Below are 113,578 nucleotides of genomic sequence, written 5' to 3'. Positions count from 1 at the left end.
TCTAGAGGAAAGAACGAGAAGGAAAAAGTTATCAAAGGCATGTCAAACAGCCTTATTGGGCTGGAAGGATTCTAAGCTCATTGACTCATTTGCACAGCTTGACACAAAAATTAACACATCTCCCAATTAGCTGAATAATTGAAGTGCGTCATCAGATTTCCAGTTACATCGAGGCAACAGATTTGCTGGGGAAACCATCACCAGGTAAAACAATATTTTCCTTTTCCCTGCACATCCCAGCTGGAGCTGGCTTGTACAAAACACAGGTACTGTGCCACAGTGCTGTACCTGCAGGTGAAGGCTCGGGGGGACCACACAGGCTTGGGCTGATCTCAGACAAGCAGAAAGTAAATGTTCCTACATGCAGATGTCTGATATATCCTACTGTAAAACTGACATCCCACAGCAAACCTGTTCCGACGCAAATCCTACCTCTCATTACTCTTAATTATTCTCTTTCACATCCTTCCTCTAGTTTTCAACCTTCTCACTGTTTTGTGAGACAAAATAGTTTTTAAAAAAATTAAAATGCAATTAATTGTGCTATTTTACTTGTCTACAGAGGCACACATTATTGTCTTTTTAAATTTTTCAGCAGCTTGGAAAACAGCAGGAGTTAGCAGAGGATTTTCTAAGTGAACCAGTCCATTTAAATTGACTGCATTACCCAGCTTCCTTTTGGCTCCTTGCTGGAAAAGGCAGGTGAGTCTGACTGCTAAAACAACAGCATTATTGCTGTGCTGGAGGTGAGAACAGCCTGGTGGTAGAGACATTAGCACAGGACTTTGGAGAGAGACACCCAGTTCCAGCTCCCATGACAGGGGTATTGTGTGAGCTCGGGTACATCTTGTACAGACCAAATTTTAGCAGCAGCCACTTCGCTGATGATGCAGATCAGCACCCATGGGACTCGTGGGCAGGAGCCCATGGAGGGCATTTGCCACGCTGAAGTGCTGCATTGCAGGCTCTCACTGTAACATATATCAAAACTTTGGCATGCACAGACCTTTAAATTAATTGGATCTTAAATTTAATTAGAGGACCACTTTAGAAGATCAGGTACAAAGGGCCCATGTGTGCCCCAGTGCAAATATGTGTAGCATGGTCAGGTCACCCCTTCAGCTGCCCAGGAAGTCCCAGAAAGAAAACAAACTCCACTCCCAGCACCTTGTGAGGGAAATGCCAGAGCTGATATTCACTTTTCTCAATCTCACATCCAGTATAGGAAACATAACTTGGCTCTGCCAGGACTTCTAGGAGCATTCCTGTTTCTGGTTTTTCTAAGGATGTGTTTCAGAAGTGTCTGTTGATACCCAAAATTTACACCCTTGATCCAGTTGAGGGTCTCTGCATGAGACAAAGCAAAGATTACTTTGCTCTGAAGTCCAAGACACTTCCTCAAAACAGTGGCTGGGCTGGCTTTGCAGGAATAACTCTGACAGGATTATCCTGGTGCTCTCTTCAGCTCTCCCTTCCCTTCACACCGTGCCCATCTGATGTTAGGATCATGCACAGCCAGACACAGAAAGGCTGAGCCTCTCCCACTGCCACTGGGGAGTAACTTCAGGAAGATCCCATAGGGTTCATTAACCCACAGGTGGCCAACACCCATCCTCACAGACATCCAGCACTGCTGGCCAACCACAACTTTACCTCCTTGAAGCCAAGGGGTATTTCTGCGGGACAAGGGGACACCAGGCACTGCAAAGCTGCAATCATGCTGCAAATTCCACCCCTTCTGCCTTTTCAGCAGTATTTTCATGACAGGTGGCAGATTGTGACACAACCATAGCATCTCCTGTTTAAGTGCAGCACTACTTGCCCTTCTTACAAGCCCTTCTGCATCTTACAAGCCCTTGGTGGCAGCTGCTGTGAAATCACAGAATATTAAGACTGTCATTCGTATTTCTCCGAATCTCTGCAGAATTGATAAAATTTCATTTCTGGGTAAGATTTGAAAGTATATAAGTCAGTCATGTAATTAAGAAGCACAGCCAGGCAGTCAAATAGATAAAGAAGTAACAAAGGAAGTTGCAAGGTAAAAAATTGAATCTGCCTATATGGGCCCAAGAGAGGGGTGTAAGGGCTCTGGAGGGAGACCTGCACTTTAATTAATACTGTCTGATGGGGACCTCTACCCAGATACAGCCTGAGGGGTATCATGGGCATATAGAAAGAAATCAAGAGCCTGCTGTCAGGAAAGGATTAGGTGAGAAGGAGGAGAGAGCTCTCTCTCCCTTTGTGTCAGTAAGCTGAGGCAATTTTTCTCATTTCTCCATGCTTTGGTTTGGTTTTGGTTAATTCCTACCTATGTTATCTGTTCAGACACTATGAACAAAGACTTAAGTCCTGGCGAGGGGTTGACAGGCTTCAAACATTTCGTGTTTCCCAGGTGAAAATGGATGACCACAAGAAAAAAGACTTCTGGTGTTGGGGCTTTGCTCCTGCCTTAAAAGCTTTTTGTTTAGAATAAACAAGCAGGGAGCCCTGGCAAGGCTCTGGACAGCCAGCTGCACCCTCATCAAACTGCAGTGCTTCCCATGCCTGGGAATATTTCACAATTCTCTCAATTATGCATGAAATATGATTTCCTTTGTAAATTCAAGCCCTGGGTCTGTTTTGGTATTTTTTTTCTCCCTTGGTTTTTGTTGTTTACAATGATCTAGATTTTAATGAGAACGTCCCGTGAATCCCACTCTACATATTCCTGGCAGTAAGCATTTACTCAGAATGAGAATATCAGTTGCCTCAGTTTGGTGTGTTGAATTAAAGGAGGGGACACTGTGTCTGCAAGGAGGTTGAATGGTTGGCACTTCTCTCCTTAGCCCAGAAAGAAAATTTGCGGTTAATTTCTGTTCAAAGTAATTAAGTCTCTAAGTTGGGACAGTATGTACTGTGCTCCTCATTGCAATCCACCTCCTTAGTACATTCAGATTGGCTCCCACTGTTTTTATCACCAGATTTATGTTCATGAAGTACACAAACATCATTTTTTTTAATAAGAAAAAGTAGCCCAGACTTGCTCATTACAAACAGGTTCCTATAGACCCAACTAGACAGTGAAAGTTACATGTTGCAAGTCTAACACCATAATATCAGTAACTGGCCACATGGCCAGTCCCAAAAATGCAAGTGAGGGTAACAATGTTTTTATAAAAGCAAAAAAATATTTCTACAAGATTACCTCGAAGCTGCCAAGTCCAGAGTCCTTCCTCTGCTTTCTAGAGCTGCAAGATTATTGCACCAGTAAGAACCAGTCTGCTCTGGGGCTGGGTACAGTTCAGTATTACCAGGTTAAGCCTTTGGTGTTCCCCTGCCTATCTGGGTTGTGCTCACGGGGCCGAGGCCATCTCCTGACACCTTGAAAAGGCAGCATCAGGTTTGATGGGAGATGTCCTGCAGCTGACTCTGAATTTCCTGAGCCTGGTGCTCGGAATGCCTCATTAGCTCACACCTCACAACACACCAGGACACAGTGCCTTGCTCCTTATCATTTTCAGCACTAGCATTCAGAGAATCCATTTCACCTGTCCCTCTTGGCAGCACACATCAAAACGTGTGACATCCTCAAAACAGCAGTCTCCCCAAATGCAGCTCAGCCATGGAAATCCCTGCTTTTCTTCAAATTTTCCAGGTGTTACCTCCATTCCACTGCAGCCTGATTTTCCTCTTCATCTACCACAGAAAAGCAGCTAAACCATCTGCTTGTCTTCCTGTTAAATCTTATGACAATTACATTATTGAAGTTAAAGAGACCATAGCTCAATTGCAGAAGAGAGGTTTTTGCTGGGTAAAACTGGCATGAATTTTAGGGATTCTTAGGATTATTATTTTTTCAGTATTTTGCCTCTTTCCTCACAGCCCAAAGCATCTCTGCGTGTGAGAGCATTTGTTGCTAAAATTCAGGTGTAAATATGCTGTAAATATTTAGCAAAGGGTGGTAAATCTCTCGTTAATATGCTGGCAGAGAGATGCAGACTCTGATTGCTGCCTGAACAGTTTTCTGAGTGGTTGCAGCTGAGCAGGCAGTGGCATGTTCTACTCTCTGGATTTTAGGGGAAGGGGGATTTTACCAATGAATCCTGCCCCCAGGCCCCTGTGAGTACTGGCACAGAGGTGTCAGCAACATTCCTCCACACAGTGCACACAAGAGATGGGTTGTGCCCCAGCAATACCTACTTTCCAATTTAATTGCTGGTCCCAAGTCACACTGCAGCTGCTGAATGAACCAGGTCAGGGAGAAAGGAGCTGGTTTAGGTTGGAAGTTGGTAGAAAGCTGTTCACTGGAAAAAATCAGTGACCAGCTCTGCTGCCTAAAGGGAATTGGGTTGTCAAAGTCACCCTGGACAAAGGCAGAGAGCAACCAGCTCAGTGGCATGGAGGGTCACAGGAGAAGCAACTGTTACTGCTGCTTCCCAAAAGATACCAGTAGTATTTGGCACAGAGAATTTCTGAAACAGCTTGTGTGACAACCCATGGGGAATCCCAGTTCATTAGTGTAAAAATTAAGACGTTTAAATGCTTCACTATTGAAAGACCAGGAATTTGTTAGATGTAGAAACATCCATTAAGAACCAGAAACAACCCAATCTACAACAGGGCTTCAAAAGGTTAAGGAAACTAATCCTGAGTAGCTTCTGTTTCTCTGTGGAAGCATTTGTTTTATCTCCAGAGGCTCCTGCAAGAGCAGAGTGCACTGGATGCTACCCTGGCCATCCTGGTGCAGGTGCCCAGGGACCCTGCAGGCATTACTGGTGCTCTGGCAGCATTCCTGCTGAGCTGTACATGTCCTAGTGATACTGATGGACATAATCCAACTGCCCATTCCCCAGAGGAAAGCCAACATTTATCTCCATTCCCAGTGACTCCATTCCTAGCAATAAATACACTCGGGAGCTGTCAGATGGAGGCAGCTCTAACACAGCTCTGATGTTCCAGTGTTGTCCTGCTTGAGCAAACAGTATTAATGTCACTCAGGGAAGAAAAAGGCCTGTGTAGGTATATCACACATGCAGGTAGGACCCTGACAGGCTGTGGTGGAGCCAGGATCAGCCTCACAGTGGCTTTTGTCCCTTCACATTAGCCATGGCAATCCTGCTTCCCCCAGATGTACAGCTGCACACCGAGTAGCAAAGGAGCGAGGATTTTTCAAGACCAGCCAAAATCAAGACCAAGCAGCAGCTCTGGGGAACCAGTTTCCATGGTGATATCTGTGACCTCAGGAGTATGAGACAATCAGACCTTAGATGGGCAACCACAGGCAAACCCTCTTTCATCAGCCCCATTTTCCCTCCTTACCCAGATACACTCACTGCCAGAACAGAGTGTCCTCCGAGCTGAGCAAGCACTATGGAGTAAGAAGAGAAAAACAAAAGCAGTGCCTACATTCAGTGGATACCACAAGATTGTGCAAACTTTGTGGGGAAGATCAACTCTTCCAGAGGCATTTGGCACTTCTAAGCCAATTCTCTCAAAATGGTTGGGACTGACTATTTTCTGGGTAGCACTGGGTATTTTTTGGAGTAAGATACGCAAAAGGTCTCAAGAGGTGTCTCTCAGATCACACAGTCAGGAAAGATCCCCATAAGCTTTTCCTCACAGTCACAAAGATTCATGTCTTCAGCCATTAATTCCTAGAAGACAGACAGTAGGGTGAAAGTGTCACATAATACAGTTAAAAGTCTCAGTTAACTTTAGGTTCGAAGTCCGTAATTCCTTCCCTTCTGCCAGAGGAAATCTCTGATGCTTACCAATGCTTTCGAGGGGCTTTAAGCTAATTAATGAAACAAACAAAACCAAAAAATCCACTTCATTCAGCCCCTGCCCCTCCATTCTGGACTCCCCACTGCAGCTCCTCGGTGCTGGCAAGGACACAACCAGGTAAGGCGTTCCCTGTGTCTCCACTGCACAAAGCCAGCCTGAGAGATTTTAGCTTTAAGCTCTGCCTGGTACGTGGCACATCCATCACGTTGCCCTCGTTCGTGCTTAGGCACCCTTTCCTGTCTGATGCTCAAATTCAGCTGAGACCACAGGGGCTGGGCAGCTGTGCCACTGCTCTGGAACACAGCCATCCATTACGGTGCACGTGGGCCTGTCACCACGTCCCATTTGCTTCTCCACACCATATGTTAAGCCAGGAGGCTGAGCAGAATCATTTATCTTCTTGTTTTTAACATCAGTCCTTTTTTAATATTACTATCAGCCTTTTCCTGTCCTTAAGAACACTTGAAAAACGAAAATGGCACGGCCCAAAGTCATGTTTTTGGGGCACTGCTGGTGAGTGGAGCCGTTTCTGGGGATGTATTCGTGGATTGGAAGGTTGGTTCTTTGGGGTTTTTCAACCTTTAAGAGCAGTGCTTCCCACTCTAACATCTAAAGCAACATATTTGCAACTATAGTGGCAACATTTGGGGTAAAGAGATATAAACCCCACTCTTGCACAAACACGCAATTCAAATCCCACTACGAAACAGCCAGCTCCCACCCTGAACTTTTAACACATTTCTTCTTGATAAAACATTTTCAAAAATGCTGGTTTTAAAGCCTATTATTCTCTTAATTCGTCTATGCCAAGCGTGCAACAGGATTACCTCAGTGTATATACATTAAAACATAAGGACTGTTTGCTCTTCTTTTCCCTGCTCATCTTTTTAATTAAATTAGTCCTTTAGCACTTTGTCCTTCAGGCAGGGAATGGAACAGGTTTTCCAGAGAAGTTGTGGATGCCCCACCCCTGGAAGCATTCAGGGCCAGGTTGGATTGGGCTCCGAGCAATCTGGTCTAGTGGAAGGTGTCCCTGCCCGTGGCAGCAATGTGGAACTAGGTGAGCTTTAAGGTCCCTTCCAACCCAAACAGCAGGGGAATAAATCACCCTCAGGCCATTCTCAGATGCACATCATCTTCATCTTGTGTGCTTGGTTCACTGTGTCATCCACACATCAGAGATTTCCACACACGCTGGGGGAGCGGTGTCTGCGCTTGCTGCTGACAGTGCATGCCCACAGGACACCCAGACAGACAACAATGCCTACTCTCACAGATTGCTGATATGTAAATCACTATGGCCAAAGGCCAATATTTTCTTTTTTAGGTTATGGAACCAAGTACACCATGTAATTCTTTCCCCCAAGAAAAAGAGCAAAGAATTCAGCACTGCCAGACCTGGGTGGGCTTAGTGTGGGAGCACTGATGTGCACTGCCTCACCACCAGCATCTCCACAGTCACAGGGGTGTGGAAATATGAGATCTGTGTCTCCCATTACCACCCAAAGCCACTGAAAGTAGGTCAAGCTTGGAGCATCCACCCCCATCCTCAGAACAACACCCCACTTTGGAACAGGTCACACATCCCCCCTCTGGGTTTCATGGGATGGGATGCTACAAGACCAAGTAACATGAGTAAGGCTTCAATGTAATTGTCAGTTCACAGTCTCTTAAATAACATCTTTTAAAGTCAGGTGTTGAGGGAGGTGGTGGAGGAGGTGTGGAAGGCAGTAGGTAGATAAACATGACCCAGAGTGGGACATGTCAACAGAGCTGAACCTGCCCAAACCCATTTCCTGAGAATCATCCTCATGTCATTTTGTTTTCTTTAGATCTTTCATTCTCACACCCCTTGATCTTCGCTTCACCTTTCGGCTCTTGTTTTGAAATTTGAAACATGTCCTTTGATACCATAAAGGAAAGTCCCAAATAGAGGAAACATGTCCAGAATACAAAACTCATAGAAGTAAAGTCTAATCAAGTGGTCACTTCAGAAAGGCTCTGTAGAAAGAGCAACACACTCTGCACCTCCCAGAGCTCTGCTGATTTATCAGACTAGTAGCAGAGGTCAAGCTGGCCCCATTAGGATTTGAGAGCCATCCTTTGACCACTGAGATGTCCTTGCTTTTCTCACTCATGGCAGATGGCAAGATCCAAATTCTTACCTCATGGATTTAGTTTCCAGCTTGTTCAGTTCTCTTTCCACAGCTAAAGGAAAGATGACCAGGGACATAAACTTGGATTGTTTAACCTACATATTCCAAGCATTAAACCTGTGCAGACTGTTTATATCACTGTAATTACTTTCATACAGGTTATTAAAGTCAGATTCATTAGCTTAGGTTACAATGACCTATACAACATGCTTAAAACCCATTTATGCTATTAAAGGGATTTAAAACTCACCTCCTTTCATGAGATGTCAGTGATTCTTGATTTATGGTCTGGTCATGCTTTAAAAGTAAAAGCAATTACCTCTCTTACTATGGTAAGAGCCCACTGCCTCAAGGTTGCCAGAATACATCTATAATTGAACAGCATCAGCTCTGATGTTCAGCTTGAGTGACAAAAGCACTGGCTATTGAAATACTGCCCGTGATGGTGTCTGCATAGCAGGGAGCACTGCACCAGCTGACAAGTTTTTGCAGGAACAATTGTACCTCAGGCATCCCAGGATCCACTGTGCAGGGTGTTTCCTGGCAGTGGCAATACTTTCCATTTATGTATCCTCGGAGTTTTGAGAAGCGAAAAGATACCCCGCCCGAATTCCCTGTAAGTTCCAAGATCTTTTGTTTGAATGCTTTTCCTTTGAAGCTTGCATGAGTTTTATTTCAAAGGAATTTCTTTGAGTGTTCCTAGAAATAGGATGACTCCGTGACGCACAATCCACTTTGCTGTTGCATCGTTTTAGGAATCCAGCTGACTTCCAAACCACAGACATAAACGGGGTAAACCAGGCAACATTGTGTCCCCCAAAAAAATTTCCCAAGCCCAGTCTCTTCAGGAAAGATGTCCAAACTCACATATTTGTCCCAAGTATGCTGCAAATACTGTTGGTGCACAGATGGGTGCTGATGGCTAGATGTGGACTCTTGGATTCAAGCAAATGCAATGTGACCCATTTCGGTTGTACCTGTAGAATGCTGTGCCCAGGGTGATAAATCTACAGCAAGAGCAGCATGTTTTGACATCACTGACATCTGAAAGTTCCCTGGAAGCATCCTCTTGATACAAAGAATACATACAAAAATTATAATGGCTTTTCAAATGCAACTGTAAACAAAAAAAAAAAAACCCATACGTGCCAGGGCACACACTCAGAGGAATATGGAAGTTAATCCCTCTCTTCTGAAGGCAGCACAGACTCAAACTGGCAAAATCTGAAATATTTTAGTTTAGAAATACCTAAACTCCTGTTCATGCTCATTAATTAGACAATGTGACTATTCCCTTTCTCCCTATCCCTGTGTTTGGCCTCTGCTGGTGGGAAATGGGTCTGCCCAACCTCCTACAGAGCTTGAAAGCAGTTTTAGGATTAATCCTTGCCCCTGCATGAGTCCATAACCTTCAGTGACCTGGAGCTCTCCATTCCTCTACACCAACACTTTTATCCAACCCAAACCCCTCCTGTCAGAGCTCTCATTTCAGCACACTTTAAACTTCCTCAACCCTTTTCCTTACCTCCACCCACATGAACAGTCCCACACATTAGCACTCCTCAAAATGCAGAGATGATCCCTTAGCAAGTGACCACCAAAACTTCCCCATCGTGGCCAGCCAGTGACACAACCACAAAAATGCACAATAGTTTACCTCTCTTCCCCAGCTTGCAATGCTAGCAGCACACATTAGGCATGGCTGTCATCAGGGGCCCCATAAAGAGGGCAAATGGAGGCAGAATAAAAAAAAAAGTTTTAAAACCAAATTGCTTTATAACTCACCTTCTGTCTCACCAAAGCTGTGTGTCTCAAAATCAATTCTTTACATGAAGTAAGAACCTATGTCAGCACAGTAATGAATGCAGAGTAGGAGAGTGGGAGCCCCAGGACAGCAGCCAGGGATTTGCTTGGTAAAAGGCATCTGACAGCATTTACTTCTTGGTCAAACCTGCATTCCAGAGGCTGGATCAGAGGGATGTGTACAAAACCCGCTCTTTAATCATGATTTCCACAGTTTATAACCCCTTTTAAACTATACACATGTGTGGTTTTAATATATACACACTTGATTAGTGTGGAGCATTAAGTGATGGTTTAGAGTATTATTTATTAGTCCTTTTTTAGGGCCACAGCCAATTTCTTTAATTTCTCAGGTGCTTTTCTTCACACCGTATGCATTTTACTAGAAATGTTATCTTTGAAAATAGGCCCAAACCATGGCAGTTAATCTGGGGGTTTTAATACATCAGTTTCCACTGCCAGAACTAAATATCTTCTCTTCCCACCCCTAAAATACCTTTGTATTAGATCAGCCTTTATGGTAAGAGAAGGAGCATAAAACCCAGACATTTGTCCTCAAGAGCACAAGCACTAAAATCCACAGGGTCTTGTTGGCCACAAACACACGTGATTTATTCTGCAGTTCTCCCAGTCTCACAGTTGGGGTTGTTTGCAATACAAGCCCTCAGCAAAAGAAATCTACTTCTAATACTATGGCCCATTAAATGACACATAATTCAATAATGTGTTACAACAGAATTATCTTTAAAACACAAAGTAAGATTCCCTGTAGGAAAAAACTAATAGCAATCTTTGATACCACAATTGTTTGAGGCTTGCTAAAATATCTTTGTAGCTAGGTGAAGAGATATAAAATGACTATTCAGGATAGAAATTTCTTGGGAAATAAAAGTTAAAAAAAATAAAATGAAGTCAAAACTCCCAAGTAAATGCCTAGTTTAATATGTCTGCAACGTGCAAGATAATATTCCCATTAAGAAAGTCAAGGGGAGAAAAAAAAATACATTTTATAACCACAGCTAGATAACAAAGCAACAATTAAAGATTGTTATGAAGATTGGTAGGCAAAACAGCTAACTGACTACTAAGAGAATTTTGGTTGTATAATGTAAAATGCACCTAAGGGCAAAATTACAGCCCACCGAATTTACACGTAAATTGGGTGTGAAGAGAAAAACAACCACCTCCATCCAGGATGGAGACAGAGATAGGCTGACTGGCAGCAGATTCCCTCACCCTGAAGGCAGCCATAATTCAGAGGTTGCCACCCATTATGGCACTCTCCTTTCCTTCCAGCTCACAAGCTGCCTCTGTGCCAGCTGAGATCACGTCCTGCCAAAACAGGGCACCAACTGCCATCTTGGCTCTTTTCCCTGGAGAAGCTCCCACCACATTCCTCCTCAGTGCTCTCCTGCTCTGGGACCAAGGGCAGCCCAGGAAGGGAGGGAATGCACCCCTGATTCCCAAAAAGCACAAAGAGTCAGACAAGACAGAAAGAGTCACAGCCATGCAGTCACTAAATATTTTTTTTTTTAATTAAGTCTTTCTGCTGACACATAAAAAATTAGGGAAACAGATAAAGGAAGAAATTGGCAGAGAGAGAGAAATAGTCCCAGATTATCTGAGTTTAAAACGTTTTTTGTCACACCTCCCCAAAGAAAGCAAAAGTCTGTAATCGGGGGACTGATACAAAGCCACCTGGTGATAAACCTCAGCAGCAAAAGCAGTAATTGTGACACAATGTACAGGACAGGAGGATTTCCCCACTGGGGCAAAGATTTAAAAGGTGGCCCAAGCCCTCTGAGCATCCTCTGTGCATTTACAGGAGACTTGCATTGATGTAGAAGAGCCAGGAAGGTGACTGAATAAACACTACAGATGCAAATTAAAACAGTGATTTTGTCCAGTTGGCTGCAAGAGGACATCACACCACTAGGATTATGACAGAAGTTGCTCAGAAAGGAAAGGAAAAGTGTTCATCTATATTTAAAACCCAGAATGTGATCACTTTTTATTTTTCAGCACTTGAAAAGAAATGCATCACCTAGAATGAATTTAGGGAAGGGGAGCAACCACAGTCAAATCAGAAGATGGACACTGGACTCCAGTAAAGCCAACATGGAGACTGAGTGAGCACAAACTCCCCCCAAAGCAGAAGGAGACAAGAAGGTATCAGGAGAAATGGGCAACAACATGACTTCTTGTGAACCCATAACTAAGCGAGGAATAGCACAAAAAGCAGAAGTGAGGTGAGACTTTACTAAGAATTAGATATGCACAGGCATATGCAGGCAGTGCACAGAAAGACCCAGACAGTCACATCAAATCAGCAGCTGATACACTTACTATGACACTCATTATCACTGTAGGAAGGAAATTGTTCATTTCTTCACAAAGGTCTTGATCTGTCTTCATTCATTCCCCCCCCCCCCGCCCAACTAATTTATGTTGCCTAGTCAGCAAGGAGAACACATTCTAAACTTCACAAGTATACATCACAAAACTTGGGGAGAGGAGGAAATATAATCCTTTCACAAGTTCAACAGCAACAGAACCAAAAACCAAACCTCAAACATATTAGGCTGCAGCTGCACTGGGAAAGACTTTCATTACACATTTCTAAATGTCTCCAAGGATAGGAGTATATGTAACTCCCTATAACATTTAAGAAGGTTATTGACTCTCAAGGTTGTTTTGTTTTCAGAAACAGGCTGTGCATCTGTCTGTGTGCTGGTGATGCCTTGTGAAGCAGACAAGCACTGTATAATTTGTGAGATACCTTACACAGAAGGCAGGATTTCATCATCATCATGGCCAGGCTTCACGCATGAAGATTTGGGAAGGACTCCACCCACATTTGCTACAAGCGTGCTGCTGGCTAAAGAGGCCAGGATATAAAGACATAGGAAAACACTGAAATTCCTCAGAAAATGCCCATCTGGGAATAGCTTTCTATTTCTGTTTATGCACTGCTTTTCTACATTACTCTTAACACAAAGATTTACCTCTCTGCAAGGCAGTGTAAATTCAACTTAACAAAGACAGTACAATAAATAGAGTTTTTCCCAGCCATCTCATCAAGTGAGACAAATGCTGATGGACACCTTAGAGGTTTTTGCTTTCATCTTCTGATGTTCTCTGCTCCCTTGGAACAGGCTCAGCACTCAGCATCTTGCTGATGAAGAAGTCATAGCACCAGAGGGGGAAGCAGCAGAAGATGCAGAGGAGCAGGTAAGCCCCTTTGCCAGGGGTGTACAGCCCGTGGGGTCTCCTGGCCAGCAGAGCGTGCAGGACATCGCCCAGCACAGGGGACAGGTCGGGGTCACAGCAGGTGGGCATGTGGAGGAGGTAGCTCCTCAGCCCCAGGAGATAGTCCTCACCATAGGCCTGCCTGGTGTCTGCTGGGAGGTTTTCCATCAGCTCCTTTTCCTGCTTATCCCACAGGTCGGATGTGCCTTGTATACCTGCAGTAGCGACATTACAGGATAGCAAGTGGGTTTGGGGCTGAATATTAAAAAAGTCATCTGAAATTCATAGTCAACAAGTTGTTTTCCATCACCAATCTGATTCACAACTGTTCTGAACTGTGTCACTGAAGAACAAACACCACAGCTGGTTACTGCAAGGGCTTTGACTTGGAAAAGAAGGGAAAGCACAAAGTACAGACTACACAAAAAGCATAAAGTTCATGCATCATTTGGTTACCAACTCTACCTAAAAAGGCTCCCTCACAGCCAAGTCAACATTTTTTTCTCTTCCCCTCTTCCAGCCCTTTGCCATTCTGTCCTTATTCATTTTCTGGTTGTTTCCAATAAGTATTTATTAACAGATGTCAGCAACTCAGAACAGACAGGCAAACTAAGATGAACAGGATTCAGCTGGGTTGGCCAAGTGCTAAGCTCCCCTTTCACAAGTGACATTAGTATTTCAATAACTAATTTCATGAAGATGAGCCTTGTGTTAGGATAGATTTAAAAATATAAATAAATCTATTTTTCCACCCCATCTGCATCATGTAGGAAGGAAAGCAGTGGCTTCTCCAATACAATTATTGCCTTAACATCAAGAATTAAGCATTGCAAATAAAGAAAAATCTTTAAATAAATATTTAAATCTCAGTTCCCAGGACTCATTTTGATCCATAAGTCTGAGCAATGCTAAGCAGGGCCCTGAAGGTAAAGCCTCAGGCGGGTTCCACTGACCACACAGGGCTGTCAGAGCCCAGTGCCCCACAGGGCCCCTCCCCAGGAGGGGAAGGGACATTTTATGAAAAAGACCATTTTGCTTTTCATCATCATAAAAATTGTCTCTATGAAGTCACCAGGGCTTGCTGAGGTGACTTCCTCAGCAAATCCCAAATGGGATTTGATGTTGTCCTCAGACAGCTGCCAGGCATGCCCACAGAACAGGCACCTGTGTGACACCAGGCAGGCACAGGGTCCAGCGAGGGCATGTGCAGCAGGAGATGAGTCTGGAACCCAGACAGGCTCTGCAAGGAGTGCTTGGATCAGTGGAAGGAGGAGAAGGATTTGGAACAGAAAGCAGCAGGGGCACAATAGAGGGAAGGAGAGGAAAGATCAGAGGCTATACAGAGTGATATCAGTAAGGAGAGCTCTGATGCTGAGGAAGGCAGGACTGACAGGGGGACCTGGAGCTCTCATGCAGAACAAGAAAGTCCTAACACCCAAATCAAACATGCTGTGATGCTTGGTTCATCAGCTTCAACCAAGCTGGAGCAAAGGGAAGGCACCAACTGCCTGAACCCTGCCCTGGCTCACAGCAAAGACAGCTCTGCCCAGGAGAGGCAGAGGCAGGCAGTTTGCTGTACTGGAGGGAGTATCTCTCACAAAAAACACAGACCTTAATTTTCATAACCAACATGAAGAATAGCAAAAAAAGTCAGGCTCCCGAACATCACTCAGGGCTCTGTTTGAGGATGCTGGACTACAGGGAAAGAGGAGAGGCAGGAAGAACAACCCAAAATGTCAAACACCAACCTGTTCTGAAGCCTGACGGATGAATTGCAGCAACTTTAATTCCCCATTTGGAAAGCTCTTGCCTCATTACTCCAGAAAACATGGACAGAGCTGCTTTTGATGCACCATAGGCAGCATACCTCGGTAGTGGAATGCCTCCTGCAGGAGCAATATAAACATGATAAACTTCGGCAGTGGCTCTTTCCAGCCTTTATTTTCATGATTTAGAAGGAGGATTATAGCACAACCAGAATTATGCATCTCTCACTGAGGTTAAAGACAAGTCAGTGAGGGAATCATTTCTTGCTAGAGGTTAAAAAAGAGTGAAAGTTGTAAATTAACAGTTGCTTATGGCAGTTATGCGTAGTAACACCTGATAAGACACCTTGCAGGGCAGAAAAATAAACTGTATTGCATTTAAGGGTAAAAACTGCTGAAAGTTATGAATGTTGGTTTGAGAAACACAGATAATGTTTTAGTTCATACAAATAGTGAAGCAGTAGTTTTATGCTCCTGTTCTCATCGCTGTAACATGAATTTCAAGCTCCTACAATAAACCATAGTTAGAACGGGGTAAGTAATCTCAATTCCAGCTTTATAAAGCCAACTTATTTTCCTCTTCTTTCCAGATAGTTTCAGAAAGAGCAGAGACAACAGTGCAGAAAACCTCTGTGTACAAATCAAAGCTGGAATCTCGCTCTGCAGGTGACAGGACTTCCCAAGACCCATCATAGAAGCAGATTCCCAGCCTATAGTTATAACTCATCTGCTCCAATCCCAGAAGCATTTGTCCACATGAAAAAGATAAGAAAGCAGACAATATTTTGGGTGAATTTAAAAGAAATCTCTATGTTTACAAAAACAAGCTTCCAGAAAACAAAATTTTCCAAATTCAGAGATTTCCTCTGTCCCGGAAACCAGCAGACCGTCCCTTATCCAGCTTCAGAAAAATCCATGCTTTGGTTTGAGCATATTGTCCTTCTTCAGCCCTCCCACTTCCTCCACAAGGTTGGTGTTATCACCACACAGAGCAGCTCTGCCAGGTTTAGGGTCATCACAGCCACCACGGGCTGTGCTGGCAGCAGGGAGGAGGGGACAGAATGGACGGGCCCTTCTCCTTGAGGCACATCCCTCCTCCTGCCTGCATGGCCAGTTGGACACATCCTCCCATACAGCCTCTGTTTCACATATTACACATTCACCTCAATGTGTTTGAGTCCTTTAAAAGAAAATACTTGGATACAGGGGAATTTTCAGGTCAGCCACTCGTGCCTTCTATTGGGTATTGCACTGCAAAGACCGGGGTATCATCTTCTTACACAGAGTCATTTCTTTAAAGAAGTCAGGCCAATTATATGTTAATTATTCTTCTGTATGCACCTGAATAAGCTGGAGTTTCAATTGGTTTGGTCCAATTGAATCACATACTTTTCCCTTTGAGGTCAGGCTAACCTGGGTCCAGTTAAATGAGCTCTACACAGACAGGAAGAGATTCAGCACAATGAGACCTCACTAACTTTTCCACTAATGTTTTACTAAAGGACCCTCAGACCCTGCATTAAGAAGAAGCTATTCACCCAAAGCAGCCTGCGGGCAAGAACATCTCTGCAGACAGCTATAGTTTAAGCAGGGTCATTATCAACTCCTGTAAGGGCAAATTACTCAGCACAGGGAAGCTCTCCATTTATCCCTGCAAGGCAGCTCAGGGATTAGTGCCAAGAATTAAGATATCTGCCCCAAAACACCAGGGCAGGCTTCACCTGGGCACCCAGAGGAAACAGAGGTCTGGCCTCAGCCTCTGTGCTTGCAAGAGCTGGTGGGCAAAGCAGCACCAGAAAGGTCCTTCTAACAATTCTGTCCTGATTTCTTAAAGTGTCAGCAATGAACTATGAACACAGACTCATACAGGCAACTGTTACATAAAAGAGTTTGCTCTGTTTACACTGATACTGTGAGAAGAACACAGGAGTTATTCTCTATCATCATTTAAGATATTTAAATATTTAAGACCTTGTTAAGTGTTTTCACAGCAGGATTACAACTCTCCATACATTTTAGATCTGGAAGATTCAAGACAAATTTATTTAGGGCAATTGTTTTAATATGGAGAAACTTCAATAGTAGTAACTGAAACAGGCAACATTTTTCTTGCTAACATTTTACCTGGAATTTTCTTACCCTGAGCCTACCTTCTCTGTTTTCTCACTTCCATACAGTTTCCCTATAGATACTTCCTTCATCACCCACCCCAACCCCTTTTTTTTGTAAATTAATTTAATTTTCACTTGTAGCACCCATCCAACCAGGCAAGGGAAGTTGCAGGAGTTGGAGAAGATAACTTCTGAAACAGAGCTCCCTGTGTGATTAGTACCAGAGTAGTACAGCTGGACCTTCCTTTTGAGTTCAAAACTCTCCTTTCAGGCTCTTCCTCTGGACTGGACTCTTTATAGCAGTCACCAGAGAAATTACACTTATGCAAATCCTTGTATAATTTCTAAAATTGTGCATGAAGGAAAACAGAAGTTCTCACTGTAAACATGCAGATATAGAAAATCTTTGGGATTATAAAGAGAATACAGTTGACAGTGTCAGAGCCAGACTGCAGCCACATCCTCATGTAAGCTGTGAACACCAGGTCACACCTTCACAAGCCACCCCAGCAATACAGTAGGATTTGGGTGGACTCCAATTGTACAGAAGGGTCCAAGCAGATAGAGCAAAGGAAAATTTGGGAAGCACATGATACAGTAAAGAAAGAGTTCTGAAACCAAAATACTTTCCAGCAGCATGACATCCTGCTTCTAGCAGGTCTCAGTTTCAAAGGAGCATTCTTACTTCTCAGCTGTTGGCTACCAGATAATGTATTACATTACTTCCTACATATTGGCATCTCAGCTGTCCTCCTAGAATAGCAGGACATGTTATACATATATATAGCATGAACAATTTAGGGGAAAAAACTGGAAAGCATAGGGTAATTTTTTAAAAGGTTGTAGGTTTGGGGTTTGAGTTTTTTAATAAAAATTTACCACTTCGCTAATAAGTTAGGCCTAGGGATTTCTAAGAAGATATCCAAAATATTTTTAAAGAAATATAAACACAAGCTCTTCAGCTCCCAGATTATCAGCAGATATCACACACTGAGGTGGTCATAGACTTCCACCTGAACATGTTATAGAAATATCTGAGGTACCACCCATCTTTATGGAAGCTCACCAAGTTATCACTCATGGCATCTAGAACACAAGATCTGAATTTTACTGTCTTTTCTGTCACAGAATACTTTTAGCCATACTAAACTCTTCTTTAAAAGCTGTTTTCTGGAAATAGTCTCCCAAACAACAAAAAAAACCCAAACCTGAACTCATTCCCTTAATATTAATTCCCTGGGTGTATAGACAAGAAAGACTGACTGATACCTTCCTCAGCATTTCTGCCCAGGAAGTTCATTGTTTTTTCTGTTGTTCCAGAAATTTATCTGGTGCTTTGGCTCAGCTCACCTGCCATGCTGGACATGTTAACCAGCCTCCCCTGTGACTTCCGAAGTAACGGTAAGAAGGTCTTGGACAATTCCACGGCCCCAAAGAAATTCACCTCCATGCACTGCCTGTAGTTGCTCATGGGGAGCAGCTCACCATCAGCAGGGAAGCCCAGGATGCCTGCATTGTTCACAACACCCCAGAGTCCTGGGAAGAGGAGAAAGCACAGAAAATATACAGCCAAAGAGCAGGAAATCAATAAGGATTACACTGATGAGAGGGATGGTGCCTCCGGACAGAAGCAGAGATGATCTGCAGCTGCAGATCCACATTCCCCACTCCATGAACAGTCATTACCATTTCCCTATGTCCCAGAAAGCAGGAGTCATCAATGTAAATACCCTGACTGCCCAAGGCTGTGCCATGGAAATGACCTACACACACAAGCCATGATGTAGCCAACAGTTAAGAGATGCACCTGGTGAGCAGCTACACTAACGCTCCCATTAAAATGGAATAAAAGCTGTACCTGTACTTTGCACCTTCTCTGAGACTTTCAGATAGGCTTCCTTGACTTGAGTGGCATTGGTTACATCCAGCTGCAGGAGAGAGAGTCTCCCAGAGCAGCTCCGCTGCAGTTCCTCAGCTCCAGGTCCATCCTTATCCAAAACCCCAGCAAACACAACAAAACCTAAGCTATCCAGGTATTTAGCCAGTGCGTGTCCAATCCCGGTGTCGCTCCCTGAAAGCATCCAAAAGACACTTGAAAAGTGGGTCTGTCCTATACTGTCATGAGAAGAAGAAAAAAAAGTAAAAAAATACACACATTGGAAATCCATGCAAATGTAAACAAATAGATGATGGCAAAGTCCCTGAAATGCATATGTCAGTAGGAATAAAGGTTCAGATCTGAAGGTTGGAGGAGCTGGACCTCTGAATGTTCCACAAAGATTGACAGAGCACGTTCTCTTGGCTCAGAGCTGATGGTACCAGCTCATGCTCTTCCACTGACAGATTCTATGACTTACTTCACATATACAGAGGAAATAAAACCCTAGGTTGGTTTTATACAAATATTCAGTTCCAAACCTGATAACAAAAGTATTAAGAAAAAAAAAGAAAAAGCACACTAATGTTTTAATTTGAAATCTCTGATGGACAAAGGAATTATAAGGCATTTTTCCATTCAAATTCCTGGGTTCTATTTTTTAATTCAAAAAAGGAGCATTGTTTTATTCAAACATCTACCACCCAGATCCCTCTGATAAGCACTTTTTTGTTACAGTTTGTAACCAAGACAAAGCTAAGCAACTATTTACCTGCAAAGGAGTTCAATGCTTTCAAACCCTAAGAAAACTTCAGAATAGCATCTTTGTGCTAAGTCAGCTATTTAATTCATTCAAACTTGCACCAGAATTTCTCTTATCCTCTCTATGCTCTTCCCAACTTATTTCCAGACTTTGTCTATATGAAGCAATGACCCACCAACTGCAGGAAGCAAACACACAATGGCCTTTGGGATCACAGTTGTGCAATTCCTCCCACCAGGTACAGATGATGAATATTTAAAAAATAATTTGATTGATTCACAAGTCTCTCCCTTTGACCCAGTATTTTGCTGCTACTATTGAAAGAATCATAGAATGGTTTGGGTTGGAAAGGACCTTAAAGATATCTCATTCCAACCCCCCTGCCATGGGCAGGGACACCTTCCACTAGACCAGGTTGCTCCAAGTGCCATCCAAAATGGCCTGGAACAATTCCAGGGATGGGGCAGCCACAGCTTCTCTGGGCATCCTGTGCCAGGGCCTCACCACCCTCACAGGGGAGAATTTCTTTCTAATATCCAATCTAAACCTACTGTCTTTCAGTTTAAAGCCATTCCCCCTTGTCCTGTCTCTCCCTGCCTCTGTCAAAAGTCCCTCCCACAGCTAGAGACGGGGAAGGAGTTTATAGGGACTGTGCATCAGGAGTTTTGCAAAGGATATCATAAGGAAAATGAGGAGTTGAAGACATTAATACAGTTTTTGCACTGTAAAGCAGAGACACATCAGCCTGTTCTGCACCACACCCTCCACTTGTAACCAAGGCAAAGAAAGCTCCTGGAGATGCTGCTCTGCACCGAGATCCACGGAGCTACCCCAGGGCTTGACTATCTCCTGCAACAGCAATTTACTACATAAACACTCAGCTTCCAAACTGAATGCGGAACAAAGGACTGGAACTCCTGCCAAATTTTTTACTGTTTTCCTGTTTATGAAAGAGCTCCAATACTCCCTACTTAACCCGACCATAAACTTCTAAGGGTTAGTCTGTGATTTCAGCACACCAAGGCAGATAGGATCACAGTTATTCACAGGTCTGCTCCTGCACTCAAAGTCTAGTCAATAGAATTTGACTGCCAAAGAGACTCATCGTAATCAGGTTAGATCTTAATTTCTGGATTCTGTCTTTTAACTGGGGCTTTAGTTCTGAAAGGTGAAAAAAAATTAATTCCAGGTGGCTTGAAGGAAACACATACCAAATGCCTGGATCAATCAGTGCAAGATGCAGAAAAGGATTACTCATGCTCTATTTAATTCCTTAAAAGAAAATGCATCTGGTTTTTTGGCATTTTAGAAGTCTGCAATTTGTTGAAGATGCACTAGAGTATTACAAGTATCACATTAAGCTTCTCCAGTCCTGACCTGAAAGAACAAACCTGCATTCTTGGAATTTCCTTAAGAGACATGAAGAGGCTTGCAAATATCCCAGAGACATGATAGATTTCTAGGTTTGGGGGTGGAGCATCATTCCTTCTTTGCCTTTTAGTGAAAAACCCTACTTTTGGGTTAAATCCTTCCCAGAAAGTACACAGCCACAGCTACATATTACTCAAGTTTTACAATGCAGCTTTAACTTGAGAATGGGCAGAGTACAGCTTGAACATGGGACTGGGGTAGCAATCCTGATAAGGAAATAACAGTAGTGTTTATCTGTGCCTGATGCTGGGTTTGTCCCTGGCCTTTTTGGGGGAAAAAAAAAGTATGATTTGAGTTTCAGACCTGTTTTTGAAGTCCAGAGAAACTTTACACTTCAACTCCTAGAATTTAAACAGTAGTTCGGTCTCTATAGGGAAAAAAAATATATAGTTCCCCTTCAACCACACTCCTGCAAGAGTCTTGTGTAAAACAATTTGTGAATTATGAGAGGATTTATTATAAGGAAGGCAGTCACTACTGACTGTAACTGAATCATTACTGAGAATTTATGATTGACTCATGCTGAGCATAAAACACCAAATCACACACCAAGAATGGAAAGACCAAATTAACTGGAGAAATTCATCCCACTGCTCACAGAATAACTGAGGACAGAATTCCACAATTCCTGTTATTTTGGATCTTCGTGGTAATTTAATTTTTAGGGAAGGTAGTTATTGGGTTTACCAAACTACACTAAAGTGTTCACATGCCCAGGAGCTTCTGTTTTAGGACACTGTAGCACTCACTTCCAGCAAGAGGATCAAGAGAAGAGTTCCAGCAACAGGTCTAAGCCTGCTCACATGCCCATAATTATTCATGTGGAAAAGCATTTTAACAACTGGGCACAGTCTTCCCTTATCCCAGTACTCCAGTAACTGTGGGATTAAATAATGCACAGCAGCACCAGCACCTCCCTCATCCAGAGAGGACCAGAACAATATAGGACAAAATCCAGGGAGAGAAGCAGAGATTACTCCAGCCTCTGGCCAAAGGCAGCCAGAAACTGTGGCAGCTGCCCAGAAACAGCCACATTCCTCAACCCTGAGGGGCTGAAAGGGGGAGGGGGGAAAAAAAGAATCAAAAATCACCATTTTCCACAAAGTGCCTGCCTCAGGTCTTGTCTAAACTGGAAAAAACTATACCAAAATCTATTTAAAGGCACCTTGCAGATGCACATGGACACACGTCCTATAGCTGGTATGGGGAAGAATACTACAATCAGAACAATTTAACCAAGACACATGCTCAGTAAAACTTTTGTTTTAGTAGACAGAGGGCTTGATTGATTGCACAGGATTCAAATAAAGATAAAAAATAGCCTCCTCAAGTGAATCAGCTGTCAGAGGTGTCCAAACTTAGATGTCTTCAGGACAGTTGCAGCACATTCACTGACTGGACTTTAACCAAATGTTCTTTACTCCCTTATACCATCCTAATTCAGATTCTCCAGAGCAGGAAAGCTCCCAGAGAGTGCTTTTTCATGAAGATTTGCAGTCTTACAAAGAGCAAGGAGATGCCCAAGTGCAAGAGCAACCCCTGAGCCTGCAGGGTGGGATAGGATTGCTCCCTACTTCCCCCTGCCAATACCCATCTTCATCTGATACACCTGCAGGGAGAAACCCAGCTGGCAGATAAACTGCAAGGGGAGAACTTTGTGCTTCTCTTGCCCCCTCTCAACTTTTATATTTAATCCCCATATTGAAACTTGCTAGGAAAATCTAAATTATTTCCAGGTGTCTCTATAAAACAAAATTAAATTCTGCAAGAAATTACTATATAAACCAAAACAACTTAATTTAGCTTTCCAAAGGGGAAAAAAAAAACCCAAACCAGAAAATAAAAAAAAAACCAGCAAATTAACAGTGCAAGAGGCAGTTGGCAGGCACTCCAGTTTAAAAGTTTGATTAACACAAACAAAAAACATCTAAATAAACAACATCTAAAGTTTTACAAGAAATAGGAGAAAAGCTACAACATCTCTGCAAAATAAAAGTGTGTTTTGAGTAGATCAGAGTGTTAATAGAGACTGAATTAATTAGCTCTGAACTTTCACTGCTAGTGAAGGGAATTAATCCCTCATGAATGATTTCACACATTGTTTCAAAGAGATGGCACCAAACCAGTGTCTTGAAATATTTGCATGATATACAGTGTGCACTGTGTACACACACACCCCCCTCCAAAGATAACTAACTGTACACCCATAACCAGCACAATACATTCAATGAAACAAAAGTAATGAATGAATGTACTGTTCTGAGGGCTCCCACAAATTAATAAGTCTCTCCTAAAAAATCAGACCACCCTAAGTATTCTTATGCTTTTTGCACCAGTTAATTTCACAAGCATGCCTAAAAAGCTACTTGTAAAGATTAAATGAGACACTAAAAAAATAATAGCATCTATTAAGATGCTTTTCTGCTTCATTTCAGAACATTTATTTACCTAGGGGAAAAAAAAAATCTCTGCCAAAGCAAATAAAACAAGCAAAAAAAATAAAAGAACTCTTACAAGCATGCACTTTATAGATCCCTAACCTGAGGAACACAAAGTTTTCCAGCCCACTTGTGAGAGAAGCCACTTTTTGTTTCCTGCAGCACCTTACCTGTGACGAGCACGGCTTTGTCACCCACAGGCAGCAGAATTTGGCCACCCAGGTACGTGGAGGAGATGAGGCACGTGGCCAAAAAAACCACCAGCCCCCCAGTAGCCCCCAGCAGGGCCACGCAGAGCAGCCCCAGCAAGGCAGGCAGGAGGCTCCAGAGCAGCACATTTGCTTTGTCCATGGGGCTCCTCTGGGCCGTGCAGAGCGCGGTCACCCCAAAAAGCGCGGTGACACCTGCGCAGAGCCACCCAAGGGGGCTGCTGGCCAGAGCATCCATCAGCTGGGGTGGAGAGCAGGCACTCACACCCCACCACCAGCTGGGTGAAAGCAGGTATTGCTAAATGCAGTGTGTGTTATATAGGAGCAGGGGGTGGGGCACAGAAAGGGGACTCTGTTTAAAGGTTTGACATAATCTCACTTACCCTTGGCATCAGCAAGAAGCAGAAGCCTTCCCTTTCTTACCTTTCATTCCTTCTGCCTGACAGCTCCACCTTCTGAACAATATGCTGGCTGGATAATGATTGACAGCACTGGGAATGGATGTGATGTAGCAAGCGCTGGCTCCAGGAAAAAAATTAACTGCTAAATTTTTTATATCTTCAAAGTACATTTTCCTGGACGGTGAAAAAAAGAACAGTCTCCTTTATGAGAAATAGTTGGAATTTCCTGCCTCAAAACTTAGGGTGTAGTTTTGGTGGAACTGGCTTTCAATGGGCAATGACAAAAATGAGTCAGGACAGGGTTATTTAACCTCTGCAGTACAAACTGTGTGGTTACTGTTGGGCTTTATCACACATGGAACACCCTCCTCTGTCAACAAAAAGCCTCAAATGACTTTCCCCACTTTAGTGCCCACCTTTGGCTATTTACCTACTCCACATTCAGCAAATACCTACAGCTAGTTGACATGTAGGGGGGTCTGGGAGGCTGGGAAGGGGTGACTGCTGGTTTGCCATTAGGGGCACTTTGTTAGGTGAACACATGTAACACACCTGAGGTTGAATCTTCACTTGACCTCCAGTGGTGACATTCACCTCAGTTTTGACAGGAATCCCTGGCTTGATACCCACAGCAAGCTGGGGGGAAAAAAGTAACCAATTAAGTATACTTGAGAGATTTAACACCTACTGTGCTGTAATCTGAAAGTTATTTAAACAATAAGAAAATTTTAAAAGCCAGCCAGCCAAAAGGATTGAAATACAACTTAAGCATATTTTTATATGTTTAAAAATCCCCGCTAATTGGTTTGAGAGGCAAGTCGAAGTTATGACAGACCCAGCTGGTTTTCCAAAAGAAAATGTAGTGCTGACCTATCTGATTTCAGCCACTGAAGACTGAAGTGTGGTGCAAACCTGACATGAAACAGCCCATTTCCACATTTCCATTCCATCATGCCTTTGGGGTTTTATGGGATTACAAATCTGTTGAATATACACTTTTCCAGCCAGTGGAAATGTTTACATACCCCTATAGGTAGTTTACATTAGAGATAAGGTCACTTTCTTAAAGGAACATTACCCTCCAGGTCTGTTCATCATCCATGACTGCTGTGAACACTCATCCACCCATCCTCCCACCAGCATACAAAGTGTGAACTGTATTCACTTCTCTTTGCCATCTGCTGCTTCTGCTTTTAGTAGCAGGCTGGTCTTGAGGTCAGTTATACCTTGCTCTCCATTAAGGCATCTCCTTAAATATTCTCTTGGGGAATTTTGCTCTCTCCATCATTGGTCTCTATCACGTAATTTAGATGATCTCAAAATTGCTGGCATTCAAAGCATGCACTCTCACACTTGAGGATACAGCGAGATGGAGCTTTTCCGTAGCGGGATGAGGGGCAGAAGTGATCACCTCCAGCCCTATGTCTGCCCTGCCTCCCCTCAGCCTGTGGGGATGGGACAGAAGTGGGCAAGGGGCCAAGCTGTGGTGGCCACCATGTTTGGCCCATGCAGAGCAAGCTCCAAGCTCCATCCCTCTGCCCCCTGCTCCCCTGCCATGTCCCCACTGAAATGTTTATGTGCATGTGCACATCCCCTCCCTCAGACACTGACTCTCAGTGTGGGAGGGGTGGGTGGAAAGCTGGGGATGCCATATGCATGAATTATACACCCACCTGCTGCTGTGCACTGACACAACACCTGTCTGCACCCACAACACTGCAGTACAGCTGTGGGAAGGGCTGGTGGGGACAGATCTCTATCTGAATTATTGTTGAAATTATATTTTTAATATAAAATATAACCACCGAAAGCTTCTTTTAATGAGAAGCTGACCACGTGTTCACTCTGGTGTGGGAATAGAATTGTATATAAGTGCAGAGATCGCGCACAGATTGCTATCAGAAAGGAGGGTAGGATCTAAAACTGGCTGAGAAATGCTAATGTGGAGTACCCACTTCATGAGGACTCTGCACTTTCTCTGATGGCATCAATGACAGATTGCTGCTTGAGGATTTTTCAGCAGAATTTTGCAACAAGACAAATTTTACCATCTTGTGCCAACTACTCATCTTGAAAAAGCACCTACTTTCCTCTCTACCTCTTTGGGACATTTCCAGCTGTTCCAGCTGTATGGCAACACAGGATTGCAATTGTGTTTGCATTATTTCCTATTTCCCTATGCCTACTCATGCTATGAATGCACGTCCTTATCTCACCTCCTTCTTGTTAGTTTTGCTAGAAAAAAGATGGCTCCTCCAAATTATCAGGACGTTGCATCAACATGACATCTGTGTTATGAGGAGTATGGATTGAAGTTAACTGATGTGGGGCTAATCTCCATCTACCTTTGCCAGGACACTTGTCTTCCTTTCCAGCTTATCAGAGCCATCTCACAGTAACTCAGTGCCCTGTCCCTTTATACCCTGGCAATGTACAGAATCTGTACTAAAGCCTGAATTCCATAGTCAGTCCATGCCAACACCAAACAGCAGCAAACAATTCCAAGCAGCCTCTGGGCTGAACTGGCTGCTGTGCCATTGCTTACCCTCACTGAGCACTCTGTGCATGTTTCTGATGTTTCTTCTTGGGACTTTGCAGATCCCAAGCATGCTCCATTGTGGAAGTGTCTTCATCCAAGTGATGACTTTTGGAGGTCAGTTAAAGCAATGGCAAAAGAAGATGTCTCTCACGGAGAACGGTCACTCTGTGGTGATTTGCAGTGTGATCAGCCAGTCTCTACACAATTCAAAGCCAGCTTGTTTTCCTTCAAATTCTAAAGTCACAGCATCTTTCACCCTGTGTCATATCACTGTAAAAGACTTTTCTCAGCACAAAGCAAGGACACCTCTCCAATGTCTAGCATCTTTACCATAGGCATAAACTCATTGACCACGCTCTCATTCTTTAGGCACAAACAGTTCTTCGCACTTATTAATTTACTTCTTCCCCATTATTTGACACTTTTCTCCTGACACTCTTTGCTTGCTTTATGTTTTTCAGCATGATCACTTCGGCCTGTGCTTTCCATTGCTGTTCTTACCACAAAAAAAAGGGCAAAATATTCAGGTTGCCCAATTACTTTGAAATGTGGTGAAGCTGAGCCTGGTCACAAGTTCTTTGAAATGCACCACCAAGCTCTTTTTTGGTTCTGCCTTGGTAATGAGCACTGTCTTTGCTCTTCATGGCTCCATTTGCAGTTCAGAAGTTTTCCTGATGCTTATATTTTCTAAAGCCTCTGTAACTTTCCAGCACAGTAGAAGCTTCCAGTTCAACCACAAGGCTTTCAGGCATGTCTCTATTGCCTCACCCTGCATCATTTTTCACTTCTTCGGCCACTTTTCTCATGGGCTTTCTTTGCATTTTCCAATAATTTACTATCAACATCTTTTCAGCACTTTCCCTTGATTCAGGAGTACCACATGCCATATCCAATAGCTGCTGGCTGTTGATATTCTTCTGTCCCAGTTGCAACATGAATTACATTGTCTAGAGGCATGAAGCAATTTTTCTACACATTCAATCTCTGTTTCAGCTTCCTCTGCCAGTCACAGATTTGTTTTTCATTTCAGGTTAGAATTTCCCACAGAACTCTTCAGTTTTCTATTTTGTTTGCTGATTCAGGCTTTTTCAGCCATGCAAGGCAATGTCTGTTGCTCATGAGAGCTTCTGCACCACATGCTTCATGTGCTTTTGTGGCTTGGGTAAAGGATCTGCATTTCAGGTTCTGCAGGGAGGCTCTTGTATACGAGGCTTTTCCTGGAACATAATTTCAGCATAAAACAGGTTGGAATCTGTTTCAACAAATGAGTCATTAACCAAGACAGAAACACGCTTCTAATGAGTAAACACATATAGGAGCAGAAAAAAATATAAAATTATTTACTTTGTATACTACAGCTTCTGAGAGTGATTTTGTTGGACTTCATGGCCACACAACTTGTCAGGCTATTAGTCCTGGATGCGGAAGCTGTTGAACTTTCACAGACAAAACTCATTTGGGCAAACAGACTTTCCTCTCACAAATACAGTAGAACTCCTGTACAAAGGTTGAGATAATCCTCTGCCTTCGGCCATTTCTCTCTTCATGCACTCAACTTGAAATATGATTTGTCCCAATTATCCCAACTGTCCCTATTACCTTGCCTAAAGCCAGGAATGCAGCTAAGTACCGTGGTGAATTAAGATCTCTGAACTCACAGGCAGGACCTGAATTAGGGCAAAAAAAAGATTATGAAAATAAGGCTGTGTAACCTCTCCTTTGTCTGCAAACTATTTATGTAATAGACCCTTAGGGAAAATAATTCCTGCCAAATAAAGTGTGCCTCCATTAAAGAAAAGTAAAGAATATCTTTTACCTCTAAGCTATTGGAGATTTTGATTTTAGAAATATAGCAATGGTAAATATTGTCAATTCAGAGATTAACAGTAATTTCTGAAAATCTGCACGTGGCAGCGAAAATAAAACAATAGCACATCATTCCCCAACATTCAATTCTAACAAGGGGCAATAATAAGAAGAAGAATAACAGCAACAACAACAACTTCTCAGTTAAATCTCCTGTTACTTTCTCTAATGTAAGAAAGAACCTCAGAGTGAAGAATGTTTGTACTGATGGCTAAACTAGACCTGTAAATGAAGTCAAGGCCTGTAAGTTCTGCCTCAGTATTTATATGAACTTTAATCACCCTTTGTAAATTTTCTGCAATAGACAAAACATCTTAAATCAGAGAAATCATTAACATTATGAGCACTCCTTTGTATTTGCAAGGGAGGTTTTCTTCTTGAACTCTACAGACATCTATGCATCTCTAGGCTTTCAGGAAGAGCTAAAAGGGGATTGCACTCTTTTCAAAATAAGTCATTTTTATCAACTCAATTGTCACTATTTTCCAAGAAGAGGATAGAATCTAAAGGCAATTAGATATTCTTCAGGAAGTTATCCAGGAATCATCCCTAGGTTATCCTTATGAGAAATTACACTTGCCTGCCTTTTTTCTGTCATCCTGTAACATGAAACAGCTTCATGAACCATCAGTATTAGAGGAGAAAAGGTATCAGTTTATCTTAGTCCACTTCTTTGAGAGCACAGACTGTTCCCTAAAATTCCCTCTGGTATATTCAGAGTAAAATTCCAGTCCTGTCTAGAACAGAGCACAGCATAGTGGTGCCTCAATAAATGAGAAATAAAGATATAAGCTGTACTCTCAACTGGAAGATTTGTTTGTTTTTCCAACTAGATTTCTATTATCTCTCCCTATTGCCTTCCCTTTTCTACAGCTTTGCCTCTCTGAAGTTAAAGGCAGCATCTCTGTGCCCAGAACACAAAGGATTTCCACATTTTTCAACCCACTGCTTGTTTCTTCGCAGGTGCTTCCTGAAATGCAACTGCAGTTTTGCCTGCCTTACCTCTAAAAGGGTTCCCCTAACCACAAGTCATATCAACTGCATCTCCACAAAAGACACACTTCTGCATCTCCTTTCTGTAACTTTTTCTCCTGCGTGTCTCCAGATATTGACAGGTTGGAGAAACGTCTGGTTTACATTCAACCTTTTCCAGACATGTTTATATTAGACAACAAAATATTTAGGCATTATCTGTGCAAAAGTCACTTAATTTTTGGTGCAGTTAAATTCATAAATATTGATGTAAATAAAGAGGTAAAACAGAAAATTAGGCATACATGGTAATCAAAAGTCTGATTAAAGCACGAGTAGACAAACTGAGAAACTGACCCCAGGAAAGAGTCTCTTCAAAGTGGGGACATTTACATCATCAGCAACATAACTTATCATTCACTGTAATAGTGACAACATTAAAAATAAAACACATACAACTTAGAGCCCCAGAACATGTCTCTGAGCTTTGAGCATGGACTCTGCAAAGGGGATGAAAGAAAATGGGTGGCAGCACGTCCCCACCATCACGTGGGTTATTAGCTATGCACATCTGCGACGTGCCTTCCCTCCCATCTGCAAACTCTTGAAAGCATCGCTGCCTCTCACAAATGGAATTCACTTATTTTTAGATTTTCCTCGCAGTTACATCAGCGAGGCTTTGAAACGAAAGCCAAGGCAGAACGAGATGAAAAACGAGCGACGATTCAAAAAGCGTTAAGCAATCAACCACGACAAAGTGTCACCTGCCCCTAAACCCATTCTGCTTTCTGTCACTTGAAGGACAAGCCCCTCGCTTCCAAACGGTGAAGCCGTGTATTTTTCCTGTTGAGGAATGGTGCCCTCGCTGTGTGTGTAACCAATGACTTGCATTATTATTTTGATGGAGTGCGTGTTTGCGACGTACCGGATGTCCCCGATTTCTCCTTCACTGCCGCGGCCTGAAGGACGTTCCCGTTCCTGTCGCCTTCCAGCCATGTTTGTGCTGCTCGTAAACTGCTGCAATTGCCTTTGAATGTTGTCAGCAAGACCAGCTCTCTGTCAGGAGTGACTTAGTGACGGATGATCCTGCCGGGGAGCAGCGGGACAAACTAGATGACCTCTCACGGTCCCTTTCAGGACCTGTGGGGGGCTTTGATGGTTCTGTGGCAGGTAGCATTTTAGTTAATGATATTTTTTTCTTTAGGCAATCCACCAACTATGGAAAAAGCTGTATATTCAATGCCATTTTTTGTTGTTTTGCTTCCTCTTATTATATTGTCCATCTTAGACATTTTATATTGCGCAGTAACCTTAACCCCGACTCAAAAATTGTTTAGATGTAAGCATATTTAATCCCATTAAAATCACTATGACTATCCACACATAAAACTAAACAGATGACTTAATAGGTTGCTGAATGACAATCCTGAGATCCATTAGGTTTAAATGTTCCCCAAGAGCCCAAACTCATGGACAATTAGGTACATTCTTAAAAGTGAACACAGATATTCGTGGGCAAGTAAAGGACAGAAATATTCAGAGCCATGTTTTTAAACATGCACACCTGCAGAATTAGAGCCTGCCTTAAAGACCTCCTCCACCTGGATTTGAGATGTGCTAATTGATCCATGCAAATGAACCTGCGCCATAAAACTATTTATTTCACTTCCCAGGTAACACAACTATCAAGTGCAACTTTAAAATGAACTTCCCCAAGTTTTGAAGTCAGTATTAAAATATTGCCAAGCTCCAGGTGGAGGCCATTCCCAAACAGGCACAGATTCTACAGGGATAAGTCTGCACAGGCACTTCAAAATAATTACCCCCTATAAGGGATTCCTGCCTGAGTTGTGCAGAGTTTGTAACTTATTTTATTAATACTCTAAACTTGCATTTTTTATTTCAAAACTGTTTTTCAACAACATGTAGAAGAGCCTCAGGGCAAGCCTCTCTCTTGGAGGCATGCAAACTTTGCTAGAATCACTAAGGGTTATGCAGGCATATCTTCAAAGGCTGATTTGGGACCTATAACTTTAATTCATCCACCAAATGGAGCTTCAAAATCCATTAAGGAAAAATAACTAGTAACCATCTGTCTTTATTCATCAGGCTGAAAGCAGTTAATCAAACCTACTGGACATTTTTACTTTCTTCTTTCTCTCTCAACAGCTTTGAACACAGATGCAGCCCTTCCATAATTAAGCTGAGCATAGTAGCTCCTAGACAGATTAATTCTGGAGAGCTTGTCAAAATGTCAGATGGCAGACAAGTTCTGTGTCTTCTCCCTGGGATTTCTGGAATTTTTTATATTTATCTATATTTTTATATATACATGTATGCACAGATTCAGGACACAATTATTAAAATTAATAGCTTTTTATAGCCCTTAACCCATTCTCTATGACATGGTACATTATTTTGCTCTCTGTTAGGGATGTAAGTCAGGATAGCACCTCTGCAGTGAACAAATATGTCCAGGAACTGAACTGAACTGAAACATGGGAATGCAAATGGCCACCAGAAGGCAGCTACTTTTATTCGCTGCTGAACCACATTTGTACTTGTAACTGAGGGGCAAAAGTTTTTGTAAACACATTGACAGTGTTCTGAGACAACGTAAAGATGTTCCAAGCTACAGGAGTTTCATTCTGACAAGCTGGAATATCATTAAATAGTTCATGCCCAACAACTGTTCCAGACACCTGCTTTTAAGAGGGTTCTCAGATATATGACGCGGTTTCTATCAACTTCAAGGATATACAGAAGTATCCAAGGTGGCTTTTAGATCTCAACTACTATTAATAATGAGCTCATATGTGGGTTTGATTCCCCTTTTTCTCAGTTCTAACATTTTAAAGCAGGCAGCATCTCCAATTCTTAAGGATTTTACGGTACTGGTTAAATATTCCGGTTTTTCAATCAAATTTATGGACTGAAACTTGAATTTGAAAGCACCATCCTAGGAGTAATTTCTGCTTCCTTTAAACTGGGTTTTTATTTTTCTATAAAGTAAAATTTCTTCTCAAATATAGCTTTGCACTAGATTAGAATTTCAATGTCATTTAAAAGTTTAAAGTTCTTGCCCTTATAACTGGTTGCAAAGAAGAGTTGATTACTATTGCATTTGATAAAACAATGCAGTTTGAAATGAGATGTGCAAAACAAGGAGACACTGTCCCAGAGAGAACCATTCCATGACTCTAGAAGAGAGACAGGCAGTGGGTTTTCCAAGCAGTCATTAAAACTGGACCACCAGAAGCACTGACAGAAACCTGTAGGTATTGGCCAAACTTCACTAGTCAAATTCAAACTAAATAAAAAAAAAATTAGATGGAATATGCTTGTATCCTTAGGAGTATTATTTCGCCTCCATATGTTTACTTGCTGATAACTGGTTCACCCCTCAGTCTTCTATCCCCACAGTTATATTCAAAATGGCCAATGGAAATGAGACACCCAACTACATTTGGAGAAGAGGGGAAGAATTAAGTACCTCTAGAGATCGGACTCTACGGCAGAAAATAAAGAAGAGGTATTTTGAAGCAAAACTCTGCTGGCATGATCCCTCTTTAAATGGCACTGCTTTCCTTCAGGAATATTTAAGCACTGAGCTATCATAAATGCTGTAAAAGGCATGATGGAAATACTGTTCCCACAGTACATATAAATGAACTGAAGCAGAGAGGTCATCTTCTAATTAGTCAAAAATCTTACAGATGAGAACTGCTGTACCATGACTCTCAGTCCTGGCCCCTGCTGCTCAAATATGCAGATACCAACCTGACAGGAAGTGCTCCTGGAGCACAGGGAAGTTAAACACCATCCAATAATGCTTTATAGACACCATAACACAGTTTAAAGGTCAGCAGAGAATCATGCTGCAGATGCTTACACAGAACTTCTCTGGAGATGGAGAAAAACATGAGAAAAAGTAGGAAGATGCCCAGCTGAGAAAATCCGAAGTGGGCAGTGGAGACTAGAAGGGCAGGTGGGCTCATCAGAGAGGGTGTCAGCATCTTCCTGCTGAATCAGAGAGAGCTGTAAGGCATGTTTACACACACACATATGTAAATCAGCAGACACAGGTGAAAAAAAATGCTTTTACACAAGGGGCCAGGGAAAAAAGATATTACTAATCCACGGAGATTATGCCAAAAGCCTGAATAAAATATGTTATTGTATGAAGATTTTGCCCGTGGCCAATTGCTAACTGTGACACACCTGGCCTCAGTGTTGTGATTCACAGAGTGTTTCCTACACACAAGATACTTCTCCTGTCTAGTTTATCTGATGTTATCATCTCCACTTGCCTCATGTCTTTTATCATAAACAAAATTTCAGTGTTGACAGATCCAAGCATAATTGCTCAAAATAAATGGATTAAATTTTAAAAATGACAGGAGTTTATAAATTCTGAATGTGAGGCTCTTCCTACTCTTCTATTGAAGGTATGAATTGTTCAAACTTGAGCAAACTTGCCATCAGAGCAAGTGTCCAATCCAAGATCTTCACTGAGGCACAAACTGTACCTACATTGCAGCAGAGGCACATTCAGCTAAAATTTATGGGAAAAGTAGCAGTGAGATGTGAATCCAGGTGAGGTCCCTTACAAGATGCTGTTTTGCAGAACTGCTACAGGTTCTGCTCAGTGCTACTGAGCACTGCCTCAGTTTCACAATTCTGGCAGGGGTTCTTTGCACCCCACTCTTACCTTTTCTATCCTTCTCTCACACATCTTCCTTGAATCCAAGTCCAGTTAGAAGAAGCTGAGTGGGACTCTCACACCCCCTGTGTCCTTTCTGAGAGCGGATCCTCCATACAAAACTCCTTGGATTTAACCAACTGAGGTCAGAGAGAAGATACCTCACTGATAAAAAAAGTACAAAGCTGAGTCTCAGATGAGTATTTTTAAGGGCTAAGAATCATAGAACCATTTAGGTTGGAAAAGACCCTTAGGATCATCGGATACATGACAGAAATTAGTAATGCTGGAATCTGTAAAACTGGAACTCTGTGAAACTTTGTGAGCATTTTAAACAGCTACTGCAACCTCATGAGGCTAAAGCACAATCCAGCATTGCACATGCCTGCACAAACAGGGATATATTCAACAAATCATCCCTGAAAATGAAAGTTCAAGTTTATAAGCCAAAATACTAAGAGGAAAATACAAAGACTTCTAACGAAAAAGTGAAAAGTGGCAACAATTATTTTCATCCATTCTTTTGAATGACATCACACACTTGGGTGTTGTGCTGTTATAAATAAATCTTTTTGCAACCTCTGAAATCTCTAAAATGCCAGAGAACACGTAAAGCTTTTATAAAATCAGTACCTACTGTAAAGGAACACGAAGACTCAGCTGAATGGTCTTGAAGGTTCACATTTGACATCTCACCTGCAAGAGTACAGTTCAACTACTAAAATAGTCAAAATTGGACAGCTCCATCACCCAGAGGCTTCAGCAAGTGCAGCTGAAATACAACAGCCATAACTCAAAGGCTGCAAATGCAGCCACTGAACATATGAACCAGAGGGAAAAAAATTACTCTGACAACCTTTGTTAGGGTGCTGTTGTGCAGCCTCCAGCGTGATGCACCAAACAAGATGTAGTCACTACACGTGAAGTATACTCTGCAGTATTTACACCCAGATGTTTAGTTTAGCCTGCATTTGCATACTAAATATTCCTCTATTTATTCCATAACAGAAGAAAGTAAATTAAAAGTTTGTAACCCACAGCACCTTCATCCCAAGGTATCAGTCCATGATAATTACTTCAGCTATTATGGCCAGGAACACCAAGAAGGTAACTTGTTAAAGAACTTCAGTAACCCAAATAATTTAATAATTTCAATTTTAAGAAGTCTAAATTATGGAACATATTAAGGATGTAACATTATACCAAGATTACCTATAAAAATCACATTTAGTGGCAGCAGATGCTAACTGAGATCCCTCTTTAAAGTATAATCTACAGGAGATGGAGCCCATTCAGTCCTGGTTGGACTCCTTCATTTCATACCAGAGATAATAAGGGGACTAGAATTCCAATCAAAATGGGAGGAGTGATTGTAGCCTATTCTCACAAGGGTCACCCCAGCTTTGAAATTCTCTTCAAGTTAATAAACAATAGGAAGTCCCTCACTGACAAAAATCCTACTGGAAAGGCAAAAGCAGCGTGACCTATTTGCAAACGAGACACGGGGAGTTTGGCTGGATAATATATTCTTATTGACACTTACAAACCCTGAGTCATTTTGATTTCTCAATTACCATTATGGAAGGCGTTTTCTTCATAAACAGATAAAACACCATGGGAGGTGGGATGGTTCTGCCTGGTAAGCTGATAATGTGTGTGTTGTTAAAGTGTGATTAACTGCCTGCTTTAGCTGATGCCTGTTCCTAGGAGAGATTACCTTTATTTATGACAGTAGGGAAAGGAGCCACGACCAAAAATTTTACCATTTGGTAAAATGGTAAAATCTGTTAATAGTAAAATTAACAATATGGCACTGAAGGGATTCTCCCTGACCACTCAAACCACTTTCCCAGAGTAATTTTTAGAAGGGTAAAGGAGCTCAAGCAATGTCAGTGAGAGACTTGGGGAAAGAATTGTACTAAATAATGCTTTCTCTTGGAAAGTGTTAAAATGACAACTGCTAAAACAGGCCTTCTTGTGCTAATAATAATAATTATAAATTGATTAAGCATGCAATTTTCCTCTATATAATTTTATTCAGCTGGTGGATAAAGAAGTCTTTTGGTATATATTATTTTTTTTTATCTTGAAGATTACGTGTTAGACTTGAGAAGCCTTCATTATACAAGAAAGCCAGTTACTAGAACATGTAGTTCTTCTAAGTCATTCAGAGGAACATTTCAGCTTATACAATTTGTCCATAATGCATTTGATGTTTGATTCTTCCATGTTCCAAGGATGAATGAAGAATTAAGCTGTTGTATGACCTGGAATTAATCCAATGTTTTCAACTGGCACAAATTCTGTTTCTATGGGCTAGATACTCTCCAAAGGATAATGAAGCAGCACTTTAAATGCAAAGCTCATTCAGAATTCTTTCACTGCAAGAATCAAACAAAAAATCAGATATTTCAATTCCCTGGTTAATCAGATCTTACTTCTGCCTCAAAAGTAGCAAAAATTCAAAACTAGTTATAACCAGATGCTGCGTCCACAACTTCTGCTTAGTGGAATGAAAATTAGGAGCAAGAACAACTTGCAGTAAATTACTTAAACTTATAGCACACTCACACTCCCTGTTGAATAGCTCCCACTTTGAACACCTTCTTTGCATTACCATTCCAGGATAAAACATGTCCAAATAAGGCTTTTGAACAGAAGATAAATGCATGTTATAATGATCTGATCTTTGTAACTTCTGTAATTTTGCCCCATTTTAGAGTTATTTGATTTTTTTTTTTTTTTGACCTTCAAAATATTTGGTTCTGAACAAATCCCTTTCAAGGGAAAACTCAGGCTCGTGATGCTTATGAACTCTGAGTTCTACAATCATTTGTTTGGTGGAACAGAATAAATCAGCATGACAGATACATAAGAATGTGGTGCTCTCATAAATACAAAGATGCCATTAAGGAAGCCTTGTGGGGGTTATCTAATTTAAGCACAGCTGAAGCAAGAAAGTGGTTTTGTCTTTTTTGAGGTTGTTTTCCTCTACTTGGATGTTCAAACTCTTACCTAATCCTTCCTCTGCAAAATTATGTACTTTTTGCAATGTTGTCAAGGTAATTACAGAACTCAATGGTAGTAACATCTTTTAAGCCACTGTCTGTTCTGTTTTCTTGCAGTTCTAAGTGTCTGAAGATGGGAGAACACTGCCTAGACTGTGACCACAGAACCATGAAAATGAAAGCACCAGAAATGCCAAGATGGGCAACATTTCCTCAGCAATGTTCCTTTCCTTCCTTTCCCTCCCAACACAGTTTCCACTTAGAAATCCACAGAAATGCTACAACAACTTCAGGCTTTGGTGTTCTTGCTGACAAATCTCTTCTCATCCTCACCACCAGTATCTGCAGACTTCTTATTCACAGACAAAAAATTAGCACAGTACAAAATACAGATTAATGAACACATTCTGCCTTGAGTTTGTTCTACATGTGGGATATACAGGCCATGATTAGCTGCCTGTGAAGCTGAAAGATCCCTTAGATCCTTCCAAGAGATCAAAGTAGTACATCTCCAACCCTCACATGGATGTTCAATTATTAGTGTCAATGATTCACAGCAGACCAACCTCATCTTGGTTTTGCTAGAGGGAAAGATTTCTGTAAACCTATGGATAACTGAATTAAATTATAAATTACTACAACAGGGAAGCCATTCCTTGTCATCAGTGTGATAAATAAGGGCAGCTGGATGCACATCAATCACACCTGAAACTGAATCAGACAATTAATAAAATATAAGTATATAATTACCTTCTGAAATAGCTGCCTATTTAAATATAGAAGACTTGCTTTAAGTAACAGAATCAAAGATGTTCAGCACTGCATTCCAAAACCTGTCCTGCCTCACTTGCAAAAACATCTGTGAAAGTATTTTCAATAATATTTTTCTATTTCTTAATGTACCAACTTTTAAAGCATATAATCCTTTCAGATACAAAGAGGCCCAATCCTGGAGCCCTTGCAGTCTGTGTGCCTCCTCTGCAGTATGGAAATTATTGAGGAAGTTACAGGACGGGTTAAAATTTGGCTTTTTCTTCCAAAGTGCTGCAGTTTCATTGGATAGCATTGTTTTATACTGTTAAGTACTAATATCTATGCAACATATTTTGCAAACAGCTATCAGCACCTCAGAACATCAGGTAACACATCAGGTCAAATTACAAGTTAAAAAAACCACAAAAGGCTTAAGGGAGCTTAAGATCAATATCGCTGGAGCAACCACTTACTTCAGACACTTGGGCTGAAATGCTTAGGAGTGGCTGAGCCCCTTGAGACTCTGTTTAGCTCCATGGAGGTCATGAAGATTAATATATACTTGTTCTGAAAACTGGGTTATTGATGTGCTCTGCAGGGTACATGAAGAGACACACAGACCATAAACAGCAATTTGTTATCGAAGTAAAACGGGAGAACACGGGTTATTCTCAGCCTGGTGCTCAACCATTCACTTATTCCAAAATATGTGACTTTCTTCCCTTCCCCTTAGGGTAAAGCACTGTTACTTTTGAAAATATGATAATTTACATTTTTGAAGCATTACAGAAGTTGATTTCTGATGACTTCACGGAAGGCACGTACAACTTCCTGTTGCTGAATAGACAACTCAGAACCAAGCCTGTTCTTTAAGAATCTTTGCAAAAAGACTTTCAAAGCCTTTTCAGCGTCTTTTATAGTAACAATTTTTCATAACTAACACACTAAAGATGTCCACAGTGCAACCCACCCATAAAATCCAAGTTAGCCAAGGCATGGCTACTGAGCCTAAATTGTTCTGATCTGTGAACAGCTATGTGGAATGAAAGCTGACCTGTGTAATCCTGTTGTTTACACGATACAATGCACGGATGTTGCATGAAATACTTCCTTGGTAACTAAGCCTTGACATCAAATATAACGCTGGTACCACTAGTCAGAGAGCTGTGGTCACTCAGCACACGGTACAACAGCACCCTCTCTCAGGGCACACAAGGAATACAGAACTGCAGAAGGAATCCTCCAGACACTTTAAGTAGTTGGTTTGACTAGCAACTGATATTTCCACCCAACTTGTTTTTAAAGGGGTGAAAACAGCCAAAGTCTGAGCAGTTTGTACCCTCTGAAGAGTTGGCTGTACCCTCCTACACCCACCAACCCAGGCCAGAGCTGTTCCACTGCCTGGGGAAGGGGATGAAAAGCTCCTGCCTGCACAGCCTTGGGCAGAGCTGCCTCCACCCGCTGCCTCTATGGGTTCTTCATTGGATCTTGCTTCTGGACATCTATGAAAAGGAACTTCCTAGCCCCAGGTTACCATTCACCCCAAAATCCACATCTGCATTCAAGATGATTCCAAAACTAAAATAGTAGAATATTTTTTTGACAGTATAGAAAGAATTAGATAACAAAGCGCACATATCTTCAGTGCAACATATACCAAACTTCTTCCTTCATTCAGGGGTCTCAAAATATACTGCAAACAGTCAGACCCTTTTCAAGAGCTCTGTTAAGCAGAGACTACCTTCCATTTTCCGAATTCCTACTTTGATAAGGAATTCACTACTCCCTGCACCATCTCCTAGTCAGGACTGGAAATGTTTGTAAAGTCATATCTCCTGAGAGAACAAAGAATTAAATTAGGAAAATGATACAAAGCAACGGTTCAGATGAACAATTTTAATCACCCTTAGTGAACGGTGTTCACTAAGCAGTAAATACAATTAATGCTGAAATCCTTTTCCTTTCTCAGTCTGGAAGAGATGGGCTAAGTTTTTCCACTACTGGAACTGACAGAAAAAAACAAATAGAAGTGCTTTGGATTGTCATCTCCACATAACCAGATGCATGACACTTCCCACAAGCAATACTGCACAATCAACAGGTAGCCTAAGAAGAAGTCAGTGTTAACACTTTCAAAGGGTGTAACTTGCATACTTCCCTAAACTCTTTAAGCCCCACACAATTTATTTCCTGCTTTCTTAATATTTTTACAGCAGCTCCCATTCGAGCATCACAAACACAAATGAAACCAGCACAACCACAAGCTCAGGCAGTGAGGAAGTGCAACACCACCTTTGTCACAGAGCAGAAAACTATTTTCTGAAGGTCACTCAGGGAACCTCTGTCAGAGCCAAGACTAAAACTCAGACTAGCATTTTTGTCCATGAGCCTGTCTTCCTTGGAAAATATTCCATTCTAATCTAGACTGAATGTCTGATTTTAATTTTGAACACTGTAATTCTAATTCCATTCTCAATGTAGATTCAGCTTTCACCTCTTCAGTACTATTTTAACCAATTGGTTTTATGTGTTTTAGTAAGACCATAAATGTGGTTGGTTCTGACCTAGTTTTAAATCTTGTTCTCTTCTCTTATCCCATTGCACAATGAAAAAAAAAAAAAAAAAAGGCACAGTTAGGTAATACTAAAAAGAAATCAATCAACTAATACGAAAACAGTAACCTAAGGTTTATTTCCCCAGATGAAATATTGCCTTGCTTCCTGAAATAGTACTGTTGGCATGCTTTGTATTTTGATGACAAAAATAATTTTACTAGCTAAGTATTTTAAATTGCAAAGGGAACCAGATGACTAACATACTATGAAAGAATAATTAATGATTTCATTGTTTCTTTCTAACTTTCACTGTTCACAACAGCTGCTTATTTAGCTCTGTTTAGTTGCTGATTTAAGGATTTCTTTGCAGCCTATTTCAGGTTGATTGCAATTCAGGTTGTAGTACTGAGATAACTCCCACTCCATCCTGCAAATGTTTCTTTCCTGACACATCTTGCCCTAACTTGCAATTCCAGGCACTAGTGTGGTCTCTTCAAGTGACTGCAACATGGTCTGATTCTCTGCATGCTGGGATATATGCAAGGCACCCTCTGAAATGCCTGGTTCTTTAAAGGGAAAATTAGGAAGACACAATCTCGGGACAAACGTTCTTTTACACATAAAGTAAAACTGGAAGTCCATTTATTTGATGGCAAACCAGAATTTATGATACATTCAGGAAGTCCATAAAGTCTTAGGAAAAGTGGAGTCTCATAGGGAATGAAAGGGCATGAACAAGTGGGTTGTGGAGAACAATGAGATCTGAGTGTGTCAAGTCTTAACATCAAATCTGTAAATGTAAAACAATATTTACCCATAGCTTTCATGGACGTCACTTTTTTGAAGGAATGAGTGTTCCTTACTATTCTCTGAAGCCAAAAAGGACAGTTCACTATAATGAGAAATAAAACTGATACTGGTTTAAGAGCAAAATCTTTACAGTATCTTAACACAGCTTTGTTATATTAATAATACTCTAATTATGAGATAGTCTGACACAATTCACTCACTGTAGATGACATACCAGGCAGAGAGTTAGAAAAAGCAGAATGTACAGAGAGAGGTCTCAATCCTGCAAAGTGTCCTGCATGGACACATCACAAAGTCCAGAGGACAAAACGTCATCCCGAGGTTAACAGCTGCCTGTTCAAACAGAAGGATTTACTCACACAACACAGAGTCCAAGGTCAGGGACACCATTCAGACAGCACAAAGCTCTGTGAGCTATGAGGAGAAAGTGGCTGAACACATGGATTTTCCATTCTTGGAGAAATTCCGTACCAGCAGGGACCTGTGTAAGCTCTCTGGGTGAACCTGCTTTGTGGGGGGGGTTCAAGGGGCAATATCCTTCCGACCCCAACTATCCCGTGATTCTGAAATATTCCATTCAAACACAATCCGCTTGATCAGAAGACAGACACCAGCTGTTATAATCTCAGGTAGACTCCTCAAAGACAAAACATGTTGTGTCCACAGATCTCAGGGAAAGTTCAGGACTTTTTGGTACTTTGCAGGTGATTACACACTTGGGAAAATATTCTCAAAATCTTCATCAAGATTGTGCTTGTGAGCTAGAATTATCATACTTTTGTGAGCATAACATTGATTATACATCTGGATGGCATTTTTCAGGGTTGTCTCAAACCCACTCTCCTACTACACAGGCAGCAAACAGGGAAATCAGCTATGAGTGAAGGATGCCCTCCAAGCCAGACAGCTCTGCACAGTCAGGTACAGCACCAGCTCCATCTTGAAATTGTTATTTAAGAATCTCAGAGGTTAACCAGCAAGAAATTACAGCTAAAAAAATTAAGTTTTAATACTTACAGAATTCTTCTTGGAATCTGTTCAGTTTTAATTCTTACCAGCCATCAATCAAAATAACAACACAGCACACTATGTCTACTTATGTCAAGGTTTTGCAAAACAGAAACTTACATGTTTTTAAGTAGTTTTGACACGGTAACCAACTTTCTGACATTCCCCAAGTGACTCAGTTCTGCCAAAGAAAAATGAAATATACCACAAAACAAACTTGGATAGTGTAATTCTTAATTGTTTTCCTGTTATGGCTCTGTCTCACAGACAGCTTGTAGTGGATTGCTGGTGCTTAACGTGGGAGAAATTCTACTGCAGTCAGTCAGTGCTGTGAAGTATTTTCCCACTGCCAAAACCAACTCAACCTCTGCACAAGGCACAGCAGAATTCTCTGAGTGTGTTAACATAGTTCAGGCTCGCAACAAATGCAGTAGCATGTGGGACAGCCACCTTCATCCACGGAGATGCTGTGAGGGCACAGCTCTCCCTGACATGGCAGGACAATCACAGAATCACAGAATTATTTAGGTTGAAATAAACCTCCAAGATCATTGAGTCCAACCTTTGACTGAACACCACTTTGTCAACTAAAGTATAGCACTAAGTACCATGTCCAGTTGTTTCTTGAACATCTCCAGTGATGGCGACTCCATAGGCAGCCTATTCCCATGCTTGACAACCATTTCCATGAAGAAATGTTCAGCAGTGAGGTCTGAAACTCCCCTGTCCACCCAAAATGCCCAGGGCTCAAGGGCTCCTCAGCCTCTCTTAGGTGCCCCAGACCTCTGCAGATCCTCACACCCCTGGGGCAACACTTGCAGGCACCTCCCAAGGGAATCACAGAATGGTTTGTGCTGGAAGAGACCTTGAAGATCATCTCATTGCAACCCCCCTGCCATGGGCAGGGACACCTTCCACTAGACCAGGGGGCTCAGAGCCCCATCCAACCTGGCCTTGGACACTTCCAGGGATGAGACAGTCACAGCTTCCCTGGGAAACCTTGTCCAGTGCCTCACCACCCTCGCAGAAAAGAATTTTTTCCTAATACATCATCTAAACCTACTCTCAGTTTGAAGCCATTCCCCCTTGTCCTGTCACTCCATGCCCTCGTAAATAGTCTTGTCCCATCTTTCCCGTAAGTTCCCTCCACGCACTGGAAGGCCACAATTAGGTCACCCCAAAGCTTTCTCTCTTCCAGGGTCAACAATCCCAATTCTCTCAGTCTTTCCTCACAGCAAAGCTGCTCCATCCCCTTGATCATCCTGGTGCCTCCTTTGGACTCGCTCCAGCAGCTCCATGTCCTTGCTGTCCTGGGGTCTCCAGAGCTGCAGGGGAGCAGAGGGGCAGAATCCCCCCTCCCCTGCTGCCCACGTTGTGGGATCAGCCCAGGATTTGAGGTTTCTGGGCTAGGTCATGTCCTGCCTCTCACCCACCAGCACCCCCAGGTCGCTCTCCCCAGGGCTGCTCTCCATCTGTTCATCCCCAGCCTGGACTGATCCCGGGGATTGCCCTGGCCCAGGGACAGCACCACCACTCGGTTTTGGTACAAACATCCGGACGGGACACAGCTGGAAAAGGCTCCGGTTCCACAGACAGCACGAGAGCCCCCATTTCAAAGTGCCTCAGGCTGAGAGCCCCGCTGTGACTGAGCGTCCCTGGGCAGGAGAAGGGGACAAGCGGCGCCCTCCTGGCACACGAACTGACACAGTGCTGCAAACCAAGGCCGGCAGGGCCCGCCCGCTCCGCCGCCATCTCGCGGCCCGGCCCCCGCCCCGCCCGCTACATTTCCCGGGATCCCAGAGCCCGGCACCGCTCCGCAGGCACGGGAAGGACGGGACCGGCACCGCAGGTACGGGCTGGGACCCCCGCGGGACCCCCGCGCTGCCCGGGGAGGGGAGTTGGAGACCGAACGAGCTCGTCACGAGCGGCTCCAGACTCGCCTTGTTCCCTGCAGCCCTCTGTCCTCCGCGTAAAACCTCTGCTCTGAGGAATCCCGGGGCTGAGCGTCCTCCCTCGCCTCGATGGGGAGATGAAAGGCTGCAATTAAAGCGTGCAATAGATTGGTGAATAACCGAATGTGCGGTGGTATTAAAACTGAGATTGGTTTTAATGTATTTGCAATGTGATTTGCAGGTCCATCTCACCATATAGTGCCAAAGGAAAGAGGATGGAAGCAGGAAACACTGCCAAGGAAAGAGTCCTCATTACTGGCGGAGGGGGTTATTTTGGCTTCCGGTTAGTGCATTAAATGGTTATTACATACAGGAATAAATGTAAGAGGTTGCTGCTGGGGAGGCAACAAATTCCATCTGTAAAACGAAAAACTATATCCCTGAGATGCCTGATCCAGTTCAGTCCATCTTCTGGTTCATCTGGGCTCTCAGTTTTAAAGAAGCATGTTAGTCTGTCTCCAGATGTTGTAAGTAACTCTGTTATCCTGTTTCCAAATGTCAGGCACCAGCTGCCTCGCCAACATTTACCTGTCTGATCACCTCTGTAATGGGGGTCAGATCACCACCTTTCAGCCTGCTCCAAGGGACAAGCCTCCACTTGTACACACATCTTTCTTTTGACCTGCAAATAGTTACACACTGCTTAGCTCTACAGATTAACTACTCCAGCTGCTCTCTCAAGAATATATTTATTTTCATGGGCAGTAATGTTTTAGGATTAGAGTTGTTAATAAGGTACATATTTCAGTGAAGTCCATTTACTGTAGCTGGCTCTGCAGGCCTTGTAACGAAAAAATCCTGTTTTGAGCCCTAGATTATCTTGAGTACCTGCACAGTTAGAACTGCTTACAGAGGGGAGAGAGACCACAGTCAGGACCAAAAAGTAAATGCCAAGTGGGAGGAGGGAAAAAAAAAATCTCAGAAGAACCCTGTCCAACTTCTGCTTGGCTTTTTCTTCCACTGTTTCCCCCTTAAAGCACTATAGACATACAGCAGTTGTAGGAAAGGGGGGGAAGAAACACCATTTATACTTTGTGTCAATACCTGTGTTTATACCTGCAACTTGGAGTAAAATATGGCATGTGGCAAGGTATTCATTCCAGCTGAGAAGCATCTCACTCCTCCACATATTTCAAACAACGGTGAAGACCAACCTGTTGTTCTGCTAGAGTTGGGATGGCACAAAAGCAGTAAGATAAAACCAATAAACTTTTTTTTTTAGTAGTTGGCTAGAGGTTTCCATCTGAAAGGTTTGCTGTTGCTGATATAAAGGGGATAAAAACAGGGTTCTTCCAAAGCTGTGTTCTTCCAGAAGGCCACTGAAAGCACTTCAGTTGTTTCTGTTCAGAATCTTTTACAGCAATTCTGCCTCTTTTTTTCTCCAAAGTACTGCTAGAGTGTGAGAAATTAGTTCAGTACCTCAAGTATCACAGCTGAATCTGCCCCACAGTAGATGGCTGAATATTTAAAAGGCTCCATCAGAAAAATAATCAGCACTAAAATAGTTAATAGTCCTCTCTTCTTCCAGGTGAAATGTTTCATGCACCGTTGTGCTACGAATCCTAACATATGGTTTCTCTCATGTTTCAGTTTAGGTTGTGCCATATATCAAAAGGGAGTTGATGTGATTCTCTTTGATGTCGTGAAACCACTTCAAGCCGTGCCAGAGGGAATAAAGTTCATGCAGGGGGATATCTGTTGCCTCTCTGAAGTGGAAGATGCTCTCAGAGATGTAATCTGCGTATTCCATATCGCTTCCTATGGAATGTCTGGCAGGGAGCAGCTGAACCGAAAACTTATAGAAGATGTTAATGTGAAAGGAACAGAAAATGTCATCCAAGCCTGCAAGAGCACAGGAGTGTCGAGTCTGGTTTATACAAGCACATACAACGTGATATTTGGAGGGCAGATTATAGAAAATGGGGACGAATCTCTGCCTTACCTACCTCTTCACCTCCATCCCGATCACTACTCCCGAACCAAATCTCTAGCTGAAATGAAGGTGCTGGAGGCAAATGGGGCTGAGCTTGGAAATGGGAAAGGTGTATTAAGGACTTGTGCTCTGCGACCAGCAGGCATCTACGGGCCTGGAGAACAGAGACACCTTCCAAGAATAGTCAGTTATATTGAAAGGGGACTGTTTAAATTTGTCTATGGAGATCCTCTTAGTTTGGTAGAATTTGTACATGTAGACAACCTGGTTCAGGCTCATATCCTTGCCTTTGAGGCCCTCAAAGCCAAAAAGCAGCACGTTGCTGCAGGCCAAGCTTATTTTATTTCAGATGGCAGGCCTGTAAATAACTTTGAATTTTTCCGACCCTTAGTGGAAGGTTTGGGTTACAAGTTCCCAACCTGTCGCCTCCCTCTCTCCCTTGTCTATTTTTTTGCATTCCTTACTGAAGTAGTTCATTTTCTTGTAGGGCACATTTATAATTTTCAGCCCCTCCTGACTCGCACAGAGGTTTACAAAACTGGTGTCACTCATTATTTTAGTATGGAGAAGGCCAGGAAGGAGCTGGGGTATGAGCCTCAGCAGTACAGTCTGAACGAAGTGGTGGAATGGTTTAGATCCCAGGGATGTGGACGAAAGCCAAGAAATTATACCATTATGCAGCTTGTTAGGGATGGAGGACTGCTTTTCCTGCTGATTGCTGTGATGGTCTCGTGGTTTCCATCTGCAGTTACAGTTTCACTCTAAAAGATGAAATGCTGAGGACAGAATTTAGTTACGTTCTCTGTGTACTCTTGATTTTGACAGACAGGTAATAAAGATTTTTTTTTAAAATAGATATTTGTGTGATTCGGGTAAATATCTTTAAACAGTTCTATCCCCAAGGAATGGAACTGTTGAGTAAAGAGGTGTCATTTTTATATATAGTTTCTCTTCAAAGTAAAACTGATCAGATCACTAACAAGATGAAGCTCAGTATTACTGCAAACAGCATTTTATTCTCAGGTACAACAGCACACTACAGTGAATGGAACAAATGTCCTTAGGCTGGCTCTTCTTCCTCCCTGATGGGATTATACTCTTGATTCCTGCCCTTTATTCCTAAAGAGTTTGTGCTACATGATCCAGAGGAGAATAAACTTATTCTTTGATCACATTCCAAAACCCAGTTCTGCTTTCCAGCTTGGCTGTATATATGCCTAACCAAGATTAACTGATAAACTGCTAGACAATAAACAAATGTGGTTTCTTTACATTCTGGTATGCTTTTCTGAGTTAACTCTCTGATATCTAATGACATTCCTGGAAAATGCACCATGGTTAATCTAAATTACAGCAAAGTGCTTGAAGCACCACAGATTTCTAGATTTTTCTAACAGTAAAATATGTCTGTTTAAAATGAATGAGTTACCTAAAGTACATTCATAAATAAAACCTATGATTTTCCCCAGCATTATTGAGTAGTTAAACAAAGAATCCATCAAAGACATTTGGTAAGTGATTACACTCACGTTCCACTATTTATAAAACATTTTTAGCTTTAATAATATTTCTTTAACACCTGACACAATTTGAATAGAACTTTACCTTTGCAGTAGGAAGATAAACACTTGCTGCAAGGAAACCCATAATTTTATGGAGTTTTAAGAACAGAAGATAAGACCTTGTTAAGTACAAGTCACTGCTGTCTCAAGCAACTCCCTCTGTCAGTTTAATATAGGAAGAGAAACAGAAACCACCTCAAATATTAAAATACAGTTGTTTTCACTTAACCCATCAACATCACAGTTTCTGTACCCCCTGATAAAAGGGGAGTCCTTCAAGAATTTCACACTCCTCCTCCAACTTTAGTCTTTCCATTTTAATAGCTGAAACTACACTGCTCTTAATTGTATCTTCCAGTTACTTCAGTTGTTACACTCTGCTGCAATTGAAATGGGGAAGTGAAGAGGCAGACAGTAGTTCTGCTGCACTGTTAAAGGATTCTCAGAAAACAAGGGTGCCTAAATAGAGGAACCAAACTAAAAAGTCCACTGCCACCCCTGCTTAGAAGATGGAGGGTTTTGTAGTTAATAATGACTGGAGACAGCATTATTTTTTGACTTCTGAGTTCCCTTCCAGAGAAGTTTACCTTAAAGAGAAAATAAACTCATGGTATTGGTAACTTTTTTTTATTGTCTTGCTTGAAATCTAACTTTTCTCCTTCATTCCCCTTCCAGTAAGTACACCATAAAAGAAGCTAAATTTAATACTTAGCTTGAGGGACAGTTCAAGAGAGAACTCACTTTTTTTTTTTTCTCTAATAGCAAACAAACTGTTTGTGTAGCAGGAGTGTTGCACTCTGTTATAAAGAGCTTATGTGCCTCCAGCTGAGCACTGATGGCAGAAGGGCCACGCTCCAGAAGTCATTAATATACACCATCATCTGCAGAAAGAAGAAACCTTCTTTTTAATAAAACAGAAAGAAGACAGCCGTGACCTCATGAAAGCACTGGGCTGCTGTTCTCTTTCCAACAGCCTTTTTTTTTCTTCCAAGTGGAAACCACTTTGTTTTCCCCTTTAAGTTCTCTGGGTTTGACACAATGTTATCAGAAATAGATTAAGAAATTTTGATGCCAGCAGAAGACAAAACCAAAATGTAGAAGAAATTGCACAAGAAACAGTATTTATTTCATGCTACATCTTGTAAAAAAAAAAAAAAATCTTTTTAAGATACGGAACCTAATCCTTGTGCCCCTGGGGAATTTCCTCTGCTGTTTGCAATCTTTTAGCAAAACTCAGCTACTGCTATTTATAATTATCTCAAGAGTGGGGTTGAAAAAAAAAAATCTATGAAAGGTTCCTTAGGCCATGAATCCTAAATCCACGCTGTCAATACCAGCTGAGGCTCAAGCCCTGGGCAGCTTTTGAGGTACAACAGCAGCGGAAGCTCCTGAGCAGCCAAAAAAAAGCCCAACAAAACCACAAATAGCAGAAGTCCTGCAGCAGCTGAGCTCAATCCATGAACCTTTTCGTCCGTCTGGAGTCAAGGACAGAAGTCCTCACCACTAACAGAGCAGGAGACACTTTTTTGTCCTAATGGCCCATGACTGTGCTGGAGACCACGGGAGTAAATCAGGTACTTGTGGGGAGACACAGGCAGTGCTTGGCAGGGGTGAGCAGAGCCATCAACAGTGCACTGGGAGATTGATTAATTCCCTGTCAGTCACCTTTATCTAGTAAAAAAAAGCACCATCCTGACTACAGAGGAAGTGAAGGACACTTCTCCTCTTTCCAAAAGGAAAACAGGCAATCTGCAGCTTAAGGAGAGACTCTAAAATTGCTTGGAAATTACATCTGTGTAAAGCCAGTCACAGCTGCTCCATTATAAGTATTTTACAATGAGAATTCTCTCTCCTTCTTCCCGTTTTTTTTTGTTGTTATTACTCCTCTTGCATGAACAGCAGAGTAAATCAAGGTAATTAATTCAAATGTTGTGTCTATTTTCAAATTTTAATTTTTCGCCTGTTTTCCTGAAACTGAATTACCAGAAACACATCTGAAAACTGAAAAAGCAGAATGAAATTATAGCACAGATTCATTTTTTCCTAGTCCTCAAAATTACTGAACAATTGAGAGGTGCCTCACTATAAAGAATGATGCTGCTGTTTAAAGTGAATAGAATCCTCAGTCAGCTGCTTAATGTCACAGACACAGCACATCAAGGTACAAATTTGCCATATACACATGAACAACTTATACTTCTAATGTGTATTTAAATATATTTATTTTGGATTTTTAATCAACTTTAAAGTAGGCCAGATTTTATAGTGCCTTCTCCTAAGAGACCTAATGTTCCTTCATTTCTATTTATTACTTATTCCCATATACTTTCCAAAATATAGTGGCATATTTAATAATTCATGATGTGATCTTCAGAGAAAAGTGTCCTGAACACTGATAATTTATACATATTGTAAAAGATCTGGAGATAAACTGCAATTCAGGAGTATATAAGTGTTAAGGAAACTACTTCTGCTTTATTTTAGTCAAGCTCATGGTTCCCAGTTTTACTGGAGTAAAGCTAAAAATGTAGACTAGCAATTAATTAAACTTCTTTTATTTTAATTTAAATTCTTTTAAAACTAATAGCTGTGCATGCTTACCAATACTGTTATGGGTCAGAGGATAAATTTGTCTCTGAATTGATTCTGAAGGTTAATTTTCATTATCTGTAACTTCTATTTCTAATGATATAAAGGGAATTTCAGTCTGGAACCAAGCCAACTAGTTGGACTGCACTTGGAAACGCTGACACACGACTATAGCAGAATTCAAACACTGCACTTCAGCTTTCATTCCACATTCAGATTTTTACAATGGGTTTGAAGAATTCAAAGATAACGCCTGGTACACGGCTCACACCATCTCACCAGCGAGAGAACTGCAGAACTAACAAAGTGCTTTCAACAGAGAAACATAAAGATGCATTGGGGTGGGAAAAACCTGAATACAGGCAACAAAACACCTAAATAAAGCAATATTTTGGACTGCAGAGCTCATGCATACCAACAGTCCCAAATTCAAAGGTGATAAAGACCCTTTAGCTTATCTAATGACCTAGATAGGCTGCAGACATCTCATATTGATTCAGGTTCAATTAGCATATAATTTTTATCAAAAGTTTGAGAAAATTTTGTTCCCAAGACTCCCAACAATTATAAAAAATCACAACATAAGGAGAGTGTGCATTGCCCCAGAAGCACCTCTGCCCATGCAAACTAATGGGCAGAAAGCATAAACATCAAGATTTGGTAAACATCAAGATTACTGTTCTGCCAAATTACCACCAACTTAATCTCTGCCTCTTTCAGAGTTTTTTGTTCAAGTTCATACAAATCTGATTCTCACTGGGGCTGAAGTTTATATCTACCTCTCACTGAAAAAGGTCGGGTAGGAGTCACAAGTTAAGCATGATCCTTGACCTTTTCCTTCTGCCCTGTGTGTTTGCAGGCAGATGGAAGTGCAACAATAACCATGTCTACAGAAACAATCATTAAGTCAGTTCATCTTAAAAACACAGAACTGCCCTTCTTCCAACCTCCAGCAGAACATACCATAACACACCAGCAGACCACGTTTCAGTTAGAACTCACTCATCACTGCCTCAAATGATGGCAAAATTCATAAAATTCAATGAGCAATACTTAAACAAAGGAGCATCTGGCATCATTCACATCACAGCTGAGATATCAAAAATTATTTATTTTAATAAGTTATTTCAGTGATTTAAAACAGTTCTGATAAGAATACAACAATTTACCAATTGTTAACTTCAAAAATTTATAAATGTTTTTCCTCCTGGATTAAAAAATTAGCACACACATTCAGACTTACTTTGGTATTCAAACAGTTGCAACTGTGAAAAAGTTGCTACAGAGTCTGCCCTGACAAAGAACTGAGAGGTGAGATCTTGGATTAAAACAGAATGCAAGAAACCAAGGAAGGGTTAGAATACAGCCTTGCCCATCATTAGCAAGTCAACAAAACAGTCAAAACAGTATTTTCATTCTGCATACAGTGTAACATCATACTCTGGGGAAAAGTCTTACTGTAAAACAAAATGCATTTTCATAAATACTGAAGGAGTGCCTCATAACTTCTGACATCACATATGCATGGAGAATATGCACAGGGCTTTTCAAAGGAGTACAAAATGTGCTAATTCTTAAATATCTGTACAACAACAGCACAATGAACTCCTGTGTCCATCACACAATGGTTGTCCTGTGTCAGGAATACCAACGGAGGAAGCCAGGACGAAGGGACAGTTTGCTTGTGTCTGCTCTAGAACTGAGCTTTAAAAAAAGTGCCCACAAACAGAACAAAAACCTCACCACAGCAACAGCCTCGATCTCTAGGTCTGAGTTTCCTAACCTCTGGCATCCTGTAGTCTAGTTTTTGTGATCAGTCCAAACCTTGCTGGTAGTCAGCTGCCCATGAATCTCATCCTACAGCAGCAACAACCTTGCCTTCCAGACAAGGCTTTGGGCCACCTTGTCTGATCAACACTGACAACACAGAGTTCTCACAACATTACATGGCAATCACAGAGGCTGTTGACTGAAATATATAGCACAGGAATGGATCATATGACAAACTAAGCACATCCTGCAACATGCAGCAGAATACATGCACACCAAAGGTGACCCCCCAGCTCGAGGGAGAGCAGCTGGATCACCTCCCTAGACCTGGATACTGCAGATAAGACCAGCTTCATACAGCAGCCTAGGTTACAGCTCCACCTCCCAAATCCACTGTTGATGTGATTTTTTGCTTTGTTTGAGGGAGGTTTGCACCCATCTATCCTTGAACAGGTCAATCACAAGTGGGTACTGAAGAGATTTCAGGCAGGAGGATGAAAAGCAGAGAATTGCCTTTAACTTCGCTCTGTTTTTCAGCTGAGTGATTAGTAATTAATTTCTTTATAATAAAAAATTTACACCAGCCACCCCATTGTGGGATACACTATTATAATACTTTCAACTTTGAGACAAGGCTGTCTTTACAGAACAGCTAAAACCTCAAGGGGGTTCCTCAAACCATCATCTGTGAATGCACAATGGCATCAATTAAGAGCCTCTTGAAACAACAGAAGTCATAGCATGGGGAGCAAGAGAAACTGAAAATTGCTGAGGCAGCTGCACCAGGCCATGAATCCCAAATCCAAGCAAGTCTTCTGTGATCAGAAATACAGCACTATGTACGCAGCATTTGATGCCTCAGGCAGCCATTCAGGCAGAAAACTAAACTCCTCTGCACACATTTGAAAGCTGAAGTCGGGAACATAGACAGCAAAACTCCACCTATGCAGAGATAAGGCAACTAGAAATTTGATAGCAGTAAAACAGTGCTAGCACAAAGGACCAACACATACACAAATTATGACAACTGCTGTTAAATATTCCATCGAAGGACTTTAGTTCTGCTCTGGCAGGAAAACACACTTGCTAATCTAACAGGTTTTCTCATCTGTAGCTCCATGCACTTGATTTGATTAAAGGCACAAGAATGATGTACCTCTATATTTGTGCACACTATCATTCTTGGATTAGTTACATTTTGGGAAAATGGTCTGCATTTACAGAACACTATCATTTGACTATCGTCTAAGTAGAATTGCAAGATTAAAAATTGACAGTTCATTTAAAAATTCATTTCTAAGCACATTAGCAGCTGAAAGGATTTCCAAAAATGATACTATACAAAGCAAATGCTACTCAGAATTTCAAATACCTTCCCTTGCTGCAAACAAACAAATATCTCCTACTGCATATCTTAAAACTTTTCCTTCCAGTGCCTTGAGGCTGTGACATAAGTTCATAGGGGCTGTGAACAGGGGTTCACACATTGCTCCTTTCTTAAACCTTTACAGAGAGTTCAACAGGAAGAACACAACTACAGTGGCAAAAGGGTATTTGCTTTCAACAAAATTAACATATTATCTTGTTCTCAAAAACGTAACAGAAAACTTTTAATAACAGACAACAAGGTACAAGCTATCAGCTGCCCAAAATATTTAATACAGTATCAGAAGCACAATCCCCAGGGACTGTAACATACATGAGGTGACAATGCTGGTGTAGAAGTGCTTTTACAGCATTTAATAAATTAAAAACTCACTACTAGTTAATCTTGAGGAGCCAGGTTGTTAAAGTGGTGTGATTCCATGCATGAAAATGGTTGTGAATGTCTTATCTACAGCCTGCATACACAAATATAGGAGATGAGTTGTACTTCAGGTATTGATAATAAGAAGTGAGGTCTATCCAACTACATGTCCTCAAGTTTTAAAAATCTTGAATACACAGAAGCTCTGGCTTGCACAGAGGATATGCTTTGTACAGAATATAAATTATTAGGAATTAATACAGTTTTTCTTATAATAAGAAATTCTCAAGGAAACCCATCGTTTCTCTTCCTCCTCTTCTTCCAGTCATTCCATCTGATGAGACCATCATTGAGTAGGATGACCAGGATAAATTAATCTCTTCCTGAATCGCACCATAAAGCAGCCTCAAAGAATGATGGGCTTTAAGAGTAGAATTTGCTGTTACTGACTTTCTTCTCTTTTAATCTTAAGGGAAAAGAAAAGGAAAATGTTCAGTCTACTAGGAATTTCTCAGAGGAAAACAGTCTACCAAATTCAATCTAGATACCAAAATGAGTGATGTATCAGCAAGAAGCATTGCAATTTTTTTCCTCAATAAATGGGAGTAAACCAGTGATTCACGCAGCTGTTCAGCACACATAAAAAAGGGCAAGAATACTTCAAGTCATGAGATCTACTCAAGACTTTCTCCTGGTACATGAAGCCTCTCTCTGTCTCCTTCACACTCATCCCAAAGGTGGCAGCAAAGGAGAAAGAACCCTCCCCTAAGCTCTGGATAATGTACTGAACTGACAATGCAATGCTATTACAACTCAATACTGGTTTTATCTTTTGTGTATCTTGAAGCATCCTCTGTTCCTACATATCTAATATGCTCAGGACATTTCCAGGGACATAAGTTTGACAGTGTAGAAAGAGTAAAGGGGTAGGTTTATTTGTCTGTACATACTTCCAGACTTTCCTCCTGGAAAGCAAAAGAGAGGAATACAAAAGCTCACAGGATTACACGTCTTGCTGTGATCGCTGAAACAGAGATGCCACTGAGCAGACATTGCACAGCTTCTGCTGGCCTCTAGTGGCTCCCAGCCCAGCCTGGCTTCTCTGCAGCCCTTCCTCGCTTCAGATGAGCTCATTCTGCCCTCACCACTCTTTAGATGCTCGTTTTGATACATCTGAGGTTTCCTTACCATAGCTCATGTGTAGATAGAGCTGCCTTGGAAAGGAGAACGATTATCAACCCACCTGCGGTTACACGTCTCTTGATATATCTGTAGTTTGTGCTCATTCACACTGAATTCCTTCAATATTGCATCTCTGTTAGGATTCCTTAAATTCATGTGGGTGTCATAAAGGAACAGCTGGTTGTTAAGCTCCTCCTGGCGCTTCCGAAGCTGCCGACAGGAGGAATAAAGCTCTTCTTCACTCTCCTTCAAAAGAATATTGGAAATCAAGGTCACTTGTAAGACACACACCCAAAATGGCACCAAATATTTATAGTTTGGGGGATTATTTTGTTTCTTAAACACAATTTAATAACTGTGTACAATGTTTTATAAAATTGGTTTGATGTGTTTATGAATGTTTATGGAAATAAACTAACTTAGAAAGCACTGAAAAAAGCCAGCAGCCCCTCCAACAGGGGTGTCAGGGACATTCTAGCACAGGTCATGACTCAGGTGCATCTAAACACTTCTGCTGGAATGTTTTTCCCTAATAAAGTATGTCAGTCTCTTGAGGAAAGAACAGAAAACAGTGTATCATGGTGAGCTATCAGATTATAACAGCATTAACTATACTTTTTTTAAAGTTTATTTTTTGGCTCTTACATCGTATTTGTGTATTATGCAACAAACTGTCAATCCTTGGGAATGTCTACTGAAATCTAGACTAAAGGTCAAAATACTGACTAGTAAATAGGACCCCTAATAGCAGCAAGTACCCAGATGGTCAAGAGAGAAGGACAGCTCCTGTATTTCTCTGTAGCTATGGCAATTCAGTACTTGCAGAACAACTGACTATGTCTGAGTTTCTCTTGTTGCATGTGGCCCACAGCAGAAGGTCTTAATATATTCCACAAGCATAAAACAATCATAATTATTCCCTTTAGGACTTCAAATTATTTTAATACTTCAAAACTTTGGATGCAAAAGCTGTCTTTTTATAGAGTTACTAGTGGAGAATAGAACTGGCAGGACTGAAGGCTTAATCTTCACATCAGCAGCAAAACAAGATACTCATTCTACAAGAAATGACATGCAATCAATAAATGTAATAAATCCAAACATTTTCAAAGGCTGCATACTAATAAGACTGACTCTTTCTGCATTCAGTCCAGATCTAGGAAAACTGATAGGTTACCAACACACTCAGGGAGTTTCACTTACAGGAAGGAACAAGATCCTTTCCTAAACCCTCTTTTTCTTCCTGAAACACCTTCCTACACAGGCATGGGTTGAAGCAACTGAAACAGCCTCAGTACTATGCTACTGATTAAGATTTAAAAAGTAATTTATTTAATTTTTGTTTGTAAAGCAGTAGGAAACTCTGTATTCCCAAATCACAAAGGAAATGCAGATTGCTAATTCCCAATTTGCAGGTGTAATCATCAAGATGCATATGTACTACTATTAGTTCTTGTAAATACATGTATCCACAAAGGTAGACCTTAAAACTGCATTTAAGGATGTCCACTTCAATCTTTATGTCAAAAACATATGCACCACTGAGGTAGATTGTAATCAGAAAATACTGAAGAGATACACACACTTTCTGATGGAAGTAAATCAATTTTCAAGCAAATAAGACATGCTTCTAAATGCAACAACCACCTCAGTATTTCTACAATATCAAGAAAACTGTTTAACTTCTACAGGAACTGCATAAGGCCCCTCATAATAGCTCTCAAATGTGCATGCTTACGTCTACAGTATTTTTGCTTCTCTGTTCCTGAGAAATTCCACAGCCATCTGTAATTCCACTTTATAATTTTGTATTTCATCTCCAAGTGTATGCAGATGGGCTCTGTATATAAACAGGCCTGTTATTAAATGGTATCATTTTATGGACGGTCATCATTTTTTTAAAAAGAGGCAGAAGAACAGAGACAGCCTTGATCTTTTCTGGTGCTTCCTGCATGATCCTGCAGAAGTTCTAGAGCTTATAACTACGGCAAGTCTGGGTTTGTTGCAGACTGCCAAACAAAAGGGAAAATTTCTGAAAGTTCTCCTTCCACTGCAATACCACCCAGAGACATCAGACATTGTAAAATACAAAGCTGAGCTGCATCTTCATTTGGCTTAACAAGCACAAGGGGCTTCTAGAGTGTGAAACGTGCTACGGTCAAAGGGCTCACTCTGACAGACTGGGAGACACACTGCTGCTCTGAACATCACTGTTAGAGCTGCTCCTGCCCCAGGCAAATAGTGATCTGAATTCCTGAGGAGAAACCATGGCAGGAGGGATTCCCAGTGTATCCACAAGTGATGTCCATGCTCAGCATTAAGCAATGGTGAGAGTTGCTGTCAGTTTTCTCAAAGGCAGCAAGCCAAAAACCAGCAATTTACCAGGCCTCCTCTATCAGATTCGTGTCCATGAAATATGAACAATTTAAATATTATCTTTAAAGGACACAGCTCTCTTGTTTACACACACACAGCCCTCTTGTCTCAGCTTCCAGCTCTCTCCTGCCCTCAGGACCCACAGAAAGAACCTACCATGGCTGTCAAACACTCATTGCACAGTCACTTTACATCATGTGTTACAAGGTGGCTTTGTAAAAACCTCCACAAAGGATGTTTGAAAAAGGCTGCCACTCCTTTGGGAAGAACAATGTGACTGAACTCAGCCATTTCCAGTTCAGCGTTTGCAACTGCAGGTACAAATCCCTTCAGAGACATTATGACTTACAGTTCCCAGAATCTGGTGTTTTAGTCAGAAAAACAATGTACACTGGTGTGAAGTGCAGTGTAGGCCTGGATGGTTGCAAAAGGTTACAAATAAGAAGTTGAATTTTTTTTTTCTCTGAATCTGAAGGGTGCTGGAAAGCACCCTGAAATAGCCACTTCCCAGAAGAATCTTTAAACTTTCATCACATGGCCTCTATGCAAGTGTATTTAAATTACATAAAATATTATTGAGAAAGAGTCTGAGAATAATCCTGCTTCACATCAAGCTATACAACAGAATACCAACAAACACCATTCACAGATCAGCCACTTTAATGCCTGGCTTCATGAGCAAGGATGAATCATTATTCTTCCCCTATATGTTTTAAAATACAAGTACATCAAGTAAGTGTTTTAGAGAGTCTTAAAAGAAGATGATTAGCACTTCTGTAGGGACCAGATATGTCTTCCACTTGATGGGTTGTTTATTTTCATGAAATACTGGAAGAAATTACTATCTTCTCTTGCTAAAGTGATTTCTTTTTATGTAGGACCTTTAAAAAAAAGGTTATTCTACGAAGTCAAAGCTGATTTTAGCTAGCTTTGCATGGCATCACTCAGTTAACAGGGAATGACAACGACCATGCTGTTACAGCAAAAACTAGTGGAGGTAATGATGCTTTGTTTATGCATTATTTCTTTTAACAACCATGTAATCTGTCCACCCAGAGGGAGAGTAACTCAATTTGTGCTATTTGTCTTCCCCAGAACCTGCAGAAGAAATGCCTGACAATAACACATCAGACACAGAACAGAAAACTAAATCCTCAGTTCCTGGTTTCCACAAAGTACTGATAACATACATGCTAAGTGCACAAAAAAAAAAAAAACCAAACAGTGGTTCTCACCAGAACTTGCTGCATTTCACAGTGAACCAGAAGCGAGGCCAGCTCGATATCTTCACTGTAGCCATTCTTGAGAGGGACTGCCCTGAAACCTGGGGTGGGGGGAACATACACAAAGGACAATTAGAGCCAAGGCAAAGGGTCATGTGCAGCCACAAAAAAGGTGCACACAGTCCTGAGGGGATTCTTCCAGTGCTCAAATGCTCCACTGCTGAGAGCAGGCTTTGCTATGGCAGTTAGAGAGGAGCAAAAGGCAAGAATGGCAAAGTTGAGAAACTCATGACTTCACATGCTCTTGAAAACTAAAGCAAGTCGGGTTCATAGAGGAAGGAGAGAGTCCAGCATCACAGAGGAAGTCACAGTACAGCAATGCTGAACAGCATCTTTCTGACACAGCCCCTCATTGTAACCACTGATCCTACCTGATTTGATTCCTTTGATGGGAAAAGTGGCGTGTGCTAAGAAATTGGGATCACTGAACATGTCCTCCTCGTAAACGACAAAGCGCAGAAACGCCAGGTTTGGATCATAAATCTCAAATTTCACTTGCTCTGCACAGGGTGCCCAAACTGGATTCAGACCATTGTCATCTGTAGGGAAAGGGAAACATTTGCAGTATAGAGCAGTAAATTCACCTCGTTCACATATGGGTATGTATCCCAGGACATTTCCTAAGATATAAAGGCCCAAAAATCCTATTTACCATCTGTTTCATGTTGTAACCTTGCTTCAGAAGGTTTGCATTTGTTTACTTGGTGGGGGACATAGGAGGAAACTAGGAAGGGATGAAAATCCATTAAGGAAAGCTATTATTTGTATTTAACCATATAAAACCCCCTTGGACATGTATTTGTTGAAAAAAAAAAGCTAATTAATAGCTCATATTCATAAGCCTCACATTCCATATGTGAGCAAAAAAAAAAGGCAGGAAAAGCACTACCTGTACCCTGGCCCAGGGTACATGTAGCCATGTACAGAATGCCAACATTTGTATGTGACACAACCAGGAAGTTTGCTCTCTAAAGTCTTGGTCACTTCCCACAAAAAGTTTAAATCATAATCCTCTTCTCTGAAGTACCAAAGAGCCACAATGCACATTCTTGCTCCTGTTTTTGTGTTTGTTTTCCACTGGTATCACTGGTTTGGATACACAGAACCGAAGTCTGTTATTTACCAGAGGAAAACTGCTGCATCCAGAAATATTAAATGGTAAAATATGAAGTGGCTGAGATATTGCCCCATGGCACTTAAATGAAGCTCATTTACAAACACACATCCCTTATCCAGAACTCCCCAGGAGTAAGCTTTGATCAAACTTCTCTTGCATTGCAAGTTATACTATTTTACAGCCCTATACACCCAAGCTGTCTCCCAGGGGGTGCCAGTCTTAGAAGCTGAGTTTAAATAAACATAGTCTGGATCTCACAGTAGTAACTCTCTATTTGGGCCAGACTTTTGGGAACTGACTGGCACTGTTGGAGGCACTTTCAAGACAGCAATTTTTTAAAATATGCAAATACACAAACTTATGCACAGGCAAAAACACAACAGAATGGGACTTCTTTTTTTTCCAAACTGCAACAGTACTATTTTTTCAAAACTTGATATACATTGAAGTTTCTCAAATTAACTGGCCCTGAGGCAAGCAAGAGAATAAGACTGTATGACTTATCAGTGCAGAGCAACAGTTAACCTACTCCTCCCTATAATTTAAGTTGCTGGCCAATTACAGACAACATAAATACATGGTCATCCCCTGCCTACTCACTTTATTTAAGTACACTGGAAGTATAACCACATCCTTACAACACAGAAAGCCACAGATACTCACTCACAACTGTTGTCTTGAATTTGCTGTTATCATATTCAGCCCCACAAATTTCAACCTCTACAAAGGGACAAGCGATGCTTCTACCGAGTTTAGGGAGATGACGAGCACCCAAAACCTGCAAAAGCAACTCGAAATTATAACCACCTCCAAAGGAAACTTGGCACCATTATTTCTGAACAGAAGACATCCTGCAGAACTAGAGGAGGGAAGAATCCAGAAGAATGTGGAAAAGCACACGCTCTCTTTCTTGAATATGGTTGCATGTATTAAACATACATGCAACAAATAACCATTGTTTGAGTAACCCAGTGATTTTCATTGTAAGATACTGCAGCTGACATTCATTACACACAATATGCAGTTGCAGACGAGGCCTGTAGCATAAGTTTTTGTTATCTTGCTTCAGTCTTTATTACATACCTATTTCTAGACATTTCTGCTTTGCATTCACAGCCCCTGTTTAACCTGTCTTTAAACTGTAGTGAAAAGCAGTTAATGTGTTTCTTCTTTCTCAGAAAACATACTTTTAAAGGACATGTCTTACTGCATAGCAACTGAGAACAGACACAAGTTCAATCCCTGCTTGGCACTAAGTCAACATGGCAAAATTTTCAAATGATAAACCCATCTCTGGAAGAAAAATGAGAATGAAATTCAAATTACATCATAGTGTATTAAATATGATGAAGGGGAGATCAGTTTATTAATTTTTTCTATTTAGTTTCTCTATTTCATTATAAATATTTTTCTTCCACACTCAAAATCTCCTAACTAGTTAGTCTGCTGCAAAACAATCTCCAATAGGACCCTTCTGTTGAGAAGTTATTAGGTTGGAAATGCAAGTTAGTTCATTTGGAGTTTTTATTAACAATTATAAAAAAATCACCCCAGGATTGTGTTTTCAGTCCTAAAACGTGCTTCATTAGCATGATAAAGATATAAATTTCTTTTTAGGAAACCAGTAAAGCTAATTTTATTCTCAAACACACTGACACTTAAAAACAGTATTTTGACAATCTGTCAGATCTTGCTCTGAAATATAATAGCTTTATTTTTAGTTTTATAGATATTTATGACTGGTAAAAAACCATAATTTACAAAAGAGATTTACCCTCACTGTCATAATCATCTGCAATTTCCTCTTCGAGTCATTTGGCATTGGGTCATACTCCTCATTCCTCATGCTCTCTGGCTGCAGGACGTAGCCAGTGCGTCCATTAAGTGAAAACAAGGCATGGTTCAATTGCATGTATTTATCTGGGGAGAGAGTTAAACAGTAATAACATAAAATCCCAATTGGAATAAAGCCAAGGAAATACCAGACCAGTGGCTCCTCTCTGCAGTGCTTCCTGGTTAGCACTTTATCAGAAAGAGCTGGAAAGGTAAGTTCAAAGACTCGGGTTCTTCAGGAACTCAAACTGACAGGCTATTTTTCATCAATTTTAATCCCCAAAACCCCATCTCCACCCACAATTAGTTTCCTATGAACCTGTCATAAGATAGTTGGCCCTCACCAGAAAGTGGAGTACAGCACTGGAGTGGCTGAACACCTATTCCTACACCTGAAACTTACTGTAAATATCTCTGTTGGCTTATCACAGAGAGATCAAGGTGAAATAAATCTTTTAGAGTTTAGGGCTAGTTTGGCTCAGAGACAGGGCTTCTGGAGACCCATTTTTGGGGCCCAGCTCTATAAGGCGATCCACACGTTCAAAAGCAAACTTCAGTTCTTCCACATCCCTTCCAGCAGGGAAATACAAACAAACAGGACAGTGACTAGAATGGCAGAAGGGCCAGAAAGGGGCTCGTTCATGGTGAAATGGAAGGTGGATTAGATCCTTCTTCAAAGGGAATATTACCTGGAGTTTGGAAGTTAAGAGCCACCATCTGGGAGCCACAAAGCCAGAGGCGAAATGGGTCATAGTTGGATGAGTCGACCCTCTGTCCTTTAGGATAAACACGTGTCAGTCCCTTCAGGTTGTATTTCAACAACTCAACTGGCTTTTGCTTCACAATGCTCTCTGCCTTGGTTTCCACAAAAGAACGGATTTCTTTGAAATCAGGATTGTCTACACAGGGGTGAGGAAGAAAAGTAGTTACCAGAGGAAGAAATAAGTTGACATTTATACTGTATTTTTACCAACACTTTGTTTTACTTTGTTTTGCTTTGTCCTTTAATCCAATAATTGGCACCATTTTCAGGCGGACACAGCAAATTGGTTGAGAATCAAGTCTGAAAGTTAAAATTGCCTGCCTGCCACATGCTTTGCAGGAGGGCAGATAAGAGCCCATAGTCATGTCCTCATCTCATCATAGCTAATAATGTACTTCTGACCACTATAACACGTATTTAAATGAGACATCTCTTCCTGGGTTTAAATGGGGAGAAGAAAGGGCGAGCCAGGGTTAGCCAATGCCTCAAACAATGACTATAATTATAATGTCTTAACTGCAGTGACAGCTTATTAAAAACATTTGCAAAGAAACTTAAAGAAAAGAGCACGTTTGCTGGCTTCTCCAGCAGCAGTGACAAAACAATGGAATAAAAAGTACATCTTTCAGTATCAGATTCCACACCTGCACTTACACAGACCCCAGTTACATTATGAAGCCACATACATCTCAACAGCCTAGACCTGGCAAACAGGTTCTTACCATAAAATAATAAAATGCACAGTAAACCCACTTTGAAGGTTTTTTACAAACAAACCACAAGTGTTCAGCCAGAGTTTACCTTCAGTTCTAAAATCTCAACTAACATCTGTAAAGATAGCAGAAAGAGTAAAATTCAGTTGTAATATTAAAGATAATACCTAAATTGTCCTTGGTTTTGCTCGTTGGCTTGCAGTAGATTACCAGATCAGATAATTCAATAGCAATTAATTGATTCTTTTCCCAGTATTTCCTCCTGTTCTCCTGGAAAACATAACAAAGTTTTAGATTACAGATATGCTGAGTATTATGGTACAGTAACTGCAGGGTGTACTCTAATGTGCATTCTTTGGTGCTCAGATTCCTATCTGATAATTTAGACACTTGCATAGATGTAAAGCACTTTCAGACCCAACTCAGAGAACAGGCTATAACCAAGTGGTTTTGGGTTTTAGTTGGGGATGTGCTTTGTGGGTTTTTTTTATGGAGGAGAAGGGTGTTGTTTGGAGTTTTTTTTAAGCAAGGGTTTCATTGCTTCCCTGATCAGTCCTGCTCAGAATCCTGGCAACTTTTTCTTTTCTTTTAATGTGGCTCTACTCAACTTATTTTTAGTTGTGTTCTTAACTCTATAGCTCATATAAATGCAAATGTATGCAGAAAAAAATGCAAAGGGTAGTGAAGTCTCTCTGTATTTATTTAAAATTCTGAGCAGAACTTAAGTCTTGCTAGTAACTCCCAAACAGCTAAATTCAAACCCTGTGAGCACCATTCCCATAGTTTTCTATTTGTGCACCAAACCAATAATGTTCTGTGTGGAAAATCATGTGCAATCTTGTTGACATTACCAGTACTAAACCCACTATCTACTTCCACATTTGCAAGCACCTGCTCTATGGAAGCTGAGCAATGTTCTCTGCCAGCAAAGACTGGGAACAGCTGGAAGCAGCAAGACACGTCCCAAGTGGAGACATTTGGGCTGGAGGTTTTTCAGACATAAGAAGCTACTACAGGATAAAACATGTTAGAAGAGTCCCATACTGAACAATGATTTGGCACAAGAGATGATGAAGCAGCAGCTATTAGTAAGCCTTCTGAAAGAATTCCCTCAACAGGACAAACATAAGAGGAATGAAAATCAGAACTAGAGAGGCATGAGTTTCCAGAGTGTCTCACTGAAACAGAGATTATGCATTGAAGTCTAAGAAAAGCAAAGAGGAACACAGTATTTAGACTTGGAAATAACCTTGGGGAAAAGCTGTAGAAACCTCATTGTACTCAGTGATCCACCACAGTTTCTCAGACATTGCTTAACACTAATCAGAGCTCCAAACAGCAAAAGATCACTTCTACTCATCTCTAGACATAACCCTCTAGTAACAACCAAGCAGGAGTGCTGGCAATAAACAACCACTCCTGGGAGCATGGTAAGGGTCAGTATTGAGCAGAGATGACAAGATACACGAAGCTTAGTTTTATTTCTTGTGTATAACAGACACTGCCTAAACCCAAACTAATTTAGAAAAAAACCAAACCTGTATCACATTGCAGCAGTGTTAACTCACTATGCCTTTTCCTTCCCCAAAATTCAGCCTGTTAACTGTACCGACAACAAGGGCCTTTCCTCATCTTTATCCCCTCCCCATGCAGCAGCCCATCATGTGAACTTTCCAGAGGCCATGCTGTGAGGGAAGCCTCCCAACTGACGAGATTGAATTTTGAAGCATCTTTGAACACAGAGTGTTTAATACTTCTCCAGCTGTACAGAGAGAGAAAAAGCTGCCAAGCTCCTGAAGAGCTTATTGTTGTACCATAAAAAACATTCAATTTAGAGACACTTCTTCTAGGTCATGTTTCTCTTTTTCTCGTTTTTATTTCTAAATGAAAGCCTGGCACAAGAACCTTATCTCTCCTCCCACAACAATAGGTCAACAGCCTGTTGCTTCTCCCCTTGCTGAATTTGCAGCTCTCCGCTTGAGACATCAACTTGCCAGCTATAAATAGGATTAGGATGACCCCCAGAGCATTACCACCACTCCATATGACAGATAAACAGCATGTGCCAACATGATACTGAAACTCATTTTCCATCAGCCATATCACCCACTTAACAATAAAAGTGAATAAAAGCAACAAAGGAAAGAGTATAGTAAAGCATAGCCATTTTAAGGACTTTTTGGTCACATAGAGTTCTTAAATACTAGAAAACACGACAGGGAGGTAAATTAGAGCATCAGAACAGGAAAACCAAGTCCTGAAAAATGTCTTTAAGTGTTAGTAGAGGAACACAGAAGCTAAACTTTGGTAGAATCCTTGAATTTGTAGGCAAATATTTGGAAATATTACTATTCTGGGAAATCCAGAACATGCCTATTAGTTACAAATAAATAATTAGCCAAACAATTCCCTATCAGTGCACTCACTGAGAAGCAGAGTTAGTAAAGAGGATTAAGAAGAGTTTAGGGAATGGCAGCTCAGATTTCACACATACTCACCAGTGAATTCACAACTCTGAACAGAACAGTCTGATATCTGAGTTTCTGCTGCTTAACACCAGGACAAACCAGTGTAACCAGACGTAACATTGTAATGGTATCTACTTTGGCCTACTAAGCACCTTCACTGAGGTGCAGGGTGCAACACAGACAGTACTCTGCTGAAAACCTCCTGTTAACATAAATTTACATAAAATGTTCATTCACACACCATTCCCCAAAGATTTTATGGAACAAGAGTCACAGCATCGATAGAACGTACAGAAAACTGGAACATGCATGAGAATGAAGGACCATGTGTTAGCAACATTTAGCAGCATAGAGCAGCTAAAGACAAAAACTATTGTGAATTTATAGCAGTACATCATAAAAAACAACAAGGAATAATTTTTTCTCAATACCTCTTCTGCGGTTTTCCAAGTGATTTCACGGATACTTTGGTACCATTCAAAGAGTTCTTCTACTTTATCGGTTGCAAACTCAACACAAGCATCTTCGGGATTCTTGGGTTCCAGAATGAAGACAAAAGGCTTTTTGTGCTTCCCTTGTGGCATTTTCACTGTTAGGCAATACAGTAGCAAGAAATTTATACTGAAATCCAACAGTTCTTTTTCTAAGCTGTCATTGTTGATCTATGGCAACAGTAGCGTTATACAGTTTCAATGTATAAACTGCATTGGCTAAATTAATACAAGCAGAGGGTTCAGGTTTTTGTTGGGTTTTGTTTGGTTTTTTTTCTAAATCTTTCCTTCTAAACATAAAAGAATCTACTCAACGCAGAAAGCTCAGGAGAGTCCACATGTGAGCATCAGAAAATACATACCAACGTTGTACGTATTGAGCACCAGAATGCCACGACACAGAGAGCCTAAGGGGTTGTCCTCAATAATCTGAAAAACATGAGTTGATTCTCACCCTAAATATTCTCTTGAGTCCACATGCACAGGACATTAACAAATAATAAACATGCACCATTAAATCTAACCTCAGTTTCACTGAAAGCATGCCCACTGTAAGGTTTAAAAGCCTGTTTTTAAAAGCCTGTTTCCGTATCAAAAGCTTCTTGTTTTGATAAACACATGCGAATCTCTTCAGTGAGAGTAGTCAAAAGGAGGAGTGCAGCTTCTGACCTAACAGAACTGCTCATTTGTTAAGTCTGCTTAAGGTTACAATGACCTGGAGGGAGGAAATCTAATACTTGTGTTTTCCTCCAAAGACTCCTGGAAAATCATTGGAAGTGCTTCAGAACAACAAAAGAATTCAGTGTTTTATTTTTAAAACTCAAAACTGTCAAAACTGATTATTGTGAAATTCTGTTTTCTTTTGCTGAAGAGCTCTTTGTCCAAGACACTGGACCATATATTTTAGATACTTTTGACAAACACTATAGGGTTAGTCATGCATAAAAACTTAATAATGGAGAGTAAAATGGTTTGTAAGATCTGTTTGGACACATAGTTTTCTTATTTGCAAATATTAAGACAGTAACTATACAGGAAAACTAGTTAAAAGTTTCAGGCATGTTATTGTTTAACCAAACTATCCGAAAAATCTGAAGTGGTATGATTTTTACTAACAGGAAATCATCATAATCTTCTGAAACCTCACCAAATTAGCTGTCTCTTTAAATAGTTTTCTATGAGCGAAAATATATTCTGACAAAAATATTCAGCAGCACAGAACAATGAAGAATACATTCATCTCTCTGTTCTGTGTTCTCTCAAACACAGCGTTGTGAGTCTGTAAACCAGACTTCCACTTCCAGGAGGTAGCCAAGGAAATGCAGTGGACAAACCATAACCCTCACCTGGCTCTCAAGCTCAGCAGAGTTATCAGATGACATGTCTTCAACATAATTAGATGGAAAATAATGTTGGATTTTTTCTCCATAATCCCCCTTCCACCTGAATTTAAACAGAAAAGTAGAGAGAGAGAGAGAGAAAAAAAATAGCTAGAGAACTTCAATAGGCCATTAATGAAGCAATAATCCCCAAGAAATTGGTCATTAATACCCCATAGTAGCTTGTCTAGCTGGCTATCACCAAAATATAAATGATGAAGTAGCTAAAAGCTCTAACAAAGTGATCATTAACTGTAGTAACAGATGATTTCAGAGGGATTACAGTTACTGTAAACTGCAATTAATGACTTAAGAGGCTTTTTCCCCCTCCAGTACTAAAAATACTATTATGTGGTTGATTACCCTGTAGAAACTACAGGGAAACATTAGATTCCCAAGCTTTCCAAGCAATTTACAAGCCAGCTAGAAAAGAAAACCTGTTATGAAAGGAGACTGTACAGAGAACTAAAAAAGGTGGGTTTGATTCCTCAGAAGTGCTTAGCAGAGCAAGGACAGAAACAGGGCAATGATTACAGTGGTAATGGGTGAGTGACTCCCCAGAATACACACATGTTTGGGAAGGGTGAAGGTAGTAAAGGAAAAATACTGGATACACTGGGCAAAGGAGGCTCTGCAGGCTGAGGTTATTGCTGTGGGATAGAAAAATGGAAAAGACATGAAAGGAGACTTGAGGACGAGGGAGTTTTGTGAGGTTTTTTTAATACACTGGCATTAAGATTTATAAGGCCACAGTTAATAAGCAGCAATCAGACAACTGGCAGTTTTTTTAAACTACTACTCAAAGCTCTTTTTTTTCCTCCATCTAGTAAGTCACCAGAAGTTCTCTCATGAGGAATCTTTGTCCTTACCAGCCTCCAGTTTCCTTTGTGACATTATGAATTAAAGCTCCTCGAGAGAAGCTCAGTTCATCACTCCTTTTGGCTCTGTAGTCATACAAGGCTTTCACTGTTCTCTGAGGCTTCAAGAGAAACAGAGCAAAGGGGTCATCTAGGGGGACAGGTCATAAAATAATCAATAATCCAATTTTAAAAAATAAAAAAAAAAGGGGGGAGGATTGGATTATTATTTTGTTGTGATGAAGCTTAGAAAACAAAATACAGAAGTTCCAGAGTGACATCTATTGGTGGAAGCAAGTGATGCTACTTTGTTATTATTCAAGTATCAGCTCAGGAAAAAAAGAAAAAGAAAACAAAAAACCAAAGAATCTTTCTTTTATGGGTGCTGAAACATAGTTACGGTAGAATAAAAATAAAAATAAGAAACCCCATACAGTAAAATATCAATCCTCCTCTATTTTTAACCAATGTATTCATAAGCATTTGGAGTTTGTAGGCTTAGATGCCTACAAAACTTTCACTTCAAAACCGCATCAGCTATCCTGCTGGTCACATTTCCTTTACAAAGACAGGCAGTTTTAGCGGGATGAGCAATTCCTTTATCTTGAGTTTACTCCTACTACCCAAATTCTTCAGCAGCAATGCAAATTCATTGGCCAAAAAGACTAAAAAGAATTACATTCACAAAATTTACAAGCAGGTGGTTTTTATGAGAATTTACAAGTAGGCAGGCCCTAGCAGGAATTACAGACAAGCAATGTTTGATGTGCCACTTGTTTTTAAAACAGTATCTATATCTCAAAAGAAGACAAACTTTAATAACTCATTAATAAACCAAAGGCACCATTTTTATACAGAAAGCACGTGAATACACTCTGCACCTATTTGTGCATTCAGGCCACATTTGATGATGGAAATGTGATGATTTTGTGCACACAACTAACAGCGTGTAGAGACACCCACAGGCACAGAAATGAGGTTTATATGTTGTACTTTCTTTCCACAAAGATATGGCCTTCTCAAATTGAATCTTCTCACAGGTATTTAATTTGGGGACACACACCTGCATAAGCCAAATCAAATTGTCTCCACAGACTCAATAGCAAAAAGTGCCCAAATTCCCAGTGTGAATGAATCAGTACAGGATTTGAACATGAGAAAATGTGTGGGTACAACTTTTAGAGACCAGAAAAAAAAGTCACACCCTTTAAATTTCTGCTGTCCAGTCCCCCATGATCAAGTAGTCTGATGCTTTCAATTCTCCTTTTCATCACTGCTAACAGGAAACAAACAAGTCTCATAATTTTAAGAAGTCTATACTAAGTGTGAATAACTTTCTTTAAGCATACCACTGTGGGGGTGATTTCACTGGGTTCCACATACATCTTGACATCATAGAGGGAATTAATATCTTTTTCCTAAAAACAAGAAGAAAAAAAAACAAAAGAAGTTTCAGAAATCAAAAGTTATAAAAGTGCTTAAATGTTAATTAATTAATAATAATTAATATAATATTATATAATATTATATTATATAATAATATAAAAGTACTTAACATTCATTGCTGAAACCACCTTTTTGACCACACATAGGCAAACAGAAGAGAAGGGAAGCCAGACACCTATGTTTTGCTCATTTCTGTAGTTGAACATACCTGAACACAAGTTTGTTATTTAATCTGTCTGTGCCTCAGCTTAATGGACAGTAAAACCCCATGAAATAGCAATACCTCACAAAGGTCTCTCTTAATCAGTCAAATAGCTTTTTGGTTGTGAGTACCCTTCTGTGTAGAACCAGGAAAGAAACACCTACACTCATGATTTCTGTGCTGCAGTACTTTAGTACTAGTACTGGTTTCACTATTAGATAAAAATTCTAAAACAATATACATGGTCATCTGTTTCATTTTATTCTGTCCTTGTGATTCCATTTGGACCTGGACCTACGACACAGAACCTTTGCTATAGGCAACATTATAAAAAATCCTGAGGTCTAAAATCCTTTTTAGTCCCTTTTAGGCTCCCCAGAGGAAACAAAATCCCCAGGTTTTGGTTTCCTCAAACATGCCAGATGCATTTTTCCCACAGATATATATCTGAGGAGAGAAGACAGCACCTCAGGTTTTTCAAAAGCCTCAGCAAAGCTTTCTCATAATGAAACACATCCATCCAGAAAGGAGACCTTTCTCCTCAGCTAAATGTTCAGGCTCCTGGTTTAGCCAATGGATAGATCTCTTGGGGAGACTTTGCAAGAGAAGTCAATATAACCATCTCAGTTTCACAGAAAACTACCTGTTAGAGCTCCCCCAAGCCGATCTACCTCAGCCAGGCTGAACCCCAGCCCCCAGTACCAGCCCCCCGTACCGTGCAGTAGCGCTCCAGCAGCTCCTCCGTCACCGGGTACCGCAGCTTCATCTTCCTGTACAGCCGGTGCTTCTCGTAGTATGTCACCAGCTCCACCAAGCTCTCAAAGTAGGCCGAGGTCCCCAGCACAAAGTGACGACCTTCTTGCTGAATTCGGAAGTGCTTCACCTTCCCCTCCGCCCTGCGGGACAAGGGCAGGTGCTGTGATAGGTGTCGGTGCTCGTGGTGAGGGCTGTGTGTGCACTGGACCAAAGCTGCCTCGTGCATCTCAACCATGTGAAATGATTTCTCCCCCTAACAAAGCCTCTCCCATTCAAACCAAATTACAGTTGCCTGATTAAATTCACAAAAAAACCATTCTCGCTTTTCTACGACGTACAGAGCCCTGGGACAAATCCGTGGTTTTGCTTGGATTACATTTCTGTATTTTTTCCCCTACAAAGAGGTATTTTGTCACCTTCATACTAACACAAATATCTCTGATCAGACTGAGAGTCCCTCTGGAACCCTCTGCTGCTGATCTGCCACTGTCCCTAAGCACCAGACACACTCCCCTCAAAATGAGTAGCTGTCTCTTCCTTATAATCATCTTGATAACTACAGAAATCAATTTTGAAAGAAAAAAGAAATCTCTTGTGCTTGAACACAAGGTTTGTGTTTGCATCGATAACAGCAAAACAATCCACTGACAACCATCCCACCTAGAGAAGATGGTTTGTGTTTCCGTAGATAAGGGTAAAACCATCCTCTGAAACCATCCCACCCACAAAGACCCCTTTTCAAGCTGCTGAAGTTTTGGTAGTTCTTGTTTTCCCCACTGTTAAATGTTTTTATTGAGACGCTGCAGCTCCAGTGACTTCAATATCCACCTTGGTAACAGCAGAAAGCTTCAATCTAAAGTACATAGGAGACAGGGGAATTTTGGACATCTTCAATACACAATAAGCATATAAATGAGCAATTTTGTATGTTGCTAAATTATCCATTTTCAGAGAAATGCAATTTGATCTGAAGGCACGATGGAGAACACCACAATTCTCTACATTTTATTAATGCTTTTACAAGAGCCACAGTTTCAAAACTGTTTTCCCTAGTGAGAAAAGCCAACAATTTCACTTTGACATTTCTTTTCAGTTATATAATAGGTCGGGATTTCTAGGGGATAAGGACACAGAATCACTGATGAACCTGAACCACAGGAAACTTCAAAATAACACCATCTAGCAAGGAGTGTCAAAGAAGTGAAGAAGGGCTATGCACAGTTCTGTATGGGAAGAAAGGGACAGCTGGTGCTCAAACTGCCTTTATAAAAGCATAGAAGTTTATGCCATTCTTGGAGCTGCTGCACAAATCGATTACTCAAAAGCTAATTACTCAAAGTTTGAAAGCAAGAATACCATGACTCTAAAAAGACCATTATTTTTTAAATAAGAAAAACCAGAGCATTGTTGGGCTACTAGGTAAGGCCTATCTGTCCTTTTCTTACCTGAAAGTCATGGCAAACGAGTCAGGTTCATCTCTCTTCCTAATCAGAAAGGCTCCATCTCGAGGAATTCGCATGAGCATGTCTTCTGCCTCGCCCCGACTCAAGTTGCTGTAGTACCAACTACAACAGATAAAAATCAAAATGGACAAGGCATTACAAGGCTTGTCAGATGTCATTCAGAGAGAATGACAGACAGCATTATTAACAATAGAGCTTCAGACGTAAGAAAAATTAGATTTTCCCCATCTTGCCACCTATGACAGTAGTTTTTCACAAAACATTGGAACATGGAAGCTTATTTTGGAAGAAAGCACCTTGTCTATCTCAAATCATAAAACATAAATCTACATTTCTTCCTGAAACAAAGGCACTGGATCCTGCTTTTAGTCTGCCATTCCATTCTCAGGAGTTGATTCAGTTTTGACACAGCAGATTTAAGGTAAAGTCCAAACATAGACAAAAGAAAGACACCAGGCATTTGAATTCTTTTCTTTAGTGCTTGGTTTTGTCTTCTCTGTAGGGATGGACCTATCTTGACTCTAACATGCCTTCAGTGAAGCTGTGGCCACTTATACTGGTAGTATATCCCTACCTTATTCAGAAAGGCAGGAAAGTCTAACCTTTAAACTCTACCTTCCCCTCTCACTGGCTTCCAAAGTTACCTACGGGTGCTCAGTGACTCCCAGATCGCAGCAGGGCAAACAAAAAGAAGTTTAGTCACAGATCAGTATTTTACACGCATAAGAGATTTACTTTTCTCACTGTAAAAGAAACCCAACAGAACAAAGGGCAGTGATTACAGTTTTCTGTCAGCAAACAAGGGCGAGCCCTGCCCAGGATCTGCGATAGGCAAACACCAGCTGGAAACAAAAACCGAGCTGTACTAGTTCCTACAACAGGGGGTGAAGTCAGCCTAACCAACTCTGACCGGGGTGAGGTGGAGGGCAGGATTAGGAAAACGTAACTGCTTGGGCTCACTGCCCCAGTAACAGTTTCCAGATGGCACAGACCATGACCACTTAGTTGCCAAACCACAGCCAACTACTAAATATCTAATCCAACCCACTGGGTGTTGTAAAACACTGAGCAGACAAAGGAGGAATTGGCACATTTCCACGGCATTACAGTTCTCACTGATTTTCCTAGTTGCTGCTAGTAAATTGCTTTCCAGTGACTGCTCTTTGTTCTACCAAGTCCTCACAAAGTCAGTGGTGTTACTCGGGATCTTTCAGGGATGCTTATTCCTCCAGCTTCCAGGGACAACCAATATTTAAAGTGGGCTCCTGAATCCAGGGAATTTTCTACGGAAAAATCCAAGACCAGCTAAAAACAAGGCAAAGGACACGGACACAACGACGGTGCTTGCCTTCTGCTGTACGTACTCTTTAGTCTCATGAGGGCTGGGATTGGGCACAGCATCGGTCAGGCGCAGCTCAAACTCAGCACAGCGCAGATGGGCCTCCTTGTAGTGTTGGATGAGATCATAGATGCTGTCAAAGGTGAGGTTGTCTGTCAGGTAGTACTTCACAGTGTCCCCATCACCTGTGGAACGGATCCGGCAGTGCTGGACTCTCCCCGACCTCCTGAAGAAGTGAAGGGGGGCATAAGGAAAATACATGTTTTATAACAGATTTTCTTCTTTTGAAGCCCTTCCCCACCCGTTCCTGGTCAACTAGTTGGTGAGCTTGTGAAGAGGCAAGTGTCATCTCATAAAACAAGCAAAAAAAAAAAAAAAAAAACCAACAAAAATGCTGACAAGGGAGACTACAGGACCAAAATAATAATTTTCAACTGACAATTGTTTAAAATCTGTCATAAGCTTATTTTGCAAAATTTGCTCTGACAGCTCTCTGAGTCAGAAATCCATCTGACACTATTCCTCATAATGTCCCAACCAGAAGAACAAAAAAAACAACCCAAAAAAACCCAAAACCCAGACTACGAAAACAAACGAACAACCAAAAAAACCAACTTCAAAATCTTTACTATTTTCCCTCTAGAGGATTACATTGAAAAGATCAATCTCTGATAACAAAGGTACACTCATGAGACTACCTTTTCAGTGTAGAAACCAGCAATTTATCTCTAAATTAAAAGATCTAATTTTAGTCCACTCATTGAGGAAATAACAAATCCTATATCCTGCCAAAACACTAAAAAAGTTGGGGGTTGGGGGAAGAATCAAGCCAGTCAGTCCTCTCTTGACAAATCTAATGCTTCAAATAAAGCCTACTGTGCCAAAATGTGCTATGTTACACTCAAGCTTAATTTACAAAGTAGTCTTTCACAATCCCATCCATAACATTTGAGTATTATTCCTATTTCTTCTCAGCTATAAATGCATATTTTAAAAATACACACATTTTTGTGCAATGCCATAAAACAAACAATCACCATACCAGAAAGACAAGGTGTAATCATCAGGGAAAGCTTCACTTTCCCTAACTAGGAATGTCCCATCCTTGCCACCCATTTCAGCACAATATTCCTGGAGCAGTTTCTCAGCAGTTGTTCTCCCCCCTTTCATTTTCCCATGGAACCATTTCTCTTTTAAGTGCAGTTCAGTACGTTTCACCTCCTAGACCAGAAAATAAGAATTTTTTATAATGCACTTCTAATTTTATGGTTTTGAAACAAAGTACTTGCTCTTGACAAACGATCTCCTGTTTCAGGATTTCAGCTCTTCCTAGGCCTGAGCTCTCCAGACAACCACCTTTATAGTCACCCTGCTTTACCAAGCACCACGTGCTCAACTGTGGCAAACACTTTGCAAAAGGGAAATGAACCCCTGTAAGAGGTGTGCTGGGTTAGTAACACCACAAACATTAGTTCATGCTGTTTAGTTTGAGAACAGCAATAATACTCCAAAGATTTGTCAGTGCACATGTCATCATTAGCAGTTAAGTACCAAAATTGCATTTCATTGTCTTTGTACTCATCTTTGAAAGTCCTCAATTAACCAAGGGAAAAAGTTATTTAATTAGAAATAGGGTTAACTGGAGTTAACCTTGGCAAAGACCCTTTTATAAATGTTTTATCTCCCCACTTTTTATCTCACATGGCTCCTCTACAATTTCAACATTGGGTTAAAAAAATATGCATGTGTAGACACTGAAACAAACAGAGAGAATAAAAAGAACATGCTTAAACAATAAAACACAGCCATCACCTTTGATGAATCTTCATCAGCATTCTGTTCTATATCATCACTGAATGAAAGCTTTTCATCAGCAATAGCACAGTAGTGCCGAGTCCATTTCTGAAAGTTGGGAGACATTGAAACCATTAACAAGAAAGAGGGAAACCACAATATCAAAACAAGGTGTAACAACAAACAAAATACCTTCTTCCCCTCATCCACACCTGTTCAACTGGCAATATTACTTACACAAATATTAAGAAAATTCATGCAAATTTCTAGTATTACAGAACTGAGTAACAAACCAGCAAATGTCAGAAATAACACCTGTTCTATTGTGTCCCACATGTAAAGTTCTCCTTGTTGCTTCTTTTCTTCTTTTTTGTCTTCCAAGTTCACATCAATGTCTCCCTTTGGCCCCAGTTTTTTGTGCTAAAAAAATAGAAAAACAAAAAACCCCACCACATTCATACACTTGCAGAGAATCACAATAAAATTGCTTTTAATGTTTCAGCACACTCAATATTACTGGAAGTAATTGCACAGCCACTTTCTGTCATTACCATAACAGCAGCTGTTCTACAAGGAACACCAGGGCTGGAACTTCTTTCTTTAAAATTTAGATCTCATAATAAAGGTTAAGAAACTAGCAGAGGTATCATTCAAGCAAAAAAGAAACAACTAGTTTTATAAGATTTCGCCCTTCTTTAGAGAACAGAAAACATGAAGTGACACATACCAAGAAATAAGGATAAAACAAGAATCCTTCTGCAGAGAGCAGGACATAAGGAACAAAAAGTCAAAACAAAATGAAAAGATAGGGAATTAAAATGAATGGGGATTTCACTCTTTTACAAGAAAAATGAGCACAAGGGAAATCTTTTGTGAGAAAAAGAGGCCAAGCTCTACATTCTTGAGAGTTCTCACAAAAGCCAATATCTCAGGGGGCCACAGGTAATATCAATTACTTAACTGCAGTTAATGATGAGATTAATTGTCTCATATCTAGTTCTCAACCACATTCAGTTCTGCATAGCCTACTGCTGGCAGATTTCAATTTGACAGGCTTATCTGAAAAACCTCACAGGCCAGTAAAGGAGGAGTTGCCTCTGACTGTTTACTGACAACATTTTCCAAACAAAAGCCAAACAACACAACCAGCTCACTGGCAGGTGCTGATCTATTTAAAGACTCTTCAGTGCTCTTTTAGACAGCACTGAGTGTTACGGATGTTCTCTTCTGCACAGTCATAGGAGTTTGCAATTCCCTTTAAATCAGATCTGTCATGTTATTAATCATGTACCTGTGCAAGTCCCCTCTGTGCTCTGCAAGGTAACAACAAACAGTCTGGAGGGAACAAAAAAAAAAAAAAACAAAAAAACACAAAAACTTTAGCACAGAACTTTTGCACCTTATAATGGCGTGCTACTTTTTCCAGACTGATAAAAGCTGGATGCTTGTACCTTTCTAACCCTTATTTCTTCTGTTCAGAAGTTTAATACAGAGGATGCAGTACTGTTAGCCAGAAAACTGCAGCATGGACAAAAGTGATTATTGTTTTACTAAAGAAATCATGAGCAGCCCTCAGATTCTTTATCTAACATTGCCTTTCAAAAAGGTTCTACTGCAGTTTCAGTCTGAGAAACAGTATTCCTGGCTCCTCCTCTTGTTTTCCTATTTTATCTCCCAGCACACAAAGCAAGCCTACCTTGATGATGATTTTCTCTTTCAGCTGGGTTGGTGATGGGAGCTGATCTGCACTGGCTTCCACAGGTTTCACTAAAAGCTGATCCCCAAATACCTCCTTGAACACTTTGGCCATGTGTCGCTGCTGCTCCACACTACAGTGCTCTTCAATTGACAGAATGACTGGGTATCTGATGCAGAAAAACAAGGTGAATGAAGATAATTTCTTATTATTACAGCTGGCAAGGCCAAGAAAACAACACCCTCCCTCATCCCCCAGATGAAAGAAAATATCTGAAGCAAACAAGATGACAAAAGGAAGAGACAGACCTCAATAAATAATAAGAGATGTGCAATCACAGAATCACTAAGGTCAGAAGGGACCTGTGGAGCTATCTAGCCCAGACCCCTTCTTCGGGAAGACGCACATTTGGCAATAATGAAGACTACTGGAATGTCATTTTTGATCTAGATTACAGAGAAAATAAGTTCACAAAGGGCTATGAAAAAATGCTGAAGGAAAATCAAACAAAGCTTACTCAGAGGTAACAAAGGCATGATCTTTGATTGCCTGTACTACGTCATCAAACTTGATCTTTGTTGTCCGTGTCCATCCATGGTAAATGATGGGTTTCCCATCAGGACCATCCCAGCAATCCACTAGGGAAGACAAACAGTAGAAGAAGGAAAAGACCAAACAATTCCTTAAATCACTCTAGTAGAAAGAATACATCCAAAACTTCAGAGTTCTACATACTGATTCGCAGACTTAAATGTTCTAATAAAATATTCCATTACATGAATTTATATCTCTCACAGAGGAAACTGAGCTCATTTAAGTAAGAGCAAGACAAATATGATAAAACATAAAATTTTCCCAAAGCACTATTATGTGGGAATCTGGAACAAGAAATTCTGGCAACTACGTGTCAGTCTACTAGGTTAGAATAATTTTCCAAGGATAAATACAATTTCAACAAGTGGCAAGCTGAGAGCTTATGTCTTCTGTTTATTTTAACCCTGAAACTCTACTTTGAGATACATTTTGCATCAGCCAAATTGAAGAGGCAATAGCACCTAGTTTTATGAAGTAACTGGTGAAATAACATGAAATAAAGTTAAACTTTTCAATTAGGAACACAAGCACATAGATAAGATGCATTCACAATTGACGGAGAACAAATGCACAAAAGACTGATTTACAAGCAAGTTAAACAGGATGACAAATGGTACCAAATCACAAAAATCCCTGTGTTTTAGGCTTGTCTGTATTAGAGTAAAGGCACATAAACTATGTATCTATGCTACACAAGTGCTCCAGTTTAAATCCTAAGCTTTCATATAGATTCAAGACTGAAATTTTGGTATGCAGTGAGAGGAGATTTAGGAAGACTTTCTGAAAACTGCAAGGGAACAAGAATCAGAGGAAGTGAATGGGGCAATAGTGGGACATAAGAAAAACAATTCAGGGAATCAGAGTTCTTTATATGACTAACTTCAAATTCAGAAAACAAACTAGTTCTTGATTTCAGTTCTTTTTTCTTTCTTGGTAAACAGAGGACACTACTTGTACAGACAGCATGTTACAAACTACTCCACAAGCTCTTTACTCACACTCAATACATCGACATCCCATTCTAAGGCACCTGATGTAGGCTTCTGTGGAGGATTCACTTCGAAGCTGGTCTCCTGTCAGGTATCTAAGGAGTAAATGGAAAAAGTAAAAGACAGGGAATCCATTTCACCCAGTTCTCACTCACTCACTGGGTGATATTCTGTCTCCTGTAATGGAGAATATATGTTGATTTTTTTAATTTTTTTTTTAAACTGTGATGGAAGAACCAAACTCTGCTGAACCTAATGTTATCAGATTTCTAAATGGACAGAATTCTAGGAGGTTAAAGCCTCAATATAAACATCAACAGGCTCTAACTGACATGCTTCTAGAGAGCAAATCAGGAGCTTTGAATCACACCTAAACCACACCGTGCTCAGGCATGATCATGTTGGAGGGATGTGGAGGGTATTTAGAGTGATACCACACCTCATACTTCAAAATACACCTGTAAGCTATATCCATATCCACTTTACTGCATTCCCTGCAATACTTTATTTGTTCATTTCTCCTCCCTCTCTTTTTTTTTTTTGATTATTCATTTTTGCTAGATGAGCAAATCCCTTTCATATGAAGACAGTTCAAACTCATCATCACATCCTTTGTACAACTAATGCTGACAGGAGCTCAGCAAGGCTGTTGGTGCTTGGAAAAAAGGGGAAGCTCCTTTAGTAACTTAAATTTCTGAAGGCAGAGAGGCTGGAACAGTGTCAGCTCAATACTTTTTTATTTTTGTAACAGGATTCAGGGTTTGGGTTTTCTGGCAGCTGAGCTCGGTTATATCTCAAAACCTCAAAGATCTTCTGAGAAGGGGAAAAAGGAGTTCCACAAACTCTATTTAGCACATTTACATCACACTTTAGGAAGGTTTCACACATCCACACAGTACATTTCTGGCATAATTTACTGTCTCCTAACAGGTGTTAGGCTTGTTTGAACAGGGATAGACAGCATGACTTGTGGTAACTTACGTGTTATGAGAGGAAGAAATCCAGTAGTGGGACAAAGGATTATTCATATCCTGCACATCTATTGAATCATATTTCTCATCCCAAATACTGTTTTCTTTTGCAAAAAGGTAAGCAAGGAACTACAATACAAAGAGAGAGAATTTAAATGTTTATGCCATACAAGACTGAAAGAAGGCCAGCAATGTAGCAAGAGAGGCCTACAGGACCTGCCACCCAATGAAAATATTGTGAAAGAGAAGAAGTCCATGAGAAGTACTACAAATACCATTTTCTCACCTCATCAACAAAGAGGAAAGGTTCAGCAGTTTCTCTCATAGTGTCGTCAATAAACTTTGTCATTCGTTCTCGGACTTTACTGAGATCTTGTGCCCAAGATTCCTTCAGATAATAAAAATACAGTAGAAAAGAAACTTTAGAAGTGATGTCATTCAACATAAAAATCAAACAAGGAACAGAGAGACCTACAGATGCGATTTACTTCTTTCTCATCTGCCTCGTTTACTGCCAATATATTTTATTGTAATCACATATCTTTAGGGTTTCCCTTATGATGTCAAAGGGGGGAAAAATAAGATCTCCATGTAAGTACATTTATGGACTGGAGGTCCAGAAGATATACACTACTTAAGTATATATATGCACTGACACACAGAAAAAAGCTGGGCTCCTTGGACATTGCTTCACTATAATCTCTCTCATTTCTAAGTGCAATCTGAATGTCCTTTGAGCACAGTGCAATTGAGAGAAAAAGAAAGTAGCAAGCTTATACAGGAAGTGCAAGCCTCGCTTTTCAACCATATTTGCAAACCTGGAGCTCAGCAGTGCCAAGCGAATCTCACACAATTTTTTCCCATCGAGTCTGTGCTAAGTAACATCATAAAAAAACCATGAAGACAGTTCCAGTCCCTGCCTCCATCCTTATCTGCTTGCTGGCACGGGACATCTAACTGGCTGTATACAACAGAAAATTTCCTTTGAGTGGAATGCAGGCAGGCAGCTTTGTGAGAGCTGCTAAAATGGGGCCATGACCAAGGCATTACCACGGTGCACCTCTGCTGACAGCTGTAACCAGGCCAGGCAACCACCTCTGACACACCCCCAGCATTTATTTCTAACCTTGCCTGTTTATCTACATGACTAAGTGGAGGCCTGTTAAAACCTTATTTACTTTGTCCTCCTTCTTGTCCTCTGGTGCACCTTCAGAGGCTTTACATAGATGAAAAATAATAGTTCTTGTGAGCTTCAATGGCAACAAATGAGAAATCCTTCCAAGGCCCAGTATTACAGTGAAATCAATCATATTCTAGGACACATCACATTTCTTTTTAATGAGCCCAGAATTCTGTGAGACAATCCCAAGGAAAATGAACTCAGTATTTCTGCAACCTTCCCACCTGCTGCTCGTGTAGCAGGAATCTCTGAAAGTCGTGGAGGTGAACTGCTGAAGCATCTGGACGGTCAGTGTTGCTTTAAAAAAAGAAAGGCAAAGTGAGGTTAAAGAAATAAGAGAGCAAGTGTGTTCAGATATTACAGTAGAAGATGATACGGATTTCTGTCTTGGATTTACAGTATGAATGTGCTGCCACCACCAAGAAACTTCATATAACTTCAATGGAATTTAGAGTAGGCTTGTAGCATTGTAGTATCCAGTTACTGCATATTGAGCCTCTAGGACTCCTGAATGTATTTTAACAGTAATTCACTGGGAAAAAGTAAAAATCTGTGCTCATTGCCATGTAGCAAATGAGCAGCATTCAAATGACAGGGGTGTTGGTAAGTTCAGTTGAGGTAAATGGGGACACTGTTCTTTTAAAATATCACAGAGCCACACTTCCACAAATAACTCCTTCTGTGGAATGTTTAGATGATCCACTGTGACAGAGCAAAACCTTCTGAAAAAGGAGGCATCAAGCTGCACCAAGGAAAAGTGGTATAACTGATTTCCCTTTTGTAGGCCACAAATGCAGCAGCATGTGGTACCAATAAGGTAATTATAACCTACCCACCCTTGATAAATCTGTGCTTTTAAGCAGTCTCACAAAGTTCAATTCATATGACATAACGGAGGGCTAAGGAAATACTTGGTACACTCAGAGCAAACTTAAGTTACTTTCTTAATCTGTTAGTGTAATATTCAAACCCAGGATAAACTGTTGTAGTCCACAGTCAAAGGGTTAGCAATGCCTGTGACCTATTTTTGATGCTGTACACATCTTACTTAAATGTTAAGTCCACCAAGAGAAAGGTGCAGAAGCTGTTACAAACAGCATCCTGCTCAAGTCTAGGCAAAGCCTGTGCACCACACCACTCTCCAGACTGAAGTTAAAATTTCTGCATCAAATGGTCCTTCCACAGTTCTGCTCAGCTCTTTATAAAATCAGAGGACAGGCAGCTTCAGTTGTTCAAGTCCATGCCATTTTTGTAGTCAGAAACTAAAAATCGTTCATCAAATTATGTTCAAGACTTACTTCCAATGTAAGTTCACCTTTCTGAATGCAAAAATGTGTATAATTTCTTTTCACTTACTAAAGCATCACAACAACAACAAAACAGTGATGTAAATAAAAAGCAGTCCCGCAGCATTACAATCATATGGAAATGTGGAAAAATAATACAAATGAAGAGTCTCACCCAAGAATGAACACAGAGGAATCCTTTTTGAATTCATCAAGAATCTTAAAACAAACAAACAAAAAACAAAACAAACAAAAAATGAGGAAAATAAAAATAACAAAAGAATATGCAACTTTCTATCTAAGTGCATCTAATAATGTCCATTGGTTTGGGAAGGGGAAATAAATGCCTGTCTGCTCTAGAGAAGTTGCATACAAGTTGGCAAGACACATTTTTAATTGAATGCATGAGAAAAAACACACAGTCAAAGTTTTGGGGAGCTTTTATTGTTTGATATCCCAGAAAAACTGGAATTAAGTGTCATCCATCACATTTATTCATGTGAATATAAACCCTAAATTGCTTCCAGCTTGGCACAGCATCGTTACAGATTGCAGGAAACTTATCTACTGATCCAAAGCGCTTGTTAAGCAAACTGAGAAGTTTCTTTGAAATGATTCACAAGGGGCAATAATGAGAGCTTAAGGAAGTCAGAGAGCCTCCTTGCTGTGTATTTTAGTTTTCAGCATTCTGCTTAAGTTGATTAACAAGACTTTCATGACCAAAGCTAAAACCCTGTCAGTAAATTTAGGTTCTTTATCACTTCACCATGATTTCAGCATCACTTTTAAACAGCACAAGCTCTACTGCCAAAAAACCAGCACTAACTTCAACTATCAAAGCTTCTATTTCAGTATATGCAAGTTGAATTGACAAGAAGCACGTAGTCAAAGACATTCATGCAAGTAATTTCAAATTATGTGCTTTCACACAGTTTAAAAGGGTTCCTATCTTTCAGAGTCACTAAATGTATGCAGTTTACACCAGCTTCAAGAATCTGTACAGTGAATGCATGGAAAGAGTAGTTAGGCAGTTGCCCACTTAAATTAGCTAAAATGTGACTCCACTGCATTTATTCCTGATGTGTGTCCTGTAATGGACTCACCACTGGTAATCTGGAATATAGAACTGCCTCTATCAATAAAAAGATCAGCCAAGCTTCATGAAAAGGCATTGTACATCCTGAACAAACTCACAAGAAAATTTCTTCCTAAAACCCCCCATTCCATCTTTGCACATCTCTACTACTAACACATAAGAAGCAACATGAATCACTTATTCATCTTCTTATGCCAATTGTTGATGGTAACTGCTATCTACACATCTAGTACAGTAATACACCCTTCTTCTGGCACAAGAATGAGGGAAAAAGAAAATCAGTAACAAACAGAAGCAAAAAGATAGCCAGCTCTCACCCTTTATTCTGCTCAAGCAGTTGAACATTATGAAGATTATTTATGAAAAAGCTTACCGATTTCTGTTGTTCAAACATGACTTTCTTGTAGAACAAATGAAATTGTTCAAAAGTAAGCTCTTCCTTTTGAGCACCTATTTCCTACAATGGAAAGCAGCACACAGTGAAATTAGAATTTCCTGAGCTGCACTTGCACAGTGAACAAGTTACTCTTACTCCAGCTGCCGCCCTCTCACACATCCTGGTTTACTCCAACTTCATTTGTTTTAAACACTTTGGATTTTTTAATTTATTTATTTTTTTAATAATACAAACAAGTAAATAGATGTTGCTTTATGACAGTGCTCCTAGAACCCATCTTTGGCCTTACATTTTGCACTCTGACTCCATTCCCATTACTGAGAGATAAACAGTGCCTCATTTACTCATGGTTGAGAGCACTGAGAGCATTGAGAGCATGGTTGAGAGCATTTACTCATTGAGAGAAGGAGAAGCACAGATGTCTGCTTTAAGGGTGGAGAGTTAAAAAGCAGGAAGAGGTGGGGATGTTTAAAGTTCCTGTAGGAAACAACCTTTAGTTTGAGCAAAGAGGTTATTATTGATCATATTGAAAAAAAAAAAGTCTTTATCTTATATATGGATTTTATCTTAAAGATAAAATAATTTCCTATGCACTTGCACTGTACTGAAGCTCAAAATCCAATGTTTGCTCTGGTCAATCACACAATGAAAAGAAGGAACATTTATGTCATATTTTCTTAGAGTCTTAGCTACAGGCAAAGCCAAGCTGAGAAATTAATCAACATAATTTATTTAACTGTACATGGTAAGAATAAAAAATATAGATACTGTCCTAAAAAAAAATGTCAACATCTATCAGATAATTCCAAATAGATTTAAGTGATCAGGTAATTACCGCAAATTTATCCTTTAAGAACTTCATGCTGCTCACTTTGAAGTTCACTTGGGGGAGGACAGTTTTCAGCTCTCTAAGACTGATACTGGGGGGAAAAAAAAAGAAGAATTAAAAAAATAGTAAAACCACCACAGTTCTGTTGTATCTTGTTGTGTCAGCTACTCATATATTTTCTGTCAACACAAAAATGTGACTATTGAAACATTTTGGGTTGGGCTCATCTCACATACCTGTAAAGTTCTATAAACATAACACCTACATGGAAACAAGCTAGACACAGAGAAACAGGCACTTCAATTCATGTGAACATCCATATCAGGATGAAAAGAACCATGCTGAAGGGACACCTATTTCTCTCCATCAACAATTAATCAGATCTAGATGATCAGCTCAAATGGAGATGTTTATACATGGTCAAATGAACTGCAACCTTTCTTCCACTGTTCTAGTCCCACTGCAACTGGATTATAGACAAAGAAAACATCACACAAAGGATATACCAAACAGAGTTGAAACAAAAAATAAAAAGCTTCAGTTTTCTGTACTAATTTCTATACTAATATAACCCTTTTCTACAGCTGTTATTCACTTAAGATGGTAACACTGATTTGCAGAGCAAGGCTCTTCCCTTCTGCAACACCTGAACATGACCTCATATTCCCTTCCCAACCAAGTCTTCCCAAAAAGAATTGCCTTCCAGTTTCATTTATACAGGCCTCTGACCCTTTTTACAGAGCTTCAGAATGTCCAGTGATACATCAGCAGCAGTTAAAACCCCAAGTTTTAACTAGATGACAGCAAGACAGCAGGTCAAGAGAACACAGGCACAAGATCTGTGGGTCCTACTGCCCACAGAACATTAATGCACTACCAAGAGTACCCAATAAAACAAGACTGAGGTACCCTGCCTTGACCTACAGAGCAATTCATAAGCCATTAACTCCTTGCAAACACAGGGTCAGAGCAGAGTCGCTCGAAAAGCAACAAAAACAATTAGCATTTAGATGAAAGTAACACTTCTATTCTACACTGTCTATACAAGCAGCAACCCCATGAGATCCTCTCATCTCCATTGTGTAGTGAGGGAAAGAGGGAAAGCAATAAGGAACTTGGTCAAAGTCCATGCCAAAGCCAGATTAGAACTCAGGAAATTCCTGGCTTTCCGCCTTGTCGCCAGACCTCTGGAAAAAAAACACTATTAGGAGCAAGAATGAGCACTCCATTTGTACCCTAAACACCAAGCCATTTCCTCTGGCCAGACAAGTGCAAGTGAAAACAAAGAGCTGGGACTTCATTACCACTGGAAACAACTCCACCTGTGAAACAGGACTTGCCTGGAAGCCTAACCTTTACAATTAACCTCCCTAGAAACTGCAGCTCTAAACACAATGGAACTCAGTCCAAACTCGTTTCCTGAATTTTAATAAAAGCATGAATCATCTAGGAGGGGAACAAAAAACTGCCCTCTCCACAGAGCAAGTCCCCTTGATCCCAACCAAGCTGCCTTGTAGTGATGAAACGACCCTAAAGCAACAAATGAAACCTCTTCAGCAGACACCTACTGTCAGCCACAGCTGCTCTATCCTAACATGGTCCCCAACAACACATTCCCATTGCAGGTTATTTTCAAAGTACATCAGGAGGAACAAGTCCATCCAGTAAAGGATGGTACTGGTCCCTTCCCCGCTGTGGCCAGTTTAGGAAACATGGCTCTGAAATGGTTCACAGGCTGTGTGCACCAGGGTGTGATTTCCTGCAATACCTCAGCCTCATTCACACAATGACACACCACACTGCAGTTTGCTTATAGGAAAAGGTGTAAATGGGAGGAAAAGCACATACTTTTCTACACTGAATTACACTGTAGAATAAAATGCATGTTCCAGACAAAGAGAAAAATCACGGTAAAGTAATAACACGCAGGGAAGGAAGGATTAACATTTTTCTCAGTATCTCATGACTTCTGGTAACTTTGAGGAGAGGTTTGCAGCTGAATTGATTAAAAAAAAAAAAAAAAAAAGAAGTCTCCTTTGCTGTGCAAAAGCTACAAAGCCACATCAACATGGACCTGAAGTCAGCTACTGAAACTAAAACACATGAAGCTACACAGCACACTGGGAGCTATAACCCACAAGACTTCTTTCACATGAGAAGCACCAGGTCAGAGGTGATTCTTCTGCTTTGGTCTGTTCAAATATGTGGCAGAGACAAGCCCAGGTTGCCAGGCCAGCTGCTGGTTTGGTCTGTCTGTGTTAGAGCCTGGTCACTGCAATGCAAACACGGTCAGCAATGAAGGAAGATCTTGTGGCACAGTTGCACAGGAAAGCTCACAGCAGGTTATACAGTCCAAGCATCTGGGCTCCAACTTGGCCATGAAGGGGTAAAGAGCTCTATAAAGCAGGCAACCCAACAACCTGCACTGCTGAGCTCAATCTCTGCAGTAAGACTGGAAGATGATAGCTACTTTTCCTCATTCTGGCAGAGTAATTCTAGGCTAAAAGTTAATCTACTTATTTTTCATCATTTGTTTCTTCATTATACCATGTACATGAACATGAGTGAGTGCTACAAACACATTTGTTTTTAGCAAATGGCAAAATTCAAGTTGTTAGATCAAAAGCAAATACCATTTTCAGGGGCCTCATATTTCACATCTTGGACAGAGAATTATTTATTTATTTTTATTCCATGTTAGAATCTGCAACAGAAGTTCACTAAAAACAACTGAACAAAGACAGAGCTTCTTACCTATTTCTTCTACTTTGGTCCACAGAATAGATCTGCTTTCTCAGCCAGCTTGTGGAAAAGAGGGGAAAAATGGGGAAAAAAAAGAGGTTAATTTAAGAATTATAAAGAAAATACAGCCAATGAAATATCGAAATCCACAGACAAAACTCAACAGAAATACTTATCTTTAGATACATCTAAGGATTCAGTTTTATAAGTGCATTTGTAAACATGTACTTTTTTTGCTGTTTAATACTGCATTTTCAAGTCAATAAAACAACAAAAGTCATATAAACAACATAGGAAGGGGAAGGGTGGGCAGGACTGAAAAGAATGAGCAACCAGAAGCTGTGAAAACATAAGTGGATAAAGCAAGCCAAAACTTCAGCTAATCTAAAACTGGAGTAACTCCATAAAGTCAATGATTTATGCTGAGGCTGCTGGATGCAGATCTGTTAGATGCATAAGTGCATATCAGTTTTAGGTGCACAGTAAAATCCTGTTAGCAGCATTAACAGTAAATATATATTCACACAGACAGTTTTGATCTAAAGGATGAATGTACTGCTAAGGTGATCCTCAGACTCAACAGGAATTACTTGTTTGACATCAATGTCAAGTTTGGTCAGGGAGCAAGAGAGGGCAGAGTATACCCTGACAACAGGTAACAGAAGTGACCATAAACAACAATGCCAGCAGTGACAAAAAGTAATCAGGTATGGAGACAACACTGAAAGCTTGTCAGCAGAACTGGCAATCTGAGAATGAGCAGTTTCAGGTGCAACATCCTCAGAAGTTTAAGGGTGCAGGTTCACCATCACATGGCTGCCAAAGAAATAATTCTTAAAAATGTTCATTTTCAGCCTGAGCCTCCAAGTCAGCTGATCACATTGCCACACAACACAATGGGGCAAGTAGAAAGTAAAAACTGCAAAAATGTACCTCGGAATTACTAGGACACAGGATACATGGACATCTACTAGAACATGCCTACTGTGGCTGCAGAAGACATTTGAATTTCCCAAGAAGCCAACAGACACCTACACCAGGTGTTCTTGTGATCTCATGAAGAGATTTTGATTTGGGTACAAAGAACAAGGTAAACTGCAAAATTGCATTAGTGGATGAAGCAGAGCACGATTCCAGAGCTTGTTATGTAGCAAAACAGACAATTTCCATATGAGCTTTCAGTATCATACACTAATGGAGAGTAGCTGTTCTTAGGGTAACGGCCACGCACCACTTAAACATTTCTTTCAGTGTTTCCCCTTTCAATTCCAGAGCAGCATCCAGCCTCACAAAGTGAAAGTACGTCCACATACCTCTCTGTGATGGCAGGTGTGGGAGCACTCATGACCTCTTGATACAAGATATTCAAGCCACACAACCATTTATCAGTGTCATCCTTAGAGTCAGCTGAAAAAAGTAACACACTATGAGAAACATCAAAACAAAATCGTTACAAAACCAAGACATAACTTGTGATGTTTAGATAAACCCTAGTATACAAAGCTGTGACTAACCTTTCTGTTTGATAAATCTCATTGCATAGCTTAATGTTTCCAATAATAAAACTACTAAGAAACAGCATAAACTTGGGAGTAAGGAAGCTCTGACAAAAAATACCTCCTTTTGGAAGTCTGCTTATCAGAGTAGGAAAGTTTCAATATCTCAGTAGAAACACTATGAACCTACTGCTGAGCTCCTGTAGTAACACAATCAAAATTAATTTTCTTATCTTCTGTCTCCAAAGGGGCAAAATCCCAGGACCTAGATCAGAGCAACTCGAAGTGCACAGGCAAAAGAACTCAGTGCTACAGCATAAAGCTGCTTATATTTCAAGCAACTTACAATAAAATTGCAATATACTGGCTTTCGATGGACGTAACTACCTCCTGTCTGTCCTAACCATGCTTCTAAACACAGATCATTCCAGAATAAATTCAGGCAAGAGGAGCAGAATAGGAGGAATGTACAAAACTGGTGTAGCTTATATAGAACATATTTTAATACGAGTTAAAAAAAAGGTCTAAAATTCCTTAGACGGCTTAATACTAGAAGACAAGCCCTGAAAATTAGTATATCACTGTCTTGTTTTGTTTTTAGTTCACCTTTCCATTTCCCAAACCAGAAGAGTCCTCCACATCATTCAGCCTGATTGCATTTGGTGACTCTTCAACCCAACAGAAGCAAGATGATGAACTGCCTGCTAGGTACAGCCTTCCCTAGGAAATACTGGCTAAGCTGAAACCAATTTTCTGAGCCTTGGATGAGATGTGAACATCACAGCCCTCAGCTGGGCAAAGCCCAGCTGATTTAGCATCCAGGCTCTGAAATTTCAAGAAGGCTTTCTTCAATTAAACCAGTTCTGAAAATTTATTTTCACACAGGAGCTGTAATCTGTGCAAATTCTTTTAATGGCCTTCAAAGCAAACCAGTTTCTCAAAAGGTGAAGATTACATTTTATTTAAGCATACTTTCAAACAATGCTTTATGCCCCAAGGATGAAGCTAGAGCCCAGCCTCAGCTCCCCATGGAAATGTTTTTCAATTAGTTACAATTTCAGAAAGAACACCCACTACCACTGCCAAAGCAATTCTTCTCCCAAGACAATTCTGCCCTTTATGACAGCTACCATTCCCTTTAAGCAACAGTTATTTTATATTGTTTTAAGAAACCACGACAAAGGACTTCAACAAGGAAAAGGATTTCCCCCTTAATTGAAAGTTATGTCATGTTGTTCTGCAGTTGAGCCTTACAGCAACATATCTCATGGTACCAAGTGTTTTCCAAGTCTTGGCAGAGCCCTATTTTGGGAACTGCCATGGAGGAGGGACTGGGGGGGCTGTTAGAGGAAATCAGTCTTAAGTACCTGGCACAGCTGCACGTAAGCACAGCCACTTACTCAAAATTTTCACAGACTTCAGTCAACAATGGTAAAACTTATTTAAAGTTAAAAGCCTCTAACAATGGATTAGTCACAAGCAATCTTTCATTTCGAGAGCGCCAGACTGCAAAAAACTTGTCTTCTAGTACTGCAATCTATAAGCAATTCATTCCATTAAAAAAAAAAAAAAAAAAGAGGTGGCAGCATTAAAGCACTTATAAAGCACTCCCCTCTCCTCACATCATGATTTTGCAATGAATTTAATGATTTAAATGAGTAAGCGTGTTCCTGCTCAGGACAGAGAGAGCTACTACTCCAAATAAATTGTCTGTATGATTCTAAACCAAGGATCCATTACAAACTTTTTAGAAGAGAAATCTCTTGGCAAACTCTGCTAGTTAGAAGCTGTATTCAGCCTGCACTGTAAGATTTTTATATCCCTTTTAATTTCAAATTCTTTGGGTTTTGTGAGCCTGGATAATCTCACCTGAAATAAGAAGTGCCTCAATTCTTTCCACAGATACAGGATACAATGTCCCTCTGTTTCACACAGATCTCTTCCTTTTCAATTTATCACCTTAGAAATTTATTTCTGGTGCCCTAGCAGATCTTTAGAAAATGTTAGTATTATCAAGCGACATGCACACACATAACCTAAACTAGAACTCCATTTTCTCAGATTAATCTCCAGTTGCCCATAGGTGATAGGAAAGTTTCTATGACACAGCTGTGGTCTAACCTTTTATGGCTATTTTTTCCAGAATCATTTTGGCCAGACTTAAAATGCCAGGACAATATTCTGGTTGACAAGCTGACTTTGAAGAGGACAGTGTTATCTCTGTTCTTCAGTGAAGAAAACCTTACTGGAGATATTTAACCAGCAAAAGTCTACCTTGCTAGAAATGATTGAGCAAATCAGAAATAACACTTGCACAATGCACTATTTGAAAGTGAAACATTAAAATGCAGCAGTTCACAGACAAGGAGGGCCAAGTAAAAGATCTGTCTCCAGATTTTAAGCATCTGATGCACTCCTGAACTCCTGAAGTTAAAACCACAGTATTCTTTGCATTATTGTTCCATCAATGTGTTTGATTTGTTCAGTGGTAGCTTTAAAGAAGAAACAAAGTAAAGTACCTGCTAAACTTAAGGTGTTGAGGACAAACTGGGTGCCATAAAATATAGTAAAGCAGTGTTCTTCTCTGTGCCTTGCTCTGCAACGTTCAAAGTCCTTTGAATTCCTCCCTGGGCGAATTTCTTTTATTTCCATCAGATCCACTGAAAAGAAACAACAATCAGTCAGTACAACTGCAGAGTCTGAAACAGTAAGATGAATAACTCAAAGCATGCCCACACATATAAAATAGCTATATGTATAAACTCACAGGTTGTATTGCACAAGAAATGCAAATTGCACCAGCTTGCAACCCCAGAATCCACAAGTAAATATATTGCTGACTAATAGACAATGCTAGGGAAGGATTAGAAGAAGAAGAAAAATAACTTGTCATATTTTTATTATTTCACTGTCACTGATTGTCCATGGACAACGTGCACACACATATGGTCCTTTGGGTTGCAGAAGATATGATTTCACAAACAGCATTAACTCTAAGCAAGAGATTTCCAATTGCCATGACAACTGTTCAAAGAAGAAAAGATACAGCTTCTACCTTACCCACCTAAAAGTTACAAATCATACCATAAGCAGTTAATCTTGTCACCTAGTGCAGTCACTGGCACTTGTAAGAAAAACATTTAAACTAGGAATATAAAGAGAAAATTGAGCTTAACAATTAAAAAGTTTGTGAGTTTTCTCATGGTCAATTCCAAAGATGTCTCTCTCTGTTATTTAACATAAACTGCTGTATCACTTTCAGCTTACTGCTCTCTAGAGAACACAGGTACACATCAGAGCACAGCAGGATGGGAACACTGCACAGGCACACACTTTCCCAAGTCAGCTCCCTTTTTGTCAAACCCTTGTTACAAGGCCTGCACAACAGGAGCAAGACAGCACTGAAATAGAAATATGTGCAGTCTCAAGATAAGATACTTATTAGAAAACTGAGGAAGTGGTTTTGTTCTGCCTGTGGACGAGACAAATAAACAGCTCTTCCCACTTGTGGACAGTCTTGTCTTACGAGCTACAGGATGAAGTGCGAAGAAAAACATTTCATGGCTCCTCTTGAAATGTGTTTATCAGACTTAGCAAGATCCAAGGAAAACAGCTGAGGGTTTCTGTCCATGCAATTAAGAATACCACAGTATAAAAACCCTGTTTTAAATGGGCACCTCATCAGTAACAGAAGACAGTTAATAACACAATGAAACAGCAACTGCTGCCAACAGAGGGTGAGCTGAACAATGGGTAAAGCTTCAGCCTGCTGTAATGCTGCATTTCTATGATGCCAACATGGGAAGGAGAGACAAGCAAGGAAGTTCATCAACAAAATCCTGATAATGAAACATTAACTCATCTTGGAAGCAAAGTATCCCAGGCCAAACTTTCCACCATACTCCTTTCTCTCAGTCATTAAACAACTTCTTTTGAGAAAATGAAACCTCAAAGGTTAACATGAACTAATCAGAGGACACAAACATCTTTCTTAAACTCTTTTCTCCAAGCGTCTTTAGTCTCAAGGTAGAGTTTTCAATGTCTCAGCCTCTGTGTCTCAGCCACCCTCTCAAACCACATAAACATCTCCTAAGATCTGCATATTGGCCAAGGGCCTTAAATTTAGAGGCAAACTTCTAAAATAAATTCATGCTGCAGCTATAAATGACCAAGAGCCAAAAGCTCCTAAGGATGACTGATCCCCTTACCATCCAGAGGCTCTCTTAGACCCCTAGTGAGGTATCCAAATTACCATCCTAAATGCCACCATCCAAAAAAGTTGATCTTAGCCCACCAACTCACATTAATATCAGCAGAGAATACACTTCTAACTTCCAAGTGACTTCTTTTAGACTCCTATAAAACCCCACACATGAACACCACACCACAAAGCCCCCCTCAAAGTACGAACTATGAGCAGCGATAAAGCAGATTTCACAACCCCTGCTGTTGTCATTTCCAGGGGCTGTTACCTCACACTGACCTCTGAAATAATACAAAGCTTACTCAATGCCTCCCCTCAGTTACACACACTCACCACAGTTCTCCTTGCCTTAAGGCCTTTCAACCCTGCCACGCCATTCTCCTGCATGAACGTGTGTGTATATACATTGAGGCACAAGGATTTTTGTGTGCACAGGCACATTAGTGCTCCTCCAACTGGTCTCTGAAAAAGAGATCACTATGCCCTAGTTGCTAAACATTCAGAAGATAGAGGAATGGTTCAGCAAGAGAACAAAAGAGGGAAGAGGAGGAGAGAGAAATATTTACATAAAACCCACTCAAATTCAAAATTTTACATTCCTCTACTTTTCTGGCAACATATTAAATACATCCTACAGAAGTCTGGCAAGATAGCACTACATTTGCTTAAATAATAAATGAAACACAGATATAATACATATTGCACTTGCAGAAAATGAATAGAAACTACCTGTATAACCTTAATTACATTTTATAGTGCCATTTAGCATGTATTATTCTATCTTATTGAAAGAAAAGCCAAGGCAGAAAACCAGAGAGAGAAAAGAGAAACATGCAATCAAGCATAAATTTTGGTCTCCCACTAAGCTCCGTGGTCTTACCAGGTAGTCTGGAGTTACCTGGCTCCTTCCACATGATGCCCATGAACTCTACAATGGCTGATCCCAACTGAACAGAGAAAGGAAAGGGCCAGGAAAAGCTACAACATGTTTCAGACTCAGATTAGTAAATCAACTGTACCAACTTAGCTGTTACACACTTACTGTGAACTTTTTATAGCACAATCTGTCACTGAGCAAGTAAAATGTAACTTCATGCCTGTGCCAGAACTACAAGCACAGCACTTCAGACACTCTTATCTCGTGCTGCCTTCAAGCACTGAGCCTTCCTCCTCCTCCTCCTCAATGCCACACGCAAATTGCAAACATACCCTGGCCTGGCTTCACAGACACACATTCATACACCCAAAAAAAGCACAGACCTGGACATATGCAGCTTGCAGTGTCAGATCAAATCCGATACACTTGCAGGTGCAACTTCCACAAAAAAAGTGAAAGAAGATGAATGCATTTCCCAAGGAAACACAAACCAAAGCATGCCCTGTAGAGAAGTTGACTCACCCAGCCAGACATGGACACTCCCAACACATTCAGTCCCCAGCCAAATAGTTTGAAGAGGTCTAGTGCCACTCTAAAACCCGCAACACTAGTTCACATTTCATCCATTCCTTCATGTGGTTATTTCCCCAGGTTGAAAGGAACTCCTTGGCAGCCTCATCAGTCACCGATTTATTCTGACAACTCCCTCAAGCGGCTCTTTAACAAGACTGGACTCCAAGGCACCTTCAATTACCATCCTGTCTCAGGCTCTGATCTGGATGTCCAGTATTCCTGGCAGTTTAGAGCCTGAAGCTGCTGAACTTCAGCTCCTGCTGCTGTGTGCTGTTTGGCAAATCAGTTAATTCAATGGATCATTACACTACTACATAGCTACTTTCCAAAGACTGCACAGATTAATTGCTCAATGCCTTCCAGGGTACCTGCTGGAGCTCTTTTACTGCCATGAATTTCACAATAAACTTTTGATCTTCCACATCTCCACTGATCTCCACTCCAATAACCTGGCAGCAGTGATCACGTTCAGTCACACTCTCAGAGGTAGGAATTCCTGTTACATTTCCTTCAGTCACACTTAGAGGTAGAGGGTAAAACAGAACTTGGATTTCACTACAGCAGGTGCTGTGCAAGCTGAGCAGAAGACAAGACATAAGGTAAGCACAGGTAGAAAACTATGTGAAAAGGAAAACTGAAAAGAACACTATGCTATTGTACACAACACTGTGCTCATCCTAGATAGAGAGAACAAATCAGCACTGCTATTTAAAGGGAGAAGTCCTGCCTCTGTCTGCCGTGTGGTCACCCACTACCCACCTCTGGTTGGGAGAACAATCATTCAGCACCCAGATTAGGGAACAGCCCCTGCTGAAAACCACTCAGTGCCAACAGCAGAGCACCTTCTGTGAGCTGCAAGTGCCCATGTAAATTCACTGCAGGAAGGCAAATTTGCACAGATCACCTTTGGTTGAGTAGGGTAATTTCAGGCTGGAAAGGCAGGCAGACTGTTTATAAACGAGTAGTCAAAAAACCTTAGAGACTGTCAACCTAGCAAGGTATCCTTGATAGCAAAGTCTTGATTAACAGTGTAGAAGTTCACCCAAGTCTGCCATTATGGACTACAGAGTCCTCTAAGATAACACTCCTGATTCAAAGCCTAAATTCTCCAGGAGTCCTTCAGTGTCTGTGGCCACAAATGATGCTTGGATCAGAGCTGAGTAATGCACTTAATGAAGGAGAAGAAAAAGCCTACAGAAAGATTCAGAGGAGGCTTATGGACTCAGAAATCATTCTATGAGCACTATTTCAGTAAGTCTCAAAAGGCTAAAGGGAAATTACTGGCAACGTTTCAGAGAAGAAAATAAGGGACTGTGATCACCCAGGTGCTGTGCACTGAGACATGGGATGGGCATTCTCTCTATGAATATATTTGCATTTTCATGTGTATGTATGCATAGCAACATTCCACACTGAAGAACCAGATTTCAGAATACTTTTCTTTTTCCCAACAATTTGCATTACGAAATATTCCAAAGAAGATTTCATTTTAGAAACTGCCCTCTTCAACACAGGCCATGTGCAAATGAGCACCCAGTGAATGAAAAATGCCTTTAGTATCCTTTGGCAAAAGTACTTCACTCTGGTTAGTGAGGACAATGGCTCTGCCCTCACTTCTGCAGAATTAAATATTAACTGCACAAGGTGTGTTTTAACAGCCTCCTTTATTCAGAGCAGCAATGGAACACGAATCTTGTGTGACTCTAGAGGAACAAGGTGAGGCTTCTCTCAGAGAACGAAGTCACAAGAAAGCAGAAAGCAGCACGGCAGTATAGATGTGGTAGGGAAAGTAACTCAGCTCATACAAACAAAGATGTTTACTGAGATATTCAGTGGCTCAAGAAGTCATTACAGATAAGCCACAAAGTGATCTGAAAACACAGTCACAAGGATGAAACAGTGTGGTGCACCTTGAGAAAGCACCCGTGAGTACCTTTCCAAGGGTCCTCTGGGGATTTAGCTTTAGAGAAGTGCACCTTTTAAACCCCCAGGGTTTTATGTAATCAGGTCACACAGAGCTGTCACGTGCAACAACAAATTACCATTGAATTTATAACTTCTCACTGGATTGCTCAGCAGAGCAACATGTTACAGTCCTTCCCAGTTTGAGCTCTGAATTCAAGAGGCCATACATCTCAAATGGCTATTGGTTTCATATTAAAAATTAGAAGGCACCTCCACAAATGACATAAGAATAAGGTACAATTTACACATATGCCCATAAAAGTTTACATTCTGCTCTGTGCAACAAAACCAAACCAAACCATTTCTGTGTCAACCTGACTTTGGGGAAAGTGTACTGGAGTACACTTCATCTCACACTCACTTTGACTGGCCACTGTAGGGCTGTCAGGCCTGTGAAGTTCATTCCATCCCTGTTTTGCTGGCTGGCCATGACAGGAAGTCTGGTTGTTGTAAGTGAGCATTAGACATTGCAGAACTGAGCTGCTAAAGGGAACGAATTATTTGAAAAAGAGCTACAAGCTACACACGCTCATTTTTTTTCACTTGACCACAGAAACCAAGCTCTAAATATTCATCTGAAGACTTACAACGATTCCCTGGGTAACAACTGAAACACAGCAATTTCAAAACAGGGGGGAAAAGGTGAATTTTAATGCTCCTTTGTGAAGATACTCCACAAAGAGCAAGAAGTGGATTCACTTTTCCAATGACATACTGTTCTTTAATAGTATTCAGAAGACAAAAAGAGACAGAATAGAGACTCGGGTTTTTCAATTTATTACTCTAAGTCTGAAACAGTAAGGAAATTCAAACAGAAATTCTGGAAGCAGTAAGGAAAAACAAAAGTCACTACAAGAAAGCAGCAAGATCAAGTCTAACATTCAAGCCAAATGAAGCTCTCATTTCACACTCCTCGGCAGAATATGTAGATACTCATCACTTCTCCCAGAGAGGTACTGACCTGTAAATGTTTATACCATCTTCTCCAATGGGAAAAAATTCAGTTTTCCACCACAGAGGAAATTTACATTGGCATTAATAATTCAAATGATTAAAGGATTAGCTGCTTAATGTATGGGGGAAAAGATCTATGTTTGAGAACATAAGCCAAAAGTCTCTTAGGTATTAGTTTTTTAAGTTTCCCAATGCATCTGACAGCCAAAAGGATGCATGGAACCAAAACTTGATCTCCTTGGCAGGTCATTTTAGCAAAGATTTCAAAAGCAAAATTATCAAACTTTAATTTCATGGAAAAGATGCTGCAGGATAAAACACAAAATACAACAACAAAGATTAAAAAACCCCAACTCTTGTTAGGAAGAACAGCACAGCCTGTGGCAACATACATAAGACTGCCATTACAGTAATTATAGATCCCTGCATTTCAACTCACCCTGTCAGTTGAATGTGACCTGATCTGGTCTTGTTATTTACATGATTATACTATAGATGCACTGCTTCTATAATGAGCTTTGATCATTAAATATCCGGGTGCAACATTTGGCAGAAACCAGTGATTTCTGGTTGGCAATGTAACACAACCTGAAAACATGGGGCAATCTTGCAGATCGAATAAAAAAAAAGAGTAACTCCCACAGGTACTAATTCTACTTATAATGTAAATTTACTAAGTTAGTTCTTTGCTTCCATTCACTTTCTTTTTTAACATACCTGTGAAACACGAAAATTCGACTTGATTTTATGAGGGTTTTTTAAATATCATGCTCTAGAGGACAAATTCTGTACAATCTCCACTTCTCAGCAGGAAGAAAATCTCAAGTGAACTTAACAACCTATCTCTTCCCTTTTCTCTTTCAACCTTACCTATAATCTGAAAACTTGGTCTACATACAGGAAAAGCAGTTTAACAGCTCATGTATTATATAACTTTTACTAAACATGGCCCTCTGATGTTTTAAACCTACTTCTTGTTTTGTGCTTGCACAACTAAATCATCACTACAGATTTTTATTCTTGACTCTTTTGCAATAAATAAAGAACATAAAAAATAGGTGATCTTTCTTTTCTAAACATTAAGGGAATAAAATATGATCGATTATATCATTTTACAAAAGCAGGTCTCCTCTTTGTGTGGGGAAAAAAAAAAAGAAATTCCTAGGTCATCAAAACAAGAGAAATCATCTTATGTCCTCAAACAGAATCTTCCTTGAAATGAGCATGCTTGTATTGCAGAGAATCACACACTTGCACATTCATGGAAGGCACCACAGCTTTCTCAGAGTATAAACTCTCCTGGCTGTGAATCATCCCTTCACTCACAGATTCATGGACGAATATGCAGAAACTCACATATTTTCCAGTGACTAATCAAATTCTACTCACCACGAACTTTCCCTTAATTATTGTCCTTAAAGCACTTTGCATCTGATAAAGAAGGAAATATCCATTACAGATCAGCTTCCTGGAAATTTAGACCCTGCCACCTATTTGCTTAAATACCATAACCTCTTATGCCCTACTTTATTCACGTGCATATAAATGCATATACCACGACACAAGGAAATTTGGGAGCCCTTATTTGGTACTACTGGAATGTCCTCTTGGTCACCAAGCCCAGATGCCAGTCACACAGACTCTTAGCAGAGTTCTGGGCAGCTCTTCTCACCCTTGGTCACCTTTTCCTTCCCCTCTGCCTTTCACTGCTGTCCAGCAGTTCCCTCCACTGCCATCCCCACTATGACAGTGTGCCCCCACTTGTTTGTGGGACATTTGCTATCCAAGCAAAGAAACAGCCCAGCAGCTGACATGGAGGCAGAAGTGACCCCCAGACACCACGGGGTGTAGAACACACCCTCACTGTGTGGCCAGCCTGGGACAGTCTGACTGGGGACAACCCACCCAGGGTGTGTGTGACCCAAGGGCCCCCACTTAGTTTAAGATAAGGATAATGCAGGAACAAAGAAATGCCAATAATAAGTAAAAGGCAGAAGAAAATGCTCCGACATTTTGTAGCCAGCACCTACCAGCATTTCCCTCAGTGCCCTTAAGAGCTACAAGGGCATCTAAAATGTCTCCATGCAGAGAACAACAGCGAGATGACTAAAAGAAGCCCAAGCATGGGTGAGCACAGGCACATCTAGCTCAGAGCTGCTTCCTTCAGCTATTTGCATAGCTCTCTGCAGGCCTCCCTAAGGAAGCACATGGTGCTGGCATTCATTTTAATACACTACTGAGACCCTGCATTTCAAACCCCCACGATGAAAACGTTTCTCTAAGGTGCATTGCTCCCTCCTGTCCATTCGGATCTCGTGATGGGTTGTGTTGGAACCAAACAATGTAGGAAAGGCACAGGTGAGGTGTTCTGGAGTCTTAGCAGGTGACTACAAGAGCAGAGGCACTAAAAACTTTCCTGGTCTCCACTACACCCAAAAAATACTGCAGGAGAGGCAGCTCCTCTCTTTCTGTTGCTAATCTTTTCCCTCTCATCACTTGATACACTCACAAAATGAAAAACAGGGGCAAATTTTATTTAACTTTCCTTGAAAGGTGCTCATTTACCAGTCTCTCCTAACCTTGTTGGCTGACAAGAAAGGAAGACACCTCTCAGTCACTCAAACTTTCTTTGGGCCTACAAAGCATTACATTTTACAACAGTAGAGTCACAGTAAATAAAAAAAATGCAGACTGTACAACAGGATCAGAGTTTCCTTACAAACAGCAACTACTGCCTTCAGCAAGTCTCACTAGCTTGGACGAGCTCAACAGCCACCTTGACCTCAGGAAAACTGCAATGCCATCCAAGAACTCACTTGACCTGGTAGTTCCCAAAAAAAGTCCTAAATAATGATTTCTATTCTGAAGCAGCAAATTGTCTGAGAAAACAGAAATATGAGTTCACTTTCCTGGTATTTGAAGGTGTTTTTTTTCTTTTTGGAGTGAGAAGGGGTAAAGAATTACTCACTTGAATTTATAAGACATAATGACCAAAAACAGTTGTCACTCAGTAACACAAGCACCATCATATTCAAAGATGAAAACTTTGAGAACAAGGCTCAGGAGAAAAGCATGTTAATCATATTTAAGCAGTGTCAGATACCTAAATAATGAGCTGCAGAAAATTCTTCATCTACTTTGCAACAATTCAGAACATTCTCAGCAAATTACCAAACCCTTTTCAGCCAAAAGCTTCATTATGTTACCAAAGGCTCATTGAATTAATATTTGACAAGTGCATCCATTCACTATTAACTCCAAGTTCAGGTACACTTTGCAAATACTCACAGACACCTTCAATCTTGTCAGCTGTCTTGCTCCATGCCACCTGCCTGGTTTCCATTATGACTTGAATAGTCCTTCTTTCTGGGCTACTCTTTTTAAGACTGAATATTGTCATAACAGTTCCCAGCTCCAAAGTCCTTTTGATCTGGCTTTTCTCATACTCTGGTAGCACTCCATAGTTTATACTCTTTCTGGGCATTTTTTCTTTTTAATCAAACTTTTATGGTTTTCAGTGTCCTGAAAAGAAAAAAAAAAAAGGAGAAAATTCAATATTTAAAACAACATTTTCATTTCTTTAAAAATAACATTTGTGTAAGTTAGATACCCAATGGAGACTCTTGCCCATGCAAATGCAAGGCAGGTACATGGTCAACATTAACAGCATCCTTGCTGTTCTCTCCTGAAAGGAAGTACAAACTGTCACTACTAACACAGACTTACATCTCTAAAGTTTCCACATTAGGACAGGAAAAAAACGAAAGAAAACAAAAACAACAACAAAAAAACCCTAACCAAACCAAACAAACAAACAAAGAAAAAGAAAGAAAGAAAACCTGCAGGAAACACCAAATTTAAGAATAACTATTACAGACAAAGGAACAAAAAACAAAATACAACAAACACAAACTATTGAAAAGAAAAAAAACCCAGTACCTGGATCATAACAAATAAAGCCTAAATAAAACTAAAGAACACATCAGAAACATGAAAAAAAAAGCGTTCAAACTCGAGTAGAACTATGCTAAGAACCTCTCTTAATGGAGCAACATTTGGTTTCTCTGTGACATTTTCTGCCACATTTCCTAGACCTTCTCCTACCCAAAAAATAATGTAAATACAATTATGCTGCACAAATAGCAATACTGGGTTTTCCCCAGAAAATGGCAAGTGTCACTGGTAGGTCCAAAAACTTTCTCAAAGTTCCAACCCTGACTATATTTATCTTGATTTGATGACTTCAGGAGTCTCTGAAGACATCAAAAAATGTGCACTTTGATCCTACTTTGATTCTACCAAACTCCTTCCAAGCATCAGATCTGGTTTATTTGTTCTATACAGTGAGATACCTTTGTTCACAGACTCTCTAATTGACATAGAGACAAAAGAAACTCTTAACAGAAATCACCATTCCCTTAGCAATTTCCTGATTGTTTTAGGGTATTTGCAGAATTATGTTCCATAAAAACCTCATTAGTTCTATGCAAGGTGGAATTTAAAACTTCTCATTCTTGAAACTGATACTACTCCAAGAAATATCTGGAAATCCATCTTGTCCTATGTACTGACAACCTAGATATTAACACGAGAAAAGGAGATATATGCAACAGATTTGAATCATACTCTTTCTACTTTTCCAGGATTACTTTTTTTTATATTCCCAATGCTATCTTCCAATAGCCAAAATGCTGCCCCCAGGTGAACTGCAGCAGGTTTGCTCTTCTTGTATCAGTTTGCTGCCCGAAGAGACCTCTAAAATCTGAGAAGACTCACAGGTTCTGCTGTCAGTGTTACTGTCTTCTTAATATTACATCAGGAAGAGCAAGGATGATTGAAGCCTGGCAATCCAATGACAAGATAGCACAAGAAATAATTATATCAGCTGGCATAAACTCTTGCACTATATTAGATTTTAAACCTATATGAGAATTTAAACCAGGTAACTGTCCTTTTGGGAGCTGTAGTGAGGGGAAAACATGAGTAAATACCAACACTGAAACAAATGTTGGCTACATCTGAAAAGTCTCAGTTTATGCACTTCTAAAACTTCATGGCTGTGTTTCTCCTACACAGTCTTCTTTTTCTTACCCACGTGATATTTGTGTGCACACACTTGGGACACCAAACAGCCAAAAGACAGATGTGTACACAGCAGTTCTTGCAAATATTACAAAGCTTCTGTGCTCTGGTCTCCCTCACGTCATTGCCTCAAACAGCTAATTACAAGCCCGATTACTCCTCGGTGAGATTATTTACAAACAGGGCGCTCTGGAACCTGCTCTTTCATCCACGAATATCATTTGCACACAAGTTGCAGGGGCTGCTGCCACACAGTTCCCAGCCATCCTCCTTAAGCTCACCCCTGAGCAGGGCAGGTTTAAAGAGCTCTGTGCACATGCAGCCAGCAGGCACAGCATCTCCTGCGGTTCTCTCCCCCTCTCCTCAGTCCACTCCTCTCCCTCACAGGCAGTTTCAGTTTCCGTGTTGATGGCTAATTCGACCATGGCACTTCTCGCTTCCCTTTCGTAACTTCTTCCAGGCCTCCTCCCCCTCACCCCGTGCACTGTCCCCTGACCTGCCCCTCGCTACGGAGCGCCCTTTTCTGCTCCCTCTCATTAAAGCCACTAATCTACCTTTCAACATCGCGTCACCAGCTGCTTTCAGTGCAATCTGACTTAGAAGCCGTCTGGAGAAGCCGTCTGGGCAATCTTTCCAATCCCTTTTTAAATTCGACCACTTAAAATATATATATATATATATATATATATATATTTTATTTTTTTTTTTGTAAACTAACAGGGAAGCCACAACGGTCCCTTTTTAGCTGCAGGGCAGCCTCTTCTGCACTCGTGAATCTGAAGTGCTCCACAGCAGGAATCATCTCACACCACGTTTTGCAAAACATTATACACATTATGTGGGGTTTTATATCAATAATGTTGTTATGGTAATAAAAAAATGGAGTATTCTTTCCTTATAATACTGAAAATATATATATACTCCAGTGCTACAACTCAGAGGGAGTGAACAATTTTAAGTAGCATAAGCAACAGCAGATTTTTATGGTTTAGCCTTTCAGACTCCCTGGCACTAATCAGAGAATCATCTGAATTATCACAGGTTTGCACCTAACAAGACAACCATAGTCATCTTGTCTTGCTGCAATGACTGGTATTAACAAGAAACGAAAGGAGGGGAAAACGAAAAATTAAATTAAAATCTTTGTACAGTGTCTGTTTTTCTGACAAATAAAAGAAAACCTGTCTTCTCACTTTGCTCTTTTCATTAAGAACTGTAATAAAACGAATATGCTGCGATTTGGAACAAGGTTTAACCATTTTAGTAACACTTTGCTGCAATACCTGAACTTTTAAATTAGCACAGGTTTTTAGGAGACTGTAGAGAAACATCCATCAGCTCTGCCTTTTACACTACAAGGTGTAGCTGTGAAACGAAACATGACTTAGAACAATAAGAAAAGGAGTTTCTAAGTACAGCTATTTAACAAAAGGCAATGCAGCAGGTTTTTTGAGAGATAAGTCCTTCAGTACAAAGGAACTGCCTTTCCGAAGTGGCTTCTTAAACAGTTTCCGCTGAATAGAATATACTGGACTTCCTCTTTTAAAGCAGCTCTTTCTTCCAAAAGCAGAGAGAACAGTGGTTTTAGTCTAACTTGAATCCTAAGTCATAGGCCAAGTTTTTAACTTACTGTGAAACAACACTGTAGCTGAGGATACCCACTTCGTCAGAAACGATGGAAGGAATATTGCAATATTTGACCAACCTAAGTGACCACTTCTAGACTGTTCCAGTTACCTGCTCCAGTTTAAGAACAACATCCCAGAGCGCTGCCTAAGAGTAAAGGAACTAACATAAGCCCTTGGCTTTAGACCTAATCTTTAAAACATGTCTTACACTCACCAACAGGTGCCCCTCACCTCCCTACACCCATGACTGCACAACTATTTGAATTAACAATATTTCTACCCATTCATGCAGCAGAATTTCATAATGACCCTCATCACCTGGATGCCTCTAGCCCAGCAGAGGGTGAAATACAAGATGCTGTGTGCAACAGAAGCTTTACTGCTCTTCTACTGCAAAGTTACTGAAGCCTAAAGTAGAAAGGTCCAGCATCACTCACAGGATTCAACAATTGAGTTAATAATCACAGAAGCATGCCATGAGCTCTAGACACAGACACCGATCCATGGCTCTTTCTCTTTGACTGTAGGAACTACAGGAGTTAAATTTTGAAGGTGTCCTGTACCATATGCAGAACTGGGACCACTTATTATTGTTTGTGTAAGAGCTGTTTTGACACTTTTTAGTTGAAAAGCCTGACTGATTTGGACTGAAAAGTCTAAAAGACTCACTGCAAGTAACCAAATGAACATGGACATTGAAAAAATAAACTATTTAACCTATCCAAAAACCTGTATATTTAGTTTTACTTCATTACAGTACTTCAGACTTTCAGAAATAAACCCTTCTTATCTGAAGATTAGTCTACAGCTCCTAACTTTCTCTGTGATAACAGAAAACAAGGAATAACTGTAGTAAAGGCAAACTATAAATGTACAACCTAGCAAAGAACATCTCAGGTAAGCACTAACGAATCCATACTCTGTTATAATTTCACCAGTATGACAAAGCAGGTGCTTTCCAGGCACACAAGGTCATACAAAGTTTGAACCCAGGTCAATTCCTAAGTTTCCCCATGTGCTCTGGGCACTGCAAAAGGGTTGTTGCATCCGAGCTCTGCCTCTGAACGCGTTTAGGACACCTCCTAACCCGAGCAGGCAACACTACCAGTACGGATATCCACCAGCAACACCAGTGCAGTCCCACAGCACTGATAATTAATAATAATCAGTGTGCTGCTCTTGCGATGCAGCTGCCGCCCTGGGAGTCCTGCGGTCTGGCGATGAGCAGGGGAGGGGAACCGCAGCAAGACGGTGCCCACCTGCCCCGGCCCGGCTGGGCCCTCGCCCCGGTAGGGCTGTGCATGGCTGGGCTGCTGTCAGGGACACGCCACACTGAAGGTTTCCTTCCTTCTTCTTCCCCCGGCTGGGCTGCGGCGGAGAGCGGCCACACGCGAGGCGCCAGGCAGTGTCCCCTCCGAGCCCCCTCGGGGAGCGCCCGCACTGCCCCGTCCCCTCCAGCCCAGGCACCCTCCGCCCCGCGGGACGACCTTCCCTGTCCCTTCTCCCCGCGGTACGTCCCTCCCTCACCCCTCGCGGGCTGCCCGTCGCTCTCCCCGAGCCCGCACTCGCCCGCAGTCCCAGCCTCCCCCCGACAGACCCTCCCTCACGCCCGGGCTCGCCGCCCCGCCCCGCCCCAGCCCCGCGGCACCTGCTGCCGTCGGGGCCGCGGCCGCCGCTCAGCGCGGCAGGGAGCGCCCCTCCTGCGGCGTCCCTCGGGGCCGCGCTCACCTGCGCGGCGGCGGCAGCTCCGTGCGGCGGCGGGGCCGTGCCGGCGGCTGCCGCTGCCGGTGCCGCCGCTGGTCCCGCTGGTCCCGCGGCGCCTCTCGGGGCTCCACTTCTGCTTCTGCCGTCACCGGGAAGGGGCGGTGCCTCGTGACCCCGCGGCCACCCACAGGCGCGGGGCGGCCGAGGGCGCGGGGCCCCTCAGCGCGCCGGGGACTGGCCCTGCCCTCCCGTACCTTCCCCTGCCCTCCCGGGCCCTCCCTGAGCGGCGAAGCCAGGCTGGGATTCCTCGCCCCGTTCCTCCACCTCCCCTGCCCCCGGGGCTGGTGTCGGGGCGAGCCCTCTGCCCCCGCTACCCCTCAGCCGCCCCCTGAGGCACAGGCTCTGGGTTAGACGCAGACACCGCTACCTGACGCTTTCCCTTTGACTGTAGGAACTACAGGAGATAAACTTGTACCATATGCAGAACTGGGACCACTTGCTAAGCCTGCCCCTCCTGCCAGGTCGGGCTGTCCGGCTCTTAGAGTCGATGGTCTGAGCAGAAGGATTGAGCAGTAACTTGAGTTTAGGAAAACGCTCTCAAACTCCAGTCTTGCAGTTATGTTGACAAGTTAAAACTGACTCTCTCAAGGTGATCCACTGCAGTTGTATCATAGACACCTCAGCTTATGAGCGGCAATGCTAAAAGTATTTCCCAAGTTGGGATTCAGAAGAGTAGTGATAGGAGAAAACGTGCTGCCTGGAGATCAAACCCTGGTACAGTCATTAAACTTGAGGTATCACTCTTGCCCTAGACCAATTTGGTAAAGCTGGGGTAAATTCCTACATCCACAGACAGGATAACAAGGTCATCACAGGGAACAAGTCATGCCAGTTCAGAAGACACCATAGCAAATGCCTAGAAACCAAAGCTAGGGATGGTACAGCATTTGCAAGGAACAGGTTTCCCCGTGCAGGGGAAGCTCGGCTTTCTGCAAGGACCGCTCCATGTTATAGCAGCCACTCCCATATTCCAAAGGCTAGTTCCCAAAAGCTGAAGTTAAGTCTCGTGGAGATAGCTCTTCATCTCCCCTCCTTCCAACACCGGTGGCTAGCACAAAGAAGTGAAAAGAACATGTCTTTCAACAAGCTAACCCACTCTATTGAGAGGACAAAAAAGTTTTCCATAATTTCAGTCAGCATTGAAAGTGGTTGAATAATAGCCAAAGTGTGTTTTTTATTAATTCTTTCACCCTACACGTGCAGAAACTACTGAAACAAAATGATACCTGGAATGAGGCAGCAACAGGTTCTTCACCAAACATCACCAGCTTTACTACCTAGCTACCTGTGAAGAGAAACGTCGATTGTGTCCAACTGTATTGTAGAAGCAGTTTCAGAAACTCTTCCCAAAAACAAACTAACAAGTCAAAAGCACCAAAGGGATTCAAATAAGTATGACTTATCAAGGCAGAAGTGACGAAGGTATTCAAAATACGCTACCACAAAAAGGAAAAACCCTGAAAACCCAATACCTGCAAAAGGTGTGGATCATTTTAAATGCAAAACAAAAAGATGATCATTACAATCTCATCATTGTTCACAATTTCATGCCATCTTGCTAAAGACTCTTCACATTTTTCTAGATGCCAAACCTGGGAAAAGTTTCTCTCTTCATAACGTGTGACTCATGTGAGCCATGATAGTAAAAGGATGAGAATAGCAGAATATGTCTCAATCACGTCACGGTTTCTCTCCTATACTTCATTTTTTGCTCTTCATCTTTAAAGCCTTCAGTGTTTTATGTTGAAACTGCTTTTGAAATTATGTGAACAGAGGCAGAATGCACGTGCCAAGAGGCCAACTTCCACAGCTGCAAAAGCTAATACCCAAACATCTGTACACAGCACATACCACAGGGAGCTGAAGGGTGCAGGTGATCCTGGATGTTACACAAGCAGGAGGTAACAGTAGTCTCTTATTCCCAGCTGTCAGATCCAGAAGTCATTTGGGTCCATTGATAATGAATCCAAGTTCCAGCAAACACCAGACTCAGCAGCCCCTCCTGGTTCTGCTTCACTTGGCCAGGTACCAACAGCCTCCTCACCAGTCATAAGGCACAGCTTCGGCACAGGAACCACCCTTGAACAACCTGCAAGCCACACAGGCACGGAGTTGAACATTTGTATCATGCTCAGAGCTTTGCTGCCGAATTAAACACTGCTGCAAAGAATATGGGACTTTGGTCCACTAAAATCTACCAATTCCCAACATTCCTTGCACAACCTTGGACTTACCTGATAAAACTCTGTTAAAGCTGAACAGTCATTATATGGTAAAAGAAAGTACATATGTGGGAGAAAATCATAGCTGCAGTGGGGATCATAACACTGAATCCTGTAACAAATTCCCAGCCATATAGATGGAGTGAGCAATCCTCAAAACCAAATCAATAAAATAGTAACTCTTAGAAACACCAGCTGTTACTAAGCACATCCACTACACCAGAAATAAGAGTACTCAGGCAGCCTCACAATCACAAGAGAAGATCAGAGTTATTATCAGAATCAGCAACTCTGCCATCCAACTTTCAAACCTCAAAACCCCAGGCAGACAACAGAATTTCCTGTAAGGACAGTGGACCTCGTAGTCACAGATAATTATCAGGTGACATCTTCAGTTCTCTTTTTGTAGCAAAAAATCCTGTATATGTATGCTGAGAAGAGATGTGGGGAAATTAGTTCTCCATCTGAGTTGAAGAATCTGGCCCCAGCAAAGCCTGTGTGTTTAAAGAGGACAAGGTTAGCTACTAGAATAAAATCTTTCTTCCTTTTTTCTTTTTTTTCTCTTCTTTTTTTTCAGTTTGACTTTCTTTGTATAATTTTAAAAGGCTTCTTGAATTGTTAAAAAATATAATCACAATTCATATTGTAAGATCTGAAAGCGAATTTTTCAGCTGGAAGTACATTTTTATGTTTAGGTCATAAATCCCTCAGGAAGGCAGTTTATAGTGTTGACACTGACACTTTCTTAATTACAGCACCGGAAAGTTCAGCCCTGTCTTGTATGTGGTAATGAAGTGTTGATTGCTTCCCCTGAAGAATAAAGCAAGGCACAAAAGAGAATCACAGGACTGGCTAGGCCCTCAGCGGTTAAAATAAATAATGGTCACAAAACTCCTCACAGGACCCACCGAGAAAATACAGCTTTTGTGGAGAAGCTAAAAGTTGCATAGCTTTATCCCCTCAATTGTAAGAAATGTTAAAGAGTCATTAGGCAGGAGGAACAAGTATTTTAGAGACAACTGCTACATTCTGGAGGGAGGGGGCAAGGACGTCCCTCCCAGTGGCTGTTGTCACTGGCAGAGCAGTCCTGTACCACCCCAGCTCCTCTTGGCATTGCTTCAGCTACTCTGAGAAGCCTTGATCAGGTTTTAGTGATCACCTTTAATGCCTCAAAGGGCCTCTGTGATGTGAAGCTGATCTTTGAGAACATTGTCCAGATCAAGTAATGAACTTCACATGGGACTCACCCTCAAACACTGTCATACTGTGTGACAGGTCCAACACTCCCGGCATATCTTCTCAGCATAACAGAGTTCAGGCTCCTTGAAAAGCGTGTTTCTTTTAGAAAGTGTTCTGATGTATACTTGGCTCCGTTCTTATCAGAGTTTCATTTTAATCTTGGTAAATTATTGTCACTTAATCATAATATTTAAAAGTAAATATCAACTTAAAGTAAACTACTCAAGTCACCAGCGGAAAAGCTGACACGAAGGAAGGGAGGTTGTACTCGTAAGTTGCTGGCCCGTTGCCTGCTGAAATGTTTGTGAAACCTCAAATGTTCAGCTTCTCCTAGTCCAGTCACCCAGTCCCTTGCTACTTGCAAGCACTGACTTCAAAAAAAATTCCAAGGAGTTCCTGCCCACCGGCCTCATCCACAAAATATAGTACTATCCCTTACAACTTCTGTAACAATTTGCATCTGTAGATGTCACAACAATTTTTAAAAAAGAATGGAAATCATTATTTCCCATTTTCAAAGCATCAGCCCCAGAGAATGAGGAGGTTTGCCAAAAAACTTACAGCAGTTACACGTCTTGGGCAGAACACGGCTTCCATGTTTTACACCTAATGTCCTGACTTTGGAATGGCATTTTCTCATAACAAAGCTCAGTATGCTAGAAGAAAACTTTTCATTTGTCAGAATTATTTTTTCAGTAGTTTCAGTTGAGCAAAAACTCTGCTGTGTGCTTTGGGATGATCAATAAAAACCTTTTTAAACATACGCGCAAAAACATTTGAACCAAGTTGTAAAAACGTGCTTTTTTATACACATCTATCTAGCTATTTACTCAGTGTCTTGAGTCAATTTGGGCTACATACAACACCAGTGTATTTAGAGGGTCTGCAATCACACCTTCAGGTGAAATGTTAAATACTACAGCCACTACATGCACAGTGATAAAATGGCAGCAGCTCATTATCAGTACTATCAACAGTGAGTTGATATCGATGTTACCAAGGCCTCGGCAGAACAGGAAAACTGCAGGAGGCTCCACAGGGAACCTGGAAAATTTTCCTTCTGTGCTTTTTAAGCCAAGTACATGAAAATCTGTCATAAAAAAATAATGTGATTTTGAGTGGGAAAGACTGGGAAAAACCAGCATTTGACATCAGTTTCGAATGAAGTGAGTTGCAACTCAGCAAGAACCAGTCTGGCTCTTCCCCCTGGGTAACTTTCAACCCTTCATTTCTTTCCCGCTGCAGAGCAGCACCACAGGCGAGTTGAGGAGAGAAAAGGCTCTGTTACCATCTGCTTTAGCCTCCCACTCTCACTCATTATCCCTGTAAGCTTGGAGAGGCTTAGGAAGGGTAACTTAAGTCAGGCTGGGCACAGCGATGAGCGAGGCTGAAGAGAGCATTTAGCCACTGCTCCGAGCTCCTCCTAGGGAGCCACAGTGGGGTCTCACAGTGTGCTGCAGTCACAGGAGGAACACACACCAAGTGCTCTCTCACTGCTTATTTTCCTCCCATTCTGCCGAAGTCGTCCTAACACTGATTTTGCTTCTGCTGGTGGAAGCTCTTCTGGGACCATAAAACAGCGGTCGCCCAGGTCTTTCTCTACTTTCTACATGGCTGATTGCAGGGATTTATTATTGTCTAAGGCCTTCCCTCAGGGCACACAGGAAGGGAGGAGAAGTTCCTTGCATCTGTGCTCACTCATGCAAAAATCAGCTTTAATGTGATACATGCTGCATCACAAAAGTTTTGAAAAGCCCTCTAGCTAATTAAAGCACTAGAATTCTCTGGGGGTGGAGAGAGCATGCTGGTCCTAATGCAGATAAACATGTAATCATGAAAAAACACATGTCAAAATCTCACTGAAATCAAAATAGGATTGAAAAATTAATGATGTTCTTGAGTGATGATTTCTGAATAGGGGTAGAATGAGAGATGCTCTTCAGGAATACGCCTTGCAGATGCCTGTGCCTTGGAAGAGCATCCATCTGGTGCATCTCCAGGATCAGCATATTTGTATAGAATGCAAATCTTCATTGCAACTGCTGTTATCTTTATGCACTGTAGTCATAACTGAGTGAGTCACATTAAAGGTCAAAACCTACTGTTCTACTTTTTATAATAAGCATCTTTTTAACATACAGTGTTAGAGAGCCTGTGCATCAACAGATCAAGGTTGGAGTTGGTATTGGGTGATCTACGACAGACCCTGGCACAGGCACCCAATCTTAGTAACATATTTGTTAGCAATTTAAAAGTGGGAATAAATGAAGGGGGAGGAAATTGGGATAATGTATGTGCTAATTACTAAAATCCTGACTAAATTAGATATTTGAGATAGGCTGCTTAAGTTTTCTAGTCTCTCAAACTGCCTTCCAGCTTGCAGAACAAATCTGTGCTAGAGTCTGGGGGGACTGTGCTCTGGGGCAGGCAGGTGGAGAAAACATGGCACTGCTGAGTACCATGGGGAGCAATTTTAACTTTGCAACTTCAGAAGGGCCTCTGTTGGCAAAAGATCATTTTTCAGAAATTCAGGCAAGTACCAACAACCACATATGGTTGCTGATCTCAAACTCATGTGTATTTATGTATATAGGTAGAGTCCTATTATTTCACTTATCATATTAAAAAACATATATGAGAAGCCTTTCATATCTCCAAAACAGATTATATTTGTGCTACAAAAGTCAGAAACTTCACAATACCTTTTTAAGTACCAGCTGCCAACACCTCTCAGGCAGTAATATCTGACTGAAAATCTGACCTTAGACACTCCATGAGATGTTTTAAAAGTAAACACAAAATTTGAACTTTACCAAGAGAGAAGAAAACAACAAAAACCAACCAAACTTATTTCAATGGAAACTTTCTGACATGTCCCTCATTTAACAGGGGACAACGTCTAGAATAAAGAACCTAACAAAGTGAATTTGCAAATGCTTACTTGACCTGATCTCCAAACTGGAATGAAATAAAAATAGCTTGGTTAGCTTCAGATGAGCTCCCAGGACTTGTGTGTGTTTGTAATGATTTTAAAAACTTCACACAAAAAAATGTTTCCTATTTTTTTCTTAGACTTTAAAATACCATCTCCTCTTTCAAAGTAAATGCTTTTTAAATTTCCTTTATGGTTAAGAAAGTCCTTTTATTCTGGAGCTAGGCTACAGAATATTTCACAAAGACAAAGGCTGGAGCACAGGAGGCTCTGCCAGAAAATTTAAACCCAACTGTCTTCTCTGCAGAACCTTTCTACCACACATCAGGAATTATTTAACCCCATTTTTACAAAGGATATCTGCCCTGCTGAGTCTCAAAGGCAGCAATACAGAGCTTACCTTTAATCCTGTGCAGAATAACAAGTGATATACTGCTGAGATGAGCAGTGTCAAACGGAGGTTTCTTCCTCTTTGTACTCTGATTCTACCTGGGTGAAAGCTCACTGTTAAGACCCCTTAAGCATACAAAATCTCTAAGCAAGTTTTCAATACCCTGGGCCTTTTAGTTAATTTAAAGTTTAAAAGAAAAAAAGTTGTCACCTTTGATGACACTCTCTTCTTCACAAGGACAGATTTTGTTATGGCTGTTGCTAGCAGGAGGGGGGAAAAAAAAGGAAGTCCTAAGAAAGAAAGTGGAACACTAATTCTGAACTATGTCACTTCCAACCAACAGGACTCTCCTCTCCTCATGGGCTCAGCTCTTTTCACGCTGTCTCACGTGCATCACACGTTAATAACTTGTGTTAATAATGCCCCCACCTGAGATCAACCAACAATTGTAACAGCTTCTGGTTTTCTCAGGCAAATTTTGAATTCGTTGCCTTCTGGTTTCTAAGCCTTTGGGCTTTGCCCTTTCCTCCTGTTTTAAGTTTTCTCTGAAACCAAAGGGTTGTTCAAAATTTACTTTCTTTTAACAAACACTAGGAGTCTCAGGGACTCTGCTGATTCCAACAGCTGGGCTTTAAGGAAAGCATCTAATACCTTTAATCCTTAGGAAGAAAAAAAAAATCAAAACCATGAGAACCAAAAGCACTCACGTCTGTTTTGAGATATGCATGTGTAATATATATACACACAGGCAGCCTGTGTTCAGCCACATACTGTCAGAACAAAAATGGCTTAAGCATGGAATCAAGGATTTAAAGGTTAGACCAGAAGACAACTCCTGGTTTGATACCCTGGCAGGAAATATATTAAAAGAAGATTTGCTTTGTCAACAACCGATAATTGGCATCAATTTTATTTTTTTATTTTAAAAATAGTGAAGTTGAATAATACCAGTTTTTCTATTGATTTACATGCAACTAATAAGAAGAATTTATGACTAGATCTATAGATAAGTTATTTAGAAATAAATATAATTTTAACAGGTTAAAATGAAATCCAAATATTTATATCAAAACAGGGTTTCAGTAGGGCAAAACAGAGTTAGTTTTTTGAGGCATTTTATGAAAACAAGACAAAATGTACCCTATTTGACCCAAAAGAAAACATACAAAACTAAAACTAAAATAAACAAATACATAGATAAAATTTAAAAAAAAAAAATCATGCAGAAATATAACTGGAGAAGTGGTTCCTCAAAGGACCTCTAAGGAAAAGTCAGA

At 40.9% G+C, this 113,578-nt stretch overlaps 3 protein-coding genes across 10 annotated transcripts; 1 reads left to right on the top strand and 2 right to left on the bottom strand.

Moving 5' to 3' along the window:
• Nucleotides 1–10,864: 10,864 nt before the first annotated feature.
• On the bottom strand, nt 10,865–34,189 carry HSD17B2 (hydroxysteroid 17-beta dehydrogenase 2). Of its 2 annotated transcripts, XM_032701071.1 has the most exons (9): nt 34,055–34,189; nt 30,269–30,429; nt 26,512–27,722; nt 24,519–24,602; nt 23,989–24,140; nt 18,707–18,919; nt 18,199–18,384; nt 14,720–14,857; nt 10,865–13,186 (listed from the first exon to the last, which is right to left on the bottom strand). In XM_032701071.1, the coding sequence occupies exons 5-9, from the start codon at nt 24,134–24,136 to the stop codon at nt 12,828–12,830; spliced, it is 1,044 nt and encodes a 347-aa protein (XP_032556962.1). In that variant the 5' UTR covers nt 24,137–24,140; nt 24,519–24,602; nt 26,512–27,722; nt 30,269–30,429; nt 34,055–34,189; the 3' UTR covers nt 10,865–12,827. The 2 variants fall into 2 exon arrangements, with proteins under 2 accessions (XP_032556962.1, XP_032556961.1); XM_032701070.1 differs by lacking the exons at nt 23,989–24,140; nt 24,519–24,602; nt 26,512–27,722; nt 30,269–30,429; nt 34,055–34,189 and adding an exon at nt 23,527–23,803.
• Nucleotides 34,190–43,914: 9,725 nt separating this feature from the next.
• On the top strand, nt 43,915–47,335 carry SDR42E1 (short chain dehydrogenase/reductase family 42E, member 1). Of its 3 annotated transcripts, none has more exons than XM_032701067.1 (3): nt 43,915–44,028; nt 44,313–44,414; nt 45,722–47,335. In XM_032701067.1, exons 2-3 carry the CDS (start codon nt 44,347–44,349, stop codon nt 46,827–46,829), a joined length of 1,176 nt encoding a protein of 391 aa, XP_032556958.1. In that variant the 5' UTR covers nt 43,915–44,028; nt 44,313–44,346; the 3' UTR covers nt 46,830–47,335. The 3 variants fall into 3 exon arrangements, with proteins under 3 accessions (XP_032556958.1, XP_032556959.1, XP_032556960.1); XM_032701068.1 differs by having other exon boundaries at nt 43,930–44,028; nt 44,301–44,414; XM_032701069.1 differs by lacking the exons at nt 43,915–44,028; nt 44,313–44,414 and adding an exon at nt 44,438–44,598.
• A 3,975-nt stretch (nt 47,336–51,310) lies between these two features.
• Nucleotides 51,311–112,381, bottom strand: PLCG2 (phospholipase C gamma 2). 5 transcript variants are annotated; one of them, XM_032701063.1, is made up of 34 exons: nt 112,311–112,381; nt 107,369–107,606; nt 100,332–100,565; nt 90,990–91,130; nt 88,288–88,381; nt 86,987–87,034; nt 84,239–84,323; nt 83,380–83,463; nt 82,086–82,129; nt 80,849–80,921; nt 79,731–79,832; nt 79,455–79,573; nt 78,483–78,568; nt 77,408–77,528; nt 76,891–77,059; nt 75,510–75,614; nt 75,213–75,302; nt 74,443–74,621; nt 73,426–73,626; nt 72,044–72,163; nt 70,558–70,738; nt 69,544–69,612; nt 68,207–68,316; nt 67,305–67,401; nt 66,321–66,387; nt 65,899–66,056; nt 63,167–63,269; nt 62,213–62,422; nt 61,465–61,610; nt 60,354–60,468; nt 58,945–59,112; nt 58,526–58,614; nt 54,976–55,160; nt 51,311–54,198 (listed from the first exon to the last, which is right to left on the bottom strand). In XM_032701063.1, exons 3-34 carry the CDS (start codon nt 100,525–100,527, stop codon nt 54,156–54,158), a joined length of 3,798 nt encoding a protein of 1,265 aa, XP_032556954.1. In that variant the 5' UTR covers nt 100,528–100,565; nt 107,369–107,606; nt 112,311–112,381; the 3' UTR covers nt 51,311–54,155. The 5 variants fall into 5 exon arrangements, with proteins under 5 accessions (XP_032556954.1, XP_032556955.1, XP_032556956.1 ...); XM_032701064.1 differs by lacking the exon at nt 112,311–112,381 and adding an exon at nt 108,987–109,056; XM_032701065.1 differs by lacking the exon at nt 112,311–112,381 and having other exon boundaries at nt 100,338–100,565; nt 107,369–107,687.
• Between the last annotated feature and the right edge of the window lie 1,197 nt (nt 112,382–113,578).

The sequence above is a fragment of the Chiroxiphia lanceolata genome, chromosome 13, assembly GCF_009829145.1.
Source record: "Chiroxiphia lanceolata isolate bChiLan1 chromosome 13, bChiLan1.pri, whole genome shotgun sequence".
Lineage (NCBI taxonomy): Eukaryota > Metazoa > Chordata > Aves > Passeriformes > Pipridae > Chiroxiphia > Chiroxiphia lanceolata.
Note: the sequence above shows the minus strand (reverse complement) of the source record. Positions and strands in the feature narration are given on the sequence as shown.

Coding starts and splice junctions, on each gene's coding strand:
- HSD17B2 (XM_032701070.1), bottom strand. CDS start 23,803: ATGGATGCTCTGGCCAGCAGCCCCCTTGGGTGGCTCTGCGCAGGTGTC. Junction 18,920..23,526: donor CAAAGCCGTGCTCGTCACAG/GTAAGGTGCTGC, acceptor GGATGCTTTCAG/GGAGCGACACCGGGATTGGA. Junction 14,858..18,198: donor TAACATGTCCAGCATGGCAG/GTGAGCTGAGCC, acceptor TTGCTCCTGCAG/GAGGCATTCCACTACCGAGG.
- SDR42E1 (XM_032701067.1), top strand. CDS start 44,347: ATGGAAGCAGGAAACACTGCCAAGGAAAGAGTCCTCATTACTGGCGGA. Junction 44,415..45,721: donor GGGGGTTATTTTGGCTTCCG/GTTAGTGCATTA, acceptor CTCATGTTTCAG/TTTAGGTTGTGCCATATATC.
- PLCG2 (XM_032701063.1), bottom strand. CDS start 100,527: ATGCCCAGAAAGAGTATAAACTATGGAGTGCTACCAGAGTATGAGAAA. Junction 87,035..88,287: donor ACACCTGCCATCACAGAGAG/GTATGTGGACGT, acceptor CTTTTCCACAAG/CTGGCTGAGAAAGCAGATCT. Junction 54,199..54,975: donor CAAGAGACGTGTAACCGCAG/GTGGGTTGATAA, acceptor TTTTCCCTTAAG/ATTAAAAGAGAAGAAAGTCA.